The following is a 144,179-nucleotide window of genomic DNA, read 5'->3' on the forward strand; positions in this document are numbered from 1 at the left end:
ATACAAGAAGCTCAGGAAACTAAACTCCAAGAAAATAAACAATCCAATTATAAAATGGCTTATGTAACTAAACAGAGTTCTCCAAAGGGGGACACAAAAGGTCAGGAAACACGTTTTTAAAAGGCTCAACATCCTTAACCATCAGGGCAATGCAGATTTAAACTATTTTTTAGATTCCTGCATTTGTTCACCATCTCTTGTTCTTACACTCCTCTGTCTCCTTTTTGGTGATGATCCCTACGTCTTGGGAGGTGGGGGTACAGTCTCGATGACCCATTTAGGGCTGAGAATTCCACAGGCTCTTATTGTCTTGGTCAGTTGAGGGTCTCTGTGTTAGCCACCATCAACCGCAAACAGACGCCTCTGTGACGAGGACTGAGAGACGCACTAATCAAGGATAACAGTAGGTCACTAGCAGTCAGTTTCAAACTGTGTTAGCAGGTATGACCACATGCACAGGATCCATGCAAGACCAGGCCAGATCAAATCACAGCATGGGGAGAGAAGATAGATGTAAAGTCCCACCCCCACCCCCAACAGAGACCTATCAGCTATCGGAAGCGGCTGGGAGGAGAAAGTCAGTTTTCTTTAAAAACCACTGTTACCATAGATCAACAACACTCTCGTGAAAGGCCACACATTCATGAATGTAAGGGCAGCACAAGTTGTACGTCATAGGAGACAGGATAAAAGAGTATACAGAGTTAGAGAGGGTGGGAGGGAGGGACATGGATGTGGGAAGAGTTGGGGAGAGGATTAATATGATCAAAACTAATTAGATGATATTATTAGAGAACTAATAAAAAGAATGCAATATTGTAAAAATCCAAAAAGTATTTTAAAATGATCATTGTAAGTATTCGTTTTATGCATACTTTGGGGGTAACTACTTCTGCCTACCCATTTGACATTAATTTTACCTTTAAAAAGTATTAAATACAATCTTGAAATGGATTTATTATTCTGATTAGAACCTTACTTAATAACATGAGTAAGAAAGTCAAAAGAGAAGAAATAAAAATGTTTACCAAGGCAGGAAGCCATGTTCAGCAGACAAATCAAGAGCTTCAAGTTGGGGAGGAGGGACATCACTTCAACTGCTTGTTCCTGAAGTGATTTAAAAAAAAAAAAAACTAAAAACTGAAAACCTTTAGTTTTTAAGTGAATGAGAAAAGTATCCTTTTAAATCCAAATTTATTTTATGTTCATATCAAATATTCCACCTCAAAGAGTTTATCATAAGAAAATAATGAAACTATTGAGAAATAATTGATGTTCTAAGATATCTGTATCGTTATCATTCACAACAGAAAATATTAAAGACATACATTAATACCATGCTAATTAAATTAAGTTTAAAATGCAACCAAACATAAAGATAATATTAAGCTTTTTGAAAGTTTGAGGTGAATGTATAATAAAAATTTAAAATTATGCCATGACTTCCTAAGTAAAAAATAAAAAGGTATAAGATATTCACCATATTGAATAGATGCTGTTGTTGACATAATAAAAATGCAGTCAGGGACTGGGAAGATGGCTCAGTCTATAAAGGGCTGGATCCTCAGCATCCGTGTATACGCCTGAACCCAGCAGTGTGTGCCTGCAATCCCAGCACTGGGTGGTCAGAGACAGAAAAATCCCTGAGGTTTGCTGGACCAGCCAAATCTATGAGCTCCAAGGTTCAGTGAGAGACAATATCTCCAAAAGTCAGACGGAGAGTTGATTGAAGAAGTGTAGACCTCTGGCTTCCATGTGCACACATACATACATACATACATACAGGAGCATGTACATGCATGCACAAATGCAATTTTAACCTTTGCTTCTTGTTGGCGTTTTAGAATTTGAACAGAGGGTTTCATTTCTTCACCAGCTGAAAGTGAACACAGAAGCTTCAGGATTTCCTCACTCTCTGGGCTTGCCTGAGAACCCTGCAGTCACTTTGCGCTACAATTACCACCTCAGGTAAAAACAAACAGAATGGGTCTGCTGAGAAGGCTCAGCTAGTAAAAGCACTTGTCACAATCCTTGGGACCCACGAGGTGGAAGGAAAGCCTGGAGTCCTGCAAATTATCCCTGTGACTTCCACAAGTGCAGCATGGTACACGGGGGGGGGGGGGGGGGGGGGGGGGGAATACTTTAAACCAGAATGTTTTATGAGATAATTAAAATTCCAGATCTGATTGGGTCAATCTCTAGGTCAGTTTGGTGTTTGTCCTTTGCCTTTGTTTTGCACTGCTTGGCTCTTGGTGGACCAGCTGCTTTAAGCACAGTTGTTCGCATGTGTGTCTCCTTTAACAAATGGCGTAAATGAGGCTCAGAAAGGTTAAACAGCAAAGTAAGACACGGAACCCAGGACCCGGAATCCAACTCCCCTGTATACTTCTTCTACCTTTGATTCCCACTCAACACTCAAGGATTATCCGCTAAATTTTCAAACTCTAATCCATAATCCTTGGGCGCACCCCCATTTTAAATTGAGTCCAGGCCTAGAGGTTTGGGAACTCACACGTGAGGCTGTCGGTGGCCTTTGTAGGGCGGGAGACCTGAACTGTGATTTGGTAGCTCGGTTCCTGGACCTCGCCCTCAGTACCGTGTCACCCGCTGCCCTTCCTGGGCGCAGCAGCGAGGCGGGCGTTGTCTCTACACTGCTGAGAAAGCTCCAAACAGCCTCGTGGTGAGCAAAGCAGGCTGGACTGGCAGACTCCTGGCTCCTCTGACTACCCTCCCATTGGGGGTAAGGGAATGGCCATAGGAAGCGGGAGGGGACAATTAAGATACTGCCAACAGGAAGAACCAACAAAGAACTCCAGAGTGACCCAGATTGGAAAACCCCTGCTGGGAAGGCGAGAGTGAAGGTAACAACCAGAGCTCAGCCAGTTTCCTGAGCCCGGGGCTAGCCAGGGCCTTGAGACCTGAAGGCTTTACTCCGAGCTGCTGGCTCCCTCTGGTGGTGGCTGCCACCGCCGGAATGCGCGCCTCCTGGCGCCTTGGGAGGTTGGAGACTGAATTGGAATCCCCTAAGGACCTAAGGGCTTTAAAAACAAGCTCTGAGCTCACTGCCCTCCAAATAACTTGGAGAGAATTGTGTCTCTGTTGTCCAATACTGCCACCAGCAGCCAGAAGCAGCTATCAACGACTAAAGAAAAATGAAATTAAAAAAAAAAATCTGAGAAAATGGATGGGTTTAGAATATATTAAACTAACAGATGGGTTTAAAATATATTAAATGCGACATCAGACAATCACAAAAAAATCATGTGTTCTCTGACATATGCAAAATCGAGCCAAGTGACTGTGTGTTTGTTGTGTGTTTGCACGTGGTATAATATGTATGTGTAAAAAATGTACATGTAGGTACAGGATAACATGAGGAAAAGAGACCAAGGAAAGCTAAATATAAGGGAATTGGGCAGAACTGAACTTGCTTAACAGACATGAGCTTATGTCTATAAAGCTAAATGTTTTTCTGGTTCTAATTCTGCCATGGATTGTATTTGCCTGTTTTGGTGGTGATTAAGTGCATAAATTTAACGAGAAGCTTCACAGCTCCCATTTTCCTTGTCAACCCTAACTGTATATAGGTTTGTTAAATTGTGTGGTCTTTGAGTCTGGTGAATTTTGATAGTGATGTTTTTGTTTATTTTCAAGGATTTTTTTTTAACAATAAAGTAGGAAAAATGAACATTCTAATTGCAATGGAAATGCAGAATAGAATGCCCACTGGATTTCAAACCCATAGGACTAGAAAAGAATTTCTATGTGGATTATATGTTGAAAGTTTTTTTAATGATAGATTCAATAAATGGCATTATTTAATTTGCTTCTTCCTTTTTTACCTTTTAAAATACAGTTGAGTTACATATGTAGTTCATATCTGCTGCTTAAATCATATGTAAGGCTGCCATGCTTAACAAATAAGAACACTGGGTACCCCATTAAATATCAATTTCCAGCAGACACAAAATTTCTTGGTATATCTAATAAGTATAAATATGTTCCATTCTAAAGTTTGGATTATGCTTATAATAAAACTCATTATCTGGAATTTGTCTCAGACAGCACCAGTTCGACCGTTGCTACTCAGAACATAGGTTTCACCTGGGAGTTTGTCTGAAATGCATGCAGGCTCTCGGGCCTTGCCGAGCTGCTGAACCAGGTTCTAGAGGCTAACAAACTTCCATGTCTAGAGGCATTGAGCTGGCCAGTCACCAGCTAAGTAGAGGCAGGAAGCAGATGAAAGATGGGGTCCTCGTGACAACACTAAATGCCAGGCTCTGAACCCACTCCTGTATCTAATAATTCCCAAATATCAAGGTTGATTATGTATTGAATTATGTATGAACTTATGAGTGAGTGGATAGATAAGTAAATTCAAGAACAAATTGAGGGTGGTGGAGAGTTAAAAATAGCTTTTTAAATCTGATTTTAGTCGTTGTTATGGTGGTGTATGTGTGTGTAAGTGCACACATGTCAGGGCACCTGTGAAGGTCAGAGGATGTCTTTGGAGGATGAGTTCTCTCCTTCTGGGATAGACTTCTGTCGTCAGCAAGTGCTTTGACCCGCTGCACCAGCTCACCAGCCTGAGAATGATGCTCAACAAGTCACTTAGCATGAATGGAAGGTAGGAACGTCCTGTTTGTCTGAGCTTCATCCTACCACCACAGAGACTTGAGCCCCTCGGGGACCCTCTCGCCTGCGTCGCTACTTCTCTTCTGGTTGCTCATCTGCAATTAAACATGCTTAACCATGTCCCTCTGCTCCCTCTCCCAATTTACCCCCAACTCCATGCTCTTCGCTGCCATGGTTCTATTTCTCATCTGCCCTTTCTTGAACAAATTTATGACAAGTCTCTACTGTAAGTTCCCCCTTCTCCTGACTTACACACTCCTTCTCTCTCTGTTCCAGCATCCTTCCCTAACATTTGTACTAAAAACATCCTTGGGAAAGGCACTAGTGAGCTCCCTTGTCAATCAACCCACAAGACACTCCTCAGTCCTCCATCTGCTTAGCCTCTAGCAGCACAAGACAGTGTTCCACCCCTCCTCTTCCTCCTCCTTCCCAAAGCACCCCCCTTTTTTGCCTTCTGTGACCCTACAGCCACAACTTCTTTTCCACCTCTCTACTCAACCCTTCCCAAACTTTTTGCTGATGCTCCTTGCCCTACCTGCCCTCTATGGGTTGAGAGCATTTTAAAGACCAGATCTGGGCCCTCTGTAGAACCAATTTTACACATCTTCCTGAGTCATTTCATTATTCTAATGATCCTCTTGGTCCTCTCTTCAGGTGTTGTTCATATGCTGAGGACTCAGAAGCCTATGCCTACAGATCCCTTCAACTAACCAGGGAACTCCTACACACACACACACACACACACACACACACACACAACTGCCACAATCTCCTCAGACACCGCTGCTAGATGCCAGGGATCTGTGCTAACATCTTCTCTCTTGCCCTTCGGTCCTAGTTGGCGTTAACCATCAACTGACACGCTCAATCACCTGAAAAAGGAGTCTACTTGAGCAATTGTTTTGATCAGGTTGGCCCATGGGCATGTCTATAAAAGGTTGTCTTGATTGTTAACTGATAAAGAAGAGCCCACCCCAGTGTGGGCAGCACCATTCCCTAGGCAGGTGGTCCTTGACTGTATCAGAAAGCCAGCTAGACATGAGCCTGAAGGGGCAAGGCAGCAAGGAGCCTTCCCCGTGGTTTCTGCCCGACTTCCTTGGCTGAGTCCCTCAGTCAGAGATGATGTCATATGAACGAGTAAGCGGGATTGGCTCGCATCTCAAGCACTAGCTTTCAACTTCTACCCTTCAATATTTCAAAATGCACAAGTTCTAGTTTTTCCAGAACCAATGCTGTACATAAAAATCAAACTCTGAAGACAACCTAAATATCCAAGTGGAAGAGGCAGCAAAGAAACTTGATGGTGCCACAGAACAAACTGTTGGAAACATGTGCTGGCAATGAGGTCTCAGTGGAAGAAATACATCTCCCGAATACCAAGTTATATTGGAAAAAGCATGATTGAAAACTATCCATCCAGTTCGATTCCAGCTGTATTAAAATGTATACAATATGAAGAAAAGAAGATTGGCGGAAAATAAAGACAAATTGTCAGGAGTGGTAACTCCTAAAGGGAGGGTTGTATTTTATTTTCTGTGCTGGTGTGATTTAGGAATTTGAGGAGGAGGGGAGATTTTATTTATTTTTCATTTTAGTTTTATAATAGTTTTAGGTTCACGTTGAAATTGAGTAGAATGAATGAGACTTCCCATACGTAACTTATCCCCATACCCACCCATTGCAGAGACTTCCCTGTCGTCCATGTCCCCACCAGATGGTGTTTTCTCTCACAAGCCTGCGTTGACACACCATCATGCAGAGTCCACAGGATTCAGAGTCGTACCTTCTGGAGTTTAGACAAATATTTAGCAGCCGGTGTCTACCACTACAGCACATCCTATGAATCACTCCCATGCCCCAAAAGTCCTCTGGGCCCCACCTGGCCATCTTCGCTTGGAGATTGGAAAACTTTTTCATTTTTTCTCTATTTTTCAGTGTTCTGTATGACTTTTCTGATAAGAAAAAATAAATATGCTATTTAAAGAAAACCTTTATGATATAAAATCAGATTGTATTCTTAGTCTTACCCACAACTCAGAAACGCTTTGTGTAAATTTGTAACTCCCCTGAATAAAAGCACCCCAAAGTGAGTGTGCACTTCGTGTATTGAATACTGGGAGGTGGCAGGAAGCCAAGCAGGTCTACTGCTAGTCAAACAGAAACCAGCCTTCCCACCTTGTTTGCTCTCGCCTGACTCTGCTCCCGATTCCTGAGAGCAGAAAACAGTCCTGTGCTTCCTGATACTCATGGTTGCTACGATAAGGCATGCGAGGTGCTGGGTGCTAGTAGGTAAACCGGGACATAGGTGGTCAACATCCCGACTTCTCCCAAAGGCATTCTCCTGTTACCTTACTGGCGTGACCGGGTTAATTTGTTGCATACGTTATCTAATGATAATTTAACTTTATACTTAAAAGTTGACTTTATTTCAATTAATTGAAGTCAGAGGCAAGCCCTGTTTCTCAGTTCATGTCCACAACATCTCAGCTTGAGAAATCCAATCGCTGCACAGACCTCCCCCGGAAGTGTTTAGCGTACAGAAATCCATCCTCCCAAGAGGACCAGCTGTGCACTTGCTTAGCTTATCTCCACGCTTCGGCGTGAAATGCTTTCTCAATCCTCCAGGAGTCTCACAGCATCCTAGTCGGGCGATTGTCTTAACTTTTTTGTTCGTGTCCTTTGACACATACACAAAGTTTGATTTTGTTGAAATCTGATTTCTTTGTTTTTGTTTGTTAGTTACACTTCGGGTGTCATACTCAAGCAACCATCCTCTGCTCTGAGAGGGAGAAATATGTCAATGTTTTCTTCTAAGATGTTCGTACTTTTAGCTCTTGTGTTTAGTGTTTTGATCCCTTTTGAATTGATGTTCGTGAGTGGTGTGAGCTAGGGATATGGACTCAACTGTCCCGTGGAAGGAATTATTCTCTTTCTCCACTGAATTGTCTTAAAACTCTTTCAAAAAGCAGCTGGCCGGGATGTGAGGGCTTATTTTTGGACTCTGAGTTCCGCTACTGAGTCGTGAATTTGCTCTTGTATTTTGTGCCACGCTGTCTTGACCCCTGCAGAATACATTTTCAAATCCGAAAGATTAAGTCCTCTCATTTCATTCTTCTTTTTTATGGACTTTCCTAGACTCTTTGGAGTTTAGAATAAGCTTGTCACCTTCTACAAAGGAGTCATTCCAGAGGCAGATCTGCGAATCTGAGGCCAACCTGGTTTACATGGAGAGTTCCAAGCAGGACAGGGTCTACCTAGTGAGAAAGGGAGGGGAGGGGCGGGAGAGGAAGTAAAGGAGAAGTCAGAGGAGAACCTCAGCTTATACCTTGTTTGAGCGCAGAGTCACCACTGTGTAGACCAGGCTAGCCCATGAAGTTCCAGGGATCGATACCTATCACACTGTGGGAGCACTCACATTACAGGTGTGCACTACCGTGCCACCTTTCCCATGGGGTCTAGGAGTTTGGACTGAGACCCTCACACTTACACAGCTCTTGCTTTACCCACCATGGCACCTCTCCAGTCCAATATTTTACTCCTTTGGGTACTGATTTGACACTGGGATTGTTTTCTAAACGTTATTTGCAGGTTTCTCATTGCAAAGTGTATTTTTATTTTTATATTGACCATGAACCCTACAACTTGACTTGCTCCATTATTTGGCTTTTTAAAAAAATGGATGCTTTAAGTTTTTCTTATATGTAAGGTCAAAAGAGTAAAGCTCCTATTTATAATATGCTTCCTTAGCAAATGGAGAGGTTTTTGCTTCTCCTTCCAATCTGAACACCTTTCATTTCTTTTTGTTGCCTAAGTACGCTGACTAGAACCTCCAGGAAAATGATGGAAACAGACATATTTGCCTAGGTCCTTATCGGGCAAGTATTCTGTCTTTTATTTTTACTTCTGATTTCAGTGGTGGGAGTTTCAATCTCCTCACCATTTTTCTTCTAACTTAGAAAACTTATAAACTTTTTTGACTTAAAACATTTTTTAGAATTTGCTTTGTTACAAGTCTGCTCTTAGAGAAGTCACTCCATTTTACTGGTTTGAAAACATTTTAAAATTTACCTCTATTTCTGCAAGATTTTGCTTCCCGAACGTAAATTTCTACATTACCACTACCTTTCTTCAGCTCTGAGAGGGTGTTGTTCCATGGTGTCTTCTGACTTTCAATCTTATTCCATCTAATTACCACTCCCATATAGTGAAACTATTTTTTATTATTAAAATGTTCCTTTATCTTTGATTTTCTGAAGCATCATGATGTAGCTAGGAGTAGTCTTTTGATTTACGTTATTATGATTCTGGAGCTTGTTGAAGATGCAGAATATTGGTATCTCTCTGTAATTCTAGAGAGTTCTCGGTGATTATCCACTCACATCAGCATCTACTGAGTTCTAGCCTCTCCTATATGAATTGCAATTAAATACATGCTTACACCTTATCAATTTGTCTTCCAGGCTTCGCCCTGCCCCTTTTTATCTTCTTCCTCCCTCCCTCCCAAACTTCCCTCCCTTCTTATTTTTTCTAAAAATTTATTTTTTATGTATATATATATGTATTTGACCGCATCTATGTATTATGCGCATCACATGTGTATATCATACATGTAGAGGCCAAAAGAGGGCAGATCCCCTGGAACTGGAGTCACAGACAGTTGTGAGCTGTTGTGTAGGTTCTGGGAACCAAACCCAAGTCCTCTTGGAGCAGTGAAGTGTTCTTAACTGCTAGACCACCTCTCCAGGCACTCTTTTTTCTCTCTCCTCTTAAAACCCACCCAGTGTTCTCTAAATAACTTCTTTAATGGACCTATCAACCCATTAATTTGCTTTATAGCTGTCTTATGTGATGTTGTTTTGTTTGTTGGCTCTTCATCCTTGAATTTTATTTATACATATCCAGTTATCCTTGACTACACATAAAAATTCTTTGAATGAATAATTTGAGGAACACACAAAAATGGAAAATAGAGAAGTTTAGAATTATAACTTTGAGAAATTGTGAGCTACAATTATAAACTTCTGTATTCTTTTCCTACAGATTGAATCTTTGTGTTTATTATAGAAGAGACTCCAGTCTCCTAAACCTGAGTTACTCCCATGAAACTTTGAAACTTTGTGCCCTGTCCATGCCCCACAAGATGCCAAATGAAAAGCCTTAATTTGGAAGAGTCAATAATGTCCTCAACTAAAGTAGTTAGCTTCAGTGTTCATTGCTAGCTCGGGGTACTGCTTTTCCTTCTCTTTTAGACTAACACCTTCATGTTAACTTGTATAGTTTATTACAGCCTAAGCTTTTCCCTGAATATTCCTTCAGCTTTTTAAATTGTGTCAGAAATTGATCATATGTCCTGCCCTACGATTCCTAGACACAGAAGCCTTCCACATGGCATTCCAGTTGTCACTGTGAGAAACCACCAGCTCTCCCTGCCCCCTTTGCAGTTACTTTGGCTGCAGAGTCAAGAATCCAGCTTCTCTACCTCAAGTCTTCTGTCACCCCTTCTTTCCAAAGCTGGATTAGAACTAGACTAACCAGCCAGCTGAAGTACTAACAGCCTGAAGGGTTTCAAGCCATCAATGAATAAATTGGAATTATGATTTTATTTTCAGGTTTTTAGTACTGCAAAGAGACACCATGACCACAGCAACTCTTAGAAAGAAAACATTTAATTGGGGTGGCCCACTTACAAGTTTAGAGGTTCAGTCCATTATCATGATGGTGGGGAGCATGATGGTGTGCAGGCATATGTGCTGGAGTAGAAGCTGAGAGTCATACACCTTTTAGGCAACAGGAAGTCAACTGAGACAATGGAGACCATCCTGAGCATAGAAAACCTCAAAGCCCACCCCCACAGTGACACACTTCCTCCAACAAGGCCATACCCACTCCATCAAAGCCACACCTCCTAACAGCGCCACTCCATATGAGATTATGGGGCCAATTACATCCAAACTACCACAGATGCCCATCAATCAGGCTTCTACCCCAAAGTAGACTATGTTTTCTGTGAAAATTTACTAGCCAAGAGTCTCCAGGATCTACGTCTTGCTCTTCGATGCTGCCAACCTAAAGCTAGTCATCAAAAATTGCCCAAGCTTTCTAACACAGAAATCTGTGATTATGAAACTATGTCAGAGATGGCAGGATGCTGTTTGCTCACCCCTGTTGTTAAAGTCCTAGACTCCTGCTGTAGAAGATCTTCCGACTACCAGACAGACGAGAACTTCAGAAAGTGAGAAACAGTTCATGGAATTTTTTACATCGGCTGTCACCCATAGAAGTGAATTTATCATCAAAGTGAGTTTTTCTTTTTTTATCTAGATAAATGTTGGAGAAATATTTTAAAATTTTGTGTTGGACAAAGAACTGCATGATATTAGTCCGATTATCCCTTGATTTCATCTTTCTCCAATTTTGCTGCTCTCCAAAAGCTACCCTCAAGTCAAGTTTAGCACAGTTTGTCAAAACTGTAGTATTAATTGCCTTAGGCAGAGGGAGAAATTAAAATCATAAATACAATATAGCAAGAAAATCTGTAATTTTCTGAATATCCTTTAGCTTTGGTACTGAATTATCCTGATTCCTTCCGCATTAGACAACAGTGGTCTCTCTTTACTCCTGGCTGTTTAACCCCATGAAACTGCTGACAGTCTCTTCTTACCTGAAGGAAGATTAGCAGCTACCTCATCCCCTTCTCCCAGCGTCAAGATGAAGAATGAGTGAGGCCCCTGGGTAGGGCACTACATATTCATTTTCTTGCCTCTATTTGATGACTAGCAGCTGTGTTTGTCAGGATTCTCTTAACTGAAAGAAAATGCCAATCAAACTGGCATGAGCAGGGCTGGGGTTGGGTGGTAAAGGTAGAGGGAGACATGTTGATTCACATAACGAAAACCACTCACATGAAGCTCTCTTCAGGCATGGTCTGGTGGAGAAGCCCAGATATCAGGAACTGCAGGTTCTCTCCATCTCTCTGCTGCTCTCCGCCATTTTAGTTTACACTGGAAAGTCTAACTTTAAATGTTTGCTAAGCTCACTACCTATGATCCCACTGAAAGCATCCCTCCCCCCGCCCTTTCCTTTCCCAATAGGGCCCAACAAAACTTCAGAATTTCTAGGGATGTGCCTTAGCTAATAAAATGTTTGCCAAGAATGCTCAAGGCTCTAGGTTTGAGCCGTAGAACTGAAGAAACTGGGCAGGAGGTACACGCCTGTAACCTTAGCACTCAGGAGAGGGAGGATGGAGGGTCAGTAGCTCAAATCACCCCTTGACTATGTGTAAAGTTTGAACCCAGTCTGGGCTATGTGAAATTCTAGTTTTTGAAATGGGTCTAAAACTGAGTCTCCCTGGTGTCATTGTCATGTGCCCATCCACAATCCAATGATTGTGACTGGGAAGTGAAAGACACCAAGCAGCAAGGCCTCTGCCAATCCCATGTCTGCAGAAGAAGCCACTCCCCAGGAGCTAGTGAACTGACCAGGAGTCAGACACTGGTCCTCCCAGTAGCAATCAAAGTGCCATGACTGAAGTTAGTCAACTGTCCAGTTTGTCTGAAACTGGGGGGTTTTCAGAATCAGTGTTTTTCTGTGATAGAAGGAGAGTCCTTTCTAAGCAAATCAAGCTGGCTGGTTCCCTACTGTTATCAGATGACTCAAAAAGCTAACACCGAGCCATAGAGCCCTCTGACCTGGAAACCAGAATCACTGAGGCTTAGGATTTGTCGCTCTCCCGGTTTTTATTTGAGCCCTTCCCACTCCACCCTCTGCCTTTACGGAAGCCACTCGCCAGCATCATGGACAGCATGGTGTGTATCTCATAGAGAAAGAAGAAGAACCACAGGCCCAGCCTGTGGGGTCTAAATAAACTTGAATTCCAAACAGTTTCAAGGTGCCTTTCTGTGAGTTAGCTCTGCCTCGCTGACTCATCAAGCCCTCGCTGATTTCTTGAAGTCTCCTTCTTCCTCCTACTCCAAACTGCACTTTTTCCTCTCTTCTTTCCACTTCATTTCTCTTTATTTCACTCCCTTCTCTTTTATCCCAAAGAAAGCCAGACCTTTTGGCTTTGAGTTCTTTCTATTCCTCGGCCTCCCCAAAGTCGTCTGCATGCCTACCTATCTGTTTCTCTCAGTAATGATTTGGCCATGATCTCCTAGTCCATGCTGTGCACAGGCCATAAATAGACAAAATAATCCACTGGGTGCAGGGAGACAAATCAAGAAGTTCTGTTTAATATTAGCATTGAACTATCCTCTTTCAGTTTTCATATGAGAATATAATGTATGTATGCATGCATGCATGTATGTATGTATATGATGCTAGGGATTGAACCTAGGACCTCACCCATGCTAGACAAGTGTTCTAGAGTACATAACACACAAATATATCATCACCTCATCTTAGTTAAAGATTCTCTTGCTGTGATGAAGACATGACAACAAACAGCTCGGGGAGGAAAGGTTTTATTTTAGCTTACAGTCCGCATCACAGTTCATCATCAAAGGAAGTCAGGGCAAAAACTCAAGCAGGGCAGGAAACTGGAAGCCAAAACTGAAACAGAGGCCATGGAGAAATGCTGCTTACCAGCTTACTCCCCCAATCCTTATTCAGTCTACTTTCTTACAAGTTCCATGACCACAAGCCCAGGGGTGATACTGCTCTCTGTGATCTGAACCCTCCCTATCAGTTATCATTAAAAAAAACATCCCTACAAGCTAGCCCAAAGGCCAATCTCGTGGGAGTATTTTCTTGAGGTTCTCTCTTCCAAAATGACTTTAGCTTGTGTCAAGCTGACATGAAACTAGCCAGTGCACACATGTTTATAATTTATACACACACGGACAGATAGACAACTATGTATATCTGAGAACAAATACTACCCTGTATTTGTTCTACATCACCAGTGGTGATGTGTACTGCAGAGCTCAACAACTACTCCTAGACTAATGCTCCCGTGAATGGATCAAATCTATCTCCTAAAATCCATCAGTCACTCCATGACATTCCTCATCCCTGTCCACAGAACACTCTGAGTCCCCCTAAGTTCACGGAAACCATCCCAGGGATGTTTGCTTCTTTCCTTTCTCGCCTATTTCTGGCATCAATTAGTTTCCCCGGATATCACTTCTCTGAACCTCAGCCCCTGCCCTTCAGGGTCCTTGGGCTTTGCTGGCCTTTGCCCGTAAGTCTCCCCCAGTTTAACACCTCCCCTGAAGCTCACCAAAACTCCCACCATCGCCTTCAGCTCAAGAATTAAATTTTTGTCCCTCATACTCTGGCATGGCTACTCAACAGGCCTTAGCAGTAAACATCTCACTGGCTATAGCCAGCAGCCCAGCAGCTCCAGACTCCTGTATCCATGCTGGCTGATGAACTACCCTGCCCCATGATCATGATACACTTTCTGAGAAACAATAATGTGAAATATTAATATGTATATAACTGTTGGTGACATTCTTTCATTCTGAGATCGTAGTTTTCTATCTTTTGTATTAAAACATTCTCTATGATTGTGGTAACTAACAGTATCCTTGCTTGAAAAAGTGACTTTGCGGTCTTCTTTAAGAGGTTCCTGAATCATTTCCATAAAAATGCAATCATTCATAAAACCTTAAAGACTCAGGACGACCAAATCATCTGCAAACACAATGGCGAGAGAAGTTGTAGAAGAGGTCGCCAAAGAGACTCTCCAGCCATTGATCATGCTTAGAAGGTGGGTTAGGTGCCCAGAGCAAGAAACACCAGCTAAAAGGTGTTAGAGAAAAACAGACGGGAGAACCAGAGAAGCTAGGGCTCTCTGTAGTGACACCCAATCCTCGCCCCAGGCTGGTTCTATCAAAGAATTTGCCCTCTACGCCCTATATCTCCGCACACAAGCATATGCTGGCAGCAGAAGCAGCATCCTCGGTGGTGTCCATTTTCATGTGTTTCATCTGTTTGGGTTTCAACTATAGACATGGTTGAAAATATACAGACCCACTTCTTGTCAAGCCCCAGAGCATATATGTTATATTGTTTTGTTCAAATCCTTTCCCAAAATTTGCTTGAGTTTATGAGCTGATTTTAAAATTTTTTTATTACATTTTATTTTACGTGCATGACTTTATATGTGGGCTCATTAATGGCACGACATGTACGTCGACATCAGAGGACAACTTGCAAGAGTCAGTTCTCTCCATCTGCTCTGTGGATCCCAGGCATCCAACTCAGGGGGCGAGGTTTGGTAGCAGGCACCGTTTCCTACCGAGCCATCTTACCAGGCCATTATGAGCTGAGTTTGATCTTAAGTTTTATTGAAAATTCAGATGCTGTTAATCACTCGATCTGTGCACAAGACAATAACTCATACCAGAAACCTAATGGATGCTAGACAGTGTTCCGGATATCCATGCTTTCTGGATTTTGAATCTTGAATCAAATGGAATAGAGTAAATGGGCATTTATACCCCCAGGGCACAGTCACAGATGCACTATCTCATCACTCCCACAAGCCAAACCAAGTGGAAATGAGTCACTCCTTGGCAGAATCGTGCTCTTGGAACACCCACACTAGACTGAAACTCAGGTTTGATGGTCATTTCTCTGAGTCATATCTGAGTTGGCAGTATGAGCCCATGACAAGAACTTGTTCAGTTTCTCCTTAGAACCTGGAATGGCTGCTTCACCTGGAGAGAGCAGGTGGAGTTTCTCACTCCTGGAAATTTTAATGCTTATCAGAACCCACATTTAATGATAATGATCTCAAAATGCACAGTGTTCACATACACCACAGATACTCACCAACGTGAGGATCAACAAAAAGAAGCAGAAATAATATATGGGCTAAAAACTTAAGTCTTCTTGTAACTAGAGATATTTTGTGAGAGAAGATTGCGTGTTGCCAACTGAGGAAGAGCAGAATAACTCTTGCCTTCCATGTTTGCGCTCCCATACTGTAAACAAGAGTCCTTTCTGAAGTGTAGTTAGTGGCTACTTTTTCATGTTTTCCTCACTTCCTGTTGATCCTGCTGTTTATAATAGCCACCACAGACAGTGCTAAAGTTCTCTCTGCTGTTTATAAGCATGGGTAGTTACTATATCCCCCATGAAGAAAACACATATGTGAGATGGTAGGCATGATTATACTACTGACTATAATTTCAATGATAATAAATCAAAAATATATTAAATTATGTTATGCATCACTAAATAGAAGTACACATAAAATAAAGTTATCTGTTGATGATAAAACTGTGAGCATAGGTTCATAAGAACCTAACAGTGTATTTTTCCTCACAGGCAATGTTTCAGAATTTACTAATTCAATATTGTGATTTTTCTTTAAACATAAGGACAGTGATGAATGAGAATCAATTCTATTTCAACATATGTTGCCAAAGATTTTTTAACTAAGGTGAAAGTGCCCTAGGGAGTCCCCCAAAGAAGCTCGATATCCTCCATCGAAAGATCCGTGGGACACTGGAACCTCGAGATGTTGTGGCTCGGCCCCTGAAAGCCACTCCTGACCAGCATGCCACGCCTCCTAAGCAGCCATCCCTGCAGTTGCTCACCCTCTCCAGAGGAGAGCCTGGCTAATCAGAAAAGAAACTCCCTCCAAAGGCAAACAGTGAGTAGAGTGTACATATGGCGGAAAACAAATGGCTCTTGGTACCATGTTGTGGAAATTATCTCGCTTAGGTAGATAAAGGAGCAAGGCAAGCCCAGGTGGCACTGGTGAGTCCCCCCTCCATCACACGGTCCATTTGTGACGTGTGCACCAGCCTCTCTGAGAAAACGCCAACCCTACACTGGGTGCCCTCAGAACCTGCCTGGCTTTTGTCCTCCGAATTTGTGTGACGCTCGTCTCCATCATGTCTGTTACCGCCTGCCAGGGCCTGGGCTTTGTGGTTTCACTGATCGGGTTTGCAGGCGTCATTGCAGCCACATGTATGGACCAGTGGAGCACCCAGGACTTATACAACAACCCAGTGACGGCTGTATTCAACTACCAAGGCCTATGGCGTTCTTGTGTCAGAGAGAGCTCTGGCTTCACGGAGTGCCGAGGTTACTTCACCTTGCTGGGGTTGCCAGGTAAGGACCAGGTGCCTGTTTGTAGGGTGGATGGAGGTAGAGAAGAGAAAGTAGCCTGTACCTGAGACTCCAGAAGAGTGACCAAGAAACCAGAGAAAAGATTTAATTTTGACAAGAGGAATAGGCCCTAGCACCGTGATTGGAATAGGGAGATAAACTTTATGGAGATGTTGACACTTCGGTCCATTGGTGTCCAGTTCTCCCAAGGACACATTTTTCTAATTGCTTTTACGTGAGCAATGACAGAGTCTCCATTACCCTCAAGAACAGGACTCAAGACACCCAGACAGTGGCCACTTTCTCCGATCCAAGAGCCCCCTTGCTGAGTCAGAGACCGACTAGGTCCTGAACAGACTCTCTATCCAGGCCTCCCATGCCTCGCCCTGGCTCCCAAGAATTCTGAAGCTAACAGCAAGAATAGAATTGGAGCCATAGAAAAGACCTGAAGGAAAGAGACAGGGTTGTCCTCAGTGCACTGGATGGGCCTGTGCTTGGGGGTGGGGGAGGCTCTGACCTCCAGGTGCCTGACCTTCAGAACATACTGGTCTCCAAGGAACAAGACTCCAGAACCTCCCAGCACAGGAATGTCTACTTGGCAAATGAGTTCTGCCATGAGGGAAAGGTGTCGAGGGTGGCCAAGCCCCCTCCCCACATTTGCTTGTTAACCACACAAGTTTGCATGGGTATTTTTTGCTTAGTGGATTGGCCATTTCAACTTGAAGAGCACTTCAAGTCACAAGAGAATGTTGAAAGTGTCTTTCACTCACACAATGAAGTAAGAAAATGAGCAAACATATCATTTTAGTTTTGCTTATTTGTTCCTTTTTTGGATATACACAGCAGTCTAACTAGGGGAACTGGTTTAAGTTGGGTATTGTAGGAAGAATCAAAAACACCATGGGAATGTCCCCAGGTGAGCCTTGCCATTTGACCACAGAGTCAAGACTTAGATACCCAGAAAGGAAGCAAGAGAGGAGAGCAGTTACTTGGAGATTTGTCCATTTATAGGTTTCCTATCTGTATATGGAATGATCCCAACTGTTGGTGCAGGGTTTCTATTTGAATGGGTTTGATTCACAAAATGTCCACGGCCATAAGATGTCTGAGACCTGGTGCTTCCTTGTAGTGGGTTTGCTCATTCAAAAAAAGGCTACCATAGCGTTCCTGAAATCTAGCTCCAATGGCTACATCAACAGTTATTTCTGGAATTAGATGGGTAAAGTTCTTTACTCTGCATTTCTGTTGGTAATTGCTGTAGTTGGGTAGTGTACAAAGGTGGGGTGTGAAATGCATGAGGCGATAGACTGCCAGACACAAGCCTTCAAGGTTGGAGACCTGCATACCTCCGAGCGAAGAAAAGTTCCTCGAACCATTTTGCTCATTAGAAATTGAGGATATCAGTTGGCTGACTCTGGTAGAAATACTGGGAGCAGCAGAAACAGAAACTATGTGAAGTTAACCAGAGAACCCAGGACATGACTGTTTGAGTTTCTTTTTCTTTGTCCTTGAAATGAAAGAAATGACGTTTCAAAATTTCCACTGAAAGTGCAAGCACAGACTCCCAAGCTCAACAAGAAACAGTAACATACAACATGACCCTCGAGAGCAGTGGTTCTCAACCTTCCTAATGCTACACCCTTTCATATGATTCCTCATGTTGTGGTGACCCCCAACCATAAAATTATTTTTATTGGTACTTCATAACTCTAATTTTTCTACTGTTAGTTATGAATCATAATATAAATATATGTCTCCTGATGGTCTTAGGCATTCCCCGTGAAAGGATCATTCGACCAAGGGGTTATAGCCCACAGATTGAAAACTTTTTCTCCAGAAGAACTCTAGGCATAAGACTGCCAGTTGCCTTCCTGGACAAAAGAGGCATCTCACTAGGCTCACAGCCCAAGGACAACCTGTTCCAAAATGACTAAGTGTAGACAAGGTTCCTTCCTGGGGGAAAGAAAAGCTACGCCCCTTGGTTCCCTCTCTCAGATGTAAATCATAAGGGACTAAGCAATGACATAGAAATTGTGGCATTAGAAGAAATATTTATTCATCCAGTGAACATTTGCTAAGCTTTCCGGGTGTGGGCAACGTAATTATCAAGGTGCTTGAAAATCTGGAGACAGTGAACAGACCATTATCAGGTGGGGTTCTCAAACGCCTACGGGAATGTATTTCTCATGAGGGCCATCCTGCCAGTTTTAGGCTATTTTACTCATTAGGTGGAAATAGCATGGCCTCCTGAGTCTATTCGTCTCTACCAAATGTGTCTCCTGACATTTCCAAACATCCTTGGGGGCGAGGGGTTATCTCCGCAAGGAACCACAGTGTATAGGAAGTGACACCTATGAAGCATCAGAGACCATGGAGGAAAGCTACTCACTGTTGGCCTTCCCTTCCCCTCCATCTCAGCATATAGCAGGGCACAAAACAGAACAGAGACATTTATGGGAAAAGGGCTTTGTAGGAAGTGGTGACAGAGATGGAGACAGTGAGGGCAAACAATGCAATTCATTTTGTGTTGTTGCTGGGTTTTTTTGTTTTGTTTTGTTTTGGTTTGGTTTTCTGAAACAGGATTTTACTCTGTATCCTTGGCTAGGCTGGAACTCCAATGTAGGCCAGACTAGCCTTAAAATTGTAGAGATTTGCTTGCCTTACATATATATGAAAATGTCAAGGAATAAATATAATTAATGAAAAATGACAGTTCAAGATGCTTAACATACAACTATTTTAAGTCATTTTATCCTTTGTATGCCATCATTTTTAAAAGTTTAGGTCATGTGTATTAATTTTTTGTGATCATACCTTTAGTGAGCTATTTTTATGGGGATATATTAAAGACAATTCATTTCTGAAAGAAAGGAGCAAAAGGTGACAGAGAAAGCCTTATCTGAGAAAAGGCAGTGTGGTATGAGAGAGTGCATAGAACCAGGCTCTGTGTGATATAGGGAAGGAGGGGCCGCGCAGGGCAGTGAAAGGCAAGAATACTTAGCAAGTAACACCCGTGAACAGCTGACAAGAGTCCAATGGAAAAGTAAAAGAGGTTTTGCCAAGAGATATTTCTTAAGATCTTCAGATTCCTGATGAGAATGTTATAAAACTTTTTTTTTTGCCTCCAACTAACAGTACTTAACAATAGTGGATGCTTCAGTCCTTGCTGGGCATTATTTTAAGAAATCAATATGTATTAGTATATGTTTTACATTATTACGTATTCATTGAATGGCTTAATACTTCAATATTTTCAATAATCCTCTGAGATAAGAACTATCGTTTCCTCCATTTCACAGATTGAGGAAACTGAGGCACAAGGTGATTAAAGAATCTGTCAAGGAGCCCTGCAGTATAAATGGCAGGTTAGGAGTCCACCAAACTGGCTTTGCCCAGGGCTGGGCCCCTCTGCAATACAGAAATTCTAATCAAAGGCTAGGAATACTTGACAGTGCTTATCAATAAGAAGCAAATGAGAAATGTTTGACTGTTTTGTTTAAGAATAATGAAGAGAAGGCCTAACTCTACCAGACGTTCAGCCCAGTTTTAACGCTTTGATAATTAAAGTTGTATTTTGCCACAAGGAAAAACAAATTAATGGAAGAACACCTAAAATCAGAAAGCCACAAATGTGAGTTTACTGTAAGGTTCAGGAGGTTTTACAGAACACTGGGGAAAAGGAAGGCTATTCAAAAAATGCTGCAGAAATTATTGAGGGACTTTATGGGAAGAAAAAAATACATTAACTACTTTGTAAATATTTTTAATTACAAAATAATTTATAATGTTTTTACCTCCTACATGGAAAATATTTCTCTAAGGATGAAAACAATGTTGAAAAACATAAAGAAAAAATAAATTTATTTGATTACATTATTCAACAAAAAACTTATTGAGCACATTTTATGTGCCAGATTCTGGAAAACCCATAAAATAGAATACGTTGCGTTTTTTCAAAACTATAAATGAAGTTAAAAACCCAATAACCAATCAAAAGCATGTCTGTTGTTCTTGCTGCAATGTATTACCACACAATTAACAAATAGTTCACACAAATTGATGGTAAAAAATGTGCTAGCAAGGCCGGGCGGTGGTGGCGCACGCCTTTAATACCAGCACTCGGGAGGCAGAGGCAGGCAGATCTCTGTGAGTTCGAGGCCAGCCTGGTCTACAAGAGCTAATTCCAGGACAGGAACCAAAAAAAGATGTGCTAGCGAATAGATTAATGAACAGTGCAGGCTGCCAGGTCAAGAAAGAAAAAAAAAATGTTTCATGAGTATTTTGTTGTGAGTTTTTTTGAGACAGGGTCTCACTGTGTGACTCTGACTGGCTTAGAACTTGCTTTCTTTGTAAACCATGCCGATCTTGAACTAACTGCACATTTGCCTCTACCCCCCCCACACACACACACACTTAAAGGTGTGCTCCTTCGCACCCAGCCCATGAGTTTTGAGGTTTTTCAGGACCTCAGGGCCGGCAGCATGACTGGGGGCGGGGGCAGGAGGTTAAAGCGCAGGTATTGCTGACCTGAGTTCAATCCCTGGGTCTCAAACTGGAAGGAGAGAACTGACACTGACTCCTGAAAGTTGTCCTCTGACCACCAGAGGGCACTGCACACACACACACACACACATACACACACACACACACACACACATACACACACACACACACACACACACACATACACACACACACACATACACACACACATACACACACACATACACACACACACACACACACACACACACACACACACACACCAAACCCACAATAATAAAAAGAAAAAGTAAAACAAACTTGGAAGCAGTAAAACTCAGTGGGCAAAGAGATATACGTTAAAACAAATGGTCATATATTACTTATTAATTGCACAGTGTAGGTGAGGATATAGAACTACATTTTCCACTTTGGTTTTACTTTATGTATGCGGGTGTTTCGCCTGCATGTATGCATGTACTCTGTGAGCTTGTAGTGGCCTCTGAGGCCAGAACAGGGCATCACATCCCTGAAACTAGAGTTACACACAGTTGTGAACCACCATGTGGGTGTTGGGAAATAAACCCTGGCCCTCTTGAAGAGCAGTCAGTGCTCTTAACCAGTAAATCATCTCTCCAGCCCCTAGAACAATTTTTTAGATACTGATGCTGGGAATAAACTTTACGGGGAAAATGTCATTTCTCATAAAGGAGATATTACTCCAATACTTCACACTCTTGGGCACTCCTGTGGATCTATCTTAAAATGTGACCAGAAATGCTGGCAAAAAGTTACACATTAAATGATAAACATTTATATAAAAACAGTGCTTTTACATAAAAGAAAATTAGAGAAAGATAAATCTAAGTATATGAGAACAGAAATTTTATATGAACTTCTGTATAAAGTACTAGCAACCTGTTATTCTTGCAAGAGTTTTGATGGCACAGCACAAGTGGGAAGAACAAATTATCAAATATATAATTTTACCATGTAAAGTTGCCCATGCACAGGACTGAGAAGAAGAACGTATGTTTAGAGTTTATCTGTATGGTGGAAATAGTTTGTCCAGAGTTTAGATATGAGGGATTTGTTAAAATGCCTCCTAATCTTCTATTATGAACACCAAACAGTTTTAGAAAAGATGAGGAGGAATATTCACTGTGGTAGCTTTCAGAACTTAATAAATGTATCCAGTATTCTTCTAGCAAGTTCAACTAATACCTCCCTATAATATTTTCATTGCTCCTTGGATCACCATTCTTGCCAAATTACTCAGTCCCTGTTGTAGCTGAAAAAGTTCAGAAAACTGGAAGGATAATTTCTCTAGTGTGGCTAAAATGGCACCAGTTCCTGGAAACACGCAGGCTGAAGTGGCACGGAGCGTGTTTACGCTGAACACGGGGTGATTTCCCTGAGGACGCCAGCGAAACATCTTGCTCAATTCTAGAGGTTATTAAACGAAGTTGTACCAAAGCTATTGCTGCAAACAGAATCAGGCCAGGAGTTAACACAGGGATATGAATCCTCTTTACCAAGACCTGTTGCTACAAACAAGGAATCTGGTGTTCCTCCTCAAGCCACCATTTGTTCTCTGGCAGCGATGGCTAGAGCAGCGGTCACTGTTTGGAGCACAGAAACCGCCCTACAAGTGAAAAATCCACCTGCTGTGTGTTTTAAGCCTATCCTCTAAAGTGTGTCAATACGTAATTTCTGTCTTTTCATTCAGAACTCTGTGTAGGTAGAGTTAGCTTTAGTTTACCACTTAACTTTAATCTTTTCTTTTTCAAAAAAATTTTCATTGCCGTATTTCCACCTAGAAAGCAAGCATAACACCTAAATAAGTTTTTGCCCCTGGCTTTGAAACTTACTGTAAAACATCATAGAGAAACTGCCACAAATGAGAACAAATAATTTATTTTTTTCTGTTTTCAACTTATTGTTTGGATGGCATTACAACGAATGTTTAGAATGCATGAGTGATAAACCAGTTAGCTGAAAACCAAACTCACGGAGCTTTGTGGGAATGACAAACACGCTCTCTGGTGGAACCACGGTTGGCAATGCCCCCCAGAAGCAAGGCCAGAGTAATTTTGGAACCATTCCACCAGCACCGTTCAATCCAATGGTGCCGCCAGCAGAAACCGGTATCATTTACAGTTGACTTGATCTAGCGGCCCAGCTCAGAGACTCTCAGCCATCAGTGTACGTCTCATTTGTCATGTAAGTCTGGCTTATGCCCTCATGTGAATTTTTCTGATGTTTCATTCTCTACAAATATGGACCACAGAAAGTAGTGTGCAATCAAGAGCAGGGTTGCCTCTGTTCACATTAGGGGAAGACCACCCACATTAATCATTTTTGTTTTAATAAGAATAAAGCCTTAGGCGCAGGGGGAGTTGAGAACAGTCAAGATACCATTGAAATATGGACTGGCTTCCTCGAGAACTTGCCATGGCTAGAGATTGGGGGCAGGGATGAGATGTGTGTGCATGTGTGCGTGTGTGTGTGTGTGCGTGTGTGCGCGTGTGTGTGTGTGTGTGTATGTTTGTGTGTATGTATTTCAGGACCCTGAGAAGTTCTAATTGAAACGTCTCTGAATTCAGAGGCCAGGCATTCAGGGCCCACATGAGGCCACAGGCTGACAAATTGTCTAACAAAATGTAGCCATAGAACGAAAACCCAGCTCTGACCCCTTCAGCCAGACTTTTCTCTAGTTGAGCATACAACTTCTGAGAAATTCACCAACTGTAGTGAAAACTTTTCTACAACACATGGAAACTAGTGAGATCAGAAAAGCTCTAGAGTGCTCCTTACAGTTCCCTGTCAGGCTACAAAGGAAGGAACTGACCTACCAAGGCCAAATCACCAAACACACAGAGCTGGGGACAGTGTGGGAAGCAGTTCCTCAGCCTCTCGGTGACCGGGTCAGAAATTCAGGCCAGCCCTGTTCCTTCTTTCAGCCTTCACAGTAACCTCTCTATCTGTGTGGTATTTGTATAGTTCCTATTTTATGAGAGACAGCAAGAGTCAACTGGAATCTGGCTCCTTGGGCCGTCCCGACACCCATGGATCAAGGGTGTGCCTCTAGAATCTGACTTCCTGTTGAGAGAGAGAGAGAGAGAGAGAGAGAGAGAGAGAGAGAGAGAGAGAGAGAGCTAAACTGGAACTCTCCACTTCACGAATAAAATATCAGCTGCCCTTTCCATCTGAGACCATAAGAGAAAGGTGCCGCGGGGTGCAAGGAGAAACGTACGACCATCTGACTTATGATAGAGCCCAATGGGCGCATCCCAGGGAGTTTTATTATAATTCAGGCCAGCCTTAGTGGTCTCTCCTCACGCTCTCACTGGACGGAACAAACTCCCTTTTCCCCTACATGGTGCATTCTGGGCAGAGGCAGAGCCAGTAGGGCCTGGTCAAGAGGAGAGTCCTTCGGTCCACTCAGCCTGCTTGACGTTCCAACCACCCTGGCTGTGAAGCTTAACCAGACAAGTGCCTCTTGGGGCCGCTTCCCCAACAAATGAAAAAAAATGCCCTTGAAGCAGGAGTGAAACTGAACTATCTAAGGAAAACAGTATGAGCAAACACTGCGCTGAGGGGACCTTCTGATTAGAAGACCTCCCTGTGGCCAGCCAGGCCGCACACCTTCCCAGCAGGAGGGTGGTGGCTTGCTCCTGGAGGCCTAGGACCAGCAGCTAAAGCCATGGCCACCACCACGTGCCAGGTGGTGGGGCTCCTCTTGTCCCTCCTGGGTCTGGCCGGCTGCATCGCGGCCACCGGGATGGATATGTGGAGCACCCAGGACCTGTACGACAACCCAGTCACCTCCGTGTTCCAGTATGAAGGGCTCTGGAGGAGTTGCGTGCAGCAGAGCTCAGGGTTCACCGAGTGCCGGCCATACTTCACCATCCTGGGCCTTCCAGGTAGGTGAGGTGAGAGAGGGACAGGAGAGGCAAAGGGCCTGTGCACCCTCAAGGACTCCCAGGACTGGGTCCCGCCTCGGGTATGACCCTGGCAGCCCTGGCTCCCAATAAAAGGTGTGAATAAGAGCAGCTGGCCCTGCATCAAAGCGGGCAATAGCCGCACAGACGGTGGGAGAATTCATATACCGGCCAACAAAATGGCTCTAATGTAAGTACATGCTGGTGATGGCTAATTCGAACCTTGTTACCTGAGGAGAACATAAATGGATTGCTTCCATTCCATAAGCAGGAGACTTGCTTTTGCCTGCATATGCATGAGCATAGGAAAGGGAGTGGTTATTATGTTATAGACAGAGATATTTATCGAGAGTGACTTCAACTGTATTTTCAATTCGATTGAAGTTTTTTTTAAAAAAAATTGGGGACCTTGTGAGGTGTAAAAACATTACCATTATCATTAAATTACGATTTTCTTTTTCTGCATTTGTGATGAAAATATCTGGTATACTTGCCCTAAAAATCAGAGTTGTCAGAATATAATATCATAACAATGTAGAATGCAAATGTATGACACCATTTCACCTTTGAAGACGAAGTTGAAATTTGCTTCTAATACAGATAATTATTTCAAGCATCATAGGGACTTTGCATTCTTGATAGTATACGAACTCAATTTGTACTTAACAAAAGCAGCAAGCAAAAGGTATCGAGGTGGCTTTGATTCTTAGAAGCAAGCCCCTTGTAGAGAGAGAGATGAGACAAATTTACACGTTGTGAAGAGGTTGTGGAGCCCTTGGGGTGGAATTGTAAAGAAGCAATTCAACAAGTTCATCTTCCTTCTGAAAAAGGAGTATAGAGGCCAAGGGTTAGGGTGTGCTCTGTTTTGGGAAACCACGCACTGCAGGGTTAGCACAGTCCACCTGCGCAGGGAGAAAAGGAGGAAGAAACAGCTAGAGGGGAGGAAAACAGGCTGAGAGATTATGCTATGTGCAAAGGACAGGTCATGGGGAGGCCATGCAAAACCTGGGTTGCTACCTGGCTAGCCACACCCATGTTAATTATTAGATGGAGATAAAAAGACTGTGATCTTAGTCACATTTCCCCAAGGCATCTGTCCTGTACTCAGTACCCTCTTTCTAGCATCCACCAAAGACTCTGGTACTCTCTCTCTCTATGGCAAGTTCTGCTTTGGACCTTCCAAACAGCTCCATCCGCTCTGGTACGGCTCAGCCCCATTCAGCCCCTTCACTGCCGTCCCATGTGGAATCCTTCCCTTTGACCCCCTGAAAATCTCTCCTCTGTCTCCTATAGTTCCACAAAACGTACCTTCCACCCAGGCTCTGGGGGCCCTTTGCCCTCCTGCCCAGGATCCACCCCGCACCTCACATCTTTCCCCTCTCCTGCTAACCTGAACTCCCGTCCTCCTTCCCTGGAAAATGATTTCTCATTTCTAACCATTGTCAAGTTCTGCCTCCCTCCTGCTCACTGACAAGCAAATCGAAAGACTACATTTTCCCACCACTTCTAGACAAGCGCATCGGCTTCCTCAGTCTGGTTTTTATCCTTTGCCCTTGATCCCTTGCTCCTTTGAGCACAGCACCAGGTTAGGGTGATCCTTCCAACACCAGTTCCCACTCCTCCAACTCCTACGGGTGTCAAAGCCCAGGCAGTTCCCATGATCCTCTATTCCCTGCTTGATTAGTGAGTAGACATGACAGTCCAACCTGGGATCCTTCACACACACACACACACACACACACACACACACACACACACACACCTTCCTTCCCTGCTCTCTCTTCCTAAGGCTGCTGCTCCACCCCATTCTTTTCCCTTTCCTCTTAGTGTTCTCTGGCCCAGGCTACCCAGGATATTCCCTCTCACCCCCTGCACCTGCCCTTCCCACAAATCTTATCTAAAACTTTCCCACATCTTGAAATTTGCTAGGATCCCACAAACCAGATAGCCCAAGCGCATGCTCATAGCATTGAGCTCCCCAGTCCCCTTTGACACTGTTCATGAATCTGAGAAGTATTTTCTGCAGATCTCAGGGTACACAGTGCAAAACTGGCCTTGTGGGTGCCTGTAAATCTCCATTTCAGGAGACATTAGCGTATCAAAATGTCAACAAAAAGGCAGTGGACTTGATGGGCCTTTTACATGGGTGTTAGCAACACCAGAAAGAAAATGATTCCCTTCTGCAGGAAGGGAATCTGAGTCTGAACTTTAGATTATTAACATCATTATTTATACATTTGTCTCATTCTGCTCTGTGCTAACACAGACCGAGAGTCTCCCAGTTCTGAACATGGGGCTTGGAAGGGAGGCTATACAGCACATGGTTGATAAAGTAGTTTGAACTGAAGAGTGAAAATTTATTTCAGTGTTTATGCAAGCCATTTGTACACACAAATTACAGATAAGATGTTTCCTCTTCCAAAAAACAGAAGATTGGTTTTGCCTCTATACTTGGTTTTTACTGTTGTGTTTCCATGTGTAGAAAATGACCTGGGTCCCCTCCTTCTAAAATAGTCAAATGGTCACCCAGGCTTGTCATCGATAAACTTCTGCCTGCTTACTGTACAGTCTGATGACGGCATCAGGAGCAGTTAGTCAGGGTAGTTAACACCGGCTGTGGCAACAGTCACACTACTCAGTTCAGTGGCATCACACAACATACGTTTCTTACCTGCCCACATGAAGTCCACGGGAAAGAAAGATTATACACAGGCTATTCATAGAAGCTGAATCAAAAGAAAGCCCTAAAGGGAGCAAAGGGGCTCCTAAACACGTCAGCCTGAAAATGACACTTGTCACCTCCACTCAGAAAGCATTGGCTAGCACTAGACACATGGCTCCGGAAGGGGAGAGATGTGGGGGCTTACAGCTATTTGGTAAGCACCCATCAGCTGAGCACCCATCAGCTCAGCATCCATCAGCTCAGCTGCATAGGCCCTTTGAGTAAGAACTGTCCAGGCTGCAATCTGCCCCCCATGTTGACTTCTCACTCATCCCTTTGTTTTCTTTGCCATCATTTCCTTTGGTAGTTGCTTGTGGTTCTTGCTTTATTGTACACAGAACCTAGTGTCAGGGCTTTGTGCTTGCTAGGCAACTGCTCTCCACTGAGCTGCATCCCTAACCCCCCTACCATGCTGATTTCAGTTCTGCAAAGCAGGTAATTCCTCAGCTGCACAATGGTCAAAACTAATAGGAGTGCAAGAGAGGGCATGCTGTTGATTTATGCTCATTTTCCCCACCAAATGTTGCTAAATTCCTCTGCGTGTAATATGTTGTCTGATACAAGAGTATAGTTTCCAGAGGACAGACATTTGATAGGAGTGGCCAGGAATCTGGAAGGAGGAAGGGTTTAAGGAGTTTCTGTGAAGAAAAAAAAATTCCTCAAGACTTAATATCAGATGAATGTAAACACGGTCATGGAGGAACGGCACAAACTTCTTCACCAGAAACTTAGATGGAAGAAAGGGAAGCGTGCTGGCCCCTTGATTCCATGTCAGGCCAGACAGGCAGCCTTCAGGTAGGAAACCCGGTTACCGCCATAAAGCAGCTCTGAAATGTTTCAAACGCTCAGAGGGAGAGGAGGTCCTAGGCTACGCTGGAAGAGTTTTAGGATGCAGGACGCTGGCGGAAACCACATCCCAAGAACTGCGAAGGTCCCATAGCAATGCGCTTAGTGCTGCTGGGTGCAGTTGGTCTTCTCTCTGTTGCTAAGTTCATGGCCAGAGGACCCTGAACTGCCTGTCTGTATCTCCCACACTGCACTGCGTTGCCCATACAGGCAACAGTGTAGAGGAATGGAGTGGGGTTGCTATTCTATACTGACTCTCAGGCTAGGCTGAACCACCATGGACATGAATGTTGGGGCAGGGGAATTCCCAGTTGTTACACAGATTCCCCCAACCATCTGGGTTATGGGAACAGGATAACCCTGAAAACCAGGAGAACCACAGCTTGGCAGTGGCCATGGAATGCAGTGTGGAGTTGAGGAGCCCCCATCTCTTCAGCAGGATGACTGCACATTACAGCTGCCAGGCTCCCGGGACAGAGATCTGGCTGACTAAAGGGATGGGCGGGAAGATCCTCTAAAGGCAACAACAGAAGGAGAAAGGGTTTCCAAACAGGAAGTGGAAGGGGTCTGCAGACACTTATGTCGGCTCTGAGGGATCAACATTTACCAACCAGAACACATAGCACTTGTCATCTGAAACAGCTGTGTGAACAAGAACCCAGGGAAGAGGAGAGAAGACTCTTTGGTGGTGGATGAAATAGAGACAATTTGGGGGCAGTAGAGAAACAGGGCGGGTGGTGGCTTCATTTTGACCTAGAACACAAGAGAAATAAGCCTGGAAGTGTTATCAGGGAATCAGGACAGACACCAATCATACAATCACCACAAGCTATTAAATTCTTCCTTGGCGTAAGCTCTTTTCTTGCAAAATCTTCACTTAATCTCGAAGAAAACTTTTTCATGCCCATTTGGTACTTACAGTCATAGAACAATTTAATTCAACTCCAGCTGTATGGGGTCTCCTACAGGCAGGACAGGGAGAGAAGAGGCGATGGTGACATCACTACATGTCACCAGCTCTGTGCACCTAACAGCTGATTGCCTCTCTCTGTGCTCCAGTCCAAGCAGCATGCAGCACCCAGAAGTAAAGAGGGTGGCCATAGGTTGGGCTGTCCCTAGGCTCTCCTACAGGGAAATATAAACAGATTTATTCTTACAAGAAAGTCCGAGAGGAAGGAAATGGAATATGGCCAAAATCACATACAAGATGGCCACAAGTCTGAATGACTTTTCTAAACGTTCCTTTCCTCCTGCCTGGCCTGTTTCTCCTTCCAGCTAGGAATGGGCTTTTGAGACTTCATGAGAGAGGGGTCTGGACGTGAGTACAACAAACATAAAGGACACACCATCCACGTCCCTTTCATAGCAAACTTAACTGAGCACATAGAGTATCCCATTTACGCAGAGGGTGGTCTGAGTGCTGTCCCAGAGACAGAGGAACAGCAAAGCAAAGCTCAGCTGGCAAGCAGAGCAGAGGGAAAGCAAGCTTCTGCCAACTTCGTGCTGCTGCTGCTGCTGCTGCTGCTGCTGCTGCTGCTGCCACTGTGAAGACATCACAGTCAGACACTGCTTGCTTAATGTGTTTGCAAACGTTTGAACCACGTCTGGGACAATGGTGAGTCCTAGGGTTAGGGTTAGGTATGTGCGGGTTATCTTGGTCCCTCGCATCTCCTGGCTTCATTCTCCCCACCTCTAAAACACCACACTGTATGACATGAATGTGAAGAGCCAGGCAGCCTAGTCACAAGAGCTGATTGTTGGCATTGTTAAATCATTGTTGGGCCTACGCCACCCGAAATATCTGAAGTAAAGATAACTGAAGGCGCTGTTCTTCCCTTCCCCATCCCTATCACATCCATGTCCTGGGTCCTCCCGTGTTTCTCAGCTCCACAGCAGGCACTAAGAATCTCGGGGGTTTCTGTATGAGAAGTTTCAGTTCCTCTTTCTGCATCACTGTGTAAAATCCACCATTGGAGAACTGGAGACTTTCCCATCAACCACATGTATAGACATGGAGGGAAGGGTTCCAACCAACCTGGATTGAACCCAAAAATCTACAAGGGAAAGCATATGACTATTCTGAAGTATCTTTTCAAAAGTTGTCCTGCTCATTTCTTTTTGCCCTTAGCTGAATGATTTCTCATGGATCTAACGCTCACAGTCATGTGAACCAGCTGGCCTCTTTCCAGATGCTGAGGGGAAACCTGGTCTAAGAGATGAATGATCCCATTAGTCATAAAGTTGATCTTGGGTCTGGCAGTGCTTCAGGGTTTTTAAACAAGCTGTTTCCCTCCCTCCGAAAGGGGTGAGGGAGCACAGCATGCCTTTGACTTTAAGAACAAACATTCCAGTGTTTATACATCATCACATATGTGAAGGAGATGCCACAGGGAGGTGAGCCCCTGTCTATAGAACTTATGGGGACCTAGAACTTGGATTAAAATGAGGCCACCTTGTTTCTCAAGGAGCAAAGCTAAGACTTAAGAACCAGAATATGCTGAGCAGTGGTGGCACATGCCTTTAATCCCAGCACTTGGGAGGCAGAAGCAGATAAATCTCTGAGATCGAGGCCAGCCTGATCTACAAAGTGAGTTCCAGCCAGGGATACACAATGAAACCCTGAATAATAATAATAATAATAATAATAATAATAATAAATTCCCCCCAAAAGAACCAGAATGTTTGTTCATCTTGCAGCTGTAGTGCTCCTGGTCTCAGTGGAAGGACCAACTACCACAATGTGGCACTCTAGGGGCTGATCTTGTCAGGGTACAACATCGCTTCTTGGCGGGGAGGCACATCGCTAGAGATATAGCTGGGTCTCACCTGAAAGGCTGATGAAATACTGTAAGAAAAGTACCTTAGATGGGGAAACTGATGAACAACAACCCTCCAGCTTATTTCTCACAACTCTGGAAGCCGGAAAATCCAAGTCATGGTGATAGAGAAGTTAGCTTTTGTTGTGTTCTCTCATCGTGAAAGGGAAGGAAGGGCCAAAAGGCACAGCCCAGACTTCCGTGACGCCTTTGATAAGACCTACTGCCATTACTAAGGACTGAGCCCTCCTCTCGGACTGGGCCTCTCTATACTCTTTGTACTATTGTATCAGGAGTAAGTGCGTTTGGCGCCTCTGTTCATTGTTGGCACAGTCCTGTGTTTCCGCCTTTATCTGTGCTTTTAACCCTCCCTGGTGCCACTAGGTCCAGCCTCCCTCTCCCACCATCTTCTCCTTTTGCTCATCACAATCATACACTCTTGGTAGTTTCATCACATGGTCATGTATGCAAGCCAAAGCCACATGGAGTTGCCAGGGAAACGATTCTGTCAGGGAAACAGGGAAAACCAATATTTACCAATCCTGGCTTGATTTTATTCGGCTACCGAGTAGTGCCTGATTCTCATGAAATCTCTCTGCAAGAGTTGTCTTTATTTCACTCCAGAGTGGAGGGAACTTTATCTGAGGTCATTTGACTTGCCCGGGCACACTCAGCTGGCATTACAGTGTGGCAGAATTTTAGAGACATGAGCCTTCCTTTTGGTTCCTTGAACTCTTTGAAGAAAGTTTGCTTTGCTCTGAAGCATTCCCTCGGAGGTCAACCACAGACATTCCTAGGTGAACCCCCCCCCTCCAGTCCTTCCTGGCTCCAGTCTGAACCCCGGCTACCTGAAATTGTGGGTTCTTGCCCACTCCTCCAAGCCTCACCCATGGGCCTTTGGTTCCCAGTGAAGTACTGTCTTCCCAGAGCTACTCTGATGTCAGCTCAGTGCTGATGGCTCTGGGTGCTCTTACTTCCTTGAACCACCCTTCAGGACCATCTTCACACTCTACCCTCAAAATCTTACATTATTGAACAACTGGACGAAAGGCTCGAAATGAGGCCACATCATTGTCGCTTTTCTAAAGGTTCTTAAGCATGCTCAGGCAACCAGGGTTGAGACCCATACCTTGGTACCCTTCACCCATCGGTCCACATCTACTTTACTGAATGGGATATTTTGCAACAGGGAGGGAACGCTGAGTTCCAGCCTTTCTGTTTGTTTTTATCAGCCCTGAGTCTTGGCCTCCCTTCTGACTGATACGGCTAGTTATTCACTGGAAATAATGCCCCTGCCTCACCATTGGTGTGGGGAGTCAGCCCACAGAGCCCGTTGACTCACATGTTACCACTTGTTAAAGCCTATGTAGCTTGATCAAAACATCAAGTAAGAGACTCAGGGGCAAAGAGAAAAACCTATGGTTCCAGATAATTGTCCTGTTTACCTGTCTATGGAGAAAAGTTTGGATTCCAGGTAGTAGACTCTTGAGGCTGAAAGGGAAGCTCAGATCACCTTCCTGACTCTCCAAGATCATTATGGATGGTACCGTGCTTGTCCATCCACTTCCTAGCATCTGCCTCCATCACAGTTCCCCTTCCCAAAAGAATCTCAAGGTGGTTTCCAACCAGAGAATACCACATAGCCTGCTCCTGGACCCCGAGTTACAAATCAATGCTGCATTTTTTTTAACTTCGTAGAAAAGAGGGGTAGAAGTATGTAAGAGGCTCTGAAAGCTAAGAAGGAGACCAAGGCCATGCTAGAACCCTGGTTCAGAACAGATCTTGCCTTCATCACAAGTCTACAGGTCAAGAAGGAGAAAGCAAGAAAAATGCATCCACAGAAGCTGATGTGACAGACTGTCCAGGCTCTGACCCCCAAGGGATGCTGGGGCATGCCAGCAGCACGCCTCACTGCCGTTTTGCCTTCCATCTGCCAGCTCCCCGCTATTCTCATCCAATGATATCAGAGAAGCCCCTAACTCACTATACATGGGATATGTTTTCAGGAACAGATTATTAAAGCCACTCAGTGGAGTCAGGGACTTCACACTTGCTGAGGGTGGAAAAAAATGTAACGTCCATAGAATGGGGAAGGGATCTTCATCCTCTACGGTTGTTTGATTGGTCCGTTGGTGCTCACTTGGTTTTGGTTGTTTTCTCTTAACCAGATGCCTTTCCAAATGTTTTTCAAATTGGATAAATTATGTTTTTAATAGCTTAGGATTTTAAAGATCAAAATTAGAGCATTTTTAAAAACCTTTAGTTGGCTCCTGGGTAGAATAAAAAAGTCTAAGAGAACTACAGGATCAAGACAGAGGGATGTCTATGTTCCTTCTTTTTCTCAAACACCCAGTTTCCTGATAGTAACCTCTAAGACCAGAACAGTCCTGAGGATATTTATTTCCCGAGGGTGTGGGCTATCTCACAAATGTCCTCTGAGTCACAGTTCTGAACCATGAAATCACTGCATAACTTAGCTGTGTGTGTGTGTGTGTGTGTGTGTGTGTGTGTGTGTGTGTGTGTAAGACAACTTGACCTATGCCGTGCGCTACTGCCACAAAGTTTTCTGGCATTTACTCACCTAGAATATTCCCAAGGTAAGAAGAAATATAAGATCAGGAGTGCAGAAATATGTAATCTCAGAATGCAAAAGCCTTCAAGACAGATCATTTCTCTTAAGTTTATTCCTCTACAATATTGGGGGTGGGGGAAGGTTTTGCCGAGGATTTGAGCTATAAATACATGATGAAAGTCAAGCCTGGTGGTGTACACCTGTAATCCCAGTCCTCGGCAGGCTGAGACAGAAGGATTGCTGGGAATTCAAAGCCAACCTTGGCTACATAGTGAGTTCAGGGCTATCCTTGGATAGACAATGAAGCTCTAACCAAAATAAAATCAAGAGAAAAATCCCTAAAGCATGATGAATGAAAAAAAGTCCATGGAGTAGAATATAAAGGCATTATTAATTCATAGATACAATAGTTCAGTGTGTACTGCCTCTAAAAACACAAAGACAGAAATGAATACACAAATAGATGGCATGCATTTGCATGTTTAATAAGGAAATGGACAAAGTATTTGCTCCCAGCCCATTGCAGGGCCAGCAAAGACACTGGACATGGCTCTGGAACACAGGTAAAGCAGTAGAGCCATCATATTTTAGGAGCAGATAGGTCCTAGTGCCCCTCCTATGCTCATGTGTTCTCTGGATCTTACTGGAGTCACCAATACAGTAGCACAGAATTCAACTGTCATTGCAAGATGCCAAATTTATTAGTTTTCCCAAGAATGATCAACCGACAGCTCACACAAACCTGTGTTGAGAATGCACCTGCTAGTGAGCCCACGGCTAGTGAGGGTGGCTTATAGAACACTCCTCCCAGCAGAAAAGCAAAGTTAAGACTCAATCTCAAGGCCCTGAGGGAGATGGGAATCAGAACAAAAGTAGATGGAGGTTTGTAGTGTTGAGCTAGAGTCTGAGCAATCTCATCTCTCAACCAGCGAAGCGGTGTGGCCAGAAGCATTTCTACCTGGAAGCATTTCTGCTCTTTCTTTTCTATTCTCATATTTGAACTTCACCTGGACATTATTAACTGGTCCACTGACACTAAGAATGACGTGTCTTTCAGGTGAGTCCCTCATCATTAGAATGTTGTAGGGCCTGTAACACTGCATCTCTGGCTGGCTCCTGTTCAGTGCCTTGGGTCTAAATAGTAGAGCAACCCTCAGTGAGGCTTTGTTCATCTTCTATAAAAGGAAAAACTTCCCATAAAAACTAATCACCAAGATGCTGCTGTTAGTTATCCCCAAGAAGTGAAATAAAGAGTCTTTGGGAGGTTCCTACAAGCTCGGAAATATTTATAATGATCATTTACTGCTTATATAATTAGGAGATCATTTCAGTGGTTTCAAACAAGAGAAAAATGATCTTTCTATCTGTCCTCTGTCACTGCAGTGTGGGATGTGGTGCCTGTGGCTGTGACTTCACATGAGAGGCCCCTCCCATCAGCAAGGACCTTCAACATTGTCTTGGTCGTGCTTTGGAAACCGTTCATCAACAATTAGGCTTTAAAGAAAAACACTGACGAAAATACCTTGCATAATTTATAGTCACCTGATTTCAGTTAACAGTCTCAACATGAATTAGCTTCAAAATATGTTTTTTAATGATGTCAGAATAACTCCTAGATCCCAAGAAGGTATTTAGCCCTTCTAAGTACCTAGAATCCACAGCTCAAACTTTATCAGAACTCTGTCCTCCCTCTTGCCTTTCACCTCTTGTCCTTGTGTGGTAACTTCTCCCTCCAGTGGAAGACCAGGAGTCCCTGTACGGTGTGTCACACCCCTTAGAAGAGAGTTTGATCTGTGTCTAAAGTACAGACATCTCACATGAGGGTCTCATTGGCCAGGTTCCAGTCACATGCCCATGCTGAAATAAGTCATTGTGATCAAGAGTCAAGTTATTAGCCGAAGAGATTTGGGTTGGTAGATAATTCAAAGTCGGCCCATGGATCACTCTGCCTCACAAACTGTTTGTTTCCCATCTAAACAGTTCTGCTTTCTATATGAGAAAAAACAATACTAAACTCTTATAGCAATTTGACATTTCTGTGGCACTCAAGCAAGTGTTTCTTCTGCCAGGACATCAACCTGTGGTATTTAAAATTAAAATATTTTTTAAGTACTGATATAAGATATGGCAGCTCCATCAGGATTTGTGTGATGTAGAGAAGGGGCCATGCTAGAAAGATAAAACAAATTGGTGTCTGGTCTCCTTTATGTAACAAACATATGGTACATATGAACATATGGTACAAAGCTCAGCGGTTGACCTGCACTAGGAGACTTATGAAATTCTTCATGCTTGCAATGGGCAAACTTGATCAATGTCTCTCGACATTTCATAGTGTTCACTACTGACATCCCACATCCAGTGTGGGTGTCTTGGTAAGTTGACTGTTAAGATGAGTCGCTGTCCTTTAATGATAAACTAGAAACTATGTTAAACATATCTGGAGGTGATGTTCATAGCAGGACCCAGTAGGACCTACAGAAACATCAGTTCCTAGAAAGGGAACATTATTGATAAACTGTTGAAAGGCTTAATATTAACATGCTGATCATTATAATTAGAAACATACAGTCCACCCATGATCTTAGTGATTACCTTTGACAAAGGAAAAATATAGAGTACTTCTGGTATAGTCTCAGTACCTTCATTTCTTCATGCCAGACTTAGTGCTGAGTTTCCCTATAGTTTAGGTTGTTTTGGGAGGGTTGTTTGTTTGTTTTTGTTTGGGGAGTTGAGGGTATTTTGTTTGGTTGGTTGGTTGGTTTTGGTATTTGGTTGGTTTTTGTTTTTTTGTTTTCTTTTGGTTTTTGGTTTTTGGGGGGTTGGTTGGTTTGTTTGTTATTTTGTTTTGTTTTGAGACAGAGTTTCTTTGTAGCTTTGGAACCTGTCCTGGAACTCACTCTGTAAACCAGGCTGGCCTTGAACTAACAGAGATCCATCTGCCTCTGTCTCTTACGTGCTGGGATTAAAGGTGTGTGCCACCGCCGCCAGCCTTTCCCTACAGTTTGTATCTGTTGCATGAAGGTTTCAATTCCTATGCAAAGACAAGCAGAATGATGTGAAGTTTACTTGACTTTCCTGTCAGCTCAATAGATAATTTGATGATCACTTTAGAGAATTGCATTCCCCTTCTAGGCCCAGTTTATCAAGTTTTGAAGTAATAAGTACCCAGAGTTCTCTCAACCTCACCTGTCCATAACTCCCTTTCTCTGGACATCTGTATGCACACCCTTCATCACTCGGAGGGATACAAGTGATGCCTTTTTGCATTCCCCACAATTCCATGTTTTTGCACAGTGTCAAAGCTCAGTTTGTGGTCTTGCCAGTCCTCAAAGGTTCAGCACTGGTTAATTGGAATTGTTGTGTTTTACCAACATAAAACCTAACTGATGCTGTTATTTGTCTGCCTGTGTTGGGCCCCTTCTTCTACAGCCATGTTGCAAGCAGTACGAGCCCTCATGATCGTGGGCATTGTCCTGGGCGTCTTCGGTATCCTAGTGTCCATCTTTGCCCTGAAGTGCATTCGGATTGGCAGCATGGATGATTCTGCCAAGGCCAAGATGACCCTGACCTCGGGGATCCTGTTCATCATCTCAGGTAAACACAGACTCCCGCTCTCAAGCATGCACCTGCAAATGCTAGAACAAATTGTTCTGATACGAGAAAAGTGACCCCTTCCCACTACTAAACACAGCTCAGAGTATTTCACACTGGATTTACAGTCTAGGTGCGTGAAAGCAAAATTACCCTCCACAGAGCTGTAACCAGTTCTAAGGTCCCACTTAGCTGCTACCAACACTGCAATAGAGGAAGGTCAACCCTAAGGCAAGCATGTGACTGGGCCCTTAAAAACCACTAGGAAGTGGTTTTAATGGGGAAACTCTTGCCAGTAACTAAAGAGTCGTCCCCAGATGCCTGGTCCTGAGGTGTGTGGAAACATCTCTTTCAATGTGCACTGCACATACAGGAATCCTTCTAGAATTAAATGTGAGATGCACTTTGCCTACTGTCTAGTAGGCAAAACTGTTTAATTCAACAGTCAGTGGTTGGTTGATCATTCTATTACAGGAATAGAGAGTATCTTATAGTCTTTTTATCTGAACTCATTTCAGCGTAAACTGCCTCAGAAATATTGTGACCCCTTAACCTGGTCCTTGTTCTTTTTCCACAGGAATCTGTGCGATTATTGGTGTGTCCGTGTTTGCCAACATGCTGGTTACCAACTTCTGGATGTCCACAGCCAACATGTACAGCGGCATGGGTGGGATGGTGCAGACCGTTCAGACGAGGTAACCCCCTACTTGGCTTCCTGGTGATCCACAGGGAATAGTGTGAGAGGACGATTAAACTGTGTGCCTAATGTGCCTGTCAGGGCCTGAAATAGCAAACATTTATCAGAGACAACCACACTGTATCATAACTCAACAATGATCTGCAAATTCATGAACTTCATTTCCATGAAATACCCTTGCTGATATGACTTGAGGCTGATCCGGCATTTGCACTGAAATACAGTGACAGTTCACGGTATTTATCTAGCGTGCTTACACGGGCCCCATTGTGGTGGCAATACGACAGGCATGGTTAACCAAAGATGTAAATGAGCATCAACTTAGACCCACAGTCCATAATGGAAGCATGACAGGAGCAGGGGAAAAACTCCAATAGAAAGGAGTCGAGTCAGGTACGGGTAGGAGAAGGGATAGCTCCTCCCAGTGCTGTTGCTTTTTCCTCTGGCTCATTAGCTCATCCAGTGAATGTATGGAACACCTGCTGTGGCCCAGGCAGAGACCAGGGTGCAAGAGATACAGCCAAGCTCCCTGTCTCATGGAGGTCTAGGAGGTGGAGGTGAAACCTCACTATAATTTGATGCCTGAAAGAAACAGGGCTTTTTTATTTTTTTTAGATTTTATTTCTTTCTATTCTGTATGTGTGAGTATTTGCCTGCTTGTATGCCTATATACCACATATGTGCCATGTTTGAGGAGGCCTGAAGAGGGTGTCATAGCCTCTGGGTCTGGAATTACAGACTGTTCTGAGCTGTCATGTGGGTGCTGGGAATTGAACCCAGGTCCTCTGGAAAAGCAGTCAGTGCTCTTAACCACTGAGCCATCTCTCCATCCCCAAGGAGGGAGGGAAGTTTAGTAGAAAAGCATTATCAATACCTATATTTGTTTACCCCAAGTATCACATTGATGTCTCTCAGCAATAAGCACCAACAAAACCCCTAAGAAGGAAGGTTTTGTGTTGTAAGGAGGCCGCTTATTCGTTCTGGCAGCTCAGACCTAAAATAACAACACAGAAACTGTAATTAATTAAATCACTGTTTAGCCAATCTCTTAAGTGTTTTGCTGGCTAGCTTTTATATCTTTTGTTAACCCATTTCTATTATTTTATATTTTACCATGAGGTTTATGGCCTACTGGCAAGGTTCCAACTAGAGGCTTGCATCTTTTCCCTCTCATGGCTACATGGCATATTCTTGACTCCGCCTCCTTTCTCCCAGCATTCAGTTTAGTTTTCCCCATCTAGCTCTATCCTACCCTGATATTGGCTCAAAGCAGTTTCTTTATTCATTAACCAATAAAAAGCAACACATATACAGAAGAACTTCCTGCACCAGTCTTGTTTCCAGAGAGTGGTATAAATACTCTCTACATAGCAGAGCCTGGTATTTCTCCAGTTACCCAACAAGTGATACAGACAGGGTATCAAGATGATACAACCGTTATGATCTGACTCTGGAAATCCAGGGCTCATTTGTGTTTCTGCTTGGTTACAAGAATGAGGAGGAACATGATCATATAAGCTATCAACATTCTGTTTCAGGTCTTTCCTATAGTGTCTTTACTGATTGCCTGGGACTTTCTCAATTTTAATACCAGGAGTATCATATCCTTTGAAATCACATGCTCAGTTATCTAAAGCTCCTCATGGGTCACAACTCCTAAAAGTCCACCATCTCCCAATAGGACTACTTTGGATATCAAGCCTTTAATACCTGAGCCCTTAGGGAAGAGTCACAATATAATGCTACCTGAGACAAGATCCACTATGAAAACTCAAGATACCAAAACTCCCTCAGAAACAACTTGAGGCTGTCTCCATCACTCTTAAATTTCTCTTTTCAAGCCTTGCAGGCTCACTCCTTGATCAGGAGAGAGAGAAGGAGGGACCAAAGGAGAACAAGGGGACAGGATGACTGGAAGCAATGGGAGGGTTTAGTCAGCTGTATTCACGACATCTCCCTCTTCAGGTACACCTTTGGTGCAGCTCTATTCGTGGGCTGGATCGCTGGAGGCCTCACACTAATTGGGGGCGTGATGATGTGCATTGCCTGCCGTGGCCTGACACCGGATGACAGCAAGTGAGTCCTGCCTCCCACTGCAGCTAGAATTTCACCTGATGCATACTTTATAGACAGGATAATTGATCCCTATACATGGGAGAATGATATCAGCTACCAGTTCCTTGAACTTCCTCCTTTATGGGGAATTGGAAGAATAGAACAGGATTCCACTTGGAGTGTTTAAGATGAATCCTGTTTGAAATTAGAGGTGGGGTGGGGGCGATCCCTCTAAGTTCCTTCTGGCTCCAATGATTCCTAACTGTAATCCTTCCCTGGAAGAGAGTTTTGCATCTCTACCACCTGCGGAGATATTTGGCAGCACCTGAAAATACTTGATTGCTTTGTTGATGGTAGGGGAAAATAAATCTGGGTTCTAGTGGGTAGATATACGCCCATTGTAGACATCCAGCAATGCACAGGAGCGTCCCTCACTACGAAGGATTTGCTCCAAAGTACCAACAGCCCTGATATCTAGAAAGCCTGCTCTTAATGTTTACAAAGGATCTTGGATTGGTAGAGCCAGATTGTATGGTGGTTCTACCAATCTTGGGCCCTGTGCATACAGCAAGTCTTTTCTGTTCTCCCGGCCTCTGACAGCACATTAGGACTGTTATAGCACAACACCCTATGATAGTTAATTTAGGAACAATAAAAATATATTTACCACAGCTCTAGAGCTGGGAAGTCCAAGATGAAGACATTGGGATTGGTACCTAGTGAGAGCCCAGTCTCTGCTGCTGAGATGCCAAGATGGCATCCTCCTGCATTCTATGCAGGAGAGGAAGGTTGCCCACATGGAAAAAAGAATAGGAAGGCAAGGAAGCAATCCTTTCGGCCATTCTCATGACCGCTTAATCATGTCTCCAAAGCCCTATCCATGTTTGGTTTTTGTTTGTTTGTTTTTGCTTTTCAAGACAGGGTTTCTCGGGGCTGGAGAGATGGCTCAGAGGTTAAGAACACTGATTGTTCTTCCAGAGGTCCTGAGTTCAAGTCCCAGCAACCACATGGTGGCTCACAACCATCTGTAATGAAATCTGGTGCCCTCTTCTGGCCATGCAGACAGAACACTGTAAACAAAAATAAATAAATAAATCTTTAAAAAAAAAAAAAGACAGGGTTTCTCTGTGTAGCCCTGGCTGTCCTGGAAGTACATCTGTAGACCAATCTGGCCTCTAACTCAGAGATCTGCCTGCCTCTGCCTCCCAAGAGCTGAGATTAAAGGTCATGTGTCACCACTGCCCCAAAGGCTCATCTCTTAACACCATCACACTGGGAATTAAATTTTCCTGTGAATTTTGTAGAACGCATACTCAACCATAGTAGCCTCTGATACCTTGCCCATGGAACAAACAAATTAGAAGTTGCACATCTGTAGATTCCAGCTGACAGACTCTGTGATTCTTCATCAAAACAAAATCCCACTGGACAATTGTCATCTTCATCTTAATTAAAGAATTCAGTGGTCAATAGCAACCATCTCATTACAGCTCTAATATGCACATGTATTACACAGACAGACAGACAGACAGAAGTTTTATTGATCTTTTAGGTTAGAATTAAACACACAAAAAAAGTCAAGGAGGTAGATACTTGTAATACCAGCCCTGAGGAGGTGGAGACAGTAGGAATCAGTCCAAGGTCAACCTCAGCTACACAGCAAGTTAGAGGCCCAAACTGAACCACATGAGATACTGCTTCCAAAACAAAAAAGCGTGGTTGGAGGGCTGGGGGAAGGAACAAGAACAAGCAAGTAATTAAGTTTGCATGAAACATAACAGGTTTCATTTTGAGATTTTTTTTAAATTTATTTATTTATTAAGGATTTCTGCCTCCTCCCCGCAACCGCCTCCCATATCCCTCCCCCTCCCCCGATCAAGTCCCCCTCCCTCATCTGCTCGAAGAGCAATCAGGGTTCCCTGACCTGTGGGAAGCCCAAGGACCGCCCACCTCTATCCAGGTTCATTTTGAGATTTTTTATCCATGTGTCCAATTTTGTCTTTATTTATCTCATCATCCCACATGTTCCCCATTGCCCCTCCCTCCTTGCTGATCCCCTTCCCTCCCATAGCCCCCACTTCTGCTTTCATGTCACATTATCCCATCACCCTCATTCTGTCACCCCTCTCTTCCTTTAAATTTCTTCATCAACCTCTAAGTCTCCTTTAAAAGCAGGAAATCATGGTCCACCGCAGACAGCTTATGTCTCCAAGAACACAGTGACTACATATCCTAGCCAGACTAAGACTAACATATCTCTATGAACACTAAAGACACTCATGGTGTTCAATGATTGTTTCTTTTGCTTTCAGCTTCAAAGCCGTGTCTTACCATGCCTCTGGCCAAAATGTTGCCTACAGGCCTGGAGGTTACAAGGCCAGCACTGGCTTTGGGTCCAACATCAGAAACAAGAAGATCTATGATGGAGGTGCTGCCCGCACAGAGGAAGATGATCAATCTCATCCTACCAAGTATGACTATGTGTAAGGCTCTAAGATACCCCCCCCAACGGGTGCAGAAGAAACCCTTCCCCAAGAAGAGCTCTCCCCAAACCAAGGACATTCTACCTTGTTCCATTATTGCTTTTGACTGACAGTGGGAAACTTGTAAAGCCTTAATTTCATCCATGGTGAGGTTAGACAGTTTTGGCCACGTGTCTCTGTCTCTAAACAGTCTATCACAAAACAGCTGAGTTATCGTTTATGAGTTAGAGGTCATAACCACTCACTTATCCCAATCCTCGGCCTTTCGCTGTAGACTTAGAATGTAACTTGACACACTGACAAATACTCGATGACTTAGACAACCTTTCCCTCTCATATTTAATAAACCTGTTGAGGATCTATTTCCCAACATGACCCCCCAAGTAAAATTTTTAAAGGGAAAAATGGATTAAAGGGCATTATTTTCTACTAATTTTGCCTTGCCCACCCCAACTTGACTAATAATCATAGTGAACACGGATTAAAAAGACCATAATAGAGGAGAGACAGTTGCAGTCTCCCCAACCTCCGCTCATGTGGCCATTTCACGTTATCAGCCACAGGGGTTTTCAGGTGAGGCAAGCCAGCTACTTCTCTTGGCCTCTGCTGATTTCAACCAGACTGTGCCAGAACTTTCCACCCAGGGTCCTCCTTCTGTCAGAATTCAGAAATCTCCCTTAGAAGAGAATAAAGTGGATTTTTTGGTAACCTGAGTCCTATGTGCAGTTATAATAAATAGTACATAAGCAAAATGGTATATAATATCTCTGTGAATTGGCCTCACCCTTACATATAGAAATATCTGGGGGTGGGGATCATTCCTTGCTATTGTCTGTACTGTACTCAGTAAGGTTCTACATAAATCCAAACATCATGAAAAGCTTTCTGATCCTATTTGTTTTCTTTTGAGATCTCCATAACCTAAGTACAGCTCTTGTTTTTAAAAAGTCAAATCCCAAATCCTAGAGAGTAGCTTAAAACTGTTTTTTTTTTGTTGCTGTTTTTTTTTTCAAAAAGACTACTTAGCCTGTGCCTCTTCACTGGCACAGCTCCAGTCCCTGCCAGTGAACAGTGGCTCTTCCTGGACCCTGTGGTCGGTCTTTGTGGTTCTGACAGTTGCACAGGGCATTAATATGTGGGCCACACCCTTCTCTGTGCTTATAGGAGAAAACACGAACTCCATCCCAGCATGCAGCTGGAACAGGCTCCCAGGAAATGGAGATAAGGATGCTCACTAAAACCCACCCAAGCCCAGAACAGCAGTGGTGCTCTAAGAGCCTGGCCGAGGCGTTGTTATAAAGGAAAGGGCAGTTCTTACATTAATAGTGCAGATAAAAGTGACCTCCAGGGGGTCAGAGAATACTCAGGGCTGTCTCCAGGGTAACACAGAGTCCTTCCCACTGGAACACCGGTGGTTTTAGGCTACATTGAAGAGGGCCCTCCTAAAACTCATTGTTAGAGGTGGCTAAGAAATGGACGGATCAAACAATTCAAGAGAGGTGGGAGAGAAGGAGGTGGAAATGAGCTATTGAAGGCATGGAGGTTATTGAGGTTCCTGGGCTCCAAATGGAAGATCATCCTTTCAAGACCATGAACACAGTGAGTTTCTTCCCCTCAGCCCCAACTACCCACCCACCAGAAAACCCCCCGGCAGATTGGAGGCAGCGAGACTCAGCTGTTTTCAGTTAGTAGTTCTCTAACATGTCATTGGTTGTTTTGGTTTTTTTGTTTTTTATTCTGTTTTGTCAAGACAGGGTTTCTCTGTATCTTTGCCTGTCCTAGAACTTGCTCTGTAGACCAGGCTGGCCTCAAATTCAGAGATCTGCCTTCCTTTGCCTCCCGAGTGCTGGGATTAAAGGCGTGAGCCACCACCACCACCCGGCTTAACGCATGACTGTTTAAAAGCTTTCCTATAGACTGTACTCTGTCATCTTTTTGTTATTGCTCTGTCTTATTGTATGCATTGAGTATTAACCTCCATGTTTTGTTACTTAAATATTAAAAACACTGTTAACTTCCTTTTGAATAAGTCTGTTCTTTTTTTTCCTAAGCTTTGAGAGGTGGACATAAGAACTTTCAATGCTTTCAAAGCTGAATGCATCTTTCCAGAATTGCTTCTGCTTGCAGAAGCCCAGATGCCTGGAGGCCAGTTAGGTCTGGGTCCAGTCTGGCTAATGCTTCTGAGAGTTCAGAAGCCTTGATGAAATGAGGTTCTCAGAATGACCAGGAGTGAAGGATGGGGTTCAGGTAACCAGTTTAGCCTGTTTGACCACGGGTGCACCAAACTAAAGTGCCTAACATCGTTGGCTCTGTGAAACAAGAGAGCCAGGACTGCCCTCTTGACCTAGGGTTAAGACAGAAGCACGCCAAGCTGTAGTCGCTGTATCCAGCGAGAGAAACGAATGAGTTGCAAAATCAGAACAGCTCCCTCTCCACCTTGGGTCATGCCACTTCCCAGCTCGGAGACTAAGCAAAGTGTCTCACCTCCCCAAGTCTCAGGTCCCTTATCCATAAACTGTGGATACTAAAGACGCAGCAATAATGAAGTACAGGGCCTGTGTGAGGGGTGGTACACACTTACACAACTTTAAGACTTATAACTGGGCTACCTAAAGCCAAGGTTGGCTCAGGCATAGCAACACTGAGAAACAAGAGCAAGACTCTTACTCTGTCCTGCATCTCAGTTTTCTTCCCTTCTCTGTTGCTCTGTTTCCTGAGAAGATTGTCTAACGGGGTGGTAGGGAGCACTGATCATATTGCAGGCAGAAAGCCTTTGCCAACATTCACAGGAGAATGAATCCTGACAAAATCCACTGGACTCTGAATTATTCCCCATCCCCAAACCACTTCCGTAGCTGGAACATGGGCACCGAGTTTGGCCAAGCCCAGGATGCCCAGTCAAGATGCAGACTTGCTATGGCCATGAAGGCTGTGTCCTGAGGATGTTGCTTGCATCATTTCTTTACATTTATTTTTATGATTAACCTTTCTATAATCAACAGTTGCATATACATATGTAATACATTCTGGTCACACCCCTCCCTACCCTCTCTCTCTCTCTCTCTCTCCTCCCACTTTCCCTGACCCCCTTCCCGGCAAGTGTCCATCCAAAGTTCACATCTTTTTATATTCTTTTTGCTTTTTGACTGACTAATTCTCACCAGGGTCGATGGTCTGGGCATGAGTGTGGTTGCTTCATTTCTTTCTCCATAGATTGAACCTAAACTACATGGAAAATTTCAGAGTTCTAACTTCTGAATCTAATTGCCAAACAGCATATGGTAGAGAAAAGCAGGCCTGAGAGAGTCTCCCAGTTCTCAAAGAAAAGTGACAAAGATTAAGATAAAACAATTACAATTGTAAAACTTTACATTCAGTTTTAAGTACATGAAATTACAAGAATAGTTAAAGATGATCCTCAGGGCTAAGAGTGTAACCCAGTGGTAGAGAGCACACCGAGCATGCGTGAGGCCCTGGGTGAGCACACCGAGCATGCGTGAGGCCCTGAGTCGGTCCCCAGCACCAAAAACAAAGCAGAAAGAAAAGGAAAGGGGAACAGAGAGGAATAAAAGAGAGGGGAAGGATGAAGAGGGGTGAAATAGTTCTCAGGTATATCATTTAGTGTTTGTAGGATCAATTAAAATTATTTATAACATATTTTTACATTTTCTTTCTTTGCTGACCTCCTAGAGAACCAGTCGCCAGGCTGTGACCAGTCTGAGAGGCCCAAAGCCTCTAGACAGTCATCCGGAATCGCCCACACAAGCACGCCGCACTCATGCATGCACACAGCAAGATTTCAGGGTGTTCCTCATGGACCATCGTTCCTTTGATTTTGCATTCGTAAGCATTTGCATGCATGCACGCCTCAGGAATGGTTCTGAAGCACCCTATTCCTGCCAGCTTCAGTCAGGCGAATTTTCAACACCTCACAATCCAGAGTATAAAAGGAACAGGGTGTTCTATTCCTAATGTCCCAAGCAAACATGAAACGGGCATGTAGGGAATCAAGAATTGAAGATAACGTTTCAGCCAAGTGTGTGGTACACGTCTGTGATCCTAACACTCGGGAGGCAAGAATGGGAAAATGGTAAATTTGATACAAACCTGAATATCATCACAGGACAGCAAGACCCAATTCAAAAAAAAAGATCTCCTAAGGAAAAAATATAGAGAACTTATTGTTTAAAATGGTGTAATTGGGTCAACCAAAAAGTTGAAGCCTTAAAATAGTTTTTATATGTAAATAAGTTATGATACAGCTATAAGAATTAGTAAGATGTCTTACGAGAGCTAGGGAGATGGCTCAGCAGATAAAGCACTGACTGTACCAGCACGGGCACTGTGCAGACCTGAGTTTGGATCCCCAGAACCACAACAAGAGCCAAGCAATATTATGGCTTACCTGTAATTTCAGTACCCCAAAGGCAGAAATGGGGTACCTCGCCCCCTGACAAGCTGGCTATTTAAAGAAGCTGAAATTAGCAAACTCCAGGTCCTGCGAGAAGTGCTGCCCCAGTAAATGCAATGGAAAGCAACTGGGGAAGACATCTGAGGTAATTTTAAACCTCCATATACCTGTACACACACAGACACACACACACACACACAGAGGCAAACACAAACACACACACCCATGTCACACACACACATATAAGCAAAATATAAAATGTTAAATATATTTAATGTTTTTTTTCCAAAGTGGATCTTTAAAGAGTACATTGGAAAATGCCCTGGAAATATGTTATTTGCTTCTAGTTAGAGATACAGTTTTCTTCTTTATTCAATAAGAATGAAGTTTTTAAACAGGTGTAGTGGTGAATGCCTTAAATCCCAACACTCTGGAGGCAAAAGAAGGCAGATCTCTGAGAGTTCAAGACCAGTCTGGTCCACTTAGTTGCAGTTCAAACCTAGAGTAAAACCTAGGTTTGGCCCTAAACCTAACCCTAATAATCCCTAACCTTACCAGACTGCTACACCTACTTCTAAAGCTGACTTTAACCTTAACCCTAATCCTAATCCTAGCTTTAACCCTAGCCCAAGCCATAGCTCTAAGCCAGGCCCTAGCCCTAACACTAACCCTTTCCTTACCCCCATGAGGTGTTGTCATCTTTGTTTTACAGTTAAAGAAACCAAAGTTGGGAAAAGGTCAATTATTTCACCAAAGTAACTGTCCCATCATGCCCAGGGCTGTGCTAGTCTCAACACAAAAGTCTTGTGCTCTGAAAAATCAATGGGAAAACTAAGGCAGCATTACCAAGACTTCCCAGCAGATGACAAGGAAGGCATGCCTTCTGCCATACCACACTGTCTCCCAACTCCACCATAGAGATGCCATCAAATGGGAAAAATACAAATACACATAAAAAGGAAGGAAGGGAGAAAAGAGCAGAGGGGGGAAATAAACAAACAAGGGAAGAAGAAATATGAAACCACAGAGCACCATACTTAAACTTTAAGTCTTAAAGCAATCTGCTGCAGATTTTCAATTTTAATGCTCTGCTTTCAAAAACCACTGAATAAGAACAAGTCTATTGTAATGGCACATTGCACAATGCAGTGGAGGACACTGGGCCAGCTTGTCTCTCCCAAGCCAACGTAACCAGCTTCTATAAAGCTCTGCAGTGTGTGTGCGCATCTAAGGGCTTCCATCTACAGAGAACTATAGTGTGATCCCTTCTGAAGGGCAGGGAAAGCCCAGGACTCCCCCTCCCACTCTGAAAATGCACCGTGTCCTCCAGGGGAGGCAGTGCAAAGCTCAGACAGCCCTGAGGCTGGCTCTGGAACAGGCTTACTTCATCCCTGGAAGCCCTTGACTTTGAGGTTGCTCTAACAGTATCTGGGTCTGAGTCAGTGTCCCTGAGCACTAAGTGCTTCTCCATTCCTTTCTTGTCTCAAGTGCAGCTAGAAGTGACTGGCTCACTCTGGTTTCGGGCTTTTGACCAGTCCTGGCCTTTCCTGTTATCAAAGCTGCCGCCTTCGGCCCTTGTTGACAACAACAACAAAAAAATGTTATTTATTTTGTTCAGCAGCCAATTTGAACTTCCCCTACGGAATATTTTGAAAGTAAAATATCAAACATATTAAGCATGTAGGACTTACCACCCATAGTTACTGCCCTGAGAAGGGAGGTTGCCATGGCAATGCCCCTGCTGAAGAGCATAGAGCTTGGCTGAAGGGCGAATAAAATACCATAATGGAGCCCAGGCTGCTGAGCCAGCCTGCAAATCTCTACACTAGGAGTGTTTGCCCAGGTCTGAGGAGCTAAGTTGTCATTAACACAGTGTGAGAAAAACAAAATGTCCAACTAGCAGATTATAAAGGCAGGGGCATGGTCAGGAGTGGAGGTACTCTGTGAGCGGATGCGACCATGTTTTTTATGAGGATTGTAGCACACCTACCCTTCCCCACCAGCATGCCTGTTCAAACACACCAACACCATTCATCCATAGAGCGGCATAGCCAGGAGGTAGCCAGAAGCTCGCAAAGTGTCACCTGGAGTCCCCTGATGACAAATAACCTTACACGCAGCAAGACTGCACCTGCTCGTTCTCTTTGATCCCATCCCTTTAGGCTTCACTAGGAATCTGTTCAGAGTCACCCACACTCCAGAAAGGGCCATGGCAGTGAAGTTCAGGGCAGGGTTGTTTCCCTTTGTGTAAAACTAGGGGCAGGGTGGGGAAGTTTAGCAGCAGGGAAGGAATTGAACTACGGTGTGGTAAAATGTGTGTACGTTAACTGGGTGTGGTGGCACATACCACTGATTCTGGCACTTAGGAGGCAGAGACAAGTGAATCTCTGAGTTCAAGGCCAGCCTGGTCTATACAGAGAAATTCTGTCTCAAAAACAAACAAACTAAAAGAATGCATATACATTTTAAAAAGGAAGGAAGAGGAGGATGAGAAAACCTTTGTAAAATGTGAACAGAACCCATGCTGCTATTGCGGAGGACTGAGTTCCACTCTGAGTACTCATGTCTACACCTCCAGCTCCAAAAGATCTGAGTCCTCTGGCCTCCTCAGGCATCTGTACGCACATGTGCATACTCGTACATGAACAATAAGCATGGTTATTGTTTAATAAACATAAATAAGCATGTTGTTTCTAATCTAAGAAAAACACCTCTCAGAGTACTGGCGCCATGCATAACAACAAATTGGGGTGAGGATATAGACAAAAGAGAACCCTCACACACTTGCCGATGGGAATATAAACCATTCCAGCCAATCTGGAAATTAATAATAAAACTAGGTTGGTATTGCCTAGCTCCTACTACAGCTTACTAAGTTGCTATAAGACTCAGACTCCTGCACACTTGAAACTCTACACATGCTTCAAAGACAACTATCTAAACATTTGTTCATGTTCATATATATGCACATTTTTCTTGACATTTTTGATAAGCAGACTTTGAGCCTATGGTCACAGAGAACCAGCTGTCTACTTCCACATGCGGGGCAAACCATTTGCATTTCTGCATGTGAGGCCGTCTGAGAGCACTGAGCTTCCCAGGGCTGCTGTGATGACTGGACCTTGGTGGGCGAAAGCATTAAAAAGGGACAGAAAATCATCTCAAGACAACATGAACGAGGACTTCAAGTAAAAGAGAAGCTTCTCTTCAAAATCCAGGGAGGAACTTAAAGTGAAGAGAGAAACCATCACGGGCAGGATGATGGGGGACAACAGAGAAAAACCTTCAGAAAAATACCCTGGACAAAGAAAAAGACTGACTTGTACACCCTTTTGGAGCATGGCAGGAGGCTCCACACTGATGTGGGATGTCCCTCTGTATGCTATGAATATGTTTTATTACCATTGATTAATAAAGAAGCTGATTTGCTCAGTAGCCAAGCAGAATAGAACCAGGTGGGAAATCCAAGCAAAGATACAGGGAAAAGAAGGTGAAATCTGGAAGATGCAAGCAGCCACCGGAGATGCAAGATGTGAGGTAACAAGCCACAAACCTCGTGGTAAAATATAGAATACTAGAAATTGGCCGATTTAAGTTGTAAGAGCTAGTTAATAATAAGCCTGAGTTAATAGGTCAAACAGTTTGTTATTAATATTAAGCATCAGAGTGGCATTGGGAAGTGGCAGGCAGGAGAGAAACCTCCTGTTACAAATAGCACCCAACATGGTTCATGTGCATACACATAAAGCCTAAAAAAGATTTTTAAAAAAGAAGAAGAAAGAGGGCTTCTAGACTCATAAAAAGTGGGAGTCAAGTGCAGCTTTTTGGTAGCTGCATTTTTCAGATAGGCTGTTTGCTGGCAGTGAGCAGACATGTGGCTCCTTTAAGAGACAGCTTCCTGGTGTGACAAGGAGCAAAAAGGAGCCAGGACCATAAATTAGAGAATATGAAGTCACAGTTCAGTAGGCTACTCAAGTCTCTGTCCCAGAGAAATAAACTGTAAAGGGGCATAGCTTGATGGATATTTTTCAGATTGTGGGATCTGGCCAACCTAGGATGATCTCAAAGAAGAAAAATGGAGAAAAAAAATTTGCATCAAGGATGTGGAGTGCCAATCTAGATAGTGGTATCATTGCCATTATAATTGTCCTCTTGGGAGCACAGGCTTATGCATGAGTTCAAGGACAGGTGCATTGGGAAAAGAACTAAAAATGTTAATGGTTGCTTCACTGAAATTCCCATGGCATTCTCAAATTGTTCAGCTAAGATCTAGCCTTGTCAGAAACCCAAATGAAGCATCATAGGGAAGAAAGGGGACTTTGAAATGCTGGGCATTAAACAAGCACAAAAGAGTCCCTTGTTGGAACCAGGGAGCAATAAGCAGTTTGATCAGATGGACTCCAACTGATGGTGCATGAAAATCTGTCCTGACCAATTAGCAACGTCTGTCAAGGACTTGACTGGGCACCAATAGCAGACTGTGTCACTCAAACTCACTCCTGAGTCCATTCACAGCTGAACCTCAGCCAGACACCCCTCCATCACAGCAAGGGTGCCCTCTCCCCCTACCGCCCAGGGCACATTTAAGACTCTTGTCTTTTCTTCTCTATTCCCAAGCAAGGACACACTTACAAAAGTACACTCTCTCTGACCGTCATAGTCACCGTCAAATAACCGCCAAGCCCAGGAGCTTATTCCTGTCACACTATTGTCCCTTGTGCTTCAGGATAGTTAATATTTCACATCTGCTGCCGCTTCTCAGAGAACAACTCTCCACCTAGCAGTTCTGACTTCACAATTAGTGCTGTTGTTATTTATAGCATCCTTCTTGTCTCTGCTTCATCCCACAAGATTGTAATGGCCAGGCGCTTTGACAGGTCTCAAGGCTTCTTTTGTTCTCCCAGGGAGCTTCTGGAGAGGGTCCAACTTCATGACGTCCTTATGAAACAAGGCCACAGAGACTCGTTTGAATATCTCCACAAATATTTCTTGAGTATCTACTTCATGCCAGGAACTACAACAGGTACAAAAATGAATATGGAAGAAAGAGGGAAGGATCATTTGTTGATATTCTGATGCGAGACACAATGTACCAGTACCGTGCTGGAACTTTGAAGTATTCAGCCCATTCCACTCCCACTACAGCATCATTATCACAGTTACAGCAGAGGAAACTGAGGCTCGGGAAGCTGACTTGCCTGGTTTCCCGTCGAGTGACTAAGGGGAGTGCAATCTGAATCCCGTCTATCTAATTCAAGGTTCATGATATTTCCATGCACTGTGACTTTATTCTTCATACCTTTATGATTCACAAGAAAGGGTGTGGAAAGGATCTTGGGAAAACTGAGGGCCCAGAGGCTTCCTAGAAAGCTGTAGGGATGTGATCCAGTTATTTACCTCTGAACTTGAGCAGAGTAACACAGCTTTCCAGGGTTAAACAAAGGCCACATAAAAGAGTGCAACACGTCTTTGCACCGTTAAGCAGATGTTTCTCAGCACAAACAAACGTGACACACCTTAAGCTAATACTCCACAATAGGGCTGCCTTCCCCTCCTGAAACCCAGTTCTGTCCAAGAGCCAGGTGGACCCTAATCCCATAATTCCTAAAGGACCTTTTCAAAAGCGGTTTTGTTTCTGCTGTATGCCATTAACCACTAGAGAACTAATTCTAAAGAAGCAAAAGAAAATCGTGACAAATGGCTCAGAACCGTGAAATAAACGCTGATTATAAATATAGGCTTGAGGCTTTGTGAGCCGCCGCAGCTCTAATTTTTCAAAGAACAAAGAAAAAAGCAAGAGAATTTTTTAGTATCAAAAGGACTTTCAGGTTACAATTAGTAAATTGACTAGCCTTTTTAAAGGCACAAAAGAACTTCTGAAACCAAAGGCATTCCTGAAATAGCAAACTACTGTCAGTCTAGGAGACTGAGGGCCAGCCTCTTCACCCCAGAGACAGGCAAATCAAAGGTTGCATAGCTTCCCAAAGGCCGATAGTCTGAGCTCCCAGGATTCCAGTCTGGATCCAGTCTCCTTCCTTAGCTCTCTCCATTCATCCTATAGCAGGAGCTGCTTTTGTGAGTCAACAGTGTTCCCCAGAGAACTCGGGTAACTCTGCAGTGGGATGGTTTGTGGGGGTGATGCTGATGGTGGCGTCTATCATTGGAAACTGTTCTCCAAAGATCCATGTGTTAGAAGCTGGGTCCTCGGTGTGGCAGTGTTTAGGTGGTAGACCCTAAAGAGGTGGGATCTAGCCAGAGGTTCTTAGGGCGATTGACGACCTGCCCTCAAGAAGGACAGCAGGGCCGAGGCTTTCTCTGGCTTCCTGTCTGTCAGTGTGACCGCTTACTTCTGCATGCCTCCTGTCTGTCTGGGCCAGGCATTTCCAGGAATCTCGGTCGAAGAACTAAAGAAGTGAACACACATGGCAAAGCCACAAAGAATTTTACTCCAAAGCAAAGCAACGTGCAGCCTAAGTAAGCTCCGAGAGAACAGTGGGCTACCTGAGAGAGAGTGCTCAAGAGCACCCCATTACTGTTTGAGACTCTTTTGTGGGTCCCAGAGGAGGAGGGGGAGGCATTTGCTAAGGGGCAAAGCATGGGTGCTTTCCTGTTTTGGTTGAAAGACTTGATTTACATACGAAGCCCTTATTCCCATCACATGTTCTGTCCAACGAGGCTTTGGGTTTTAGTGGTATGCCTGCTCAACCGGACATAGTCCTAAAATGGGGTTTTTCCTACAAGTTTACTCTATGCACACAGTTTGCCTTGTTGAGTGTGCATGCACCCCAAACTATTCCAGGCTGGATTGTCCTACTGTTCCTAATTTCTATGTCCTAGGACATGTTTGGTCACAAAGGGGGACTTACTAGCGGTTACCAGGGACCTATGGGTGTGAGTGACCATAAGCCTTTGTTCTGCTACCACCTCCTGGAGGCAGAACTCAAAGGAAGCCCTAGGCCTTAAATGCTACAGGTGGGAGTCATGGGCTGTTAAGTGCACTGTTGGGAAAGAGGTATGTGCGCACAGCTCAAGTCAAGTGAGGTCCCTGGTTGCTAAGCCATCCGTTGCACTTGCCTGCCTCCCATCCTTGTCTTTACATCTGACATAGAGTGATACAGACAAGGGGGAATGACTCTAAAGCCTGGAATAAAGTTTTATTTGAGGAAGATGAAAAAAATCCTGACCATCAGCTGCCCAACCATGTAAATATGCTTAATACTACCAAAGAGAACCCCCAGTTGGAAATGGTTGGTACTGAAGGTTTTGTGGGGGCTTTGTCACAATTAAAAATAAGTGGTTTGTTTTGTTTTTGTTTTTTTGCGTGTGTTTGTTTGGGTCATTGGTTTTTCAAGACAAAATTTCTCTGTGTAACAGCCTGACTGTCCTAAAACTCTCTTTGTAGACCAGACTAGCTTCGAACACACAGAGATCTGCCTACCTCTGCCCCCCAAGTGCTGGGATTAAAGGTGTGTGCTACCATTGCCTGGCTTAAAACCCAACGTTTTTAAAGCAGAGGTTATTTGAGTTGCTCTTGGCCTTCACTGTGGATGCCGCTGAGAGCCCGAGCCCCCAAGCATCTGTCTGCTTTTCACACATAGCACTAGAGAATTAACAAATAGAATGGTAGCTTAGTTTTTAATTTTGTTATGTCTTTTTCTATTTTTAATTAACTATAATATTTTGAATACTTGGAGTACGATTAATAAAAACTCAGAGACAGATATTGGGGTTCAACCTGAAGCCCAGAAAAGCAAAGCAGCCAGTCACTTCTTACCTCGACCTCAGTCCAAAAATGGTGATCCTGCCTCCAGGAATCTCAGAATGAGATTGAGCTGTCTCCTCCTGTCTTGTTCCTCTCTAGCTATGGGACTAACGGCGTGCACCACTACTACCTAGTTTCTAAGGCAAGAGAGTGTGGCTACCGGGATTAAAGGTGTGTGTCATTGTTGTCTAGTCTGTAAGACTGGCCAGTGTGGCTGTTTTACTTTTCTGATTCTCAGACAAGCTTTATTTATTAAAATACAAATGAAATATCACTACACATACTTATGAACTATAGCATACTCCAATACATGTATACAATAAGTAATGATAAAATATATGGTTAGCATTTCCATCATGTCCACCAACACAATAATCCAAATCAGACCAAATCAAACCAAATTAGAAAAAGTCCAAGTTTAATGGATACCAATACTCCTGGGTGGCCTTCCAGTCCCTCAGAGAGGAGACAGGAAAGGAAGACCAGAAAACCATGGGTTTGTTCTCTGGAATGCAATTTAAATACCCTGTGGGAGTGGTCTTGAGCATCCCTGGGGAGGAGGTCATTGTTTGGTGGGCTTTCTGGGAGGTAGAGTCTGGACTGAGGCAACTCCCAAGGGAGGGGGCTTAAGATGGAATTTCCACCCAAACACTCCAGACTCTTTGGATATATGGATGCCAATGCTGTGGTGTGGCCTTAACCCAAACATTTTAGATTCTTTGGGGTATATGGATGCCAGGGGCTGAGGTGACTCTTCCAACAAAACATCCCAGACTCTTTGGGTATGGGGTGTCAGGGGCTGGGGTGACGCTTCCACCCAAACATTCATCATTTCTTTGTGTTGTATCACCAATAAATGAATAAAGTGGGCATATGAACAAAATGGAACCTTTTCTTTTATCTCCTTATTTCTTTTATGAGTGCAAGTGCTTGCTTGCATGTGTGTCTGTGTGCCTGGTACTTGTGTAGGCCAGAAGAAAGTACTGGATCTTTTGTTTGTTTAAAAAATGTTCAAGTGGTCATGGTTATGCTTATGTTTTCGTGACAATAAAAACTAGAGAAGGGGGGAAAACAAGTGTCGTGCTAGTCCCAGGAAAGAGAAATTTTTAAAAAGGCATCTGTAGGTTAAAAGACTTGCATGGAAATTGAGAACTTGGGGATACTAAATGTTCTATGATATTTAGAAAAATCGTATTAACTTTTGCTGGTTGTGGTATATTGGCTATTTTTGGAAAGGAGGTGCCTTTCAGAGCAGAGACGTGGTTGCAGATGTGCTCGGATGACCACTTGGGAAGGCGATGAGAGGGACGCAGGAAAACAGACTCTTCATGTGCTGCTGAAAGTTAAAGCTCATGACCGCATTGCTTGATTATTTTTTATATATGCTTGACATTTTCCATAATAAAGATGAAAATAGCAACAAACAGTTAACCATGCCAGCTTTTCTTCAAGACACTTCTGAATATCATTAGGCAACCGATGAAAGTTTTCAAAGTGGACAATAGAAAAAATAAAAGAATCTAACTTTAGAAAGATGATTGCATTTTCCATGGATCACAATGCTAAAACACTGCAAGATGAGGGACAGCCGTGGTAGCAAAAGGAAGCCAAGAATGGCGGTCAGGAGACTTGCAGGAGCAGGCTGCCCAGGTCACAGTCCAGCTGCACCACCTACTGGTGGCAAAACTCCAGTGATGGCCTCGGCCCTAAAATGCATACACCAGCCCGACAGATTGCTGTGAGGCTAGGTCAGTCAATATTCATAAGGAATTTGGGCCAAGAGCTGGCATCCGATGTTATGTTATCCCAGCAATCTCCCCTCTCTGTGACTTTGTCTTCTTTTCCTTTCCTTGAAAATCAAAACTCAGCTGGGCAGTGATGGCACATACACCTTTAATCTCAGCACTTGGGGGGCAAAAGCAGGTGGATCTCTGTGAGTTCGAGGCTAGCCTGGTCTACAAAGTGAGCACTGGGACAGCCAGGGTTACACAGAGAAACCCTGTCCCAAAAGAACAAGGAAGGAAAGGAAAGGAAAGGAAAGGAAAGGAAAGGAAAGGAAAGGAAAGGAAAGGAAAGGAAAGGAAAGGAAAGGAAAGGAAAGGAAAGGAAAGGAAAGGAAAGGAAAGGAAAGGAAAGGAAAGGATTCCAGATTGATTCGCTCATCATTCTTTCTGAGAAATATACCTCCCTGGTCCTCAGGCCCTGGCCTTTGACTGGCACCTGCACCTGAGTTCTCCTGATTCTCATGCCTGAGCTCTTGCACTGAGCCATACCACTGTTTTCCAGGAGTCTGCAGCTTCCGGGTGTCCTATCGCCAGATTCCTCAGCCTCCACCATGTGGGAGTCAGTTCCCCTAATCAATCCCCTCTCTATCCCTTTCTACACCAAGCAGGTTTTGCCCCGCCCACCCTGGTTCTCCCCTGCAAGCCGACTTCGCGACAGTCCACAGAAGCAGACACAACCCAGAGACAAAGAGCAGATCCCAGAGCATACATGGCACTGGAGGTGTGCTGTTCAGAGTTCTGTGAGGTCAGAGTGTGACGGAGAAGCAGGGACGCCCACCGTTCCAGACATGCTCATCCTTCTTCCTCATCACATAGCTCCTGGGATAGCCATCATGCGTGTCAACTGTCAATGGTATGAGATACTCAAAGGGAAATAATTACCTGTAGGAGACTCAGCTTAAAACACTGGAGGCACCAGGCTTGTCAAACACATGGTCCTATTTTCTTCAATGGAAGGAAATGAAAGACGCCTAGTCCCCCGGAATGCTGGAGTGAAACAGGTCAAATGACCTGGTGATGCTTTGCTATTCTGTGGGGCAAGCCTCCATCCGAATTTCCCCAAAATCCTGACCTTTGTCACTCAGTGACTAGAACTCGTCCTTATGAAAGAGGCCCCTGTGGTAGTTTAAATGAAATTGGCCCCCATACGCTCAGAGAGGCACTATTAGGAGGTGTGACTTTGTTGGAAGAAGTGTGTCACTGTGGGGATGGACTTTGAGATTTCTTATGCTCAAGATACCGCCAGTGTCTCAACTGACTTCCTGTTGACTGCAAGATGTAGAATTCTCAGCTATTCCTCCAGCACCACATCTGCCTGCATACCACCATGCTCTCCACCGTGATAATGGGCTGAACCTCTGAAACTGTGAGTGAGTCACATCAATTAAATGTTCTCCTTTATAAGAGTTACCATGGTCATGGTGTCTCTTCACTGCAAGAGAAACCCTAAGATAGGCCCATGTACTTTGCATTCATCAACAGATCCCATCCTTAATGCTTATTACAAACCTCTCCTCTCTAGGCCATAGCCCCCAGCAGTTTATGCAATGGTCAGGGTTCTTTGCGACTTTGCTAGGGAGTTTCTATGTAGCTATGCCTAAAGCTTTGTTGTGGTAACTGTCATGTGGAACCCTTTTTCCAAAGTTTTACTGTGCTTAAATGTGTAAGAAAAGCAAACCGAGAGGCCAGACTCTGGACGTTTTGACCCAGCGCCTATAAAATTTGGTGCTGACCGAGTTTTATTCTTCGCCCCACACGGATCATCTCCCAGGAAGCCCTGAGACTTGAGGGGTCCCTGACCATCACCTACCTGCCCACCTGTGTCCAGGGTCCATGCAGAGTCCTTTGCTGTGACTTCACTGAACTGTTTCCTTTACACCGATATGGCCCTAGCCCTCCCTTTACCCAGCCACCAGCTTTGCTCTGTGCAGCGTTTTTCTTCCATCACTGGGTTCGAACTCATAATTAAAAACTCTTTGTTTTTGCATTGGATCTGGTCTCTTGATGGTTTTGGGGGGTCCAGACTCTGGGCACAACACGTTGACGTTTCAGAAGCCCAAGTCAGGCAGTGTCTCTCTCTTCCTGCTACCTGTACCATGTCTGCCTGCGTACCCATGCTCCCCACTGTGATGAAAATGGACTAAGTCTCTGAAACTGTGAGCCAGCCCCAATTCAAGGCTTTTCTTTATAAGAGTGGCTGTGGTCGCGGTGTCTCTGCACAGCACAGACTGCTGACTAAGGACACGCCTCTTCCTTTTTCCCACTTTGCATTGCACTCCACAACCTTCCTCTGCCAGATCCCGTTTCTGCCATCTTTACCTTGCCCAGGTAAAGTGCCTCAGTAAAGCCGGCTGTCTTGTTGCAGTTTAATCCCTGCGTCCCAAAGGCCCTAACCCAGTGCTACTGAGGAAGAAGCTGCTTCATCCCCTCATCACCACCCGCAAGCCACAAAGCTGGGAAAAAATAATAATAAAGAACGACAGAGAGGTACGTATATCATTCTATATTTAAATGTTCACTATAATAAATAAATGTCTTCATACTAAAAAAAATACACTCTAAGTCATGTGACACCATATACACCTTTCATCTCAGCACTTGGGAGGCAGAAGCAAGCTGAGTTCAAGGCCAGCCTGCTCTATAGAGAGTTCCAGGACAGCCAGAGCTACACAGGGAAACCCTGTCAAAAAAAAAAAAAAAAAAAAAAAAACCTCAACTCCCTCCTTCAAAAAAAATTTAGTCATATAAAAAAGCTATATATAAAAACTCATATCAGAAATGATCTCAAAAATTAAATTTGTGGTTCTATGGGGACAAGAGGCTCCATCCAAACTGCTCTCTCTTCTTGCCCGTGAACAAGCTCCACCCGGTGTCACAACTCAGGGAACTTCTCCAAGGTCATCCTGGTCTGGGCTGGAAGGTGTCCAGATTAGGTCTAAACATCAATTTGTCACAACTGAGAACTGTCCAAGAGGAGAGCCTCAGTGGAGGGACTGCTTGAGGGCAGCGTGTGTGAGGGACTGTCCTGGTTGTTCACGGATGTAGAACCCAGCCTACTGTGAGCGGTACCTTCCGTAGGCAAGCGTTCCTGAACCGTATGAACGAGCTGAGTAGGTACAGCTGTGAGCCAGTTAGCAGGCAGCACCCGCCACAGTTCCTGCTATGCTTCTTTGGCTGTGAAGTGACCTCCTTGGTCAGAGGTAATGCTGTGGGGAACAGCAAGCAAGTTGACCTTCAGGTTCCAGCCTTTGCCTCTCTGTGATAGGCTGTGACCTGGAACTATAAACCCAACCAAGTCTTTCCTCCTGTAAGTTGCTTTTGGTCAGTGCTTTATCCTGGCAACAGGAATAGAATTAGGACAGGCCTTGCCCATGCCCACCTAAGACTGTAATGTCTAGCCCTAGATTACTGTACTTGGCCCTGGCAGCAGACACTTCGCACCTCCTACCTCTGTCTGCACCCCAACTCAGTAGCGCAGCACAGAGTAGGGAACTAGTGACTACGCAGGACCCATCCCCACGGTGACCTGCAGACTACAAACAGCACCTCCTGTAAGACTGCACTGGACATGGGCACCCTGGAAGAAACACTCGGAGGTCCTGTTACAATCCTTCTTCCATTTGCACACGACACCACTCCAGGACACAGTCCCTTGTGATAGCGGCAGGACCAGGGCCCTCTGAGGTAGCAGTCCATACACAGAGAAGACATAGAGGTCCCGTCTATCTCCTGCTCTGCTTCTCCTCACGGGAAAGACTTCTTGGCTGCTGGTGGGAGCAAGAGGCCTAACCGTCTCTTCTGTTAGGGTGAGCCGAGCCAGGTAACGAGGCTAAGCCCTCTGGCAACCATACGCAGGATCACCAGCCAGGAACCCGAGGTCGGCCAGAGCTCCAAGGGCTGGCATCCAACTTCTCTGGGAGCTTTGGCTGGGACAACGGCTTTGGCTTTCCTCTCTGGTCCAGGTCCTGGGAGAGATCTTCCAAGGAAGAGATCTCCAAGTCACTCTCATCCTCAGAAAGCTGCAGAGATAAAAGAGAAGGAGAAGATGGATTTTGATAAGCGCAGGAGGATGATAGAGCATTCAGCAGCATCCAAGACAGAAATGGGGGAAAGTGATGCCTCAGACTAAAGCGATGAGAAGAGGGGACTCCTGGTCCTGTTATCTAAGCTCCCCACCTCTGAAAACCTGCATCAGAGACTCAGGGCCACAGCGATTGAAACAGGGCTGGATTCCTACTAACGAGGCCAAGGCAAGCACCCTGGAGAGGTTTCCGGGTGGACCTGGTGACTCATGTTTGTATGTAAACCTGGGCGTGTTCCCATCATGCAGTAGACTATTAGTGCCCACCCACAGCAGAGAAGACAGGGAGCTCGGAGATGCTTACGCACGCTCTGTGACGAGACCGACACCGTGTGTGATGAAAAGACAGATGGGGTGATAGTATATGCAGATTTTAGCTCCTCACATTGACAGAACTGGAAGCCTCTAACATTTGATGCTCTTGGGATGAATGCACCTTAGTCGAAAGGACCCCTCCTCACAGACTGGTGCTCAGAGCTGCCTGGAAAACGCTGAACTTGAGAGAAGATGGGAACAACATTCCAGCTATTTTATCCTGGCATACAAGAAGAGCCCATCCAGGGCCTGGACAACACCTCCGTCTAATTTAAATTATTGGTGCTCTTTCTAAATAGAGGGCAGGAGAACTTGGGGCTCTACAAGATGAGCCAAACATACATACTGTGTGATAAGAAAAGGTATGTCGGGGTGCTGTTATAAAACACGAAGCGGGAGACTACGGGGACTGCTCAGTGACAGTGTTTGTGTAGCGGGTGGGAGGCCCTGGGTTCCATCAGCAGCACTAAAAAGACAACCGCTCACTCCTCCTCTGTTGCTTAGGGCAGCATCTTCATCCTCTGCAAATGGAGTGGCGGGAAAGAGTTCTATGTTTTCCCACCCTAGAAGCTAACAGAAAGTGGCAGCTGTTCCCTGAGGGAGGGACAAGGTGGCAAAAAAAGAGTCTGGTGCTCATGTGAGTGCTAAGTCTGCAGACTCCATGGCAGCTGCCACCTGAGGGAGGGCAGCCACCAAGGTATGCAGCGGTGAGGCACCCACCACCTTAAATAGCTGGAACAAGGTGTCTACATGTCCCCATCTGACGTGCTGTGAAGCACCACTCTGATAGTGGGCAGTGCTTTATAGCCAGCCCCTTTTGGGGGTCTTCTGTGAAGTAAGGGCTGGGGAGGGGCCCAGTATGGAAGAGACAGCACAGGAAGACAGCAACCACAACAGGAGGCTCTCAGAGGCAGGAGACTCTCGGAGGCAGGAGACTAGAAAATAAATCTCCCCAGAAAGAACTTACCTAATGAACCAAAGGGGTTTTTTTAACATCCAAAGTGGTCATCTTTCCACATACAGAGGGACAAAGGAGACAAGGTCACATGCAATGTCCTTCTCGGGACATGTCAAAGCTGACACTTGCTCAGTCTTTCCTCAGCCTTCACCCCACAGCCCACACATTTGGAGCTGGCTCTCCATGGAATGTAGGGCCATCTTTAAGTATCCTACCTGAGACTTCCTTGCTGGCGTGGAAGACCTCTGAAGAGCAGCGTTGGGCCTTAAGAACATGCTGACCCCTCCGGAGGGCTTCTTCACTGGCGTTTCAAGCTGCTTCTCAAGGTTTTTGACCATCGACTGCACCAGAGTTCCTGGAAGGGGGCAAGGAGTCACATTAGTGGGATGAGCCTGGGAAACAAATGCTTCGACCCTTTGGACCATATTAGTCTCCAACCTGGACAGAAAGAATGGAGCAAGAGTCAAGAGGAAGAAGACAAAATTAGTGTCTCTCCCCACCCAAAAAAAAAGAGGGAAAAGGAGACAGGGAAGGCCAAGGCTAAAACTAGTCTGATTATATGGGCTTAGAATGCTTTGGTAATTAAAAAAATAAATAAATAAAATATATAAAAATAAGAATGTCTTGATGATGTGACTGCTGACTTATGAAATGGCTGCTGGTGGACACTGTCCCTCTGATGAATCTGAGGGGGGCTTCTGTTTAATTCGTGAACTACAAAGATTGTACAGGCAGGTGACGTATGACAGTTAATCTTGTCTGACTGACTACAAACCCCATTGCTTGTCCTTCCAGCTTTGCAAAGTGAAAACTGTAAGCCTCACATTCCCTGACTCAGCCAGAGCTAAGAAACACAACCTAAGGCAGAGGCCTCACTTCTGTCGGTAGTTTTAGAAGGGAACCTTGAATGGCTGGGAGCAGACGCCACTACTTAGAAGAGAAATGTTGGACTCGTCATTATAATGACCTACTAGATAGAGCACGGTAAGTTTAAAGAATTAATAATTAACCTAATTACCAGAACCCTTTCATCGGCAAGTGGCATCGCTGCCTGTCACTGAAGAAAATGCCAAAGAACTTTCTTACCCGGATAAAATGCTACAGCTGCTGTTGATGGAGACACCCTCTGGGTTCCAGCTACCTTCTATCTCTCCCATATAGCCCCAAAAGGGACCTATTCCTTAAGAGGGCCTTCTCTAATAGATAAAACCTCCAATGTTTAGACAACTCAGAGACAAAAACAGGGGGCAAAATAACTCTTGCCCAGGTCTAACTTCCTCCTGGCATTTCTGAGCCAAAGAAGAAATGCCAGATCAGAATTCCCCGGAAGAAGGTGAAGGGTTTTCCAGGGCACAGAAGAACTGAGGCCGGAGAAAGACTCACCTGAGGAAGCCAGCCCACCAGAGCCCTTGCCAGAGGGCTGGGCACTCTCCTCTGAGGTCTCAGAGTCAGACCAGCCCCAATTGCCCTCCGGCTGGGGTGCAGACCTGGGAAGAACTTTGGGGGGCTGAAGAGACACACGCTGTACAACGTCTTCTTCCGGCTCCTCTTCAGAACTAAAAGGAGGGGTGCTGCTGAGAGACGAAATGAAAGGGACACAAACCAGAAAGAAAAATTTAAAAGCCAGACTTTGGCTTTCCAATTTGCCCCAAGCTAGCCCTGCTCCCTCAGGCGAAGTATAAAGCCCAGAGGACCTGAGGCCCCACCCTTCCACTATAGTCGTGGATTGGAGGAAGAGATGGGAAGGGAAGGGTAAGTCTGCCTGGGCGGGAGTGAAAGAAGCCCGGTCTCTTCTCAGAGCTTCAGGTTGAACACTGCCTGAGGTATCTTCAATGTTCACGTCTGTCCCCATCCCACCCCTGTAATACAGAGCTCTCTAAGGGTCTAGGGCAGGATTCCAGAGGCCAGAGGCCATCACCTCAGACCCCACAAGAGGGCAAAGTCTAGAGCTCACCTCAGCCCGGGCCCAGGGGAAACAGGGGTACTGGAGGGTCCATGCACTCTGGGGCGTGGAATGGGGGTGGACACCTGGGGGAGGCCAGGGCCATGGCTGCTGTGGCTCGGACGAGCTGGTGTAAAAGGCTCTGCTGGCTTGGATGGCAGTACCACACTTAGTGTCCTGGTCTTTGGCCGGGCCTCCCTTGTGGCCAGTGTGGTTCGCTGACTTTTGACTAGAAACACAGAAAGGAATGACTTGCAGGACATGCCAGTGTTGGGCCTGTAGTCCTGAAATAACACAGAAGAAAGTCTAACACCAGAAATGATGAAGCCACAGTACATTTGACAGTCGCCCTATATCTTAAGTCCCTCTACCAGGACAAAGCTCTTAAGTCCCTCTACCAGGACAAAGCTCAGAGACTTGGAGAGTATTTGATGTCCCCGGGTCATGCCATCATTACAGACGACCAGAGGAGTCAACCAGTCTGCAGACCCAGGCTGACTTTGCTCCCAACCTTGAACGCAAGAGGCCCTGCAGGAAAACTCTGTTGCCACCAGAGGTCGCTGCAGGACTACACAACTACCAAGAGCTGCCAGGACCTTTAAGTCAGAGGAAAGGCTGCTGTGCCCAAGGCAGACAATTAGAAGGCAATCAGATACCACCCCTGTTTCCCATTAGGAAACAAGGGGTCCAGTGATGTTTGGTCATGGGAAGCGAACTGGAGAGAAACTGTATCACAGGAAGCTAGAGTAAGTGCTTTGCATGAAACCAACACGCAGGCAGTTCGTCGAGAAGTAGTTCTTACTGCAATAGCTCAAGGTCAAACACGCCTGTGATGCGCTGCTCTCAGAGGATGTGTTTATTCATAAGTGGGGAGCGGTAAGATGAAGAGAGGAGAAAGGCCAAAACAAGCCTACGGGGAGGAAACAACAATAACATACTGCTACTGTGCACCGGACACTAAGCGAAGCTCTTTGCATATCTCTGCTGCCCACCCCTCCCCAGCCCCCAGCCCATCTTCAGGCAGTGACATTCTGCTTTACAGAGGCTCGGAGCTATGGAGGACCTTGCCCTCAACTGCGTGGAGCAAAGTGATCGTCACAAACCTGGCCGTCCATCTGCCACCGCCTCCCTCCACTGCATCTCGCCAAGAAGGGCGAGGTCTAAGCCAGTGGTTCTCAACCGTCTTAATGCTGCAACCCTTTAATATTGTTCCTCATGTTGCGGCAACCCCCTCCACACACACACACACACCCCACAAGATTATCTCATTGCTACTTCATAACTGTAATTTTGCTACTGTTATGAATCGTAACTAAATATCTGATTTGCAGGCTGTCTGTTATGGGACCCAGTGAAAAGGGAGTTCGACCCCCAAAGGGGTCGCGACCCACAGGTTGAGAACTGCTTAGACTCGAAGCAGACGAGGCGAGCATAGCAAAGGGCTTGTGGGGAATGTGAGCAGGAAGGAAAGGTCCGCAAAGTGTCGTGAAGATGTGTCTTTCATCACAGTTAATGACTTGAATCCCAAAGGTAGGGAAGGGGCAACGTAGACAAGGGAGGGGCTCTCCTGACTCTGATGACAGCAATGGGGGAAAAAAGGTGGTACCTAGAAGAAGCAAGACACCTTTCTTTCCCCTGAAAGACGGAAGTCTGCGGACATTTTCATTCTTCCTCTCCAAATCCCTCTCCTCCTCCCCCTCCTGAGTGTACAGCACCCCTGTGTCTGTGTAGCTCACATCTCCCGGTCCTCCCTGCGTTCTCCTCCCCCTCCTGAGTGTCCAGCACCCCTGTGTCTGTGTAGCTCACACCTCCCAGTCCTCCCTGCGTTCTCCTCCCCCTCCTGAGTGTCCAGCACCCCTGTCTGTGTAGCTCACACCTCCCAGTCCTCCCTGCGTTCTCCTCCCCCTCCTGAGTGTCCAGCACCCCTGTGTCTGTGTAGCTCACACCTCCCAGTCCTCCCTGTGTTCTCCTCCCCCTCCTGAGTGTCCAGCACCCCTGTGTCTGTGTAGCTCACACCTCCCAGTCCTCCCTGCGTTCTCCTCCCCCTCCTGAGTGTCCAGCACCCCTGTGTCTGTGTAGCTCACACCTCCCAGTCCTCCCTGCGTTCTCCTCCCCCTCCTGAGTGTCCAGCACCCCTGTGTCTGTGTAGCTCACACCTCCCGGTCCTCCCTGCGTTCTCCTCCCCCTCCTAAGTGTCCAGCACCCCTGTGTCTGTGTAGCTCACACCTCCCAGTCCTCCCTGTGTTCTCCTCCCCCTCCTGAGTGTCCAGCACCCCTGTGTCTGTGTAGCTCACACCTCCCGGTCCTCCCTGCGTTCTCCTCCCCTCCTGAGTGTCCAGCACCCCTGTGTCTGTGTAGCTCATATCTCCCGGTCCTCTCTGCGTTCTCATGTGGCAGGGCAGGTCCTGGTACAAAGTCAAGCAAAGCAGACACTATACTAAGTTAGAGACATTTGGGCAAATGAGCAAAGGAACACAAGCTCAGATGCAGGCAGGAAAGCCAACTGTCTGTCAGAGATGTCTGCAGTGCCAAGAACTGTCCTAGCTTCAGAAACCTTAAGGTCAGGAGGTTGACTTTGGATGGAGCTTCTCAAAGACTCATATGATTTTTACCATATTCTTTTACAACCTGTTCTGTGGGCTCTTTAACATTTTACATTAAACAACTGCACTTTAAACATAAAATCCCTGCTTTATGCTTATACAAGAAATAATTCTACTACCTCACATGATTGTATACTAGGATTGTTCCCCCAATTCATGTGAAGGGAAAGAAAGAACAAGTTGTAAAATAATTGGTCCATGTACCAACTAAAACCATCTCTGATTTCCCCAGGAAATATATATATGTGCAGGCTGCACTTGGCAAACTTTCTATGCACCTGCTGGGCATGAGACAGGATGGGTGTCGTGGTCATGCCCAGCCACGACTGAGGAAAGGAACCTCACCATCCTTTAACTGTCTCAACCCAGCTCCTCCCATGACTCTGTTTCTCCAAATGAGGGTCTCAGGACTCATTTGCCCTGGAGAATTCCACAAGCTCTACTGGTCCGAAAAACATCCCCGAAGGGGGGCAGGGGAAGCTCCCTCCTCCCATGCAAACAAGCCACAGCCAGAATGGAATCCTCTCCTGTGGTCTCAAAGCCCACCTGCCCCCCTCACCTGGAGGCTGGCCTTCTGGCTGGGACACCCCCGCTGTACTCTCCCACCTCTGCTTCACCCTGCTGGTCACTTCCTTATTGAGTTTCTCCCTCAGACTCCGAAATTCACGAAAGCTTCGAGCTGTCTGCTCCCGTTGGGTTCTCAGCAGGGACTCCAGCTGTCGGAGAGTCTGAGCTGAAATTCCCTTTGTGTCCTGGAAGAGACAGATGTGCGCCTTCACAGACACAGGCTCCCTCACCTTTTCCCGATAGCTGCTGACATGGAGGTACTGTGTCTGCAGCCTGTGTGGGAGGGGTGAAGTGGGGAACAGAGAGGGTGGGCCTCACACATAGCAGAAAGTGTGTGAACTCAGGGTTTAGGAGGCTCTACCACAATGCACAACATAGGATTAGGCGAAGTGCTACATCACAGTTCAATCCACTTCACCCCATAAGGGACTTGGATGGGGCGTGTTTTCCCTACATCCAACCGAATCTCAGGGGGAGAGCATAGTCTGCTTCTCTTTGCACCTCCTGGCTCTACCGTGTTCTCCCTGTTTAACAGCGTTTGGAAATTAACCTCAAAGTCCAGTGTGTACTGCTAGAAGTTGCTGGGCTTCTGCCTACCACCCACCAGAGCCCAGGAGAGGGCTCTGATCCAAGAAGATTTATCAAAATTAAGACATTTTTAAATCAAAACTGAACACAGGACCGACATAGGATTAAGCAGCAGCTGACGACAGCATCTTTACAAAACTCAACCCAGCCATCTATGTTTGCTTCACTTGGTTTTCTAATCTTACTCACTGAAATGCAAACGGTTGGTTCAATGCTATGACACTTGGCTACTCTGATGCCATACTGTACCTTTATTTACTAATAGATGTTCTCGGGCTCTGACTGTGGACATCTGGGAAGAGTCACAGGCCCCATACATAGATAGTGGACTTAGAAACACTTAGGCACACGGGGCTGGCCCATAGACCAGACTCAGCCAGCTGAATGTCCTCTATTGGTGATTTGGTTAAAGAGACAGGGGAAAAAGTAACCAGTGAGTGAAGAACATTGAGAGTGTCAGGATAAGGTCCTGGAGCAAAGGAGAGACCTCTCTTGTCAGGACAGAAGCTATCCCGAGACAGCAATGAACACAGAAAGAAACGGATGAGCCTGCAAGATAAACACCGACCAATCGCCTCTCTGGGTAAGAACACTCTTTGTCTTCATTATAGGTCTCAGCCCTTAAAACTGTATCCCTTAGCCTGGTGCAACGGCACCCTATGTTAATTCTAGCACCCTGGAGGCTGAGGCAGGAGGATTGATGTGAGTTTAAGGTCAGCCTGAGCTGCACAGCAAGACCCTGTCTTTACACACATAATCGAATGACTAAGTCAACAGTAGCCCAGAAACCGACCCTCTTTATCCCCATGCCTTCCAGCTTCTCTTCCAGGGTGTCTTCCAGGATGGGCCGGAACTGCTTCAGCCAAGTAGGGTTTTGCCTCAGAGCTGCTAACACCTTCCGTTGCTCATCATGGGAGCTCTGCAGCTCTGTAGCAGGAGACAATAAGCAAGGTCAGTGCTCCCTGCTGAGCACACCAACCCTGGACCTGCCTGCCAGTGACCCTGAGAGCCCTTGTACCCGCCAGTAACCCCAGTGCCTAGAATGAGTCACTCCCACATGTCAACCCCTGGGCCAGAAGATGACATGTTTTCCCTCCTGGCTCTCAGTGTCTTAGACTCACCACCCAGCTTCTACACCCCCATCCCCTGCCACCCAGGACATCCCAGATCTGGGCTATCAGTTCTGAGGTCAACTCATAGCTTTGGGAATTGGAATCAAACCCTGGAAACAACTTGTTCCGTGGGTTCCACTCTGGTCTCAGATTCCAGACGGGCTCCAGCCTTAGCCAGGCCTCCACCCGTTGAATCTGGTTCTGTTCTGATCCAGATTAAAGGGCAATCAAGATCGCCCATTCAAGTTTCCTTTCTGGAGCACTTGACAGTCTTGTTACTTTAGGTCCTCCATGATCTACCCACAGCTCACTCACATGGGAAACGGAGACCATTTAAAAGCCAGTGCAGTGAGCTCTCCTCCAGTGCTCTGAACAGCACTGGGTGAGAGGCAGCGGGGCAGGCACAAGGGTCAGGACCTGAGTCAGAAGCCCAGCAGGCACTGCTCTGCCTCCTGTAGCTTGTGACTCAGTGGCCCTGCAGACCGCATGTTAGAGCCTTTAAACAGACATCTGATGCATGCAAGGCACTTAAGGAATATTTATCCTGTGTCCTCAGTTCCTTGTGCCATAGCTTCACGTGTCCAGATTACAGTTAAAGAGAAAAATCTGCTTGAGAGAGAGACAGAGAGAGAGACCCACCTTCCTCAGAAGACTCCTCCTCTGTGTCCACAGCCTTTGGCACCTCTTGGACTTCTGAGAAGACAGGAACAATTAGTGTCACCAGAACCCTGCACCTCACCCCTGACTCAAAGAAAGATGTAGTACCCCGGGGGAGAAGTGGCCTGTAAGGGCAAGCCGTCCATAGATTCATCTTTCCCAGAGGGGCAGGATGGAAAAACAGTCACCAACACAGACACTAGAGGCGGGAACATCAGACTCACATCCCAGCTCTGCCTCCAGTGGCTGTGCATAAGCTGGTAAGTCTCTGAACCTCACTAGGCCTCGGTGTCCTTATGTGGAAAAATAGAGCTATAATACCCATCGCACAACAAATCACAATGTAATGTGAGGAGGAACGGAAAGTGCTCGGCATGAAACACAGTCCTTATGAATGGCATGCCACAGATAAGGCAACTCAAGGGCCCAGTCCTATCAACACCATGCCCAAGACCCTTCTCTCTTCCCTCCCACTAGAGAACAATAAAACAGGCAAGAATCGCTGATAGCTGATGGAAAGAAAGCCTTCAGCACAAATGACCTCCCTCCCATGAGCCCTCTGTCCCATCCAGCTGGACAGCCTGACACCACAGCGAATGTCCCATGGATTGCTGTCACCAGTGTTTGACCCATAAATCACCTGGGGTGGGGCGTAGAAGGCAAAGAGCCCAGGACAACCCAAAGACTGACTGATCCTGACCACCCACTGCTGACTTACCCTGCGCCTTCCTGAGGGACAAGGTCTGGATCTGCAAAAGATGGGACAGAGCAGGTTACAGCCAGCAGGGGACACTGTAGAGACTCTGCTCTGAGCAGTAGACCTGCCCAGAACAGGAAGAGAGGGCAGCGGCTGCTATCCTGCCACCCACCAAGAACTAGAATGACTTACTATCCCGCCCCAAGCACATCTCATCTCCCACCATGTGTGTGTGGAGAGAGACCACACCCAGGAAGAGTAATGGCTAGCATTCCTGGATAACCAGCTGCTCAGCTTTCTCAGGGAAAGGAGACCGGAACGACAATCTTCAGAGAACCACTCTTGCAGGGCACGAGCCCACAGAAGCAGAATGGGACAGGGGTACAGCTGGCATGGAGGTAAAATTGATGTAAGATAGCTAGGAAATGAGAGAAATTCTAACCAGTGATGCAGACAGCTGACCTGGGGGCTTATGGGCACACAGAGGCCTGGTCAGCATCCCTGCCAGGAGGCCTGACCCAGACACTGGCAAATGTGCTCAGCACCCCTTCCCTAACATGGGCCTTCTCCTTCCTCTTTGGCCAGTATTTGCAGGGAGCAAGAGACAAGGTGGGGTCCTATAACAGCTTCCTCTGAGACTGAAACATTCCATCGTGTGTAGTAAGTTCCAGAAGCAGGCAGGTAGACAACTCAGGAGAGCTTGGGGAAGTCCCTGAAACTGACCAGATTCACTAGGCTCCTCCCTGACAGAGAAAGGAATAAAAGCTGAGAGTCCCTCTCAGAAAGCTGAGCTACAGAGAAGACTCCCAGACAAGCCGAGATGCAGACTCTGAGAGGAGAAATGCCGCAAGGAAGGCTGAGACCAGACCAGCGGTCTGAAGAAGCGGAAACCAGGTGAACTGCCTGGAAGAGATTTAGGCCAACAGCGTCTCTCGAAAAGGACCCTCCAAGCTACTGAGCTTTCTGAGGCTGTGCAGTGTGCTCCAAGTTCCCAGTTTCTGTGAGCTGTCACCCTTGTGGGGTGGGCTTTGGTAACACGGTTGTCTTTGAGTCATTTCTGTTCCTGTAAATAACCCCAATAAGACTCACTGGCTTGCCAGGCTGGACTCTGGTGATATCTGCACTTGGTCTGTCATGGGTTCCCTATCTGGGGTGAGTAGACATGAGTGTTGTGTCTCCCAGAAAAAGTTTTGTCATGTGACCGGTGGGTACAGTGACTGACATAAAATGGCTAGAAAGCAGAAAAGTGGGGGCTGGAGAGATGGCTCAGCAGTTAAGAGCATTGCCTGCTCTTCCAGAGGTCCTGAATTCAATTCTCAGCAACCACATGGTGGCTCACAACCATCTGTAATGCGATCTGGTGCCCTTTTCTGGCCTGCAGAATACTGCAGGCAGAATACTGTATACATAATAAATAAATCTTTAAAAAAAGAAAAAATCAAACAGAAAAGTGTAACTAGCAAGGGGTCCAAGGACAGGAGGAAGGGACTGGACAGTGGCAGTAACTCCAGGGCTATGTAGAACACAGGAACCTGAGGTCCCAGGTGGGGCTTGGAGGAGATGGACCTTCCAAGGGGAACTGAGTACAGACTGGGGGTAGGGAAGAATCATCAAGAACAGGTGAAGAGCCATAGGACCCAGCAATAGGAGATGCTCGGAGACTCGGCAACTTTTGTCTCACTGGCTTATTAGAAAACCACATCAGAAGCTGTTCCTTTATGGGAAGGGGGCTGGCTAACAACATCTCTGTGTCCCGCCAGCCTAGCTAGAGACGATGTCACCTGCCACATATAGAAAACCCAGCCTGTTCCATCATCCATTGAATAAAGGTGGGGAGAAAGAAAATGGTCTCAAATGGTCTCTCTTGAAGGGCAGTTTGAGGTTTCCGTGAAGTTTCATGCAAAGTGCCAGCCGGGAACCAGGTATCTTATGTGGTCTCTGAGGATAAGAGGAGACATAAGCCTAGAGGGAGGTAGCTGTGGCCTTACAACCTTGTACCCCTCTTCACTGCCCTTCAGGAGCCTAAGGACACCAACAGCATGAACTCAGAAGGATGCCAAGCTAGCCTCACAGAAAAGAGGCCTGACGGCTGCTGACTAGGGAAAGGACTGACTTACCGTCTCCTCCTGGGACGCAATAAGCTTGGCCTGTTCTTGAAGCTGTGCACGGAGGGCGTTGATATGGCGTTGCGACTGGGCAGCTGCCTTCTTCTGATCCTGAGACAGGGTGGCATGGAGCCTCTCGTTCTCCTCCCGCATCTGGTGGGCACAGGAAGGTTGGTCAGTCAGATGTCTGAAGGAACCCAAGTACCCCAGGTAAGAAGGGCAGTCCCTACAGCCAAATGCTGGTGGCGGTCTCGCCTGAGGCCAGACTGAATTTCTAGACTTTGCTTTCAAACAATTCTAGCTGCCTTCTGATTTGGGTATATTTTTTTGAGCTGTGCCAGAGAAGGAGAAGAAAAAATGGAGGGCAGGCCTCTAGGACCATGGAAGAAGGTTCTCTGTCAGATGTGGTCACCCACTGAGGAGAGGCAGGTAAGAAAAAAAGACCACTCAAAAATCATCAAATTTCTTTTCAGGTAAAAACAAGAAGGGAGGAAAATGTGTTCCCATGCCACCTCTGATGTAAGAGCAGAGGTAAAGTGAAGCTAGTTATTAATATTTGCATAAAGAATCTCTAGAGAACACAAATGAAATGAAACCATCACACGGGGACTGGGTAACCCTAAAATGGGGTGGGAACAAGTGCCGTCCCCATGGACCAAGCTCCTGGCATCTTCTAGGCTGGGGGCCAGCAGAGCCTGAGAAGGCTAACCAACTTCCTCCTCAACTTCCCTTCTCTTCTTGGGCATCTACAAAGAAGCCATAAAAATTTAACAAGGTCCAGATGTTCTTGGGAGGCATCCTATCCTTGAAGATACCTTGTCAATTATTAATGGTTCTTTGTTAGGTTTTCGTGCCCCCAAAACTGACCAATGGGTTCAGAAACTACTTTATCCTATGTACTCCTTACCCAATCCCAAGAGAACAGGACATGAATTCCCCTGATTACCGCATTTCCCCTTTAAAAGTTCTGCCCTCCCCCAAGGCTCCCTGCCACACTTTCCACACCCACCATGCTGGGGTGCTGAAAAGGTGTTGGTCCAAACTTAAATGTGAATATTATTAAAAACCCTCATGTAATTTGCATCGGAAATCCGGCTCCGTGAATTCATTTGGGGACCAGAAACTTGGGCACAACAGCTCCTTGCTGAAGAATCTGCTGGATAGGCAGATGACCCCATTTGTATATTAAAGGGGACTGACAGCCATGAGCAGTATCCACAATACACCTGACAACCAATTCTAGACAGAGAATGGGACAGAGAGGGGAATGCTGCATAGGGCGAGGTCACGGGAAAGCAAAGTTTCCCGCTAGCCAACATCAGCTACCTCTCTCCTCTCAGCTGCCCGCTCTTCGTGCAGCGCCTTCATTTTTCTCTTCCATTCTGCTTTCTGAAAGGGAGCAAAAGCTTGTTAAATGGAGCCTGCTATGCAGTAATAAACTATAAAATTATGAGAAGTAAAAGGTACTAGCTCCTGGTGAGACAGAATAGAGAAACCGAACCAATTTGGGGGGGAATGGAAACGTAGTGGGAGAGAGATTACTGACTTTGTGTTTGAACAAATGGCTAACTGACCAGGAAAAAAAATAAAAGCTTGCATGACTGTTTTAAGTCAATATAAACTAGACAGATCAGATAATTACACATAAAAATCAAGACAGCAAAATGATAATGGTAGTGATTAAGGCTACAGAATCACCCAAAGAAAACCAGGAATATTTTCTTTTTAAGTCTCAGAGCAGGCACAGTAATAAAGGACAGATGGAGAGGCTGAGGAGATGTCCAGCAGTCAATAGGGTCACCGCTCTTGCAGAGGACCTGAGTTCAGTTCCCAGCACCTATATCAGGTGGCTTGCAATTGCCTGCAACTCCAGCTCCAGGGGCTCCAATACCCTCTTCTAGCTCCTGCACCTTGACACATGTATGCAAACACACAGAGACACACACATACACATTAACGAAGATGAAAAGGACTCTTTAAAAAAACATAACTTTTACCCAAAAAACTTTACTTTTTTATAACCAAACAACAATAAAGTAAAGTTAAAAGACCAATAGAAGACTCGGGAAAAATATCCACAACTAGAACAAAAGCTGGATTAATTTCCACGAGGAGAAGCAAAAGGCCAGCGCAGTAGGTCAAGGCTGTAACTCCAGCAATTAAAAGCTGGAAGTAGGAAGGTCAGGAGTTCAAAGTTAGGGTCCTTCTCAGACACACAGTAAGTGGAGCCCAGGCTACATAAGACCCTGTAGCAAAGAGTGAAAGAAAGGAAGAGAAGGCAAAGAAAAAAAAAAGGGAAGAATATGAACAGAGTTCAAGTTCATAGGAAAAGAAAGGTTGTGTGTGTGCATGTGTGTGTGTGCATGTGTGTGTGTGTGTATATGTATGTGTGCAGGTATGCGTGCATGTACATGGAGGCCAGGTGTCACTCTCTGTTTTATTTTTGAGATAGGGTCTCTTGCTAAGTCAATTAGCTAGATGGATTGAGAGCAGTGAGCTGTGAGCCCCAAAATCTTGCCTGTCTCTCTCCCCTGGCTCTGAGGTTCTAGATGCACGCTGTTCCTGGCATTTATGTGGGCATTAGGGATCTAAACTAAGGTCCTCATGCTTGTATTGTGAGCACTTGACTGACCAAGGCATCTCCCCAGTAATAATGACTTTTTGTGATGTAAAAAAAATCTATGAACCATCTGTGTTGGTTAGAGATTTTGTTTGGTTGTTTTGCTTTTCTGTCTACTTGACACAAACTAGAGTCATCTGGGAAGAGGGAGCCTCAATGGAGAAAATGCCCCCACCTGACTGGTCTGCAGGCAAGCCTGTGTGGCATTTTCTTAACTGATGGTTGATGTGGAAGGGCCCAGGCTACTGTGGGCAGTGTTATCCCTGGGGTGGTTCTGGGCAAGACTCAGGATAGCAAGCCAGTGAGCGGTGTTCGTCCTCATGGTCCCTGCCTTGGCTCCCCTTGATGATGCACTGCAATGTGGAAGTGGAAGCCATAAAGTCTCTTTCCTTCCCAAGATGCATTTGATCATGGTATTTAATACAGCAATAGAAAGCAAACTAGTCTGCGGTGGTTTGAATAAAAATGGCCCCCCATAGGACCACAGGAAGTGGCGCTCTTAGGAGGTGTGGCCTTGTTGGAAGAAGTGCACCACTGGGGGGGGGGGGGGGCTTTGAGGTCTCAGAAATTCAAGCCAGGTCCAGTGCAGTGTCTCTTTGCCTCTTCCTGCTGCCTGTGGATCCAAATGGAGAACTCTCAGTTCCTCCTGCAGCATCATGTCTTCCTGCCCACTGCTTGCGTGCTACCCACCACGATGATAATAGACTAAACTGTTGAAGCTGTAAGCCAACCCCAATTAGATGTTTTCATTTATAGGTTACTGGAATCATGGTGTCTCTTCACAGCGATAGAAACCCTAACTAAGACACCATGTCATCAGTTTCAGACAGACTTCCGGCTCTTTCCCAACCACCTTGGAGAGCGGACACAGGAGCTCATGCTGGGCTGTGGCTGACTGCTGTGGTCTTAGAGAGGATACCGACCTCCTCTGCCTGGACTTGAGTAAGGTTCTCCCAGTGGTGGCCAGAGTGGACTGGGTATGAATCTTCCCAGCTCGATTCAGTGACCTCATAGTGATGGCAAGATAGGAGTCTGCACACCACAAAAACTGGCAAGTGGTTTTTTAGCTCTGAGCTGATACCTAAGCATTCGCTACCACACCACAGACTTGTCATAAATATCTTCACAGCCCAGGACACTTGCACACTTTCTGAACTGTTTTCAACCTTATCAGAATGAAAGTTGGGACAAAGATGTCAAAAAGACCCACCTGCATTTGCATATATTAGTACATATCATATATATATATATGATGATGATGATTAAAAGCATCGCCAACCTTGTGTGGGAACCCTATATTCAGTGCTTTCATGCCGAACAAGGCCTGATGTCTCTCAACTTCACCAAATCCACAAGGCAAACCGAGGCCTTGGTGAGGGCAGACAGATTCCTTCCTCATTGCTCTGGAGAAAAGGGTGTGGAGCAAACATCAGCTCAAGCTCACCTGGACTTCCATCTTCTCTCGGAGGGCCTGGAGCTCCTGGGCCTGCTTGAGTCGCTCCTCAGACTCCTCGTCCCGTAGAGACCCGAGGTGGGACTCGGTCATACTGTAGGTCTGCAGCACCTTCAGCTTCTGGAAAAGCCAAGAATCACCTCATTAAAGGAAGCCCTAGACACGACACTGGCTATATACCTTCCCCAATACAGGACCGGAAGAGTGACCCCTCAAGAGCCTGTCCAGTTTGCCCTCACTACTACTGTGTGCCTGCAGACAGCCACACAAATCAGCAGTCCTCTCACTAAGGGTCTCCCAAGCTCAACCCCTGAACAACAGGAGCACCCATTGGGGGGGGGGGGGACTCGTATTATTTCAGTTCCAGTGAAATTCTGATGTCCCCAAGTTCTAAGCTTGCCCAGCTCCTGGCCAGTTTGTTCCTAGCTCTAAATTAAACTGAAAAGCGCCACACTTAGGGCCCATGTGAGAATCCCTAGCTCCCCAAGCCATGCCCTGAGGATCCCCGTTTCTTACACACACACACACACACACATACACACACACACACACACTGGCTGTCACCAGAAACAGCTATTTAGCTGTTTGTGGTTTTGCACAGTATTCAAAGCCATGCCATTTATATCTAGTGATTTTTTTTTACTTTTTTTTATTATTGATTCTTTGTGGGGTTTACATCATGCACCCCAATCCCGTTCATCTTTCCATCCCTTCATATCTACCCTTTATTTGCCACATCCCCCCAAATAAAATAAAATTTAAAAGAAAAAAACTAACATACAAAAAAAAGTCTCAGTGTGGAAGCTGTAGGTATGGAAGCTGTAGTGTGGCCCAGTGAGTCACACAGTATACATTTTAGTCCACACATCTTTACTTGTAAGTGTTCATTACAATGACCCATTGGTCTGGCTTGAGGCCTCTGGCTTCTGTTATTCACTTGATATTGGGTCTTCACAGGGATTCCTCTTGGATATCGTATTGCTGCCTTGTGTCATGGAGACCCTGCAGCTTTGGATCTGCAGGTCCGGCCCCTTCACATGCTCCAGCAGTTCACAGATAAGGGAGATGTGTCAGTCCTGGTCAGCCCACCAGCTTTCCCTCATCAACACCACCAGGGCCAGTGCTCCGGCACTGTCCCAGACAGCTCGCCCACTGCAGCAGGCAGCAAGGAGCAGGGCCAGCTTTCCTGCTCTCGGGCCCTCAGGGCCAGCTCACCCACCCACTCCCACTCCGTCAGGGCCAGCTCTATTGACTTAGTGATTCTTGAGCTAACACTGTACCAAAGGAGAAGGCAGGCACAACAGGATAAAAGACAGAAGCCCTTTCCGCCTACCCAAGTTACACTAACAAAGCCCATGTCTATCCCCACACATAACCCTACGATAAACCTTATTCCAGCTTTAGGAAGCTTTGAGCCTGAGTTTACTTGGTGTTCTTGATAACTTTTCCCAGCCATTGCTTAGGCAATACCAGGACAAAATGTTAATCATTTTCCAGCTTGAGTATTTTTGTTGGCAAACGCTTTAGCAAGGGCCAGAAAACTTGGGGGGGCAAGGGGGAGGGTTCTGACATGCCACTTCCGCTTTCTCTGTCGCTGTGAAGCACACCACACAGCTGGCCCTTTGCACCGCGGACCTCCATGGCCAGGGGCTCCTGTTAGCGTATCCGCCAGCAATTTCGCCTACCCCATGTATCCTTATGTTCTCTCTGCAGTCAGGCAACTCGGCCAAAGTGCTCATGCCTCTGTTTCAGGTAAGCTCTAAGGAGCAATGCTGTCAACGCACACTTAGCCCTCCTCAGCCCTCCTCCCGTCAGGATGCTGTCTGTGGTTTTGAGGACTATCTCACGGTACTTTTCCAATCATTCTGAACAGATTCTCACCTTGTTTCCCCCAGAATTTAAAAAAGGATGAATTGGGCAGGGTGGTGGTGGCACAGGCCTTATCCCAGCACTCGGGAGGCAGAGGCAGGCGGATCTCTGTGAGTTCTAGGCCAGCCTGGTCTACAAGAGCTAGTTCCAGGACAGGCTCCAAAGCTACAGAGAAACCTTGTCTAGGAAAAAAAAAAGGGATGAATTGACAAAATAATTATCAAACAATACTGATAATCTTGTATCCAATTAGATCCCTATACTTTACTAAAATAAAATGTTGAAAGGAGGTAGGAGACATGGAAGCACAATGTGAATATCTTACAAACAAGCAAAAAATAAATACAATCGTGGGGTGTTCCAGTATTAAAAGGATGTGTTCTGAATCAGAAAGGGAGCCACAGCTGGCAAAGGATCATGTCATTTTCTGAGACTCAGATTTCCTAACTAAAAGAAATTTTTTGGTCCTTGATGAGGTGATTTCTGAACAGCAGCCTCTGATTCAAATCAACAGTTATTTATAAATGCCTCCTGAGCAGGCAGCAGGTTGGGAAGTATCGAGTCAGGGACACTTAAAATTGGGAACCATGGGTAGAGAGCTAGTGAGGAGAGCAGAGAGCCACAAGGAGTAACAGCTTCCCATCCGCAGAACAGCCCTAATCCAGCCCTAATCCAGCCCTAATCTAGCCCTAATCCAGCCCTAATCCAGCAGGGAGCACTGTGTTGGGAAGGCTTGAATAATAACAGATCTCTCTCTCTCACACACACACACACAGAGAGAGAGAAAGAGAGAGAGAGAGAGAGAGAGAGAGAGCTCCTACTACGCCCCCTCTCTGCTTTTCCATCCCATGGCCATCCCCCTAGGAAAACAGGCCGGTATGTATCTTTAGGCAAAACATGGAATGATGGCGAGAAAAGCAGTTGACAATTCACTTTCAAAACAAGGTTCTCCTGATGTGAGACGGACCAATTAGAGACCAGGACTCCATGCATGTGTGAGAAGATGCGATTCAGCAATAACTTTAACAAGGTCTTCCTGTATAAAGATCAGCCAGCAGAAACAAGACCTTGGAATTTTAAACGCTATGTTCAGACCTCAGCTCCATCTCTTTCTAGCTGTGAGAACTTGAACAAATTATATGGTCTTGGTTTCACCTGTAAAAAGGAGTGTAGTATACTTTCTTAAAACAAAGTGAATGCATGCCACACACACATTCTCTGCCCACCCACCCACCCCCTTCTAAATGAAAAAAACAACAATAACAACACCAGAAACAGTGTTCTGCAGAGGCAGGGAACAGTAAGACCATCCGGTAAATGCTACCTGTTTTATGCAACTACAACAGGACCCTCCCCCATAGAGCCAGAATTCACCAGATATAAGTCAGGAAAAAATGTATTCATTTATGTTCCGTCACATTTTTTTGCCCAATGATGAGAACTCTTTGCAAAATAAGGTCCATGTTCTAGAGAGTTCTAATTAAATGCCAGATAGTGGTATGTACTTCAAATGTGCTAATTTAAAGCTGCTACAAATCTGTCGCATACGAAAGAAACTAAGGCACAGGGATGTAAAATAACACTCCCAAGATCACACAGCAAGTGTGAGGCAGAGCAGTATGGGTTTCCCTGAGTACTAGCATCTGCTTATACCGTGTCAGCTCCAACAACAACACAGTAAGACCCCAGCAGACGTCAGGAAGACCAGCAACAACTTCTGAGGGTGGGATGAGACCTTCATGGGCAAAGTCCTTATTGTACAGACGTAAAAACTAAGTTCACCCTGACACAGTGCCTCATGCTTTTCAACACAGCACAGAGGAGCCTAGTCTATCTACATAGTGAGTTACAGGATAGCCAGAGCTACATAGTGAGACCATGTCTTAAAAACAAAACAAAACAAACAAACAAGCAAAAAAAACCTGAGTTCAACTCCCTAGCACCTATGTAAAAGCCAGATGCAGCAATGCAGCTGTGTAAAACCAGGGACTGGAGCTGGAGAGAAGCTGATCCTGCGGGTCACTGGCCAGTCACTCAAGTCAAAATGGGGTCTTCCTGTTTAGTAAGAGATCGTGTCTCAAAACACTAAGGTGCGGGATTTAAGTATGGTGGTGGGCTCCTTTAACCCCTATACTCTGGAGGCAGAGGCAGGCGGATCTCTATCAGTTTGAAGCCAGCCTTGTGTATATACTGAGTCCCAGGACAGTCAGGGGTCTGTTGAAAGACCTGTCTCGAACAACTACAAAGTAAATGAATAAATAAAAAACCGAAAGTGGAAAGTCTGAAAAGATAGCTCAGCTGGTAAGAGCACTTGCTGCTATTACAGAGGACCCAAGTTCAGTTCCCAGCATCCACATAAGGCAGCTCACAACAGCCTATAACTTCAGTTCCAGGGAATCTGATGTCCTCTTCTGACTTCCACAGGCACCCGCACATATATGTGAACACACACACACATACCACGTCACACACACACATACGCACACACATGTACACACACTATAAAAATAAGTCTAAAAAAGAAGATACAGAAAGATGGTAGGAGACATCTTATGTCCATCTCTGGTCTTTACATATGTGTACATGGGCAAACCAATATGCGCACACACACACATACACAACATGCAAAATTAATTTTAAGAACAAATAAACAGGCTTACAACAAAATAATTTCGAAAAGTTGTTTGTGTTGGGTACCTCTTCTAGTGTAGAGTTCTGGTTGGCAACCGTTTTAAATTCATCCCAGAATAATTGTTTCAACTTGTCTATTTCCCCATAAAGCTTGCTCCGCTCCTTTTCTTTCCACTCATCAAACTTTTTTCTAGCTTCTATTTCCCTCTGACGAGCCATCTCTATTTCCTAGAGAAAGAGAGAGAGAGCAATATGATGATTACTTCCACGTTGTACCAAACATTTGCTGAAGACCCACGAAGGCCTGTTCTACATGTATAACACGATGGGGATCCAGAGAACTCCCCACCCTCAGCTCCTGTGGTGTAGACCCAGAGGGATCCATTGCCAGACAAGTCTTAGGTAAACTGGAAATTCCCTTGAGGATAAGACTCGTTTTCTCTTTCTTTACACTCCTCACAAGCCCCTGGTTGGTACTTAATAAACGCCTGCTAACAAACAAACGAGCTAATGCATGGAGGAACGGAGCTTAGTATTTTTAACTCCATAAATATTTATAGCTCACCTGTCCCCAGCCTAGAATCTGGAGCTTTCAAACCCAGTTACCAAAAACTGTGAGCCAACGAACACAAACCATTATGTTCCAGTTCAGATGCCTTCAGCATCGCTACACAAAACACCACAACCCTCTGCTCTCCTTTCGGCCACACAGGTCCTTTCCAGACGAACCTAGTCATGCCCCACACCAAAGATAGCACTCTATCTCTGACTTTCAGTTCAGAAAAAACAGTGGGAATTCGGGCCCCGCGGGAGTCTTATGCATGGCTGGGCACAACGCCCTGAGTCTCACCAACTTTTTCCCCTGCACACCTACCTGGACCTGCCGCTGCCGCTCAGCTTCTCTCTGGGCTTCCAGCTCCCCTTGGGTCCACTGGAGCTTGGCCCGAAGGTCTTCCAGCACCTCCACCAGTGGCTGCTCCTGTTTCTGCTTTCCTGGGGGTCACACAAGGAGAGGTGAAAAGGCAACAATGAGGCCATCCTCCCTCTGCAATCACACCTCAGTCTGACAGCAACTTCATAGCTCATTGGCCTGGGACGAAGAGCGTATCCCCCACCTCCCTGTCCCTCTGGGTCCCCAAACTGCAAAACAAACCTGGAATAGCTCTCAAGTGGGGAGTGTGGCATGGACTGAGGATGAAAAGTGACAACACAAAGGGCTTAGCACAGTGTCGGGCATGACCGCTCTATAAATGCAGACCCATAGTAACTGTACCTTACTTTGACAGTAATGGTAAATGGACACAAAACAAGTGAGCAATGGTCCTCTGCGACCCTTTAATACAGTTCCTCATGATGTGGTGACTCCCAACCACAAAATTATGGCGTTGCTACTTCATGCCTGTAATTTTCCTACAGCTATGAAACTGTGTTTTCCAATGGTCTTAGGCAACCCCTGTGAAAGCGTCGTTCAACCCCCAAAGGGGTTGCTATTCATGGGTTGAGAACCACTGTATTAGAATAACAGATAAAGAATAAGCATCAAGTACATTTTCTGACTTCTAAATGGAAATTATCAGGTACTCTTGTTAAAAATCAAGCTTGGAGTTGGAGAGATGGCTCAGAGGTTAAGAGCATTGGCTTCTCTTCCAGAGGACCCAGGTTCGACTCCCAGCACCCACATGGTGGCTCACAACTGTCTTGCAGCTCCAGATCCACAGGACCTGATGCCCTCTTCTGTCTCTGCAGGAACCAGGCACACATGTGATACACACATATACATGCAGACAAAATACTCATATGCATAAAATTAATCTTTTAAAAAAATGTTTCCAAATAAATAAGGTAAAATCAGCCTGTTCTTTGAAATAGGCACTGAGCTCTAGGCAAGCAACCCCACCCCTACCCCCTACCCCCATTTTAAAATTTTATTCTAAGATAGGCTCTCACTAAGTTGCTCAGGTGGGCCTTCCAGTTCTCTTGCGTTAGCCTCCTAAGTGACTGGGACTAAAACCTATGCTACCAGACAGGGGAACAAGCAATTTTGGAATGCAGGGTTATCTCAGTTTGATAAAGTAATTAAGGGTAACTGTGGACTAGAAGAGCTGGCAATAACAATTGAATAACACATTTTCCAGTGCTGGAGAGACGGCTCGGTGATTAAGAGCACTTGCTGCTCTTCCCGAGAACAGAGTTCTGTTCCCAACAGCTATGTCAAGTACCTCACAACTGCCTGTAACTCCAGCTGTAAGGGATCTAATGCCCTCTTATGACCTTTATAGGCAAACACACACATACACACACACACACACACACACGGTATACACACACATAAATAAAAATTAATCTTAAAACAGAGGAAGAACAGTTCCTTCTCCTTCTAAAAAATACAGAGATTTACATAGAGAATGTTAATTCCCCTGTAGTACACAGTAAGGAGATTCTTGAGTTATCCAGTTATTCTACAGGACAATGTAAAAGAAACTGATGGTCACAACAGGAAATTTTATTCAGTCATTAAAAATCATGTTTTCATGACTCCTGCCTAGTATGCAAAATGCACACTTTTGAACCCCATTACTTTGTACAGCCAGGTATGGGAGCAAACATCTGCAATCCCAGCACCTTGGAAGTAAAAGCAGGAAGATCAGGAACTATACTAAGCAAGCTCAAGATCAACTCTTTAAACAACAACAACAACCAAAAAAAGCAGGGCATTAGTGGTGCATGCCTTTAATCCCGGCATGTAGGAGGCAGAAGTAGGTGGATCTCTGTGAGTTCGAGTCCAGCCTGGTCTACAGAGCAAGTTCCAGGACAGCTAAGAGTACGTACGTACACACACACACACACACACACACACACACACACAAACTGTCTCAAAAAAACAAAAAAAAGCAATAGTCAAAAGTGATTTCATATGCTTGCAAAAACATGAAGAAAAGTGCATCAAAATAACTGCCAGAGATAAAGCACATTGATTTTATTTTTATTTTTCTATGTATCACAATATAGTTAAGTTTCCATAATTTTACAAGTTTTATATATTTTTATAAGAAAACAAGAAACTAGTATATAAGACATAGACTATTTTCCTTAATAATCCTCAATATAGAATTATGAAGAGATATATAAGTACATAGTTAAACAATACTGCTTTAAGCTAGCTCGCTCTCTTCTCTCTCTCCCCCCCACCTCTCTCTCTGTCTCTCTGTCTCTCTCTCTCTCTCTCTTTCTGTATGTGCGTGTATGTGTGTGTGTCTAAGAACTGAACCTAGAACTTCACTCGTTCAAGCAAAGCCTAAATTACTGAGTTACATTTTCAATTCTAAAATTCATTTAAAAAAAAAGAAGGAATTTGTTGCGGGAGGTCCTCCCACTCCTCCAACCTATCGCCGCTGAGATACCAGCCCCTTGGGGCGTGGTCTCTCTCCCTTTAAAAAAGCGGCCACTTCCCTCTCCGCTCTCTCTTCACTTCCTGCTCCGCCGGCGACTAGACTCCTGGTCGCGTAGAGGGCTGTTGCCTGGGACAGTGATCTGTAAGTTTTTCCCCTTTAAATAAATATCACCCAAATTGGTGTGGCATTGTTTGTGACTTACGCCTTCATTTGGCACCCAACGTTTGGTTTTAGAACCTCTCCCGGCTCGCAGCCGCGAGTTCGGCTTGGCAGCCGGAAGTTCGGCTTGGCGGCCGCAAGTTCGGCTTGGCGGCCGCAAGTTCGGCTTGGCGGCCGCAAGTTCGGCTTGGCGGGAGCCCTTGCTTCCTCAGCCACTGCCTGTGCCTTGCAGCGGCGGCCTTGGCCTCCCGTGGTTTGCTCTTTTCTGAATTGTTTTTAAATCTCTCTTGTAAGCACAGCTCTTAAAGTGACGCGAACCAGAGCACGCGGTTGCTGAAAGCTGCAACCCCTCAGGGTGACTTTGTCAAGTGGAGGCATAAGCAGCTTCCAGATTGCTCTTCTCTACCCCTGGATTCTGGGTTTCTGGTTCCGTCTCTGGAATTGATTTAATTACATTTACTTTGTTGAGAAACTTGCGTTTTCCAGTTTTTAACATCTACTAAGGCACTGAAACAGGACCATGTTTTCATCGCGATTCTGCAACAGCGCCACCTGCTGGACAATAGGTAATATGGCAATTTTCGTTTCTAACGCAAATTTTACTGCTTTGTTTTCACTAATACAATGGATTAGTAATTTTATATTTACTAATACAATGAATTACATCATACAAGGTTTATATGAGTATGGGAATACCTTAATTTGCTTGTTACTAGGCTTCAGTTTTCTTTTCCATATTCTATCATTAAGGAAGAATATGGCACTCCTAAGAATGATAGAATCTTTACAAACTAATAATGAACAGAAGAATATGGCACTCCTAAGAATGATAGAATCTTTACGAACTAATAATGAACAACTAATTGACAGGATTAAAATTATTGAAAATCAGAAGTTATCTGAACAAGTGGATACTATGACAGACAAAATTGATTCCATATCCAAGGGTATTAGAAAGTTACCTGAAAGGGTTCAGGCTGTTGAATTTGACCTTCAGAGTTTATCACAAAGTTTTGATAAGGTAACAGACAGAATGTACCTCCAAGATGGGAATCTACATGATATACAAGAAAAGTTTAAGGAGGACATGTTATCTTTGAAGGAAAAAATTAAAGCTTTGGAATCACAGGTGCAGAATGGGGACCAAAAAATTGATACCTCAGTGAAATCACTGGAAATATATACAGGTCAGGAGATTCAGGATTTAAGAGAGACAATGATAAAAAGGTTTGAAAAGATTGGAGAAATTATTGCAGCTGGTGAACAGAGTAAGGAGGCACAAGGACAGGATACAATGCCTCCACCAGCTATTAGAACTGGCTTACCCAGGGTTCTAGCGACATACCCTGTACTTAATTCTGACAAAGCGTCAACTTCTAAAGGCTCAAAGGGAGTCAGAGAAGCTAGATGGACACCAATAGCAATGAATGATCTGAAAGAAATTAAGCAAGCTGTTGTTAATTTTGGCTTGCACAATGCATATGTAAAGGAAATGATAAAGACTTGGGCTTCTAATGCTAGAGCTATCCCCCATGATTTCCATCAGTTAGTGTCTGCAGTTTTAGATAAGGGACCTTCCTTGATGTTTGGAATTTATTTCAGAGAAGAATCCAAACATATGGAACAGCAAGGAAGAGCAAAAGGTATTGAGGTTTCCCAAGATCAAATTCTTGGTGCAGGAGAATATGCTGATCCACAGGCCCAAGCTCTTTATGACGATGAAGTACTGTGTCTATGTCACCAAGCAGCTTTAAATGCTTTGAATAGGATACAAGATCCAGCAAAAAGGGTTGAATCATATACCAGAATTAGGCAGGGACAGAGAGAACCCTTTATTGACTTTTTGCAAAGATTGATTAAGGCTCTGGACATAGGGGTAACAGACCCAGAATCTAGACGAATACTTCTTGAATCTCTAGCTTTTGAGAATGCAAACATAGAATGCAAAAAGATAATTGGGCCTTTAAAGTCTAGATCAGCACCTATGGATGAATGGATTCAGCATACGATGAATGTTGAGACGTTTAGCTATAATGATGAATCTTGGGTAGGAGAAGTGATTTCCAAAGCAATGAGGAGACATCAAACTGCCAGGTGTTTTAATTGTGGTAAATTAGGACATTTACAAAGGGATTGCAGGCAAAGAATTTCTAGGAATAATATCTCTTCTGGGAATGACAAAAATAGGAGACCCCGGCCTTCAGGTATGTGTAGGAGATGTGGTAAAGGCAGGCATTGGTCCAACGAATGTAGGTCAACAACAGATAGACGGGGCAATCCGATATCATCGGGAAACTCCATGGGGGGCCTCTCGCAGGCCCCCAAGCCAACAGTGGCCCAGTCATTCCCAGTCACAGTGGAGAACGTGCCTCACCAAGAAAATTAAAAGCTCCAATTTCTGCTGTAAAAAGTAATACTGGTCTAAATGATGAATTACGTGTGGAGGATGAGTCAAAAAACCCAGTAGGACAGAGTAAACGTATATTTTGGCAGACTTCTATTAATGATCAAAGACCAAAGCTAAGAGTCTGTATAAATGGCACTTTTATTGAAGGCTTATTAGACACAGGTGCGGATGTAAGTATCATTACGCCAGAATCTTGGCATCCGAATTGGCCTCTTCAAGAGGTAGATGTTCAGTTCCTAGGAATTGGAACCCTATCTCGTGTAAAACAAAGCACAAGATGGGTTGAATGCATAGGGCCCGAAGGGCAAATAGGAAGACTAAGGCCATATATAGCCAATATTGCCATAAATTTATGGGGCCGTGACCTGCTACAGCAATGGAATACCCAGATTAACATTCCTGTATTTCCAGGAATTCATAATTCTGGGAAGGATATGATGAGGTATTATGAAAAAAGGTCACCAGCCATTCAGGCTGTACAAGAACATACAGCAAATACCAAACCTTTAGAGGTACCAACAGCCCTACCTTTAAAATGGCTAACTGAGAAGCCAATATGGATCAAACAGTGGCCTCTAGCTGAAGATAAACTACAGGCATTGGAACAGCTGGTGCAAGAGCAACTAGATGCTCACCATATTGAAGAATCAACCAGCCCTTGGAATTCTCCTGTGTTTGTTGTAAAAAAGAAATCTGGTAAATGGAGAATGGTGACAGATCTAAGAGCTGTCAACAAAGTAATTCAACCTATGGGCCCACTACAGTCTGGAATTCCTTTGCCTTCTCTGTTACCAAAAGGATGGCCTCTTATAGTTATTGATTTGAAAGATTGTTTTTTCACTATACCGTTACAAGAAAAGGATAGAGAAAAATTTGCCTTCACAGTGCCTACTTATAATAATTCTCAGCCTAATAAGAGATATCAGTGGACTGTCCTCCCACAGGGTATGCTCAATAGTCCTACACTGTGCCAATATTTTGTAAGTAAGCCATTGGAAATAATTCGTAAACAATTCCCCAAGTCCATCATTTATCATTACATGGATGACATCTTGTTATCTGATTCAAATAAAGATACTTTAGAAAGGATGTTTGAAGAAGTAAAGAAAGTCTTGCCTAGGTGGGGATTACAAATTGCCCCTGAAAAGATTCAAAGAGGAAACTCTATTAATTACCTAGGTTACAGAATAGGGTTAGAGAAAATTAAAACGCAAAAGGCACAAATTAGGAGAGACCGCTTAAAGACTCTTAATGACTTCCAAAGATTGTTAGGAGACATTTCCAGTCTACGACCAGCTGTTGGGATAACACCTGATCTAGTAGTTCATTTAAACAAAACCTTAGATGGTGATAAAGATTTGAATAGTCCAAGAGAACTGACAGCTGAAGCAGAAAAGGAACTGACAATGATTGAGGAAAAATTACAGGAGGCACATGTGGATAGGGTGAACCCAAATCTTAGCTGCATCCTAGTCATATTGCCTTCCAGAATTTCTCCTACAGGGATTCTAATGCAGAGGGAAGATATTATTTTAGAGTGGATATTTATACCTAATAAACCAAGTAAAAAATTAAAAACTTATGTGGAAAAAGTCTCTGAATTAATTATAAAAGGTAAGCTGAGACTTCGTCAACTAGCAGGTATAGACCCAGCAGAAATTATAGTGCCTTTTACTACTGAAGAAATAAAAAAGTTATGGGAAGACAATGAACCGTGGCAAAGAGCTTGTGCTAATTTTTTGGGAGAAATTAATAGCAACTATCCCAAAAGTGGTAGACTTAACCTCATAAAAAGAACTTCTTGGATTCTTCCTAGAATTGTACGTGATGCTCCAATAACTGGAGCCCGTACTTTCTATACTGATGCAAATAAATCAGGGAAAGCAGGTTACAAGTCAGATGAATTGAGTAAGGTGGAACAAAGCCCTTATAATTCTGTCCAGAAGGCAGAATTATATGCCATTCTTATGGTGCTAAGGGATTTTAAAGAACCTCTTAATATAGTTACAGATTCACAATATGCAGAAAGAGTTATCTTGCATATTGAGACAGCTGAATTTATACCAGATGACACAGAGTTGACTTCATTGTTTATCCAGGTACAAGACATAATCAGGAACAGGCTTTGTCCGATGTACATAACACACATCCGGTCCCATACAGGTCTGCCTGGTCCTCTAGCCCAAGGCAATGCTGAGATTGATCAATTATTGATTGGAAGTGTGTTGCAGGCCTCAGAATTTCATAAGAAGCATCATGTCAATAGTAAAGGCCTAAAGAAAGAATTTTCCATTACTTGGCAACAAGCTAAGGACATTATAAAGAGATGTCCTACTTGTTCTTTCTATAATCAAACACCGTTGCCTGCAGGGAGTAACCCAAAGGGTACTAAGAGAAATGAAATCTGGCAGATGGATGTGTTCCACTTTATGGAATTTGGTAAATTAAAATATGTACACCATACCATAGACACGTATTCAGGTTTTCAATGGGCTACTGCCCTGAGCTCAGAAAAGGCTGATTCAGTAATCACACATTTATTGGAAGTTATGGCCATCATGGGTATACCTGCACAAATAAAGACAGATAATGGTCCAGCATATGTATCTAAGAAAATGAAATGCTTTTTTGATTATTATAATATAAAACACATTACAGGTATACCAAACAATCCTACAGGTCAGGCAGTTATAGAAAGATCAAATCGTACTATAAAGGATATGCTGAACAAACAGAAAGGGACTGAAAATACCCCCAGAAATAGATTACATAATGCTTTATTAACCTTGAATTTTCTTAACGCTAATGAGAAAGGAACGACAGCAGCAGAGAGACATTGGATAATGGAAAAGTCTGCTGAACTAAATCAACCGATTTATTTCAAAGATGTGCTGACCTCTCAATGGAAGCCAGGAGATGTGCTACGTTGGGGAAGGGGTTTTGCTCTTGTTTCCACAGGAGAAGAAAAATTGTGGATACCATCAAAATTAATAAAGTTTCGATTTGAAGAGGAGAAACCTCTTGGAAAGGAGAAATGACAACTTATCTACAATGATGATATTCATACAGATGGTAAGAAAAACATATAGAATGGGGGCAGGGTTCTGTTCTTATCTCCACAGGAAAACACTCATCTTTGAAAAATTCAAGGGACCCTGGATATTTGGATACTGACAGATGGAAAAATACCTGCCCAATAGGAAATATCAAGAAAACTGAAAGGGTTGTGTAAGTAATATTAAACCATATTTCTAAATTTATAAAGCTGGTTTTGAAGTTGGACTCTGGCTCAGTCCCTCTCCAATTCCAAGCCTGTTGGTAAGAGAAAAACCCAGAGTTTCTGGAGTTTCTGTCTCATGTCAAGAGCCATGATATGGGACAGAAAGAAATATGAGTTTAGAAAACTATTTGCTTTTCTTCATATCTATCATACTTTTCATTGAACATATCTATCATGCCTTTCAGTGAATATGTATATATATATGTCTATATATGTCTATATGACTAATGTTTAAGTTTTTCACAATGAACAATGAGTTTTTCCTGAAGTGACATTTGAAGTTTCCAGGAAGAAGATGGGGCCCCATAACAACAACTCCACCTGGTTGATATGACGTCATGATACTGATAGCGCTACAACAAGACCTGCTTTGGGTACCAGCTGCACAAGACAGTTCCAACTTGGTTAGCTGAAATGGTGCACATCTTATACAACATTTTGGCCAGACCTGCACAAAATACTCAGAGACTATTGGCAATTTTAAAAGACATTGATCTTGAAATTTAACCATCATTTTGCTTTCACAGGATCCCCCAGAAAGAACGTCGCCCCTATGACAGCTGGAAGTAATTTTAGAGGACGACGTCCCCTCTCCCAGTAAAGTTTGCCCTTGGGTTTAGGGACATCATTTAGGGGTTGATTATAATTAGTATACGATTGAGGGTTGGGGGAGGAATTTTATAAGCTCAGGGATCATTTTGAAAAAAAAAAAAAAGAGGGATGATGGGATAATAGATTTGTAATTGTCAGTTACTGTTGTTAGACAAATATATTGATATAGATTCTTGTATATTGATACAAAGTTAAATTGTATTGACTATTGTATGCATTCATGTTTCTACCTCTGTTTAAAACATTTTTTATGTATTGACATATATTGTATTGATATATATATTGTATATATTTACCATATTGCAGTGTACATTTCTACCTCTGATTAAGATACTTATATAATGTTTGTGTATTGATATATATTTACCTACTGCAATGTATATTTGTACATTGTTTATATTTGGAGGTCATTGTCCTCATTTGTTTCACAGTCGTTTATTGTCTTAGTCTTTAAGTTAGATAGATATTGAGAATTATATAGACTAATAGTCATCTAAGTTTGTCATTTATAATTAGACTAATCAGGTTCTTTAGATATATAGAGATTATACTCAGTATAGATAGATAATCTTCAACTTCTTCAAAGAGCTGTAGAAAATGGCCTTTAATCTAACTCAGAGTTTTGTGGTAGTGAGACACAATTGCTCCTGGCAACACCACTCTATTCCCGAGAGAATGTTGAGCACCAAAGACACTCCACCTGGAGCATTTCTTTTTGGCAGAACTGGCCTTGGGGCAAAGAAATGCCCATACCTCAACCACTGACAAAGATACAGAGCATGCATCAATGGATAAAACAGGGCTGTCTTATCCTGCCAAGACAGGGTAAGATAGTTTTGAAAGTTGCTTGCCTTTGAAAATGGTGTGTCAGTTATTTTAGGCCTTAGCCAAAGTTGGTTGCTTCAACGCTGCTAATGTGACTTTGGGTGATTGCCTAGGTAGCTAGTTGTCTCTGTGATTTGATGCATGTTTTGGAAGTTGTTTTACTGAACTTCCTAATTACCCAGGTAACATTATTTCCCTTCTCAGATCTTTGATGGGGTTGAAGACTATATAAATGTAGTTACTTTCTCTCATGACTTGGCCAAGTTATTTATTATACAAGACCTAAGCAATTAGAATAGGATATTTGTACTTATTGTATATAATTTCATAGTAGGTTTAGAACTCTCTTATTTAAACAGAAGGGGGAGGTGTTGCGGGAGGTCCTCCCACTCCTCCAACCTATCGCCGCTGAGATACCAGCCCCTTGGGGCGTGGTCTCTCTCCCTTTAAAAAAGCGGCCACTTCCCTCTCCGCTCTCTCTTCACTTCCTGCTCCGCCGGCGACTAGACTCCTGGTCGCGTAGAGGGCTGTTGCCTGGGACAGTGATCTGTAAGTTTTTCCCCTTTAAATAAATATCACCCAAATTGGTGTGGCATTGTTTGTGACTTACGCCTTCAGGAATTACAATGATGAAAAATAACGACGCTTTCCCAATGAAATTGTTGTGTTATATTATGTGTTTATTGTACAGATACTTCTGTTGAACTCAAAAAGCATATGTAAATGTATGGGTACAGTGCAAAGCCTTGCTGCTCCTTTTGGAATTTGAAATGGTAAAATTAAATAAAGTGATTAAGTCACGATAAGCGCCAGCATACAGAACAGCCAAAGAACTGGTCTGACTGCTCATTTGCCCCATTTATGCTCACAGCCAGCCTCAGAGAGCTTCAGACGAGGCAGGGAGACGAAAGGTCCTTCAGACACAGTGGGTGGTATGAAAACTCAGACAAGACTGCACTGCTCATATGGAATCTCTAGGAGGCTCTAAGGGCAAGTTCATATGTATGGGCCCCACTCACCAAATCCTAGCCTAGCAGCTCCCAGATGTTTCCCGGACTCACCGACTTCTGCAGCACCTGCATGCCTGCGCTGGATGTGGCCCCGGAGAAAGGTGGCATTCATGAATGTCTTGTCACACAAATGGCACTACGCAGAGGGGGGACAATCGGAAGAACTGGATTAGATCCCCCAGACAGCATGGGACTTCCCTGTATTGAAAATCTGCCTCCAAGGGGCCCAAGAGCTGCTTCAGAAACAGGAATCATTTGAAGGATTTGGAGGGTGTGAAACCCTGGGTTCAATTCCCATCATCACATAAATAAAGAAGGATGGTAGAAGTGGGAAAGGAAGGAAAATAGGATCCCTGATTTTGAACAGAACACAAGGCCAGTAAAAATAACCACCATATATATGTCCTAGCGGTCCTTACAACTGGTGACCATGTCGCTAAATTCCAGTCATTATATACAATTATAGAATCAAAAATGGTATATACATTTTCTAGGAGGTGACTTTTTTTTTAAGTCCTGGTGGCACACACCTTTAATTGGAGTACTCAGGAAGCAGAGCCAGACAGATCTCTGTTACCTGCAGGACAGTCACAATGGACAGAGTCTGTACTGACAGATTCTGACCACTGAGACTTCACAGAAATAAACCTCTAGTTATAGGAGGAATATAAGTAGGGTGGGACAAGAAGATACCCCACCCCACACTAATAGCCTTGCCTCCAAACTATGAATCTCCTGAAAGCCTAAACTAGCATGAACTATAATTACATTCAAGAGTCTGCCTGTGACAAGGATTAATGTCTCAACCTACGTCACTGGTGCAGTAGATCCAAACATTCAAGTGCTGTACTGGCTATGAATTATTACTTGTCTGAATTATGAAATAATTTTTCTAAAATGAGCCTGCCTCCACTACGCCTTGCCACACATGTGTCACTAGCCACATGCATCCATGTACACATGCCTTTACATGGCACACTCAGCATAAATTCAGACTCTATCCTTGTACACACACAAGCGCATATGCCTTCCACACATACTCACATCCTCAGGCACATACACTACATAACCCTCATTCATTCACACATACACCATTATGTAAGCCTCTATATGTACAGACAAACATTCACATCCTTCACTGGCTCAGGACATACAAGACACACATCATAAATGCATGCTTATATTAGTCTTCTTAGCTGTATCCATCGTGGTAAGTCAGTTCAGCACACATTACATAACACGTATTCTACAGATACAGATATCACAGAGGTACTTCAATCATTTGCCTATACACAGTTAACACACCCACACGCACAGATACAAACCTCATGCAGCCACACCTTCACACACTATGCATGCACCCTCTCCACGCACAGGAGTACTCTGTATGTATAACCCTGCACACTCGTCTCTCACACACCCGCTCTACACTTGCATAACACTGAGCCCAAATCCTCAGACTTTTCAGAAAGTCATCTCTACAGTCTGCTCCTAACTGGTGAGAATGGCCTCCAATCGTCTTGTGGCCCAAGGCAGCGCCGTTCTGTCTGACCTGGTGCCTAAGGTGCACCGTCTAGGTGCCCCGCCGCGAAGAATCCTCACCGTGTGGTAGCTGTGGGCGCCCGTCTGCAGAAGCAGCTGCTGCAGGGTGCTGATCATCTTTCGCCGGCGCCGGCTCTCCTCCCGGACACCCCTGAGCTCATCAGCCTGGCGCCCCAGCTCCTGCTGGCCGCGCTGCTGCTGGCCCAGGCTGGCCTGCAGCCGCGCTTCGAGCTGCGCCACACTGGCACTTAGGCAGTCCTGGCAGTGCAGCAGGTACTCGATGATAAGCTGTGCCAGGCGCAGTACCTTGAGCAGCACCGGGTCCACAGGCTGCCTACAGTGGTTGCACACCTCTCGGTCCAAGTTACAGAAGGTGACACCAGCAATGTTCTCCTGCAGAGTGGCCACGTCCAGCTCCCGGGCCACGCGGTCCACGTCCACAGCGCTGATGCGCCTCCAGTCTATGCTCTCACGGCGAGGCTGGAACTTGAAGGCGGGGAGTGTGTAGACCCCGGATAGCGGGCCACTAAGGCCCTCAACAGCCGCTGCTGGGTACTGCATGGGCAGGAGAGGCTCTGGGCTGACCACGGGGGTAGAGGGCCACCAAGGCCACTGGCCAAGGAGCTGAAAGAGGACCTGAAAAATAGAAGAGACCCGGTCAGATAGGTTCGAATGGCTATATCTTCCATATATCTGTTCAGCAAAACCTAAAGCAGGGCACAGTGAGTTGTCTATATGAGAGCTACTCAGGGGCTAGAAAGACAGCTCAGGCTAGGCTCACAACCAAAAATATAAAAGCTACTCAGTACGACGCACTGATTGTGTGACATGGATACAGTGTGGGAAGGAAACGTGGGCCTTCCACTGCACAGATATGTATCCTCTGCCTTGGGCAAATCTCTTCATCTTAAACCTCCTGTGTCTGTGGGAGAGCAGGAAACCCACATGGAAGGACCGTGGTGAGGAGGGAGGCAGATGACACACTCAGCCTAGGGCCTGGTACATGGTGGGGTCCTCAGGAACCCCTACAGAACCACTGCAGTAGTGCCTGGCAAGGAATTTTGTCAAGTGTACAAATGGTCCAGTTACTTGGGATAAAGTCCAACAACTCTGCCCCCCTCCCCCCCCCCCCCCCCGCCGGGAATGGCAGAGCCATTTAATGACAGAACTGTGCCGTCGGTTACACCACATTCTGGTAGAGCATGTCTGGACTACATTTCCCAGCTTCTCCTGCAGTAAAGTGTGATCATGTGACTAAGTCCTTTGTCCAGCCCAGCCAGAGAGGCTTGGGAAAGCCGCTCTGTCTCTGCACAAATGGTACTCAGTCTATGATGGGCCTGTTTGTTTGTTGCTTTTTTTTTTCCTGCATTGAGGATTACACACAGGGCCTTAGGCATGCTAGGCAAATGCTCTAACGTGGAGCTTTACTCCAAGCCTGTTAACAGGATAGAGAAAAGAGCTCTTATCTTTCCCACAAAAGACTGGGATTCTATTTCCTGTACTCTTGGTAGGTATGCTTGCCAGCTTTTTGTCAAACTAGAAATATCTGGAGTTAGGAACTACAATTGAGAAAATATCTCCATGAGATCAGGATGTAGGCAATCATGTGAGGTGATTTCTTAACTGATGATTGATGTGTAAGAGTACAACCTGTAATGGTCTGTTCTGTCCCTTTAAGTGACAAGCCCCGCCCACTCCCTCCCCCTTCCTCTGAGGCAAGCAGCTCTTCCTCTTCCAGCCTGCAAGCTCGATCCTTTTCCATCTCTTTCCCTTCTCTTTCCTTTTCCCTTCCACCCTCCTCTCTCTCTCTCTCTCCCCCTCCCCTTCCCTTCCATAGCCCACTAAATAAATACCCACTTTCTTTGCATAGAGTGCCTATCTGTTTCTGTCTCTGACCCTCTGCACTGCTCCCTGCCTGGGACCCGCTGGCCCTCGTGGCCTGCCGCTATGCCCCTGGGGAACCGCAGCATTTTATCTAAACCATAACACAACCCACTGTGTTGTATAGCCCTAGCATGTATAAAAACACAAACTGAGCAAGCCATAGGAGTAAGCCAGTAAAGACCATTCCTCTATGGCTTCTGCTTCAGTTCCTGCCTTGAGGAACTGACTTCATTTAGTGACTTCCTTTTGATGAGAGCTGTAAACTGAAATAAACCCTGTCCTCCACAAATTGTTTTTAATTGTGGTGTTTTATCACACAATAGAAACCCAAACTAAAACAGTAGGCATAATTTTTTCTGTCTTAAATTTGACAATATCAATGGAAATTCAAAATTAATATACTACTACTAAGAATTATAAGCTGGTGGTGGTAGCACATGCCTTTAGTCTCAGCACTTGTAGACAGAGACTGGTGGATCTCTGAGTCTAAGGCCAGCTTGGTCTATAGAAGGAGTTCTATAGAGGGCTACATAGAGAAACTTGCCTTAAAAAAAAAAAACAAGAAGGAAGAAGAAGAGGAGAATAATTATTATTATAAGTATGTAGTAGAATGACTGTCAAGCATTCATAAGACCCTAGATTTTATCTCCAACACTAAAGAGAAAAATTGAATTTTTAGAAAAAAAAAATCACTTCTTAAAGACAGGCCAGGTACATGAGGACCTAAAATCCCAGATACTCCGGAGGTTGAGTCAGGAGGATCAAGAGTTCAAGAGTTCAAGACCTGCCTATAGTATAAATTCAAGGCCAACCTGAGTAAGTGTCCAAAAAATAATCAAGAGGGACAGAAGCCCGGGGTTGTAGCTCAGTGGTAGAGCACTTGCCTTACACACACAAAGTCTTGAGTTTGATCACCAACATGCACATACACACACACTTAATAAAAAGGTGAATTAAAATTTACCCCATAGACAAACTCACCTGCACAAACGTGCCTATGAAACAAATGCCATTGCAATATTATTATTTATACAAGTAATGTACAAGAAAATATATAACAAAGTGAAGTACAGCAGGCAGTAGTGGTGTATGCCTTTAATCCCAGCACTCAGGAGGCAAAAGCAGACCTCTGAATTCTAGGCCAGACTGGTCTACCAAGCAAATTCCAGGATAGCCACAGCTACACAGAGAAACCCTGTCTCAAAAGAAAAGAAAGCAAAGTACACAACAAAATACTCTGTTGCAACTCATAAGGGCAAGACAGCTTTTATATCAATAGGGAATAATGACTTCATATGTACACATATACACACATACATGTATGCCATTTCTGGTTTAATATTAATACAATCACATTTAATAATAATTCAGAAAGATTACATAGAGATCGATCTCATTGGGATGAATGTCTGAGCCCAGGGGATAAAAGAAAGGATCGATGGTGGGCAAACAGATAGCAGGTAATTAGACAGAATAATGAGCCTTACCCAGCACTCACCAGAGTGATTTACAGCCGTCCTGATTATGTAAAATGTGCACACTTGCTAGTCTTGTGATTCATTTACGCGCCTGATTTCATAAGCACAGGCTTTCTCAAACAGCCAAGAGCTACTGGCACTGACTACTTGTAGGAAATGAAAGTGGCTGTTAGAGTTTTATTTTTTTTTTTTTAGTTTCCACCTCTGTTATTCAAACTTCTTCCCACCATTACCTATTACTTTTATTACTTTTTGAACTAAAATAATTAATAATAATAATACAGTTTTTGCCCTTGCAGACTGAGAGTCTAAGGTGAGAAAAGGTACAGGCTTCCCCATTTACCAAGTTCTTTCTGGACTATGTGATCCAGTCTTTGAAATGCGATCCAAAGGTGGAGAAAAAGTGTTTTCGTTTATCTTCCTTGACAACTTGACTCGGCTTGGAGTCACCCAGGAGACACACCTCTCAGCTTGTCTATCAGGCGGGTGTTTCCAGAGAGGATTAACCACGAGGGAAGCCCCGCCCCAGATATGGGTCCGTCTGCTGGCCTGGAGTCCCAGACTGAGTAAGGCAGCATTCTCTGCTTCCTGTCTGTGGAAGCAGTGGTTAGCCACCTCACAGCCCTACTTCCAAGCCTGTGCCCCACTATAACAAGCTATTCCTTTAAGTAGTCAGGCAAAAGAAACCCATGTGTCCTTAAATTGGTTCTGTCAGGTATTTGTTAAAACAACGAGAAAAGTAACTACACAAAAGGTGGCGAAAGAAAAGAAGCCTAGAAGAAACAGTGGGGCTAGGTGGGCAAAGATGGGGCTCTAGAAAAGCCTGTCCCTTCTGAACTGCCTTCCTCTGGAACAGATAGTGGCAATGGCCAGCCCAACTCCACCTGCTTCTCGGGTCTATGAGAAGCGGGTGGGGGGGGAGGTAGTTGGCCACAGAGGTAATACCAGCATGCTTCATGCAATCTTTACGTATGAATCTACAAATAGATATGTTATACCTAGTCCATTACACACCATGGGGGAGGAGAGAGACAACATTATGGGTTCCAAGGATTTTAATAATTTGCCACAAGAGAGGGTCACTGATGGATCACGGCTGCAGGGCAAGGACTCGGGAGCCTTCTTTTTCCTGGCCACCCTGAGTGGGGGCAGAAGTGGGGTTTATAAGCATAAAATTCACAAACATTTGTTGCCAAGTTACGGTTACAGTTTTCGCCAAGCAGTCATCAAAGATTAGGGGTTTTCTTGTGTGTTCCATCGTTGTCAACTGACATATGTGCAAGTCTTTTAGCCCAACCGATCGGATTCATTTGTTTTTTCTGTTGTTCGGACCAGCCGTGTTTCTAGAGATGCATAATCACTATTTCTATGATTTAGGGAGAGGGGGCTGGTCTCAGCTCCCCTAGGGCTTGGGAACCTGAACTCTATTTCACCTTACAGGTAAAATGAAGTTTGAAGTTAAAATGGCAGTACTCAAGCTAAGCTAAGATGCTTTTGCCTGCTCCCTTCACATACAGTACCATTGTACAAACCAAACTGGAGTCTGCAAAGGATGTTTGGTCTTCCCAACAAGGGAAACCTGAGCTGAACTGCAGCTACACGTTCAAGTCCGTCCAAAGTTTGTGGGCCTGAACTATTCAACTGTAATAAGGTTCTCCTCTTGAAGTTTTACTTCGACTAAAGGCCCACCCCTTTTCCTTTAATTCATTCATTGACAAAGTCTCCCCTTAATTATTGTATACCTGTTTAGGCTTAGCCCAGCTGCTAACACTGTGGTAGTGTGGGTTGTATTACCCACACCCCTGCACCCCACCTTGGGGTTCAGTGTGGCTCCTTGCTGCCACTGTGCTGGCTGCAAACTTCTTTGGTTGATCCTCAGACTGGCCACAGGATACCTTGAGCCTAGCTTTTCCGTTTCCTTTCTCAGATACTCTTCCAAAAACACCATCTAGCATAAGCATCTCGCCACGGCCACCAGAAGACCGGCACATTTCTGCCCCATTCCATGTGTCAGGTTGCAAGCCAAACAGGAGCTGTCTGACACGGTACTCACCATGCTTAGCTGCATGCCACACCACCAGAGCCCCGGAGACGACTGCTTACAACAAGCCCTGCCTCTGAGCAACAGAAGGTTACCAGGCGTGCACAAGGGTAACAGGACACCCGCTTCCTGTCCTCCCAGGTCTGAGAACCTCGCTCTTTAACTATTTAAGCTTTGGCCTCCCGTGTTTGCCAATAGTCCTCTCTCTAATGATAAGGACACACACAGCTCTCCTGCACCAGCTCGCTCTCTCTCTCTCTCTCTCTCTCTCTCTCTCTCTCTCTCTCTCTGAACGCTCCTGCCAGCTTTCCTGTTCAGCGATGACTATTCTTTTGCCTTTCCTTTAAGGCAGGGGTATGGGTGTCCCTGATATTTCATCTGCTGTTCACCTTCGGCCCATGTCTCACTGTATGCTCCTGAAGATGAATGAGTTCATATATCCACCACTGCAGCTACTTTGCTCTTACTGAGCCTCAGGCTACCCTCAAGTTTCTTTGCTTAGGTCCTTTCTGCCTCTTTCAACTATTGGATCCAACTCTTCCAAACTGCTTAGATTTCAAACCCAAGTTCCAACAGTGTCAGCAAAGTAGCATTAAATACATGAGATGCAGCTAAGAGAAACCTCAGTACATGCTTGATGACAAAGTGACTCTCTGCCCCGGTGTCTGGAACGCAATAAAGCTGTGGTTCTCAGAGTCCTCCACTCCCTGGACGAGCTCCCAATTCATCATCTAAGAACATGTTAGAACCCAGAACCAGGGCTAGGAGCTAGCCTACTTGGTAAGAGGTCTACCCCCAGACGCATAACAACTGGCATCTGCATTCCCCAGAACCCACATAAAAGCCAAGCATGATGGCACATGCATGTGACCCCAGCACGAGGGAGGGGACAAACATTGGCAGATCCCTGGAATCCAGTGGCCAGTCAATCTAGCCAATCTGTGAGCTCTGGGTTCAGCAAGAGACCCTGCCTCAAATAACCAAGGTGGAGGGCCCATAAGATGGTTGGTTCATCAGGCAAAGGACATACCTCATAATTCTGATGACCTGAGTTAGGTCCCTGGGACCCCCATAAATGTGGGAGGAGAGAAATGATTCCACGAAGTTTTCCTCTGACCTCCATGCGCATGCCGCACCCCCTGGTCTACATCACACGCACACACATACACACACACACACATACGCACTCATACACACACACACACACACACACATACACACACAAGGTAGAGGGCAGCAGAGGAAGACACCCTCTGCAATGGAGACCTGAGGATCACGGCGATGGGGAGAGTTTCTCAAAACAATTCCTAGGGGTCAGAGCGATGGCTCAGCCATTAAGAGAACTGGCCACTTACAGAGGGCTCCAGGTTCAGTTCACAGCACCCACATGACAGCTCACAACTCCAGGTCCAGGGAATCCGAAGCCTTCCGCTGGCCTCTGCAGGCATCAGGCAAGTGTGTGATACATAAACATACATGCAGGCAAAAAAAAAATGTATTTTTAAAAACTTCCTAATGAGCTGACATCACATCCTGAGTAACAGGGAATGAAGATGCTTGCCCAAGGTCCAGATTCAAACTCAAGCAGCCCAACTCCAGTCTGACACTCATCCACTGCTTCTGCGGCCCCTCAGGATAGACTGCTCCCTGCCACTTCCTTCTGTTCCTGCGTAAGACGGACACATGCTTCAAGGCTCGGCTCATCTTGACTGTCACCAGAAATCCCTTCCAGGCCCAGAGTTCAAATTTCCTGGCTCTTCTCTGGGACTCCAGAGCACTGAGAACTCACTCTGGTCCATGTCAGCAAAGGACTCCCACGCCCTTACAAAGAGCTACAGGCACCACAGGTCAGAATGGAGGGGATCCCGGACAATGGCCCCTGCCAGCGTGAAGGAAGGGGAAGTGGAGATGGAGGAGGGAGAAATGAAACATCTCTGAACTCCAGTTCTAAGGTTTTACAGGTTGTCCCGGTTAATTCTCACAGTAACCCATTACACAGATGAAGAAATTGAGAGTGGATACGGAGGGGCGTGATTTTCCCACGTCACCTAATTACAGAGCCTGGCTCCAGAGTTTAGTCTCTGAAAAGACAAAAAAATACGCAAAACTTACCCTAGAGAGTGATGTCAGGGTAGGATCCAAGAAGGGGTCCCCACCAAGACACTGCTGTGGCCTTCCTCCCCATGTGCGCCCCCAGGCCTGAGATCTTCAGGGGCTACACATTGTCTTATTCCTGTCTGTTCCTTCCTTATTCCTGTCTATTGTATCGCCCTCTCTGACGTATTTCCTGGTGGTTATCAAACTGAGCAAAGCTTCCAAAATCTTATACTATTTGCCTCACAACTCTGTGTTCTTGGGACTCTGGAGAAATGAGGCGAGGCCCACCAAGAGTGAGGATCAACAGGACAAATGAGTTAGGTCTTTCACTTGGACTCACTACAGGGAAATGCGGTCACACTGAAGTGTTAGATGCCTTGACCACCAGCAGTCACCAATTAGTCCCACTGGCTACTACCGGCTCTTGTGGGCGGGCTCAGGCACATCAGCGAGTCTTCCCGCTGCCCAGCACGGCTGTTAAGCTATGGATCCACAGCTTGCTCTTCTAGTGTCTCTCAAAGCTTTTTGTTCACAGCGAAAGCAAACTTCATAAACACCGTGAGGGGACGGCCTACTCTGCTTACATAGAATTCTGAGGGTAAGTTCTCAATTCATGAGCTTTTACTGCACCCCCAAAAGTATCACTCCTATCTCCTTCTGTGACTCTAAAGGTCTGGGGGTCCTGGCTTCAAAAGGTAGGCTAGGAATGTGGGAAATCATATAGATGGTGATCTGATGGCTGCAGCTGTTATCAAGCACCTACCTGCCAGGCACTGTACCAGACTGAAGGTGCTATTTCTGTCTGACTCCACAAATCTGAATTACAACCAACCTCCCAAAGATAATGGCAGTGATGGCATACAAATGTTAAAAATTATTTTCCATTGTGGGAATACAGTACCTGGGCTTTCTCGAGCAGAATGGAAGGGCTGCCAGCGCTCACAGCCAATCATGACAGGGTCAGTGCTGGAATCTTTAAATCCTCAATGTACTTCAGCTCCAAAGCCTGCTTCCTGGTAAGGATAGGCAGAAGACAAAGCCACATGAGCGTGTGGCTGGTAACCAAGAAACCGCACACCCCAGGGGCAGGGACTCGGCCTTCTCCAGACTGAGCTATCAGCAGACTGTTTTCCCACATCTGGGAACAGAAACACAAAGGAGCGATGATTCACCAGCATTAGGAAACCTGAGGCTGTGTTACCTGTATCTACACGTTCTGATGGGGTTCAGGGAAACTCTGCAATCGACTTTACTCTCATGAGTTAGATCCAAATGGAGCTTTATGCTAGTATTTCTCTCCACTATGAGAGAATGTTCTTTTCCCCTGGTGCAATTCCACACCCAATGTTAAAAAAAAAAAAAAAGAAAAGTCAGCGGCTGTGTTTACTACCTTCCAAGCCAGCGGTTCCATGAGGGAACAAATCCCAGAAGCTGTATGGCTCTTCTGCCAAAGTAATATTCACAAAAGTGCCCAAACATCAGATTCTTTTTTTCATTTAAGTGGCCTCTAGATATCTCACTGTCCCTTTCTTCCTCAAAATGAAAGCAAGAGGAAGGTTCTGGAAGGGCCAGGCTTCTCCAGGCTGCGGGCAATCATTTACAAACTTGCCCTGGCTTCCAAGCTAACTTCACAGCGCCTGCCCTGGGGAACTCCCAGCTTGTCATTAGTGCTAATTGTCATGGCTGCCAAGGAAACCTTCCCACAGTTTGCAAACAGGCTCTCTGCACACCAGAGGCCAGGGAGTGCTGGAGGCCCTGATGGGAATGAGCTACGAAGCTAGGGAGCGAGGACTGCAGAACACTTTCCACACACTCTAGTCTAGATCTTAGAGCTTCTGGTTTTACTGAAGAAATGTTTTCTTAAAAGTTAAAAAGGTGTCTAGGGACTGTATCCACTCTCAGGACTGCCGAGCAGCAAAAGAGAGATCCACTCCCAGAGACTACTCCTTGTAGCCGGCCCCCTCTGCCCAGCAACTTTGAAACGGTTTCCTCTTTACTGCTTGTTGGTGTGGGTGTGCCTGTGGGCACCCAGTTCAAGGTGTGCCGGTGGGCACCCAGTGCAGGGCCTTGCCCACGCTAAGTATGAGCTCTACCACCAAGCTACATCTCCAGCTCCAAAGAGAAGTTTTTAAATACAGTACCAGGAGAGCACTTACATGACCCCTACAGGTCAACCATACTCCAGGGCAGGCCCTACTCACAGGAACAGAGAGACAACACAATTGGGGGGTGGGGGGAGGACAGGGGGATCTCAAAGTTGGGTGGGTAGGGAAGCGAGGGTGGAGAGGGCAAGGGAGTATGATCAGAATACCTGTGGGAGATTCTCAAAGAATTCAGAAAAGTATTTATAAAAGCGTATTGCGACTGTTGGTCACAAAAAGATTTTCTTTAAAATAAGAGTGGAGGCGGAGCCCCAACAGACGCCTCTTGAGAGTATCTCAGAGCAGAGGGCTAGGGCAGCATGACCTATTGTGCCAGGCACAGAAGTGTCAAAGACAAACAAAACCTGCTTCACATTGGAAAGAAAACTGACAGGCTGTACCAGTGTTTCTTGTCTATTAAGGCGTTGTTGTTTCCTAGCAGAATTTTCCATCTTTAGTCTGGGCCAGACCCCTCACTAGAATCGCCAGCTCTGGTAAGAGGCAAGTGCTTGGTCTGCCTTGTTGGCCACACTGCCTTTCTGCAAAGAGGCCACAGGCCATTCAGAACTGCCTACCAAGCCTCCCCCTTCTCCACTTGGTGATCTGAGCGGCCAATTACCCTTCTGATAAAAGTTCAGCTCCCGAGGTAGAACCCACAGCCCAGCTGCACAAGAGGTTCTGCTCGGAACCTGAGACCCGCATCTAAGACCACAGGAGGCAGAGGTCTCTTGGTGCTTGGTGCTAGCGGACAATCTCAGAGCAAGGCTGTTTTCACCTGCCAGATCACACCCCGGGGGAAAGAAGGAGGTAGTAGTAGTAACCATCTTGCTCAGGAGACACAACACAGGCACAGTCACAGGCAGATGGAGCAGGCAGGATTCAAACATCTCACACTCACTAGGCCTCACCTAATTCTGCTAGAAATCAATTCCTGGGGACATGGCCAGGTCAGCACAAGCTTTGGGCCCTTGGGGATCCTTTGTAAAGGCAATCAGTCCTACCCAAGCCCCGTCCTCTGTTCCTGCCTTGTACACTCTTGCCCTATGCCTACCCAGTCTCTCGTGGACTTAAAATCACATTCACCTCCTATTGCTAACGCTGTACTCCTGCTAAACTTCAGCCAGGGACCGGAAGCTGAGGAACTAGAGATGCCAATGTTTGTTCAAAATTCATCTTGTTAGAAACCAACCCCCCCACACACTCCCGATCCCTTCTCTACGGAACTCAGATCGTCACCCCCTTAGATCCTTTTACTGTTTCCAAAAACTCCATTCCCAAAACCACCCTCCCGAAGAAGACGGGGTTGGGGTGGGGGTGGGGCAGGGGAGTTGGGTATCAGTCATCCCATTCCACGCTTCCGAGCATGAGAGTTCTACGGCCGGCAAGGTACCTCAGTCCAAAACAATCCGAGGCCGCTGAGATGGAGGCACAGGGAGCTGGACGTCGTGAGCTCGGTTCCTGGCTGGGTGACCGCGGCCACTAATGTTTAACCTGCGCGCGCAGCGGCCGAGTAGCGCCGCTTGGAACCACGCTGCCTCCCGCGGCTCCCGGCTGGATTCCAGGCATAGTTTTCCGGGGAGGCCTGGGTCACCCTGGGGGTCGCCCAGTGCAGGGACTGGTGATTTGAAGTCTGGGAGAGGTGCCACGTCTTCACTCACCCCACCCACACCCACAGGTCCAGACTCACCTCATCTCCAGCAGTGCAGTCCGAGGATGCTGCCAGTCACGCGGACACAGCTAGTCGAGTGCAGGGATCCTGCACGCCTTTCTACCGCAGTAGTAGCTCAGAGCCCAGGGTCTCCGGTGCCTCTCACCCCCACCCACAGCAGAGGCGGAGCCTCTCCCCAGCGCCCGGGAACAGCTATTTTTAGAGCTGTAGGGAAAGGGGGAAGGAGGGACTGCCTCTTTGACTCCGTTAACAAAATCCAGCATCCCAAGTTCGCAGGCCTTGGTGGGCGGCAGGACAGACTCCTTTGTCGCCATCTCTTCACTTCCACATTTCACCCACGACAAAGGCAAACTAGGGCAGCTGCTGCTGTCCCTCACCCTCTGCAAGCATCTCTGCAGCCCGCCAAACTAAAGGGATTTTAGGAGAGACTCCAGAGTGCTCGGGTTTGGTCAGATGGCAACAGCTTTCCGGATCCCTTATCCGGATCCCAGAAAGCTGGGACAGGAGTTGGGGGGAATTATTTTCTCTCTCCTGATACTGGCCCTTCTTCCTTCTCCTTATGGCTCATTAATTTTAAGTTGGAGTTGGGGGGTGTATCTTAAGGCCTTCCTCTCCCCACAGCTTCCATATGCCAAGCTCTGCATCTTGGGACGGCAATATGAAAGCACTGGAAATAAGTATCGGCAATGGTGGGGAGATACTCAAATTTCTGGGCATTGTTGATGGGATACAAAATGGTATTGCTGCTGTTGAAAACAAAATGGGGACTCCATGGAGAAGTTACTTTGGGTTACCATGTGATCCAGCAATCAACGTGTTGTGTCTTCAATTAGAATGATTCCCATAGGCTTTGAATGCTTTGAATGTCCCCAGGGAGTGGCGCTGTTTAAAAGGATTGGAAGGATTGAGAGGTGTGGTCTTGTTGGAGGAAGTGTGTCCCTCCAGGTGAGCTGTGAAGTTTCAGAAAGACCATGCCAAACCCAGTCTCTCGTTCTCTCTGCTTTCAGATCAGGATGTATCTCTCAGCTACTTCTCCATCACTATGACTGCCTTCTGTCATCCTCTCTGTGATAATGGACTAAGCCTCTGAATCTGTTAAGCTCCCAATTAAATGCAATCTTTTGCAATAGTTGCCTTGGTTGTGGGACACTGGTATTTAAAATAGCACTATCGGGCTGGTAAGATGGCTCAGCAGGTAACAGGCTTTGTCACCTAGTCTGATATCCTGAGTTGAACTCCTATAACCCACACAGTGGAAGGAAAGCAAAATCTCCTGAAAGCTGCTTTCTGATATTTGAGCATACAGACACAAACACACACACACTGTAAAATAAAATACTAGTATTATTCATGACAGCCAAAATGCAGAAACAAGTGCCCATTGACAGCTAGTTGAATAAGCAACAGGTAGTTTATACATCTAATGGAATATCATTCACCCTTAAAGAGGGAGGAAGTACTGCGATGTACTATAACATGCTATAACATGAATCAACTTTATCTTTGTCTATTTAGACAACTATGATAAAATTACTACAGACCCAACAAGAAGTCTAAGATCAAGGCATGAGCAGATTCCATCTTTGCTGAACCACTGTTTCCTGACAGACCCACAAAAGGGTCTAGTCATCCTTGCAGATTCCTCTAGAAGGGCACTGAATCCAGCTGTGAGGTCATGATTGGGACTCATGACCTGATCCCTTTCTGGAGGCCCCGTTCATAATAACATCACTGCTGTTGTTTGGTTAAGTATCCCCAAGTCCATGTGGTAAAGCCTTGGACCCTAGCATGGTACTGCGGAAAGCTGGTGGGACATTTAAGAGATGGCGCCTAGCTGGTACACTTCAATATATTAGGTAGAGACCTTGAATGTGACAGTGAGCCCCCAGATCCTGCTTTCCTGCCTAGGGTGAGAGATTTCACTCTACTAAAACAGATTACCACAAGCCAAAGCAATGGGGCAGACAACTCTGCCCTCTATAGAAATCTCTAGACCCGTGAGCAAAAATAAACCTTCTTCCTTTTATATGCTGAATTTTTTTGGGGGGGGAGGAGTTAGTTTTTCAAGACAGGGTTTGTCTGTAGACCAGACTGGCCTCAAACTTACCAAGATCCGCCTGTCTCTGCCTCTTGAATGCACCACCACCGCCCAGCCATTATATACTGATTTTTATATTGACGAGCTAACAGATAAGCAAAGTAAACAAACTCATTATAAAATGAAAGAGGCTTGCTGTCCATTTACAAGGTGGCTTAGGGTTTTATTGCTGTGAAGATTATCTCAACACACCGTGACCACAGCAACACTTATAAAAGAAAACATTTAATCTGGGCCGGCTTACACTTCAAAGGTTTAGTCCATTAGCATCATGGCAGGAAGCATGCCAGCGTGTAGGCAGACATGGTGCTGGAGAGGTAGCTGGGGTTCCACATCCAGCTTGGCAGGCAGCAGGAACAGAAAGTGACACACTGGACCTGGCTTGAGCTTCTGAGACCTCAAAGCCCACTCCCAGTGGCATACTTCCTCCAACGAAGCCACCCTTCTTCAACAAGGCCACACATACCTCCTAATTGTGCCATTTTGTGGGGGCCTGTGGGGATCATTTCCATTCAAACCACTACACAGGACAGAACATAGGAGAGTGGTTGCCAGGGTCAATAGAGATGGGAAGTAAGAAGTTGTATAGTGATATTTTATTTGTGCCTTAATAAATAAAGCTTACCTAAAGGTCAGAAGGAAAAAGCTAAACCACTGGAGGTCAGGCAGTGGTGGCACACAACTTTAACCCCAGGATTTGGGAGGCAGAAGCAGATGGATCTCTGTGAGTTCAAGGCCACCCTGGGCTACACAAGATCAATGCAGAAAACAAATCCAGGTGGTGGTGGCTCACACCTTTAATCCCAGTACTAGGGAGTCATAGGCCCTTAATCCCAGCACTAGAGGGAATAGAAAATGAGAGGAGAGAGAGGCTTAGTTTGTTTAGTCTGCAGTCACCCAGCCTTGGTAGAGGTAAGACTTCTCTAGTGGCTTGGCTGCTTTGTGTTTCTGCTTTTCTGGTTAGACCCCCCAATATCTGTTCCTGGTTTTTATTATCCGTACTACAGAGTTGCCCTTGATGAGTGCAGAGCTTCAGCTGGGAATGGTGAAAAACTTCCAGGTATGCCAGCAGTGATTGCATATGAGTGCTTAACATCCTGAATTTTACACTAAAAACGGCTAAAACAGCAAACTATATTAGATAGATGATAGATAGCTAGATAGATGATAGATAGATAGATAGATAGATAGATAGATAGATAGATAGATAGATAAATAGATTGATTGATAGATGATAGATTTTTATCACAAATTTTAAGTGTGGGAAGAAATGGTGATCAGAAACCAGGAACAAATAAGAATATCTATATTATGTCCTTCAATAACAAATATTGCTCTTCCTCCCTTCTACCTGAGAGCAAAGTATCCAGGCTTTAAAATCAAAGACAAATCCATATCCCTCATTCCCAAACTGTGTAGCCCTGAGAAAGTCACTATAACCTCTCTGACTTTCACTTTTTTTTAGCTGTAAAGAAGAAAAAATAAACTCTTAACTCTCAGGGTTGTAAATGAGCTTCAGGATCTCTAGGCTCAGCTCAGGCCTGGGTGATCCATGGTATGTCCCTCTGGGCACACACTGAGCATGCTTGGCTATTGGCTTCCCAGCTGTCTTCTCACTGTAATCCTCAAAGTTTATGGAAATTAGCCAAAGGTACCTGTGTATGATTTCCACCAGCCTCAGTGAATAAATTGGTTGCCTTCCTTTGCTAAGGCAAACTCGGTGTGGTAGTAGACATGGCAGGAATAGTGCTGAAGAAGCAGCTGAGAGTTCTATATTTTGATCCATGGGCAGCAGGAAGAGAAGAGTGAGCCACTGGATGTCAAAAGCCCACCCCCAGTGACCCACCTCCTCAAACAAGGCCATACTTCCTTTTTTGATTTGTTTTGTTTTCATGGTGGTTTTTGTTTTTTGTTTTCGTTTTGTTTTTGTTTTTGTTTTGAGACAGGGTTTCTCTGTGTAGGTTTGGAATCTGTCCTGGAACTCACTCTGTAGACAGGCTGGCCTTGAACTCACAGAGAGTCGCCTGCCTCTGCCTCCCAGGTGCTGGGATTAAAGGCCTGTGCCACCACGGCCCAGCTCCAGATAAATTTCTTATGCAGATAGCAATCAATACAAAGACTCAAAGCAGGTCAAAATACTGAAAATAAGTGACTGTTGAGTGTTCATTCCTAAATGTGACATATATATCATAACTCCTTATCCTCAAGACTCAGGGAACATCACAGAAGAGAAGATGGAAACATTTTAAGAGCCAGAGGTCAGGGAAGATTGCTGGGAACTAATGTCTTCTGGACGGAACAGGGCCAAAGAACTCATGGGTCCACAGGGGCTATAGTCGGTGATCCAAAATGGCACAAGATCAACCCAGTCAACCGCAAGAGAAGGAAGGGACTCATGAGGCCCTACCTTTACCTGAGGAGCTATTGTCAGTCAGTGGATGCTGAGACAGGGAGAGTCAGCTTTCTTCAACAGTATGGCCTGTGGCAGGTTGCCCGTGTTTCAGTGGGTAGTGTCCTACAGTCATATACAGACAGGAAGCACTAATTCGATAGAATTTAAATGCACTATACTCATATGTGAAATTACAAAAGAATATTTTTTTAATTTAAATAGTACAATCAAAAAAGGACAGACTGAAAAATAGCAGCATAACAATAAAATATTAATGTTCTAAACATACAGAGTGGTTACAGATCAATAAAAATAGAAAAATACCCCAACATTTTAAAAAACATGCTATTTATACTGCATAGAATAAGAAAATATAAATCCCGTTAAACATAGGTAACAATCAACCTTTTCAAAATTAACAAAAAATTGCATTGTTCTGTTTTCCTCAAACCACTAGAAGTGTTTTAAATTCACCCTTTTCTACCATACAGATGGTATTCCTTACAAGTTGTTAATTTATTTTGCACACTTACTAATCAAAAATTCATTTTACTGCTAAACAAGGGACTCTCTAAACATCAAAGTATCATTATTGCCTCAAAAAAAAATCCGTACAAGTAGAACCCAGCCTAAGGAATCTCACATGACATTGCTATTGATTATTTGGTCTCACTGGAAACCGTATATATGTTTGAGAAGTTCAGAGGGTTTTCACTCAACTCCCTCAAACGTCTGTGTTCAGGGTGCTTAGCTGGAAAGCATTGTTCAGAGACAGCAATAAGAGCCGACCTGCTCCTTCCCAACAGGGCTAACATGGAATTCTCATTTGCGAAACACTGAACACCAGGGTTCACTGTCTCAGGACACAAAGAGAGAGCATCATGGTGGGGGAGAGGGACGCACAACCTGACTGGGGAGTCAGATGTCAGAGACTACAGCAAGTAATGGAATACATAAGTCCAAGGCAGGACACAGGACTTGTGAATGTTTTGGGTTGTTTGGTCTCTTTACATTGTGTGTGTGTGTGTGTGTGTGTGTGTGTGTGTGTGTACATGTACACGACAGCACACACACGTGGAGGTCAGAGGTCAACTTGCAGGAGCTGGTTCTCCTTTCTACCACATGAGTTCCAAGGCTCATATTCGGGCCATCAGGCAGCAAGCACCTTTGCCCAGTGAGCCATCTCCCCCAATTTCTAAATAAGACTATCAGAGCCATGATTCTTGAAAAGGAAAATTTAAGAATAAAAGGCAACAGATGGATGTAGAGTCGCATAAGATACCATAATTTTGTGTTTGGAAAAAAGTATAAATTTTTCCATAAAGCAAACAACCAAGAGGGAAATTCTAGAAAGCCTTGGTTGATAACCGCTTACAGAAAAAAAAAATCAATAATATTAATTTTCATGCCTCTTGAGAGGCAGTGAATTTATTTGTATTTTAATGGAAAAATAAAAATCACATGTGTTTATAGTATACAGCGTGATGCTTAGAGGAAGTCAGTTTTCATCTGAATCTGGGAAGAAGCAGATTTCAATTGCTCGAGCTCATCATTTGCTCTGAAGCGACAGCTGTGATAGGCCAGATGTGTGCATCGGAAAATGACAGTGTGTGGAAGGCTGGGGATGGGAGGAGACGTTCCTGAGGACAAGCGGCCAGTAGTTAGGCCACATGTGCTGAGACGAAGACTGACTGGTTCACCCTCATCTTTGGCCCCTAAATTAGCGCTTGGTACCCAGGAAAAACGATCAATATTTACTGACTTAATGGATTAGAGAACGCTGCTGTAATTTACACATGGGTTCCTGTGTTTTAAGCTCATTCTCCCGTGTGACAATGTGGAGGGGTGGTAGAACATTTGAGAAGAAGGGGGATGCAATGAACTCATGGGAAGTTTCCATCATCCAAAGGAATAAATGTACCTTTGATGGGATTGCAGTTAGTTCTTACAAAAAGAGAAAGACTGCGCTGGCCATGGTGGCACACAGCTGTGATTCCAGCCCTCTGAGGCTTAGGAAAAAGGACTGAGAGCTTGAGGCCCACCAGGGATAAACAGCAAGGCCTCCCCCCGATCACACCCATAGGGGTGCATGCAAGGGGCCTGGTTCCTCCACTTTTCTGGCTTCCCAATTCATCATGGGACCTCTTCTCCATGTGTCCTGCCACTGTTATGCCCTCCTCCATGAAGGCTTCACTAGAGGCCAAACAGAGAGAGTCATCTGAGTCAAGATTCCAACCCCCAATCTAAGGGATAAATAAATCTCTTTTCTTAATAAATTTACCACTTCCAGTATTTTGTTATAGCAGCAGAAAGTGGATTAATATAGACGTTAAAGTCAAGGGCTGGGTATGGTGCCACACACCTTTAATCCCAGCCCTCAGGAGGCAGAGGCAGGTAGATCTCTGCATTGGATGCTATTCTGGTCTACATCGTGAGTTCCAGAACATCCAGGACTGCATCAAGAGACCTTGTCTTAAAAATCAAATCAACAACAACAACAACCATGTTCCTTTCATTCTGATGGGTGTTAAAATTAATCTCACAATATTAAATAAAATAGAACATAAACAGACCTATTAGCTACCCCACCAGCCTGTCTTGCAGCTACAGTCTAGCCAGGGAGATGCAAGGGTTCATGGTATTTACACTTATAAAGTACTTACATAAAGGCTTTATGAAATGCATTTTTTCTTTCCTCCTTCTGCCATCCTAGTGTCTGGAATAACCAGATGATGGGCTGGAGGTTCAGCAGCCACATGGAGCTTTGACTACAGACGCTAGGACACAAAACAGGAAGATTCAAGCCTAGGCTTCCCACGGCCACTGTTAAAATACCTGTCCTAAATTACCTGCCTTCACACTTGCTGTTCCACCAAGGATAAATAAACTTCTGTGTCTACAGCCACTTTTCGTTGGAAGTATGCTGTTGCCACCAGAGAAAGTTAATCCTGAAGATAGGGATTCGCTCCTAGCCCTAGAGACGATGGAGACCTAGTGAGCGTGGGGTAGCCCGGAAGTGTCCAGTTCCCCGTAGCAGCAGGAGCCCTCTATCTGTTAACCCATACCCGGCTCCCTGGACACTGCCCCTTTTGCGCCTTGAATCAGAGCCCTGTAAGTTTTAGGACAGTGCTTTCGATAGAGATTTTCTGCCAGGGTGTTGCTTCCTCTAACCACAGTCTTGCCCTCTTGATTCATGTAGTTCCACAAATGCAGGGCATAGGAGTTGTTGAAGCTCGGCTCTGTATCCCACACTTGGTAGTAAAGCCTCCACTCAGGAAAAGGGATAGGGTAAAATCTCTGGGGATGGAGGAAGGAGATATTCAGACACTTCAGGTCACCCAGTTCTTGGAAGTCTTGGAGTTTGCACCACATCTTTAACATCCTTGTCATCAATTTGGGACCTTGGTTGCCCCAAATGCGTGAGTTATAGTGCTCAACAAAGTTCTCCATGCAGGCCCACAGAAAGGGGTGGTGGGGGAGGAACCCAAACACCCCATTACTGGAGTGCTGGGAACCCTGGGCTGCCAAGAAGTTCTCCTCCGGGATGGGCCTGATAGAGATGACATCGGTGTCCATGTAGATGCCCCCGTATTTCCAGATGATAGCCAGGCGGGATGCATCTGAGCTGACATGAAGCCAGTGTTTCTCCTTACTGCTGTTGACCTATGGGAACAGGTACAAATGAGCCCGCAAGCAGTTAAGGGAGGCTAGGAAGGACCATAACAAGGTAGAGTCCCCAAAATTTATTTGACTGCAAGCCAAACTTTACAAATTTCTCAACCTACCTTCACCCTCCAATTTCCCCTGAAGTAAAGAGTTTGCAGCAATTGGCATCAATGCAAAAATTTTTAGCAGCTATTGAAGATTTAAAAAAAATGGGTTTTCTTTCATCAAAGCAGTGGAAAGATAGAGGCAAAATTCAGCAGGAATTTCACAGTGAACAGTGTGAGTCTGTCTTCCATGTGGGTGACAATAACCATAAAGGTGAAGCTGAGAAGGACGGATTTTTTTAAGTCCTCAAAATGTTGAAGACTGGTATTTTTAAAAAATAAATAAAAAAATAAAAACAAGCTAGGAAACTCAGAAAGAAAATCAATACACTAGTTGAGAATTGGGGGAAAGAAAAAGAATCTACCCCTGCATGAACGCATGCCTTTGTTTGCTTGAAAGTTCCTTCAGTGAAGTTTGCTGAGGACCTATTTACTATGCACCAAGCACTGTGACGTTGCTAAAAGCATTGCAATGAACAAACAGGAAAAATCCCCCCTGGGAGGAGATCGATAATAAACAAATATATACTGCTTTGGGTGTTGATAAGGATTATGAAAGGAATAAAAAGGCCAGTGGGGGGACTATAAAGGGATGAGAGAGTGCAGAATGTTACACTAGGTTCCAGCCGGAACTTGAATGTTGTAGATGGGTGTGCCTGCACCCTGAAAACATCTGGGAGAAAGGTCTAAGCTGGAGTCGTCAGCAACTGCAAGGGCCCCAAGGCAGAAGAAGCATATTGACCATGAGGCAGAAGCGGAGTGGGGGCAGGGAGAGGGGCAGGCAATGAAAACAGAGTTGAGTACGGAAAAGGGAAAGGTCATGTAGGTGATATCTTCATGGGACCAAGCTTTGAAATTATTTGATAGGTTGAACAGAAAGGGGGTCTATAATCTGAATGGGTTTTCCAAGGGTCGCTTTAGCTGAGATGCAGACAAGAGTCTGGGCCAACGGCGGGAATGGATGGGGACAGAAGCAAAGAAGCAGGCGAGGCGCTCCTTGAGGTAGTCCAGCCTTGGACGAGGGTGATAATCTGGTGGGAAGGAGAGAAGTGATCAGGGTTCATATTCCAGATAAAAACAGGTCAGCCTTCACTGTTGGGTAGATGATGGGTAAGTCGGTAGAAAAAAATCACTGTAAATGCTAAAATACAGGCCAAACAGAAGAAGAACCCAGAGGAATAAGAATAAATCAGTATAAATCATAGTGTTCCCCTTTGGCATGGAAAGATTTTGAATAAAAAAAAAGCCAAATAAGTTTTTTCAGAATTTAAGTATATCAAGTAAAAGATTAAACGAAGGCCTTTGGTTCTGACTTTTAAAAATGAGTTAAAACTCTACTATGAAGAATAAAAGCAAGCTAACAAAAGCTTTGTTTAAAAAAAAAACCCTCACATTTTCTGGAAACAATCCGTCATGATTTATAGTTGCGGAAACCTCAGGAACAGTTCATAGCTGGCGATCATTCTGAGCACTTTATAATCTGCACAGATCCCCGAGACGAAGGGCATGGTCATTCTACCTTTCAAACGAGAAACTGAAGGATGGAGATGCTCCATCGCTTGTCTCAGGTACCAGCTAAATTTGAACCTGAGCCACCTGTCGTCAGATAGTCATTCATGCAAAAGAAACTACATTTTGATAAAAATCAGTCTAACTTGGGAATTTAGGGGTTGTGACGGAACTAAGAGACACAGAGCATCAAAAGCCTTAGAAAAGCAGAAGAAGAACCCCCTGCCTGGATGTGAGCATTAGCCTGCCATCCGCCTGAGACGGGGTGAGTGGCAGAAAGAGGACTGAGAACGATGTCCATGCTGGTGCTGGACATCTTCAAGAGCTACAACTACCTATGGGGTTCATATAGCAAACCCAGCAGTCCTTAGGAAATGATGGCACATTGGACGCTAACAGGTCCCCCCCCCATTTATCTCCTGTGGAGGCCCAGCTGGGACACAACATGCCATGACCCAGTTCCCTCAAGGGTATCATGGCATGAATGCTGTAGCTACACACCCTGGCACAGAACCCTACAGACCCAGCTGGAGCAGACACCTAAGGGCTATGCATTGCAGGGCCCACCTTACTCCTAAAAAATCTAGGTCCATCTTAGCACAACCTGAGCTTTGCTTCAAAGGATTTTGGTTCCAAGAAGTCATTTATCCATTACACTGAAGGAGAGTTTTACATAGGGCTAAAGTTTCCTTAGTTCAGAACCATAATGAGGCTTTAGTATTCCTCCCAAGTGATTCATCTGTGAGAAAAATATAGAGTTTGCAGCATCTCCCAAAATAACATGCTTTGAGATTTCTTTTTCCAAGGTTTAGAGAAGAACAGTCTAGCCCAGGTATGGGAAAGATTCTGCAGTCCTAGGGCACGGACTAAGCTGTCTATCCCTGGCACCCACCTGCCTTCCTGGCCTGTTCTATCCCCTGCTGCTCCTGGGACAGTGACACCTACCTTCCAGGAACCCTGCTGCTGACAACTGCCAAGACTAACATATGGACACTTAATACATTTGAATTGATCCACTTCCTCCTGGCCAGTTCCAATTTGATATTTCCGGGCTCTTAGAACAGATGGGACATTGGCATCTAAAAGTCACTGGAGATCAAAGTGATAATGATCCCAGAAACTTCCCTCAATCTCAGCCACTGCCAACCTAATCTATAAGAAGTGTTCGCCTGGGGGTTACAGCTTAGTCTGACAAGTGATAGCAACTAGATTCAAGCCTGCCAACCACACACCAACACACCAGAACCCCGCTAATGAAGCAAGACAGGGCAGGGGAGGGAAGGGGCTTCTTCTCTTTTTATGAATAGGCTATTATTCCTTTTATGAACAGGTTAAATAATTACTGCCCCCAAGATAGCAGGATTCCTGGGAACCTATAAATACGGGGAGAGGATATTTACAGATAAGATAAAGTCAAGGATATTGAAACGGGGTGATGATCCTGGGTCATGCTGTTGAGTCCTTGAAAAATATCACAGATGTCAGTCAAAGAATGGGGTGGACGGAGACTGTACCCACACAGAGGTAAAAGGGGGTTTAAAGGAGGAGGCAGCGAGTAGATGGATGGGATGCAAGCCAAGGAGCGGCTTGGCCACCAGAAGCTGTTAAGGAAGCTGTGTCTGTGGCTCCCAGAGCTGAGAGCCTAAACGTCTGTTGCTGAGGGTCACCAAGTCTGAGCCCTGGCAAACTAACACAGCAATAGATACAAAACCCTCACTTTTGCTACTTGGCTCACAAAGCTTAAATATCTGATGACATTTGGTATAGGGTGGATGAGAATTTAGATAGAACTTCATGTGACAAGCAAATGTTATGACACCAACTTTAAAATTATTTGTACTGAAAAAAATAACTTTCTGCTGAGTGGTGGTGGTGCACGCCTGAAATCCCAACACTCAGGAGGCAGAGGCAGGCAGATTTCTGTGAGTTCGAGGCCAGCCTGGTCTACAAAGTGAGTTCCAGGACAGCCAGAGCTCTTACACAGAGAAACCCTGTCTCAGAAAAACAAAGTTAGAAAATTTTTGTTATAAAATCAATCTTTCTAAAAGTCACTTCTATTTCTATCATATTCAAACATCTGTTGTAACAATTGTTTGGTTTCTTTAGTTTGTGTTTGCTTATTTGTTAGAAAGACTTGATTTGTCTTTGGTTTTCAGAATTTTGTGTTTTTTCAGACAAAGTCTCAAATAGCCCAAACTGGCCTACAAGTTGCTATGAAGCCAAAGATGACTTTACATTCCTGATTTCCCTACCTCTACCTCCCAAGTAGTAGGATTACTGGTGTATGCCCCATGAAGGCTTCCTCCGTTCTCTTTAATGCTAGCAATGGTTGCATAGCTGAAATAATTATAATTGCATTATAATGGAAAGGACACTTTCATTCTATGCTGGTTTATACTTCCCGTAAGAAGTCAGTTAAAACCAAAGAGGAAAAGCTTAGTGAAGCCCTATCTAACGGAACCCTTGAGTAATTGCACGCTAATTCTCTTAAACACTACCCAACTGCGCATCTCCTGTGGGACCAACAGTACACTAAAATATTATTTCCTTATTACGACATACTGCTAAGAAGAGGATTATTGGATTCCTAGGAGTTCTGGGGGCTTCTCGATCATTTCTAGCTACAATCCAATCTCATGGAGCAGCATGCAACTGAGCCTTGCCGAATTCTCAGCCCACATCAGTTCATCTTAAATATTGCTTAGTTTCCACCTCTGGTGTTGAAAAGGTTTAACATAGATGGGCTTTAAAGTATAGGGAAAAATAAGTGTTCCATGTATGTACCTAGAAAAGATAAAAAGAATTTTCATTTAGTTAAGAAGAGCCTCCAAAATACCGATGAGACTCAAAGAAATAAGACTCGATGCAAAGGAAACCAGCCCAATCACTTAACCGAAGTGTCTCCCATTTAGCTGAATCAGAAGTCCAACCTATTAGTCTGAGGGCTAGATTTGATTCTTTCCTGAGCCCCTGTGCTCGGGTTGCCTGTCTACAGTGAGTGTATTGGACCCATTTCCTTGCTGCTTCTGTTTCTCCCTTCCAACACAGACTCTCTCAATGCACACTTACTTTGGTGTACCATGAAAACAAGGGTGTGTCTTCAAACAGTTTTTTCATGTCCAAAGGGACAAAGAAAACATTGTCTATGGCTGAGAGCAGGGAGAAGGCTGGGTAGCTGGCGTTAGGGGTCAGCTGTGTGGCATTGCTGAGCTTTTTCATAAAGAAGATGATGGGCTGCTCGGGGTAGATTTTGGCAGCAGACTCCACAGCACAGGTGACCAGAGGAGGTGGCTCCACTCTTTCAGACGTCTCTATGAATACGATGCTTCGTCCACTGCGCAAGAGGCCATCCGGCCCCTGTGGAGATGTGAAGAGAGGCAGGCAGGCAAAGAAGCATTGAGACCTCAGGGTGAGTTGGTAGAGCAGGCCACAGGCAAACATCAGGACCAGCGACAGGGAGACATGGAGTTCCTTCAGCATGTCCTCCAGCTCTCCCGGCCTCTCCTTAAGCAACACAGTTCATCAGAATTCACCCTGGTGGTTCTAATAGAGGTAGCATGCAAGAAAATGAAGAAGAATATCACTTATTGATAAGATGAAAGACGTCTCAAGTGAAATATAATCAAGTCAAGCCCAGCAATATTATAAAAAATTCATCTTAGATTTAGATTTATATAGGAAGACAATTTAATATATATACTATCAGTGCACAAAGTATCTTAACAGAAGGAAAGAAAAGCAATCATCATTTTTACCAATCAATATTATTCTGACAAGTCTAACCAAGTCAATGAAACAAAAGAAAAAAATCACTAATATAAATGTTAAAAGAGGCCAAAGTGTCACCAGTTTTCCAAACTATGACCACAGATAGAGAAGAATTGAATATAACATGTTCAAAAATTAACAGAATTCAGAAAAAAAAACTGAAAGTTAGAGGGTTACATTGTGAGCATAGTTCACCAGCACTGGAGCTGTGACTCAAACCTGAATCACTTACCACCAAAGGCCAGGCTCCAGTTGTCACCACAGTGGCTCCCTCCCTGCAGAAGGCTGCTTGGACTCAAGCTGACTCCAAGACAGCAGGGATCTCGATTCCTAAAAGGCCCATTTTTTGCCTTCCATGTAACTCTGTCAGAAAACTCAAATCCAGGAGCCCAGAACTCACTTACCAGTCAGAGACTCACAGTTCACCAGTCCTGGAGGTCTTAGAAGTGAGGACACATTTTTCCTGTATACATTCTGATAACTCACTGCCCAATCTTCCAATTCAACCACCCGGAGGGAAGTAAATCATTGGCAGAAGATTAAGCCTAAACCTAAGAACTCCTTTAGGAAGCTCCTCCCTTCACTAGGCTCCTCCCCCTCCCCCTGAAAGTAGGTGTGTGGGGATAACAGGAGCTCAGGAGACTTTTCAGATGACCCACACACTTGGCAAGCCTGCTTCAAGAGGATCCTCTCAGGTGGAAGAAGCTAGATGACAGCATGATGCTGGCGCCATCATGCACCCTGCTCAGGTTAGCTTGAACCAAACTCATGGGCAGAGTCTTGGGAGAGGTTCTTTACCAGACAGTGTGTAAACTACCCAGATTTCTCCTTTGTGATCATCATTAAATGGTGATAGTTTGATGAAAAGAAGAGAAAGCCTGTTTGCACCATCAGAGCAGAGGACAAACTCTAGCATCCCAAAGGCCCCTGGGATGTACAATGAGAACGGATCCCCGGGTGTCAGCTACAATGGCTGCAGGAGGGGTCTTTTTTGCCTTGAGTTACCATTGCGGGCTAGGAGCCTCCTCTCGCTCTCACAATGTCAGCTTGATCACCCTCAACTAAGGTGGGTTTCCCCAAGGGGTCTTCACTCTCCATGGTTGAGCTGCAAGGCCCCTAATGTGGGCATTCACCAAGCCTCTTCAAAGCTGTTCTTTAGACAGGCAGTGGTAGCCTTTAATCCCAGCACTCAGGAGGTAGAGGCAAGTGGATCTCTGAGTTCGAGTCCCGCCTGGTCTACAAACAGAGCACGTTCCAGGACAGCCAGCGATACACAGAGAAACCCTGTCTCAGAAAAACCAAAAGAAAGGTAGGAAAGAAAGAAGGCGGGGGGAGGGACAGAAGGAGAGAGAGAAAAGAAAATGTTCTCTGCTCAGAGAATCACCTGTCCTCAGTCCAGAGCTTCCTCTTAGGCAAAAATAGGTTCCCCTAGATGCTGTAGTATAATCAGGTATGCTACTGGACAAACTGTGGATCCAGTCCTAAATTAAGGGAGCAGGAGCTGTCCCATTTCTTGATATCCCTGGGTAGTGTGGGAAGTCCTTCTATCTATGTGTTGCTTTTATTGGTTAATGAATAAATCTGTTTCAGCCAGTGGCTTAGCAGAATAAAGCTAGGCAAGAAAACTAAATTGAATGCTGGGACAAAGAAGGTAGAATCAGAAGCCTGGCAGTGGTTGCACACGCCTTTAATCCCAGAACTTGGGAGGCAGAGGCAGACAGATCTCTGTGAGTTTGAGACCAGCCTGGTCTACAAGAGCTACTTCCAGGACAGGCTCCAAAGCTACAGTGAGAACCTTGTGGTAAAATATAAAATAATAAAAATGGGTTAATTTAAGATGTAAGAGTTAGCCAATAAGAAGCTAAAGCTAATAAGTCAAGCAGTGATTCAATTAATACAGTTGCTCTGTGATTATTTTGGGGCTGGGCAGATGGGAATGAACGAATAGCCTCCTTCTGACAACATCTGGGTTTCTTTGTCTGAGCATCCCCAGAACTAGCTCTTTGTTCTCCATGTGGTCCTCCTTTAGGAACTGGATTTCTTCTGTGGACCTGGTTAATTCTGGGCTCAGGGCAATCTGGCATCTTTTGAGAGTTCTTGAAGTTGAATAGATGTGGCTGTTCTTTCATACCAACGGGAGGAAAGATTAGTGGTCCTGCTGCCTGCTAGAGAGATGGCCTTGCGGAAGTGTTCCATTCCTTGTTCCTAGTTGGGACTTACTGCTTGTACATTGGCATAAACAAATGAGCTAGTGGTCAAGGCAGAAAAGGCTGACGTAGTTCGTGGTCTTTTCAGTGGGGCGTAGGTGTGAGTTTGAGTGAGGCAATGAACTTTCAAACATCACAAGTAGGTCTTGCTGATTGAGCGCCAGGTGGAGTGCTGCCTGCATCTGTCACAGGCCAAGAGCACCAGGCCAAGAACTAGGACCCCAAGAAGTGCAGAAAATAGCCTGCTTCAGGCCCACCGTGGCTTCCCACCAGGGAGAAGAGGAAAGACAAGGTCCATGAAGATGGAGTTGGGCAGAGTGGTGCCCACCCGCGATTCCAGCACTGGAGGGGCTGAGGCAGGAGGGTCGGGATCGGGAGTTCAGAGTCATCCACGGGCACATAGCAAGTTTGAGGCCAGTCTGAGATATATGCAATCCTGCCATCAAAATGAAGCAAAAATTAATGTAGATGGTATTTGGACTCCTTGATAAAAGCATAAAGCTTCTCGCTTACCTGGGTAATTATTTTTAAATTTATGAATAAAATGTATAGCCCAGTGAACCTTTAAGGAGATAATCCTCACCCTTTGTGAGTTGGTAGGATGTGTCCAAAAAGCAAATCACAGGTCTCCAGGAATGTTTAAGGTCACAGCTTGATGTCCTTCCCTGGTCTTCCTCAATCATCTGAATCACTCCACATGGAACTTCCAAGGATATGTAGACACCCTTTCCGGAGGGACCAATATGACTTCTTCCTTCTGCTACACCTCGCCGATTTCTGTCTAGTTAGGAGACTTCATGGACCCCCAGCATCCACTAAGATGAATTTCAGGAAACCATCCACAGAGATATAGTTTACATTGAACCTGGATGTCCCCCTACTTATCATTCCCACCCCAAAAATGTTGTTGCTCTTGACACTAGCCCCAAACTTCACAAGCAATCCCTAGAAACATCTAATTGGATTTCATTTTATCTGGTAGCCAGTAAATCCTATGGAGTGTGTTTGGGGTGTGTGTGTGTGTGTGTGTGTGTGTGTGTGTGTGTGTGTGGATGTCTTTCCCGGGACAGTTGTTCCCTCAGCAATGGTGTAATGACTGGGCTCCTATATATTCATCTGATGGAGATGAACAGAGAGCTGCTGCCCTCTGCACAGCAGGTCCGTTGGAATATCCTGCTGAGAGTCACATATGGATCTGGGTAGCATCTGCTTTCTTAGGAACATCTATTTTCTTAGTAGCACCTATTTTACACAAAGGAATCCTTTCTCCACTAGAGTATAAGCCAAATCCAACAGACTATGAAGCCCAGGTAACAGTCTTGGTTGATGAAGTGTTGAGAAATATAAATTCACCAATATACCAATTAAATGAGCAAGATGGGAAAATAAATTCTGAATACAATGCTATTTCTATTTCTATTTATGAGGCTGTTTCTTGGATGTTGGGACTTTTGGGGGGGGCAAAGCAGAGAGAAAAACCATGAAATCAGAAGGGAGCTTTTTCAATCCTTTGTGCCTAGGCATACCCTTTGATAATGTCAGTTAGAAATAGTTCAGGATTTGGAGCAAAACACTCTCTTGCATAAAGGACCCACTGTATCAGGCCAGGAAAGTTAGAAGGATCTTTAACAGCAAATGTTTATTGACTTGAATTGAACCTAAAAAGTACACTTAGCCTTTCTGTAGCTTCTTTGAACTTGGGTTTATTGTGAAAAGGAAATACTTAAACCAGTAGCACTCGGCCTATTTGCTTTGGCCTTTACTGCCACAGTTCCGGTTTTTAATATATTTGTCAAACAAGTAGGACTGATAAACTTGTTAAAACATTCAGCTACAAGCAGCCCAAGACAAATTATCCAAGGTGATAGCTTGTCCACGTGGCCAATTTCTTTCCTCAAGCAAACAACACCCCAAAAGGGCTTTGATTGGCTAGATGTGACTAGATGGGCTAGCCACGGGCCTCATCTCACCGCAGAGGGGTAAGCAACCAAGATAGTTCTTGGGAACCCATGAACAAATAATAAAAGAAGTAGCGCACACTTAAAAGTTATGATATCATTAAACCCTGAAAATATCATTTTAAACTAGAAGCCAGTGATTTAATGACATCATGCCTTGCAATGCATTGTAAACTATCTTAGACTCCCAGTAAAGTGGTCCTAATCTTTCTTTCTTTTTTGTTTGGTCATACCTAAATCAAACATGCCCCTATGTACAAAGCCTTGCACAGCTATTAACTGTGTTTCTTGGTTTGTTTTACTGTGATAATACACGTGATTACCCCCTGCCTTTAACATTTATCTGCAGATAAAAGCAACTTCTGGGAAGTAAGGTAAAATAAATGTTCTCGGTGAGCCACTCACATCCACTTTCTAAGGCTGTGTGGCCCAGCCCTCCGATCCAAAGTTAAATTCCATCTTCCACAAGGGAAATGGTGACATCGTAGACCTATCCACACCATCCACGCAGCACAGAACTGTCTGAGGGACTGAGCGTATCTCAATACAACCGACAGAAACTTACAGGCAACTCTTATGTCACACCTTCTCCCCAAATTTACCTAATCTCATGTGATGCATTTGGAGGTCAAACTTTCAGATTAAATCAAAGATTCAGATTAAATCTCCCTCTTTTTAGCAAAAGGAACGAAGTAACTTTCTTTGGAGTGGAATAATTACGCAGATTAAAGGAGAGATGTATTGTGAATGCTGACAGCAGGCATGAGTTCCAGGGTATAAACCAGATTAAGACCTTTGTAAGGAGACCAATCTCTACCACTCTTCCTCTCTTTCTGTCCTCCTCCCTCTCCTCCCTCTCCTCCTCCTTCCCTCCCTCCCTCCCACACACTCTCTCTCTTTCTCTCTCTCTCTCTGCTTCCAAAATGGTAAGAAACAAATGTCTTCCGTTTAAGCCACCCAGTGTGTGGAATTTTGTTGTTGCAGACTGAGCCATGTCAGAAACACCATGGTAAACTTCTACATGTTTCATGGCAATCTGGTTTTTAGCTCTAGAGGATCTTAAAACTGCTCTTAAGAATTAAGCCTTAGAGACCAGTAAGATAGCGCAGTGGGTAAGGCACTGGCTTCAAACCTGGTATGTACGGTTCAGTTCCTGGAATACACGTTCCTTCCCGCTGCTGTTATGTAAAGCAGCTTCACCTCCACCTGCCGTTAGAGATTAATGACTCCCAATGGTATAACATCTCTTAAGTACTCTGGTCCCCGAACTCAGGATGTCCAACATGTCCCGCAGATGCCTGTGAATCGGTGAGCCTCTCGCAGTGTCACCTGGCAAGACTCCTCTCTGTTTAGGACTAGAAACTAACACTGATGGGCTCAGAGCTCAAAGTTCTCACTAGGCCATTAGAAGTGACAGTCAGTAAGACAGCTTTTAGTTCCTTGCTTGCTGGAGCCTTCCTATTCATAACAGAACACCATATGCAGACGTCTGAATTGACACCAATGTACTGCATCCCGAATGATGGCATCCCATTTCTTGGGGGGGGGGTGTTTTTCTCTAAGCCAGCACAGCAACTGTCAGACCCTCCAGAAAGTTGCCTCTGTTTGGTGTATTTTCCACAAGAACCAGTGGACCCCACTGTTACCATCCACGGTAAGTTAATGGGCAAATGCTATGGCCTGTGAGATTCCATGCTTTTGAATCAAGCATTCCACAAGCCTCAGATGATGTTGCCTTTGAGGTTTTTGCAGACTTGGAAATTGCATTCTTCTGAGGATGAGCCATTAGCGTTTCCAATATATGATGCTCTAGTTTATGTATCAACCTAACTAGGCTAAAAGGTGCTCTGAGAGCTGGTAAGCATTTATGTGTGTTTCTGGGGGTGTTTCCAGAAGTAATTAACATTTTAATCAGGAGACTGAGTAAAGATGTACTTCCTGGGCAAAACAAAAGCTGAAGAGTGAATCTGCCCTTCTGCCCACCCCCTGCCTTTTTAAGCTAAGATGTCCATATTCTTCTGTCACTGGACATCAAAGCATCTGGTTCTTGGATGCTCAGACTCAGAAATTCCAGCCTACTCTAGTGTCCCCCACTCAAAATTCTTGGGCCATTTTACTTACATTGAATTGCATACAAGTATTCTTGGTTTTCTAACTTGCAGGCAGCAAGTTGTGCATTTAATTCCCACCCGAGCCTGAGAGAATCTCTTCTTGTCTCTCATCTGGCTAGCTAGCTAGCTATCATTTACCTACCATCAATTATATGTCTGTCTGTCTGTCTACCAGTACCTACCTACCCACATGCCTATCAACCCTTGAACCTGTTCCTCAGAAGAACACATAACCAACAGAAGAGACCTAAAGCAGCTGACCAGCCTTGGCTCTTAGTTAGCAGTTGGTTTTCTCAATAAATATTTCCATACCAAGGATTTTGTATTGATGTCTGCCTCTGACAATTTGGCCAGTCAGAGGCAGAAGAAGTGAGATTGTGCTCAGCCGTTGGGCCGTTGAGTTCATACCTGGTCTCAGTATTTGCCTTGATAGCTATTCCGTTCAGTTTGCTTATCACACCAGTTCTGGGTGGTAACAACGGCTATGCCGCCAGCAGTATGTCAGTGTTTCTGTGAGCCGTCTTACCATTGTTCCAGTTTTCATTTCTCTAATTAAGTGGTGAGTATAAGCATCTCCTTATCTGTAAGCTAACTGTTTTTCTTCTTTTGTGTGATTTTTCATGCATTTAGCTTATTTTCTATTGGATTCTCTGTCTTTGTAATTTTAAGACTATACTTTCTTATAGACTCTGCATGCCTCATGTAATTTTTAAGCATTTCAACAATCTTGTACCAATATGCCATCTGGATAAATACAACTTTGGTCGCACATTTATCATACATTCTTATTTTAATGTAATAAATATGTCTTTTTTTTTTTTGAGGATTTGTGCTTTGGGCATCTTTCTGAAAACGAACATCATTCCTAAGTCAAAAGGACATTTTCCCTTGTCTGTCTTTCTTTCTTTCTGTCTTTCTTTCTTTTTAATTATTTCTTAGTTCACATTATGTTTATTTCTTTATCTGTCATCTTCACGGTCATTCCTTTGACCCAGAAAATATGGAGGTAGACACAGGAATGCAAACAACAGAATCATTAACTGCTTGAGTAAATACACACATGTTTTTGTTTTGTTTTATTTTAGCTTAAAATAGGTTTATTTTGATATTTATTTTTTTATGTTTTTTTAAAACAGGGTTCCTCTGTGTAACCCTGGCTCTACTAGAACTCCCTCTGTAGACCAGACTGGCCTCAAATTCAGAGATCTGCTTGCCTCTGCCTTCTAAGTCCTGGGAGTTTATTTTTAAATAAAGTTTACATCTTTATTTTACAGATGAAATCCCCACCCCTTAAAAAGAAAACTGATTCTATACATATGTTTGTTGTTGTTTTGAGACACAGATTTTTTTAATAAAAACTTTGCTGTCCTGGAACTCGCTATGTGGACCAGGCTGGCCTAGAACCCACAGAAATCCACCTGCCTCTGCATCCTGAGTGCAGGGATTAAAGGTGCGTACCCCGACACCTATCATATACATTAGTTCTTAACCTTCGCTCTAAGAAGAGTATACACACACACACAATTGCTTGTCTCATCACCTTGCAGCACTTTCAAACATAGGTATAATACATTTTTAAAAGTACACATTTGGGGACTAGAGAGATGGCTTAGCAATTAAGAGTACTTACTGCCTTCTCTTCCAGAGGTCCTGAGTTCAATTCCCAGCAACCACATGGTGGCTCACAACCATCTATAATGAGGTCTGGTGTCCTCTCCTGCCCCACAGGCATACATGCAGACAGAACCCTATATACTTAATAAATAAATAAATTGTTTTTTAAGTACATATTTGGATCCTGGCATGGTGATACACACCTTTAATTCCAGCACTTGGGGTAGGTGGGGTGGGGAGGTGGATCTCCAAGTTAGAGGCCAGACGAATCTACATATTAAATTCCAGGGACCCCAGTATGTGGGAAGTTTTATTACCTGGAAAAAAGCCACACAATTATAATTTAAGGAGATACACTTCAATCCCAAAAGAATGCACTGAGACCACATAACAGATCTCATAGCCAGAAAAGGATGTGAAAGATAAATAATAAGAAAACTTTAATTTTCAAAAGAGCCAGAAAAGGAAGAGATGGAAAAGGACAATAAATATAAAAGAAATTAGGGGGTAGGAGGTTATATTAGTTAGGGTTTCTATTACTGTAAAGTGACACCATGACGACGTCAACTCTTTTTTTTTTTGAGGGGGGGGTTGGTTTTTCGAGACAGGGTTTCTCTGTGGTTTTGGAGCCTGTCCTGGAACTAGCTCTTGAAGACCAGGCTGGTCTCGAACTCACAGAGATCCGCCTACCTCTGCCTCCCAAGTGCTGGGATTAAAGGCGTGCGCCACCACCGCCCGGCGACCACGTCAACTCTTACAAAGGAAAATACTTAATTAGATCTGGCTTACAGTTTCAGAGTTTAGCCCATTATTCTCATGGCGGGGAACAACAGTGAGCAGGCGGACGTGGTGCTGGGGAAGGAGCTGAGAGTTCTACGTCTACACCTGCAGGCAGCAGGAAGTGAACTGGTTCCAGCTTTGAACACCTCAAAGCCCACCCCCTAGTGAGACACCAACAAGCCACACCTACTCCAACAAAGCCAGACCTCCTAATAGTGCTGCTCCCAATGGGCCTACAGGGGCCATTTTCTTTGAAACCGTCACAACGTATATATTACATACTCACACCCAATAGGCATATCAAACACACATACCAATGTCAAAAAATATCAATCCTATCAATAACCAAAATACCAAAATAGAGAGAAAAGAAAAGTTTGTTATCAGTAGCTATATTATTCTGAGACTTCTCTGGAAGTAACATGGACTGAAGTACACAAGTGTTCATGGGATATTCTACTTCTGTGAGTCTCTAGGGCCTTGAAAATTGGGATGAGTGGTTTGGAAGATAGAAATTTTGAGATGATCCGTAAGAAGCTATGTAAAACCCTCTGTAGTCCTGAATTCGAATGGGAAGTATCAGGCCAAGCATGATGATGCACCTCTGTAATCCTAGCACTCAGCAGGCCAAAGCAGGAAGATAATTGTGAGTTCAAAGCAAATCTGGTCTACATAATGGGTTCCAGGCCAGCTAGGGCTGCACAGCAAAATCCTGCCTCAAAATAACCTGCCCCTTCCAAAGGGTTAGTATGAACTTTGATATGTGCACATTTCCTAGCTCTGTCCATTGAATAAGCATAGATATAATGTCAATCAGCAGCAACTGGCCATCTTTGTACTTAGATTGATCTTGAGCCATCATGTCTAAGAGAAACGAAGGCTGTTGAAGGTAACAGTTCATTCCTGTCCTTTATAGAAAAAGTATAAGGCAGGTGATGAATCCGAAATACAGTTTCCCATATAAAAAGCAAAAGAGCTAGTAACAGCCTATCTAATGACCCAGGAATCACCTAAGCAAAACAAGGCACTGTACATTAAAGATATAATAAGCACACTTGATTGAATTTCTTATTGAAACTCTTCAAGTATCTTAAAGTCATAGGCAAGGATTGTTTTTTGTTTGTTCTGTTTTGTTTTGTTTTGTTTTGAGAAGGGTCTCACTACGTAGTCTTGGCTGACTTGGAACTCATTATGAAGACCTGAGGCTGACCTCGAACTCACAGAGATCTACCTCCTGAGTGCTGTGATTAAAGGTATGCACTACCACACCCAGCCTAAGGATTTTTTTTTTTAATTAATTGACTAGTTTTGAGTTGTACAGGGAAATAAATAACTGCCTTAAAAATTAGTAAAAAGCAAATATTAATCTCTAACATAAAGTTATGCCATTGATTTCTGAATAGAGAACGAATGATATAAATATTCCAGCACATTCCAAATAACAAATGAAAAACAAATGGCTGAATTAGACTATTATTACTTTGCAGCTTCAAACAAACCAATGAATCTAAACACTGGAGTATCAACAGCTGCTATCACACACACACACACACACATACACACACACACACACACACACATACACACACACACACACACACACACACAAAACAGAAACCAGATGCTTTGTGCCTCCTGGTGGAGAAACATGGTACCACTATTGGTCTTTTTGTTTGTTTTTTGTTCTTCTTCCTTCAAGACTGGGTTTCTCTGTGTAACAGTCTTAACTGTCTTGGAACTCACTTTGTAAACCAGCTGTCCTCCAACTCATGGAGATCTACCGGCATCCACCTCCCAAGTGCTAGAATTAAATGCATGCTCCACCATACTTGGACATTATTATTCTGTGCAAAGGGAATCTACCTTCATCTAAGGAAGCCTTGGATCCCAAGCACAGTTTGTAGGAAATATAGAGGATAAGGTCTTAGAATCTTTATCTGAAAGAAAAGTTTTTTATACAAATAAAAACAAATCAAGAGGAGGATCCTGAAGGTTGAAAGATATTTTTAAGGAAATGGTAATATTTTAATGAACAAGTCTATTGTATCTAGAATGGCACAAGGGAGAAGCTACCAAGAAACATGGAAATGGTTGTTGTTCAGGATGGGGTGGAGGGTCCTCTGGGAGGAAGGGAAGGTGTTGGGGTGAGGAGAGGCTGCTGGGATGAATGGTAACTTTCAGACATTCAGGGTGGCCTGAGTAGTAATTGCAAGAGTTCATTAAGCCATATATTCAGTTAAGGGGATTATTTTATTGTGCATTATTATTTTATTATTCAATTTCCTTTTATAAAGCAGCCCAAAGTCCCAGTAATTACAGATTCCTTACAAGTGAGAGATAATTCAGACACAAAAAGAAATCTATCAAAATAGCATTCTTCATCTGTTTTCACTTTTTTCATTTCCTGCGTTATATAGAGTGTCTTTTAAAAAAATAAACAAATACTCTTTTTTTAGATTTTTAAAAAATGTTCATTGCCGGGCGATGGTGGCGCACGCCTTTAATCCCAGCACTCGGGAGGCAGAGGCAGGTGGATCTCTGTGAGTTCGAGACCAGCCTGGTCTACAGAGCTAGTTCCAGGACAGGCTCCAAAGCCACAGAGAAACCCTGTCTCGAAAAACTAAAAAAAAAAAAAAAAAAAAAGTGTTCATTGGTGTTTTGCCTGCATGTATGTCTGTATGAAGGTGTCAGAACTCCTGGAACTGGAGTTACAGACATTTGTGAGCTGCCATGTGAGTGCTGGTAATTGAACTATGTCTTCTGGAAGAGCAGCCAACTCTTAACTGCTGAGCCATCTCTATAACTCCAGTGCATATATTTATATTGTTTTTTAAAATAGATTTAATTTTATGAAATATCCCAACATTTTATCAATTAAAAAAGTGAGAGATGATCAAAAAGAAAAAACATTAAATTTCTTATTATGTGAAAATTCCCACAAATCAACAAGAAATTAAAATTTAATGTAGAAGGAAATCAGCTAAAAAGCTATCAATAGGCATTCCAAGATGAATGATAACTCCAACTAATTTTGAATATATGAAGGCAATTAGTCTTCAGGAGGGCTCATTAAAAGGGCATCAAGGGACTGGGGGATGCCTCTTCTGTGTAGAGCATGCGCTGCTTTTTAGTGGATGTTAACAGGAGTTTCTGAGAGGACAAACAAATGGCTAAAAGAAATGCAAATCCTGGTGCAAATTATAATCAGAGCACTTCTGTTACAATAACTATTATAAAAACATTCACAAAGTGCCAGTAGTTGGTATGGGAGAATGATCTGTATTCTGTCGATTATATTTTATTTTATTTTATTTTATTTTATTTTATTTTTTTGGTTTTTCGAGACAGGGTTTCTCTGTGGTTTTGGAGCCTGTCCTGGAACTAGCTCTTGTAGACCAGGCTGGTCTCGAACTCACAGAGATCCGCCTGCCTCTGCCTCCCAAGTGCTGGGATTAAAGGCGTGCTCCACTACCGCTGGCTGTCGATTGTATTTTAAATAAATGCTGATTGGTCAGTAGCCAGGCAGGCAGGCAGTATAGGCCGGACAACCAGACAGGAAGTAAAGGCAGGTCAATGAGAACAGGAGAATTCTGGGAAGAAGGAAGCCCATTCCTCTGCAGTCCTGTCCAGACACAGAAGAAGCAAGATGTAACTATACTGCTAAAAAAGGTACTGAGCCATGTGGCTAACACAGATAAGAATAACGGGCTAATGTACATTGTAAGAGTTAATAAGAAGCCTGAGCTAATGGGCCAGTTTATGACTAATGTAGGACTCTGTGTGATTTCTTTGGGACTTAAGAACTGCGGGAACTGGGCAGGACAGAAACCCCCAAATCACGTAGTGGTTTATGACTGTACACCCAACTCTCCAGAGACAGGAGGATGGTCATGAGTTCAAGGCCAGCCTGGGAAATAGCGTGAGATCCTGCTTTAAAAAAATAATAAAAATATTGTTTTGGTAGAAGTGGAGAAAACAGATCCTTTGTCTGTTGGTTGGGATGTAAATTAGTACATTCCTTGGGAAAAACAGTGTGGATAATCCTCAAGATGTTAAAAATAGAAGTAGCAGAAGAAGGAAGCAAGAGGAAGAAAAGGAGGAAGAGGAACAGGGCCAGACAGGAGAAGAGAAAACTCTGGGTGGCATGGTCATTGGTGTGTACCACCACCACCATCACCACACCGCCATCCTCAGCCCAGAGACAACATGAAATCGATTACCTACGGGGAAGCCGGCAATTGCTCATAGCTGCCATTTTGCTTCAGAGTTTTACCAAAAACTACTTACCTCCTTGTTTTAAGGAAGTGGTGAAGGACCTCCAACTCCTTCTCCACCTGGTGGTACAGAACCTTCCAGCTACTATAGCAGCGCTTGCTGTCCCTTTGGCATGGCCCTACAGTGTCTTGTGTGGATAAAGTCCTCTGAATTACTGACAGTGCAGCCCCCAAAGACCCTGGAGTGGAGTCACGGAAGAGGAAAGGATCTCTCTGCCTGGGCATTCCCACCTGCCACATCTGTGGGCTGACGCTGAACACCATCTATGTACAAGACTCACCAAAGCCCAAGAGCAGCTACTCTCCCAGCTACAACAGGCCGTACCTACATAGGAGAACTCGACAACAACCAGGATAGGAGACACCCGTGAAAGAAGCTGTAAGGTAACTAACTTTGTCCCTTTGATTTTCCCTCCTGTCCCACTTCTCCCACATCTTCAGGGACAAATTGGGGGGGGGGTGGATGATTCCTTCTCCCCCATAAAAGCATCATGTTGCAGAAGATTGAACAACTGGTTCTGGGACTCATTCTGCATGCCCTCCCCCTCCCCATCCCCCCACACCCTTTTTATCTACCTGCTCATCCGAGTTATGTGTGTCTTAAAAGCCCCCACGGACTGGGACTGTGCTCAAAGATGCTTCTTGGTAACAGAGTGGAGAGAACTTCGCTGTGTCTCAGACGGGGAGAGACAGTTTATATTGGCTCTGGATGAAGAAGGAAACCCTGGGGCCCTGTAGATGTTCACCTGTGACTCTCAATATCATTGGTCTAATCCTGCCGGCGGGTGGGAGCCAATGGACTGGTTGGTAAAGGATTTGCTGATCCTTCCACCAAGTCTTAGCTGGAAGGTACACACCGGAGCATCACAGAAAAGACCCTTCTCAGTAGGCTCCGGCTGGCGTCGGCCGGCCTCAGGGGTAGAAAATTATACTGAGTTCTCTGTGCCCTTTAAAAAATAATAATAGTAGTAAAAGTCAGCTGGATGCAAGAGCCTTACCAGTCAGTGGGCAGGCAGCAATTCTATAGACAAGGAAATGCTCTGTTCTCCTCTGCTACATTCAGAGGGAACTCCAGTTCCCCAAACTCCAAAAGGCAGTCCAAATATCCAAAAATGAGCTCAACCTGGCCAATAGGCGGATTTCTGGTGGTTAGATAAAAGTCAGTATTCCTCTGGAACTTGTGAAACTGGTTCCCATCTGCCAAAAAGAGTCATTTCCCTTCCCTCTGACAGAAGGGACTTAGGGCTACCTGTGGTCTATCAGCTAATCTTCAGGCTCCCTCAGTATCACAAGTACCTGTCATACATTTCAAAATCCAAGGAACATCCTGACCCTTCTCACTTCCTCCCCTACCCTAAACTCCCCCCAGCACACCGGCTTCCCTCCCCGCTGCTCCTCATTCTCTTTATAATCCTGCTAGGCTCACTGTTTTTCTCTATGCTCCTGATATTCTCACTGTGTTTCTCTTTTCTCCACTCTCTCAGATAGTCCTGCTCACGTACAGTCTACTGGCCATGTTCAGTCTCTCTCTCTCTCTCTCTCTCTCTCTCTCTCTCTCTCTCTCTCTCTCTCTCTCTCTGTGTGTGTGTGTGTGTGTGTGTGTGTGTGTGTGTGTGTGTTCTGTCTCTTTCTGTCTCTGTCTCTCTCCAGTCTACAATAAAAACCTTCCTTATAGCCACACCATGTAGTGTTCACGTCATCAGTTTATACATCCCCCACACTGAGTTTCCAGGCGTCTAACTACTGTTGAGCCAGGAGGAGAGAGTGTAAACAAGCCTGCTTTTGGTAGCTCTGGTCCTTCTGTGAGCTGAAACCTAAGCCTGACAGCCCGCAGAGATGAAGTCTCCTCCATCTCTGCCCTTTGTCTACGCCCACAGGTGACCAGTGTTCCCCAGACATCCTGAGCACAATCTGACTACTGAGCCACCTCTCCAGTCCCATCATGAAGTATTTTAAAATGGCTTGGTAACAAAGCTAAAACCAATTTGTTTATAAAACTTATTTCCTCGAAGTAAATTTGACATTTTAGCCAGGCAGTGGTAGCACCAGCCTTTAATCCTAGCACTCAGGAGGCAAAGGCAGGTGAGTTCTGAGTTCAAGGCCAGCCTGGTCTATAGAGCGAGTTCCAGGATGGCCAAGGCTACACAGAGAAACCCTGTCTTGAAAAAAGCTACAAATAAATTAATAAATAATAAAAATAGCATTTTAATAATTAGAATTTCAAGATGTAGACTAATAAGATAATTTAAACTGTATGTCCTTTTTCTGTTTAGAATGGTAACATCTTTACCCCTTAGCACATGACCGCAGAACTGCAATGATCTTTCTGGGTTTTCTTTCCTCGCTGTAACTTTTACACATTTCTTCTTATTTATTTCTTATCTGTATTATTGATATAAATTTATGCTTCATTATTATCATTATTCCTATTATTTGAGACAAGGTCTCATGTATCGCAGAATTCCCAATCCTCCTGCCTCCACCTACCGAGTGCTGAGGCTACAGGAGGACATCCCCATGCCCTGTGTACGTGGTGCTCGGGACATCCCCATGCCCTGTGTATGTGGTGCGCGGGACATCACCATGCCCTGTGTATGTGGTGCGCGGGACATCACCATGCCCTGTGTACGTGGTGCTCGGGACATCACCATGCCCTGTGTATGTGGTGCGCGGGACATCACCATGCCCTGTGTATGTGGTTCTCGGGACATCACCATGCCCTGTGTACGTGGTGCTCGGGACATCACCATGCCCTGTGTACGTGGTTCTCGGGACATCACCATGCCCTGTGTATGTGGTGCTCGGGATTGGACACACCCCCACTCCGCCCTCATCGCTCCAACTTTGAGACAAGGTCTCATGTATCGCAGAATTCCCAATCCTGCCTCCACCTACCGAGTGCTGAGGCTCCAGGAGGACATCCGCATGCCCTGTGTACGTGGTGCGCGGGATTGGACACACCCCCACTCCAGCCCTCATCACTCCAACTTTGAGACAAGGTCTCATGTATCGCAGAATTCCCAATCCTGCCTCCACCTACCGAGTGCTGAGGCTCCAGGAGGACATCACCATGCCCTGTGTACATGGTGCTCGGGACATCCCCATGCCCTGTGTATGTGGTGCTCGGGATTGGACACACCCCCACTCCAGCCCTCATCGCTCCAACTTTGTTGCTGTCAGGCAAGCACTCTACCAAGCTACATGCCCAGCCCACACCACTTTATCTTACTGTCCTGGGGTATAGGAATGCTTAGATGGACTTTAGTCTGGAATTTGGGTTTTCTACCTAAGCTACCAGGCCATCCGAATGCAGAGCTCTTCATTGCAATGCCCTCAACATTTTCTTTTGTCTGATTTGCTTGGTTCTTTCCATGACAATGACTGTAGACTTCAAGTGGAGGCAGTAGGTGGCCTTGTCTTTGATAAATGCTTACCATTTGTGAAGTGAATTAGATGGTGGGTTTTAATTTTTTACACTTTCAGAAATCGGGGCTCAATTTTGTCAAAGATCTTTTCCTCATCTATGAAATCATCATGGTTTTTTCTTAACCTATTACCTCTATTGTGTGACTAAGCTTCACAGTATTGAACCACCCCTACTGTGTGTATGGCTCAGGCCAAATCATCTTTAAATGTACTATTAAGTTCTTCACTGTTTTGTATGTATTTAAATGTGTGTCCGTGCTGTATATGTGAATGATACCCTACCAGGGAAGAAATGGGTGTCAAATTCCTTGGGACTGGAGTTACAGGCAGTTATGAGCTGCCATGCGGATGTTAGGAATCAAACCCAGGTCCTCTGGAAGAGCAGCAAGTGCTCTTAACTGCTGAACCATCATCTCTCTGGCCCCAAGGCTTGCTGATATTTTGTGAAGATGACCTTTTCGTATCACCTATTTAAGATTTTGGCATCAGCGTTACGCTTGCTTCATAAAAAGAAGCTATTCTTTTTCTACAGTGTGGAACGGTTTTTATAACAGAAGGGATTATCTGGCTTTAAAAGTTTTCCGGAGGAAACTGGACCAGTCTGCTCCAGGGCCCGTACTCATTACAGAAGAAAATCCACATGTAAACATCATAAACAGTTCACTGGGCACATACTGCTGGTTTGCTCGTTCAGTTAATCCCCAAGCCCAGGTGGCACTCGGAGGAACACGGGATACCACCTGCGGACACTAACTACTCAGTGTCCTTGGGAGTGTCCAAACATACATGTTCCAGAGGCAGTTACAAGGGAGCAGTATAGACAATGAGACACCAGCACCATGGACATCAGGGACAGGAGAGAGGCTGAGGCTCTGGACCATTTGATGAGATACCAGTACTATGAACATCAGGGACAGGAGAGAGGCTGAGCTCTGGACCATTGGCCCCTCCTTAAATAGCCTGCTGGCTAGAAGTCTGATTCCATGTGGTTCACTCCTTCTAGGGTATGAACCCAGAAGTCTTCAGATTGCCCACCACCTGAATAGAGCATAACTCAAATTTGTCTCTGCCCATTGGCCTTTGTGGTGACAGGCAGCACAAACTGTCATTTGGGTTATAAAGCCACCAGGTACTTTATGGGAATCATTTCTGATAACTTTCATATTTACTACACTTCAACTACAAGCAACACCAATAAATCCTATGTTCCTAAGCAATTCTAACCATACATTCAACCAAGCTTAAACAATGTTATAAGAAAAGTATTTTTGCATCTTTTTTTGTATTTGTAAACTTTCAAAAAAATTTTCTGTGGCAGTGTCTCTCACTTTTTTTTTATTCTCAGTATTGTCTGCATGTATACCTGCGGGCCACAAGAGGGCACCAGATGGCTGGGAGCCTTTGGAAGAGGAGGCAATGCTCTTAACCACTGAGCCATCTCTCCAGCCTCACGTCAGTGTCTCTTTACATAGCCTGACTGATCTGGAATTCACTTCATAAATGAGGTTTACCTTTGAGATCTGCACAATCTGTATTTGCATACTTTCTTGACTGGGCAAAATTAGAACATTTTTTGTTTGCTTTTTAGAATTAATATCTATTAATTTTGGCATTTTGTCTCATATGTAACTGTTTTCTGCTTTAAGAAATTTCAGAGCTGGGCCATGGTATTACATGCCTTTAATCCCAGCACTCAAGAGGCAGAGGCAGGTGAACCTCTGAGTGCAAGGCCAGCCTGGTCTACAAAACTAGTTCCAGGACAGCCAAAACTGTTATATAGTTGAGAGAGACAGAGACAGAGACAGAGAGAGACAGAGAGAGAGACAGAGACAGAGAGAGAAAGGAAAAAAATATTTGTGATAGTTTAACACTGCAAATTGCCTCAGGCGTACACACGTTCTTTTTCTTGTTAAAAAGACTTTTCTGGAGAAAACTATGATTTGAATTTGTGGAATTCAAACTAGTGGGGTAAATTCAGTTTCAAATACCTATTGTAAACAAGAAAATAATTATTTAAATGAATAAATGGAAGAAAACAAACACAAAAGCTTCAAAGTCCCAAAGCTTATGGCAATGTCGAATGCTGCCAGGATGGGAGCCAGCCACTTCAGGATTTCCCTGGGTTTGGACTGCAGTGGGATGAGAATGAGACCCTTGGATCCACGAATCTGTTCCCAAGCCCAGAGGCAATGGCCTCAGGCAGTCCATCTACTTCAACTAGGCGAGAGAGGTGTATGTTCCACATGGACCCTCGACAACACTTTACCCGTCAGTCTACCATGCAGCAAGAGAGAGGGTATCTAGACAACCCTGTTGGAAACTAACACTAAACTGCACTCTGCCAAGGTAATTTGAATATAGCTACCACGGTTACATAAAAATTTAGGCTAAAATATAATATGCAAAAGCCAACAGGATATTAATTTCAGCAATTAGGTGGTACTTTATGCATCAAAACATTTACAAGATTCCTGTTTTCATTTATCTTCACAGTTCCTTCCTAGAGAACAGTGTTTCTAGAGTTCAAATGTAGTTAAGTTCCAACAAAGTGGAAGTGAATGTCTTCAAAACATGGTCATCAAATTTCATATGAAATTTTAATAAGTTTATATCTGAAACATACAAACATAATCCTAAAAACAAAGTTATATATAACCAAAATTCCATCACTTCATTATTACAAAGCCCAGTAATTTATCAAAAATTCAACCCTAAAAATAGGGTGTTGAAATCACATACTACATACATCACTAAGGCAAGTCCCTGTCTTATTCATCATTATCACCATCGTCTACGGCAGCATAGATGGCTTGATTCCGCCTCTTAATTTTCTTCCTTTGCTCAGGCTCATGTTCATTACTCAGCCTCTTCAGTGGGAAGTCAGTCAAGGACTCTCCATCCTCCGACTGCACGGTCTCACTAGGATTTCCCTCCCCACCAGTTAGAGGATGGGATGCATCATCAGAAGACACAAACATGGAGCTTGGCAAGTTCCTGACGTCAGAAAAGCTCGTGGAGAGGTCAGAAGCTTGATGGGATGAAGGTTCTACAGAGGGTGTGGTCACATCACCACCAGGACCCTCTTCCTCCTCCTCCTCCTCTTCATCCAGCATTATTTCATCCGGATTGAAGGAGGACAGAGCAGATGTGTCTGTGCTGTACTCACTCCGGTCTTCTTCAGACTCATCGGTCCCCACATCACCCTGCTCTTCATATTCTCCACACAGATGTTGCTCTTCCTTGTCCTTCTGAAGCATGACATTAATGTCTGTGATGCCAAGCTGGGCACAAAATTCAGTAGTCTGCGGATTGATCCTGTGAACCAGCTGCACTTGCGACTGTGGCTTACTAGGATCATAACAAGCTGCCGTCATACTGAAGTTACAGGGAACCTTAGGGTCATGGTTCAATTTTTCCATTACTTCCTTCATAGCTTCTTCAGTTGCACTATAATCCCACCTGTAACAATTAGAGCAATTGGTTTGTATATGTTATAACCTCCAAACAGTAAAATTGACTCCAATTATAAAAATTAAAAAAGAAACTAAAAATTCTATACAAGCGCTTCAGAGAGAGCTCAGTGGTTAAAAACACTGGCTACTCTCCCAGAGAATCTGGGTTCAATTCCCAGCACCTACATGGCAGCTCATAGCTATTTCTAACTCATTTCAAGGGATCTGACCCCCTCTTCTGGCCTCCATAGGTGCCAGGCACCCACTTGGTACACAGACATTCATGCAGGGTCGTTACCTATATATATAAAATAAAAATTAAAAAACTCACATGGTAAAATTATAATTAACTTAGCAAAGAATCTTTAGAAATAACAACTCTAAGAAAAAATTTTACTCATCCCTCCAAACAAGTATGTGTGTGTGTGAACCAAACCTTCACCATGCTATAGTCTGAAACATGCTCATACACTCATACACTCACTTGGGTTGACGCTTAACAGACCTGTTCTTTTGCCAGCCACGGACAAAAACTTGTAGCCTTTTCCAATATCAGTCAACCTTGAGTACAAAGTTGGGGTCCCATGGCCAGTGCCTGCTGAGGCCGGGTGAAGGGGGGAGGTGGTCCTAAGTACCCCCAGCCAGGCCCAAATTAGAGACAATAAGCAACTACTTAACCTCAAAAATGGTCATCAAGCAAGAACTTGCTAGGTTTGCCAAATGCTCAGCTCCCCAAAACCACTGTTACCTTACCCCCCCCCCCCTTTCTGCAGACAAAAGCAAACTCTTCAGGGACCAGAATACAACACAGATCAGAGACAAAATTGTACACAATGCAGAAGGCAAGTTCTAAAGTGAGCAGAACTACCTTGTATGCAGACCATTATTTTCAGGCATATTCCATAGGTTCCCGGTCACATTAATCAGGTCATCAGTGGCCCTGAGAACAGTAAGCCATTCAATATCATACTCTAAGTACTCAGGAGCACTGGGATCATGTTCTATTTCTAACACCTATAGGACAAAATCAGATATTTTAGGTAATTTATTTATGCTTAACAGTCCAATAATTTTAAATCTAGTTAATTTAAAATAACAAACGACACCAAAGAACTCTCAGAAAACATAAATTATAAATAGCACAAATAAATTCTGAAGTAAAAAGTATATTTTTAAAATCATTGGAAGAGTAAAACTTATAAAATTACTATTTTCTTATTACCTGAAGAAAGTCTCTGTGTGGTAAGCATTTGTCCAAGGCTAAAAACTTGGTTTCTTTGCCTGCTTGTTCTTTATCTGTGGCCTAGAAGAGACAAACCATGACGTAAGAATGTTAAAAGCATCACAAGTAATCCATACACCGAATAGAGCAGAAACAACATTTTTACATGCTGAAAAGTTTTTAGAGCAGAAACAACATTTTTACATGCTGAAAAGTTTTTGTGGCCTGATAAACCTCTCCGCAGATGCAATAGTCCAAATCAGACCAAACCAAATTAGAAAAAGCCTAGGTTTTTCAGCGCTTCAAGATACTAGAGCTCTAGGGTGGCATTCCAGCTCCCAGGGATGGAGATGGGGAAAGAAGACAAAAAAAAAAAAAAAACCACATGTATTTGTTCTTTGGGTTGCGGTTTAAATATCCTGTGAGAGTGGCCTTGAGCATCTCTGAAGAGGAGTCACCATTTTTTGCAGGCTTTCTTGTAGGTGGAGTCTGGACTGAGGCAACTCCTAGGGGAGTAGGTTTGGGATGGAACTTTTACCCAAACATTTCAGACTCTTTGGGTATGGGTGCCAGGGGCTTGGGTGACACTTCCACCCAAACATTCCAGACTTTGGGGTATACGGATGCCAGGAGCTGGGTGATGCTTCCACCCAAACACATGCTCCCAATTCTGTGCCAAAAGAATGATTACCAAATAAATAAGAAAGAAAGAAAGAAAGAAAGAAAGAAAGAAAGAGAAGAAGAAAAAAGAAGAGGAGGAGGAGGAGGATGGAGGAGGAAGAAGGAGGAGGAAACAAGAAAAGACAGAAAAGAAAAAAGGAAAAGGTCTATATCCACTTGGACAATGGAGTACAAAGCACTATTAGCTGCCGTTTCCTCCAAAACTCAAACACTGACGACGATGTCAAATACTGACGTATGTTACAGAATGATTCACAAAAACAAACAAATGAAAGAAACCAGTTGCTAAAAACTTGTACTTTATGATTCTTTTTATATGAATTATTCAGAAAAGACCCGATCCAAATCAGTTATCATCTACAATTAAGGATGCAAAGCTGATACCAATATAGATACAAAGGAGTCTGGGGCAAGATGGAAATGTTGTGAGACTGCTCTGTGAGCCAGGCAGTGGTGCATGCGCACGCCTTTAATCCCGGCACTTGGGAGGAAAAGGCAGGCAGATCTCTATGAGTTCAAGGCCAGTCTGGTCTACAAAGTGAGTTTTAGGACAGCCAAGGCTACACAGAGACCCTGTCTCAACTCCCACTCCCCAGCCCCCCCCAAAAACTCAAGAGTTAGCTGGGCATGGTGACACAAGTCTCTAATTACAACATTCAGAAGGCAGAGGCAGCCAGATCTGTGTTCAAAGCCAGCCTGGTCCACATAACAAGACTCCCGGCTGCCCCATCCACCGCAGTCTTTTAAGTAAAAGAAAGCAAGATGTGGAAAAGCGAGCTGTGTCTACAGGTATGCTTGGACGTGAAGCAAGTGTGGTCACTGAGTGGCCACAGACAAAGTGAAGGTGTAACTTCTGCCCTCCTGGAGTAAGACCACAGCTTTGGGAGTGTTTTCAGACACAAACCATCTCAGGCAAGTTGTTAAAGTAGGAAAGTAGTTTGGGAAGCACTACACATCACATTCTCTAGAAAGTGCTCATTAATGCACTAAAGACCCTGAGAATTCTACAGAAGACTTCAAAAACTCTCCCAATGCTAACTTTGCATTTTCTAAATGGTGTCCTAACCCCCATCCTCCAAAAACCCCTCTAGTAGTCATCCTGTACCCCTGCCTTCTCACCAAAGCCTTACTATTCTGCCTCTACAATCTCTCCAGCCTCTGATTCATTCTCTGTGCGCTTTGCCTTAGCTAGACTCTCCTCCTTTGCTAAGCAGCTTCCTGTCTCTGTTGACATCACTCCATTCCGCTCACAAACCTGCCAATTAGTCTTTAGAACAACCACCTGGTTCCATCAGGCTCCACCTTTCCCACTACCTTCTAGCTAACACCCAAACTCTCGTTTTCTCATGATGTACTCCAAAGGGAAACCAGCCAGAAAATCCAAGTTAACAGCTGGAGATTTCTGCAAGCCTCTGGAGACCTCCTCAGAGTCACGTCTAATGGCCCAGTGAGAACCATCTCTCTGGAATGGCTGTGATATGCAGTGGACCAAACCCTTCTCTATGTTGGAAGTACAATGTTTCTGAAACCTAGTTTTATTTGAAAACATTGCTAAAGCCCTTCTAGACTTACTCTAGAAGAAGTAGGTACCCAAGTTCTGCCCAGAAAGCAGCTTTGATTCTGCTCAGGCTGTATCTGTCTCTACACCTGAGAGACAGGAGCTGGTACCAAGTGCACCACGCACTCAGACTTCAAATCTGCAAACATGTTGGTCTCTCTATTAAAACACTCAGACTATTTCCTCCTGATACCTCTGGATTCAGCTCAGACACGCAGTCCTTTGGAAACTCCTTCTCCATCAGTGGGCCAATCTGACCCCTGCAGTCTGCCTCAGGTGCCCTCACTCACCTCAGCCCTTTCCAGCACTCTTTCCCTGCTCTGTAATTGCTTGTTCATTTCTTGCCCGCGCTGAGTACTGAGTAACCCCTGAGGGGCGAGCTGTATTTCAGTCTCTGGCTTTTACACTCTGCCCATGGTGCCCACTTCATGAATGTTCAGTAAGTGTTTATTAAAGACAAGGACCGATGGTTTCTGTCCTACCTGATGCCGCATCAAGGCTGCAAATTTCACATGAAGATGTGCAGAAAACCAGTACGCGGGCTTTAGGTGCTCCAACAGCTCTGAGGCAGCAGGACTCCCTAGAGTGTTGTTTTCCACTTCTTGGCGAAAAAAAGATTTGGTCTTAAGAAGCTGCTTCTTATTTCCATAATGATATATACTTCTTGGCCAGTCATGAGATAAGAATATATCTACAGGCTGCTTCAACTTGAAGAACAGAAAGAAAATTCTTAAAGAGACTAACCAAAAACAATCAATCCCTTCCTTTCTACACACCATGCCCCTGCTCTTGTAGACGGATAATGTAGCTTTCTGCGTTAATTCATCCTTAGGACACTTTAAGGAAATAAAAATACTAAGCTCCCCATTACCTAAACAAAAAGAAGCAGCTTTCCCTGTGCCTCAGAAATTGTTATAATTCCTGTAGCAAAGGCAGGACAGCAAACACTTTCATTAGTCTGCCAATTAGCTGGGGCCTGCCGTGCCAGATTTCTAAAATATCTAATAACTATGGCTCCTTTTCCCTGGTAGACAAATCATAATTTTAAGCCCAGAAGTGGTGGCATAAGCCTTTAATCCCGGCAAGCGGGAGGCAGAGACAGGCAAATGTGAGTTCAAGGCCAGCCTGGTCTACAAGAGCTAGTTCTAGGACAGCCAACGCTGTTACACAGAGAAACCTTGCCTCAAAAAAACAACAACAAAATTATAATTTTGAAGATCTAGAGAAAACAGATTTAGTAAGATTTCCAATGCAATTAATACAGTAAACCCAAAAACCTTAAGAGGAATGTATATAGGTGGCAGAGTGCTTGCATGGTCAGTCTCGGTACAGACCCCTAGACCAATTGTTTTCCTAATGTATCCACATACTACCAACCTAAAAGTCTCCCTTTGCTAAATAAATTAATATCTAGAGTTGCTTACAGGGAAAACACAAAATATATTCTACACTTTACTTATTCTTCGGCACTATCAATTAATATGAAACATGTACTTGGGAAACTAAATTGAAACAATTACTATTTAAGATAATATGGAATGTAGGTCAGATACAATAGTCGCTGAATGGATAATGAGAATTGAAGAAGGGGGATGACGCCACACTAGAGAAATGGTGGCGGGAAAGTTGGGTTTTAGACTGATGAAGGGAAAGGCACCCAGAAGGAGAGCACACACAGATCGCAGGAAAGGTATGTGAGCATACTGCGCACCGCAGCTCTAGCAACGGCACAGGACGTGACCACTGAGACAGGCTCTG

At 44.6% G+C, this 144,179-nt stretch overlaps 4 protein-coding genes across 6 annotated transcripts in view; 1 reads left to right on the forward strand and 3 right to left on the reverse strand.

The window, feature by feature from the left end:
- Positions 1-16,481: 16,481 nt before the first annotated feature.
- Positions 16,482-42,913, forward strand: Cldn18 (claudin 18). 2 transcript variants are annotated; one of them, XM_075967721.1, is made up of 5 exons: positions 16,482-16,701; positions 37,513-37,677; positions 38,252-38,369; positions 40,337-40,447; positions 42,739-42,913. In XM_075967721.1, the coding sequence occupies exons 1-5, from the start codon at positions 16,482-16,484 to the stop codon at positions 42,911-42,913; spliced, it is 789 nt and encodes a 262-aa protein (XP_075823836.1). The 2 variants fall into 2 exon arrangements, with proteins under 2 accessions (XP_075823836.1, XP_075823835.1); XM_075967720.1 differs by lacking the exon at positions 16,482-16,701 and adding an exon at positions 24,887-25,106.
- Positions 42,914-59,354: 16,441 nt separating this feature from the next.
- On the reverse strand, positions 59,355-105,940 carry Dzip1l (DAZ interacting zinc finger protein 1 like). Of its 2 annotated transcripts, none has more exons than XM_075964883.1 (17): positions 105,620-105,940; positions 102,693-102,804; positions 94,352-94,927; positions 92,801-92,885; positions 81,939-82,057; positions 81,131-81,292; positions 76,556-76,684; positions 73,818-73,880; positions 72,504-72,644; positions 70,408-70,438; positions 69,672-69,725; positions 68,714-68,847; positions 67,325-67,517; positions 64,175-64,391; positions 63,604-63,794; positions 62,436-62,575; positions 59,355-60,885 (listed from the first exon to the last, which is right to left on the reverse strand). In XM_075964883.1, the coding sequence occupies exons 3-17, from the start codon at positions 94,850-94,852 to the stop codon at positions 60,724-60,726; spliced, it is 2,322 nt and encodes a 773-aa protein (XP_075820998.1). In that variant the 5' UTR covers positions 94,853-94,927; positions 102,693-102,804; positions 105,620-105,940; the 3' UTR covers positions 59,355-60,723. The 2 variants fall into 2 exon arrangements, with proteins under 2 accessions (XP_075820998.1, XP_075820999.1); XM_075964884.1 differs by having other exon boundaries at positions 63,604-63,791; positions 105,620-105,746.
- Positions 105,941-111,579: 5,639 nt separating this feature from the next.
- A4gnt (alpha-1,4-N-acetylglucosaminyltransferase) lies at positions 111,580-118,850 on the reverse strand. The gene is made up of 3 exons (XM_075967549.1): positions 118,440-118,850; positions 113,157-113,754; positions 111,580-111,731 (listed from the first exon to the last, which is right to left on the reverse strand). Exons 1-3 carry the CDS (start codon positions 118,848-118,850, stop codon positions 111,580-111,582), a joined length of 1,161 nt encoding a protein of 386 aa, XP_075823664.1.
- A 19,236-nt stretch (positions 118,851-138,086) lies between these two features.
- Positions 138,087-144,179, reverse strand: part of Dbr1 (debranching RNA lariats 1) — an 11,038-nt gene continuing 4,945 nt past the window's right edge. The window contains exons 5-8 of the mRNA XM_075964888.1: positions 142,904-143,128; positions 140,183-140,263; positions 139,829-139,974; positions 138,087-138,967 (exon numbers count right to left, since the gene is read on the reverse strand). Coding sequence (XP_075821003.1) covers positions 138,277-138,967; positions 139,829-139,974; positions 140,183-140,263; positions 142,904-143,128 — 1,143 coding nt within the window. The 3' untranslated portion in view covers positions 138,087-138,276. The remainder of the gene's footprint in view (positions 138,968-139,828; positions 139,975-140,182; positions 140,264-142,903; positions 143,129-144,179) is intronic.

The sequence above is a fragment of the Microtus pennsylvanicus genome, chromosome 3 (assembly GCF_037038515.1).
Source record: "Microtus pennsylvanicus isolate mMicPen1 chromosome 3, mMicPen1.hap1, whole genome shotgun sequence".
Taxonomy (NCBI): Eukaryota; Metazoa; Chordata; class Mammalia; order Rodentia; family Cricetidae; genus Microtus; species Microtus pennsylvanicus.

Excerpts from the sequence above, each read along its gene's own strand:
- Cldn18 (XM_075967721.1), top strand. The coding sequence starts at position 16,482 with ATGTCTGTTACCGCCTGCCAGGGCCTGGGCTTTGTGGTTTCACTGATC. Across the intron at positions 38,370-40,336 it reads GTGCAGACCGTTCAGACGAG|GTACACCTTTGGTGCAGCTC; the intron begins GTAACCCCCTAC and ends CTCCCTCTTCAG. Across the intron at positions 40,448-42,738 it reads CTGACACCGGATGACAGCAA|CTTCAAAGCCGTGTCTTACC; the intron begins GTGAGTCCTGCC and ends TTTTGCTTTCAG.
- Dzip1l (XM_075964883.1), bottom strand. The coding sequence starts at position 94,852 with ATGCAGTACCCAGCAGCGGCTGTTGAGGGCCTTAGTGGCCCGCTATCC. Across the intron at positions 72,645-73,817 it reads GGGCAGCTGAGAGGAGAGAG|ATGCGGGAGGAGAACGAGAG; the intron begins GTAGCTGATGTT and ends TGTGCCCACCAG. Across the intron at positions 64,392-67,324 it reads GCCAGAAGGCCAGCCTCCAG|TCAAAAGTCAGCGAACCACA; the intron begins GTGAGGGGGGCA and ends CTGTGTTTCTAG.
- A4gnt (XM_075967549.1), bottom strand. The coding sequence starts at position 118,850 with ATGCTGAAGGAACTCCATGTCTCCCTGTCGCTGGTCCTGATGTTTGCC. Across the intron at positions 113,755-118,439 it reads TGTTTTCATGGTACACCAAA|GTCAACAGCAGTAAGGAGAA; the intron begins GTAAGTGTGCAT and ends CTGTTCCCATAG. Across the intron at positions 111,732-113,156 it reads GGCAGTGTCCAGGGAGCCGG|GAACGTCTCCTCCCATCCCC; the intron begins GTATGGGTTAAC and ends GCTTGTCCTCAG.